This window comes from Mustela erminea, chromosome 6 (assembly GCF_009829155.1).
Source record: "Mustela erminea isolate mMusErm1 chromosome 6, mMusErm1.Pri, whole genome shotgun sequence".
Lineage (NCBI taxonomy): Eukaryota > Metazoa > Chordata > Mammalia > Carnivora > Mustelidae > Mustela > Mustela erminea.
The window spans coordinates 74,107,712-74,251,890 of NC_045619.1; the positions used below are offsets into that span (position 1 = coordinate 74,107,712).

At 36.5% G+C, this 144,179-nt stretch overlaps 1 protein-coding gene across 1 annotated transcript; it reads right to left on the minus strand.

Moving 5' to 3' along the window:
- Positions 1-30,828: 30,828 nt before the first annotated feature.
- On the minus strand, positions 30,829-101,273 carry SYT10 (synaptotagmin 10). Its single transcript, XM_032347720.1, has 7 exons — positions 100,754-101,273; positions 81,516-81,873; positions 67,127-67,694; positions 45,906-46,026; positions 42,270-42,441; positions 39,473-39,602; positions 30,829-36,725 (listed from the first exon to the last, which is right to left on the minus strand). The coding sequence occupies exons 1-7, from the start codon at positions 100,902-100,904 to the stop codon at positions 36,654-36,656; spliced, it is 1,572 nt and encodes a 523-aa protein (XP_032203611.1). The 5' UTR covers positions 100,905-101,273; the 3' UTR covers positions 30,829-36,653.
- Positions 101,274-144,179: the final 42,906 nt, after the last annotated feature.

Genomic DNA, 144,179 nt, shown 5'->3' on the forward strand with positions numbered 1-144,179 from the left:
AGGTTCGTACTCACTACAGTGTGTTCTAGGTTTTTGAGGAGGAAAAATGCCTTGTAGCTGTTGTGCCCAAATTTCGAGACCCCCCCAAAGACGACCACCAGAGTCCAGAGTCAAAGCCAAACAGCAAGGGTCGTTTATTACGAGTTCGAACCTGGACCTCCGCGCACTTGTTGCCGGTGACGCTAAGAGGATCACAGCACTTTTTATACTCTATTTTGGGGAGGCACGATATCATAGTATCTCGTAACAAATCACTACATACCGCGGGAAAATCAAACAGCAACTCTATAATATGACTGGTGCACTACAGAGCCGGAAAAAACTGAGAATAGATTATTGGTTAGATCAAAGGGCTGTCATTCTTTAAACTGCTTAGTTGGCGCTGCTAGGGTACCTGCCCCCTCAGGATTGGCTGGGGTCTCCCTGTCAAGCCATGGGGAGCCAGATGGTTATTATCTCGCGTACCCAAAGCTGGGTGGGGAGGTCCGGGGGCAGTCACTTCATCATGTCCAGTTCTGGGTGGGGGTTTCTCTGGTGCCAGATGGCTGTTATTCCTCGGCCCAGAGCCAGGTGGGGGTCTAGGAGCAGCCACTCTGCTAGGTTCGATTCTGGGCGGGGGTTGTGTGGTTACAGAGGGCCTCCAGAAAGTTTACTGGTAATTTTCCATCTCCTCATGGGTTAGCAAGCGAAGGTACAGAAGCAGAAATAGCGGTTATAGTTATAATTTAGGCATCTCCTAGCTTGGTCAGCTGTAAGTCTCTGGCATTCTTAACTTAAAATTGCTGGGGGTTAGGAGTAGGTGCTGGAAGAAACTGAGAGGGTCTGATAACCACTGATAATGGAACTGGCAGAAAGAAAGTCAGAGAAGAGCTTGGCCAAACAGCGAAAGAACAAGCAGGAAGAAAGTCAGGGGCTTTGTTAGATTTTCAAATAGGAATTGATAAGGGAAGAGAAGGCAAGCTGAGGACAAAAGCTGAAGCTGACACCCCACACCCTTCCCCTCCTTCCCCGCCCCCTTGGGATATATGTGACATTCCTCATGCACTCCTGGCTGCCCTAAAGCTAAGGGAAGGAAAAACAAATAAACTTAGATCACAATCCTGCAAGACTGGAGTCTCCTTCAGTTTACAAATACCTTAGCCATCTAAGAATAAAGCATTTCTCTCACTAACCTAGCTTCCAGAAGGAAATGTAGATACAATTAAATGTCCTTATAATCTGCAGTCCATTGACAGATACTTGAAGTGGACCGAGTGTAATGTTCCTCCAGGAAGTTCCCAACTATCTTCATGTTAATACCTTGCCAGAGGGAAAAACACACTTAACCAGACAATGGCAAATCCTGCGGTATCTTGTGAGTCTTCTTTAACATATGAAAATCCTTTTGTAAACTCACTTTTTCCTTAACTCCCCCAAGCCTATCATATATAATCAGCCACCCTTCACAACCTCTGCCCACAGGTCCTGTCCTTGTGCTTTAATAAATCACCGTTTTGCACCAAAAAATGTCTCAAGAATTCTTTCTTGGTCGTCAGTCCCGGAGTCCACCCCGCTGAACCCCACCTATATTCCAAAACCACATCAGGAGTGACTCAAGAGATGGGAGTGACTGCTATTTAAAGTAAAATTTAAGGGGAGTTTGGGAAGTTTTGCTCTCTAATGTGTAAAGTAATTCCGATACATTTTCTAGTGAACTGCAACGAAGGCCTGCAGTATCCTCAGTGTTCCGTGGAGCTGGGCTTCTGTATCTCGCCTCGTTTAATGTGTGCTGTAACTGTTAAGCTCATATCAAGTAGCAGGCATTTGGAGAGGTAATGTGAGTAAGGCATGTGTAACAGATGATGCTGTTGAGTGAATGAACAATGAATGCATGAATAAATGACCACATGTGGAAGACAAGAATGTTTTTCTCCTCTGAGCAATTTAAGGGCGAGTTGCATCCATCATGGCCCTTTATTCCACAGTATTTTAAAGTCTGTTCTGTTAAAATAGAAAACCACAGTATTTTACTTACACTCTAATTGTGTGTGTTTTTAGAAAGGGTGTGGGGAGATTCAGAATCAGGCTGTTGCTATTATTTTCCTGAGCACTGTTTGTTAATTATGTCTGTTCTCACACTGATAGGGACCGATGATTACTGCAAAACTGTACACCGAGCACATGGCTGTGAGCTCCCTCCTTACTGCTCCCACGGTCCCATCCTTACGTTCATCATATTCTTTCTTTCAGATGTGCTACTTGCAAGAGAGGAGGTGAAGATAGTTTGCAAAACAGAGAATTGCATCAACAGTAACAATGGTTCCCTTCCAGTCTCAAGTCCTTCCAGCAGACATACAGTCTCATGTAGCTGTTCACATCAAGTGATTACCATTTGTTATGCCCCAATAATGGGTCCGTGATTAAAGGAGCGAGACTGATACAAAGTGAAGGTCAAGCAAAGCTTTATTTCGCACCAAGCATCAAGAATCTAACCGAACGTTCAGGGACGTACCTCTTATAAGAGAGGGCGACCCTTCTCTGTTTCACAGACTAGCTTTTAAGGGCAAAGGCCATGTGGTTGGGCCTGGCCACGCACAGGTGGCCAATGAGATTGCAACACACACAGGAAACTCCACAGTGATGCTAGGTGACCAACTAAGTTATAATTTACCTTAGTAGACATCTGACCCAGCCTATTACACCTTGATTGGGATTGGCGCCCAAAAGGCCCCCAAAGGGCGGGGCCCATACTCCTTGGTAACCAGGGAGACAGTATGCATCCCCCCAATGATTGGATATCTCCGCCTGGCCTGACCCACCTTTGTATCTGGGCTTTGTTACCTAAAGCTGGTTTCCGGGACTTGTCTCCAAGTAAATCCCCTGGGGTAAGGGGAGCAGGGACAGTTTCTAAATAGGTCCTTATACATTGTGTTCACTTCCTCACACGAGCCACTTCCTCCCATTGGCACCCCTATTGTATTCTGCTTTTCAGTTTCAGTATTCTGCTTTTCAGTTTCACAGGTTAAATCATCGAGTCAATGGGAATTGTCTTTTCACTTCCTTCTTTTCCTACATGGGTCATTAGGATCTTGTATGAGTTCTATCCCCCCTACATTTCTCATGAATTAGTTTCAATCATATTCTTTATTTATGTTGTGATTATGATGAAGTTCTAGAATATATGTGATGTTCGGCGGGGTGAGGTCTGGAGAGCCGGTGACCAAGAAAGAATTCGTGAGACATTTTTGGTGCAGAATGGTGTTTTATTAAAGGACAGGGACAGGACCCATGGGCAGAAAGAGCTGCTGCCCCTGGTTGTGAGGGGTGGCAGGTTTTGTACTGTAGGGGGTGGAGGAAGTAAGGAAAACGGAGGTTTCCCTAGAACTTTCATATGCTAAAGAGGACCTACAAGATACTGGATACCAGAGGCCTTACCATTGCCAAGTCATTTTGCCCTCTAGCAAGGTATTAACATTAAGATGGGTGGGAGATTCCTAAAGAATGTCACATATGTCCCACCCAGGAGTGGGGTTAGGGGGAGGTTGCAAGGTGTCAGCTTTTTCTTTGTCCTCAGCCAGCCTTCTGTTCCCTCATCAATTATATTATGTTACATTATGGTTTTATTTATTTTTACTTTCCAGATCTTTTTGCTTACTCCCCTCACGTTTTCATTTCAGTTCTAATTTTGACTCTCTCTCATTCTTTTTAATTTTCTTTTTTTTTTTTAAGATTTTTGTAAGAACCTATTTAACCAGAGGCTTCCATTCCATTGTTTAACCCTTAAACTGTCCCTGCTCCCCTTCCCCCAGGGGATTTACTTAAAAACAAGTCCCGGAAACCAGTTCCATGTAACAAAGCCCAGATACAAGGGTGGGTCAGGCCAGGTGGAGACAGCCGATCAGAGGGAGGTTGCATACTGTTTCCCTAGCTACCAAGGAGTATGGGCCCCGCCCTTTGGGAGCGTTTTGGCGCCAATTCTAGCCAAGGTGTGATAGGCTGGTTCAAATGTCTGCTAGGGTAAATTGTAATTCGGTTGGTCACCTAGCATGACTGTGCAGCTTTCTCTGTGTGTTACAGTTTCATTGGCCACCTGTGTGTGGCCAGGCCCAACCGCATGGCCTTTGCCCTTAAAAGCTAGTCTGTGAAACAGAGAAGAGTTGCCCTCTCTGTAAGAGGCATGGCCCTGGCTGGTCAGTTAGATTCTTGATGCTTGGTGTGAAATAAAGCTTTACTTGACCTTTGCTTTATATCAGTCTCACTCCTTTAATCACGGACCCATTTTGGGGGGGCATAACAATTTTATTTATTTATTTGACAGAGATCACAAGTAGGCAGAGAGGCAGGCAGAGAGAGAGGAAGAAGCAGGCTCCCTGTGGAGTAGAGAGCCGGATGCGGGGCTCAATCCCAGGACCCTGGGATCAATGACCTGAGCCGAAGGCAGAGGCTTTAACCCACTGAGCCACCAAGAGCCCCTAATTTTCCTTTTTTATGCTTACTGCAGTCTTCAAGAAAAATGCTTTCTATTAATATTCCTGGGTCCACCAATATGTGGTTTTCTGGATCTTCTGAGAAGTTTGTCTAAATTTTAGTAGACTCTGTTGGTGGTGCAGGAAACAGTAGGAAGTCTGGACAGACTAAAATTGGTGTGAGCTTCCAAAGATAACAAAAGGGAGAAATTGCAGACTCATTACTGACAAGTCATATGTAAGTGGCAAGACTGCAATTTCTTTTTTAAACAATTTGACCCATATAGGGATTAAAGTGCTTTTTAATTAGTTACCAGCATTTTACATAGAAATTTTGGCTTCTCTTTAAAATATATGTGATTCTCTTTAAAAGATGGGTTTATAAGGCAACACTCTGCTGTAGCTAAGTAGCTCCTGATCTCGTCAGATGGGGTATATGATTTGGAGTTTACAAAGTCCCCACCATATACATTTCAATCAATAATATTTCCTGCCTGATTTCTGTAGGCATTTGAGTTTGTGGCATCCATCTGAAAGGCATGGAAGCAGCCTGTTTCAGGCAATGGGGAATGGAGCCATGTCAAGGGGGATAATTGCCCTGAAAGGACACATAGAACCCAGTGTGGCCCTTTCACTTTGTTCCCTGCTGTGTGGTGAACTTCTGCTAAAAAATGACTGACTGATTGACTGAATTTCTCAAGAATCGTTGTGATATTTTATATCACAATGATTTTATAATTTTTAATTTTATAAACCTCTGAAAACTCAGCAGTGCTAGTGTGAAATTTGCAATCCTTTAAGCTGTAGAGACTAATGGTTGTGGCAGAGGAGGCAGTTCTCTCACTTAGACATGGTTCACACAAGAGGCCAGGGCCAAAGGTACACTCTGGACTGAGTATTTACTCAACTGGTAGTGCTTCCATATTCTCACTGCTATTGGGGTGGCCATTTCCAAAGAGTGGGGACACTAGAGTAAAGAAGAAACATAGAGGCCATTGTGATTTAACAAAAATATAGATGGCTTCATGTCATGATCTTGAATAATACCATTCTTTGAATTTTTATTGCGCTTGAGTAATATCTAAACTCCTTATTAGGTGTTCTCCCTGCTCTCTGCCCTCCCTCACTGTAGCTCCAGTATAATCTTGTATTACTCTATCATGTTCGCTTCACTTAACACCCACCAGTGGGTCTCCTTCAGGTTTTGGACATTTGTATGAAAGACTTGGAATATTAGAGGCAGCCCATTTCAGATAATTTCAAGGTAATAGTTTGCCCTGAAAGGACATAGAACCCAGATTATGTTCTTCAGGTTCTCCCTGAATATCAGTCTCTTTTTTGCCCAGGAGATTGGCATTTATTGGCTCTGCTTTGTCTTAGCTCATCTCTTGACCTGTTCTTTTCTCATCTTTTAGGTCTCAGCTTAAATGTGCCATCTTCTACAAGGTCTTCTTTGATTATCTTGTTCAAAGTAGGCTCACTCATGTACTCTTCATTATGTTACCTTATTTACTTTTAGGTTAGCCTTTCTTACAATCTAGCAGTGTCTTTTTATTTTATTTATTTATTTTTGTTGCCCATCTCTCTACCTCAGACATGTATATGAACTCTGTGACCACAGCAACCTTGTGTGTCTTTTTACTGATACATTCTTAGGAACAAGCAGTGTCTGGCTCAAAGATAATGAATAAATAAGTGTGTATCATATGTTGACTCTCTTTTGTCATTTTGTTATTTCTGCCTCCAGTGTTTAGGACTAAATTATATTACTGAAGCACACTCTATTATTTTCATTATATATGTATTCTAAATGGAGAGTACCAAAGTGTTGAAGAGTGCAATTTACTCTAATTAATTTATTTATTTAATTTTCTTTAAATATAAATTATCAGTGAAATATACTCTTATTTCTAAAGTTCTTCTTCCACGATTCCTTTTGAAAGTGGTGAGTTTGATAACATGAGGGCAAACTTTGTGGAAAATGTTGCGTCAAGGCAATTTAACTGAAACCTATTTATTTGAGAAGTGTGATTACTGATTTACTGAACAATGTGATTATCAAACAGGTTTAATGGATAACAAATTATTTCTCAAAGGACACTTTGAGATTATAATAGCCAGAGAAGTGTATTCACTGGCATTTTATATTCTTTAATTCTGAAATATCAAATTTGTTTTTTAAAAAACCTAGCCTGTTTGGCTTGCAGAGACTTTAGAAGCTTTTGGAACTCTCATCTTTACATTTCTCTAAGCACTGAATCTGAGATTATTCATCCTTCTCTGTGAGTGTACACATACTCCATATTTAAGTGTAGTCAGAGCCAAAGGAAAGAGAAACTTAGAAATTTTTGTAGCGCATATCCACTCAGTATATAACATATATACTGAGATCCCCTGCTGCTTCTAATATAACCTGAGATCCCCAAATGCAGTGGTGAGATTTGCTGCCCTAAGGTCAGGAAACCTGACATACACAATCAGGCAGGCCCCTTCTTGTCTGTCTTCTCTTTTTAGACCCTTCATCAGTTGCCTTCTCCATCATTGTTCTGGATCTTCATTTTCACTCCAATTTATATTAATCTTCAACTTATTCTATCCCCATTTGGACATGCAGCCAGGTTATAAGAAAGATTGGGTTTCTCCATTGGTCCACTTTCATTGTGCTTCACATGTGTTGAGTCACGGTATCGCACATTGAACTTCTCTTACAAATAACCCCAAATGAAAAATACTTGATGTCATTACATTTGTATAATTCACTTTGAACCTCATTTAGAAATAGAGCATTGAAGTCTTCAATGTTCTTATTTTGATTATGATTCTCTTGGTGATTTATACCATAGACATCTCACCTCTTACTGACTTAGCCTTCCTGGTTCTAATTTTCTTAGGTCTGCAGGAATGTCAGTACTGTCCTTATTTATACTCACAGCACTATCCAATATAAGTTCCATAGGGGATCTCATCTAAAATCAGACCAAACACCAATAGTATCTTATTTCAAACTATCTACTTTCACTTCATTACCAGTTACTTTTGATTTCTAGTTTTAGTAAATCTCTATTCCCTATGATAGTGCTGACTCTCAAGCTGAGAGGATTATTTCTGTGATTAAAATTTCATGGTTTCCTATATTTGAATTCTTTGCTAGAGAGAACATTGAATATTCTCTGGAGGAAACAAAAATACAGCATAACATTTTCTGTTGTTGCAGAAATTTACCATTACAAATTCAAGAGAATGCCCTTTCATTAGCTCTCTCCAGGAGAAATAGAGTAATGGTAATAAGCTACATAGCAAGAATCCAGTTTGACAATTTATATTTATAATAATAAAATAATATCTCTGATATATACAGAATAATTTTTTTCATCTGGAAGTTCATTTTCAAGACCAAAGGGGGGAAATATGCAACAATTCAGACAATTAAACAACAATATACTATATAGTATATTGATTGTGTTAATACAGTCATGTTTCTCAATTAAAAAAAAAATATTTTTAGTAAGCCAGAGATTTTTTGTGTAATTAAGAATTTGGGGGGAGTGGTATTTTTAATTGAAGCATAAACTGACCACATCAAATCAAAGCAAAAAACATTTCCTAAAATCTTATTACGTGCATAGTTCTATGTTAAGTACTGTAAAGGAATACATGGCCTTTGTTGCTGCAAATTTTATAATTTTGATGAGGAAACAAGTAGAAACAAGTGGAATATATGGATTATCAAATTCTGGTTTTATAGCATAAAAGATGAAAGAGTAAAAAAATCTACATGTTGGAATTTTAAGAGGACACTAATCGAGGGGTGTGGAATTTTGATTGCCCTTTAACAGACTGTAGGAATAAAATTCATGGATGGGTAAGGAGGAAAGATGTCAGTTTCTACAAAAGGATGTGTAATTTTCCTGTAGGGCAGTAAATTTTTGTCTAACCCCCAATTTCATTGGACCAACTCTCCACAATATGTATGGTTTTTTTTTTTTTTTTTTTTTTTTTTTTTTTTTAAGAACTGTAGGATTTCCAGGTTTCTAGCTGTTCACAGAGATGCACGGGCTTGTTGAGGTGGTTTATACCAAGTGAATTAGAACAAATTCAGTGTTGTTCATTTTTGCCACATATTTTTAGAGATAGCTATCACTCTGGAAGTTATTTAGATTTTATTTTAATAACAAGAGGTTAACTGATAAGGTCACTTTGTGATTCAGAATAGAAAGACAAAATGTTCTGAGCCAGATAATAAAATGCAGTTGGATATGTGACTGAGATTGTTCTAAGTTGTTGGAATCTGAAATGTACTTTTATGTTGGAGAAAAACAACAAAATAATTTGGTGGACTATGTCACAGGCAAGAATTAACATGTGATACTGGTGTTATCTGCATATAGTAGGCATCAGATTTTAAGTAGCTGCAAAGAGGAGGGGAATTTTAGTACTGAGTGGAAATATGAAAAATTCTGTAACTTCAGGACAGTTAGGAAAAGTGGTTTCAGACTATTGAACTTCGAATTTGTTCTCTTTTTACCAAAATTCAGGAGCTATAGATCCTTTTAAGTGTTAGCGTGCAAATGCAAAATAAATGGAAAAACAGAAATGAGGAAGTACAGAGAGAATGCTGCTATAGAGAGAAAGAGAAGCAGAAACAGAGAGAAACTAAGTGAGAAAAGGCCAAGGCACAGAGATTAGATAATGAATAGAAATGGTGTATCAGCTCCCTCCTTTAACCTTATGTTGAAGCCTTAACTTTCAATATGCCTGGAGATTAAGCCTTTAAGGAGGTAATTAAGGTTAAAGTGAGGTCAAAGCATGGGACCCTAATCCAAGAGGACTGTTGTCCTTATAAGGAAGAGACACCAAAATCTCCTCTCTCTCTCTCTCTCTCAGTGCATGCACAAAGGCCACATAGCGATACCCTGAGAAAGTGGCCATCCATTTTTGAGCCAGGAAGAGAGAGCTAACCAGAAATTAATGCTGCTGGCGCCTTAAACTTAGACTCCTAGCCTCCAGAACTATGAGAAAATAAATGTTTGTTGTTGAAGCAACCCAGTCCACTATATTTTATTGTGGCAACCACAGCAGACTAATATACTCAGTGTGCCAGTAGAGAAGCAGTGTGCTTGGCAGAACTGGGAGCAGTGTCCATAATGGGAAACAATACCCATGAGAGGCACAAAGGGGACAAACAGTTAGGAAGAGAGAATGGGGACATACCCTGGAGATCAGCAGTTGCATCTCCTTTTTTGTTCTCTGTATGATACTCAACAGGCGCACCTCAGAGTTTCAGTCTGGGACGCAAAGCACAGAAGCAGCTGCAGGTGCCTCTTCTATTACATTTGTATACTTTTGCTTATGCCTGCTGGATGAGCATAAAATTTGAATACAAAACATTACCATTTGCCTTTCTTCCCAAAACAAAACCCAAACCAAAAACTCTGCATGAACATGCCCACATAATTTGGAATCCCAGGTTACCCGAGTCTTCCTGGTCTGAGTCATGGGGCTAGAAGACACAGAACAAAGTACTAATCTGAGATATGGACAGTACCAGCATCTAGCTGGGGTGGGGCACTAGCAGCACTGGGGACCAGTAGCCAGACTTGTTAACTTGCAAGTGTTGATATACTTAAAAAGTCTTGTTGGTTTTCCTTAATGTGATACCATCATTACATTAGACAGGTCAATATGACTAAGTTTAGAAGAATTTAAAAATTACAAACATATTATACATACAAAGTTACCCCAAGGTATATTAAGTTATTAATATAAATTGAAGTAGAGGAAAGCTCTGTGTCAGTTTGACTAAGTACTCTCTATGCCGCAGTCTTTTTCTGTTACATCCATGTAATCCAGTTGCCCTATGTAATACTTACAAGTTGCTTTTAGGACTTCTTTATGTGGTTACTGGGCAGCAGCTCATGTAGCATACACCCCATGTGTTCTAACATGGGGACTTTGAGGACCCTGCAAAGTACTCATACTGATGTGTCCAAAGTGGGTCTCTACTGGCAAAATTACACCAAAACAAGTTCTATCTGGAGCAAGAGCCACAGCAGCCACTTCTAATCTTTTTGCAATGTCAAAAAAATTCTTAAAGATGAAGACTGGGAAACAGGAGAAAAGTGGAACAGGTAAGGTGAAGGCAAGCAGGACTAAGTGGGAAAAACAGCCCTATCTACGCATACCCACATCTCTTTTCCTTCAAAAGACAATGGGCCAGTGGTCAACAAGAGCTCAATTTTGTAGAGCCTTCCACATTCAGGAAGGTCTCCACATAGCACTCATAACTATAGAAATGCGCTGAGTCAATATTGGTGTACACCCTAAGCCAAACTAGACAACAGACAGAAAGTTAAAGCAAAAATCCAATCTTCTTCCTATACCCCTTACCTTCTCATATCTAGCAAACAAACAAACTCTTGTCCTTGAATAGCCAAACCATTTTCTCTGCTATAAGGCGAAACGAGGTGAGCATATTTGTTTTTATCTGAGTTTGAAGTGACACCACACTTAAGTTGGTTCCAATTTTGCTGGCATAATGGATGTGTAATAGGCCATACATCAACTCGGAAGATCTTGAGATGCAACCCCACCCAAAACAATTACAGCGATTTCCCCTAAATTCAATTCAATAACAAATCTAATCTCCACCCCTTCTTCTGTCCTGAGACCTTGCCAAGAGATCCAAGTGAGTCAGTGGTAGCTGGAATAATCAGAAGGTGTCCAAGTAGCATTATAGCACAGGCAGACATCACTTTCTGCTGACTGGCACTTAGTTTAGAGGTGACTGTGCTCCCAGTGATGCTCTCTCACTGTTAGGAAGCTTAACCATGGGGAATGGGTGATGGACAGTACTCCCTCTGGTGGAACTGGGTAAAGTCAGCTTTCCCTCAGCTCCCAGGTCCTTGAATAAAATGCTCCCTCAGACTGATCCTTTGCTTTAAAATTCTTTGTTCTGTTCCTCTGATTCACTCATGTTGGGCCTTCGCATCTTGACTCAACTCCTCACTACCCACTTCCCAGTCCACAGAAGCCTGTTCTGTTCTCGTATGGGCTGAAGTGGAAGGAAGTTCTGCCTCAGTTTCACTAACCCTTCTCTATGCTCATTGCAATGTGCAGAGGCTTTTGAAATAACAGCAGCAAAAAACCCAGGAAAAACTCTTCCCTCCCAGCTCCCCATCATATTTCTCCCCTGAGAAACTGCTCATGGAAAATCTAGCTTCTTTCACAGTGAAAAGCAGAAGAAAGACATGGAAAAAAACTGAGGAGGAAAAAAGGAAAACAACATTGGTAAATATCTAAAATTATTATCCTGCTGTGCTTGTTTTTTTTTTTTATTTTTTATTTTTTTTTTAAAGATTTTATTTATTTATTTGACAGAGAGAAATCACAAGTAGACGGAGAGGCAGGCAGAGAGAGAGGGAAGCAGGCTCCCTGCCGAGCAGAGAGCCCGATGCGGGACTCGATCCCAAGACCCTGAGATCATGACCTGAGCCGAAGGCAGCGGCTTAACCCACTGAGCCACCCAGGTGCCCATCCTGCTGTGCTTGTTATGCCACTAGCTGTATACGTGTATGCATATAAACTGCTATAAGCGCCCCCCCCCCCCAACTTTCTCCTGCCTTGAGAAGGAATTCAGGGAACCAGTGACCAAGGAAGGAGTTGAGAAATGTCACACTTAACGCATGGAGAAAGAAGTAATATCATTAGATCAGTAATTATCAATAGGAAAGGCACTACTCCCAGGGACATATTTCTGGGTGTCACAATTCTGTTTCACTTATTGAGAAAGGACCAGAGATGCTAGATGTCCTGCAATGTTCAGGGCAACCTTCCAAAAGAAAAAATTGTCTAACATCATGCATGACTTTTAATTGATCTACACAGAACATCCAGGTAGATGAGAATCTACTCATAATTATCTGAACCTAGCTTACCTCTGTTTTACAAATGTAAAAGCAAAGTATTTTTTGCATAGTGTTGAAATATACTTAATTTTTCAGGAATAGTGCTATTGAGGGAAGATTATACTTTACTCTGGAAATTTGCTAAGAGTTATTAACTATTTGAAAAAATTGTGCCTCCAATGATACATGCTGCCAGCTAGCTTTAGACCTAAGTCCAAGCATCTAACTACATTACATATTATAGTCATGCTCAAACAATTTCATAGTTAAATATCTATTGTTTTATTACAAAAAATTTTCCTTCCATGTATTCTTTTATATTATAGTAAGTGTACGCATAGGGCAGATTGGGAGAGATTAGGCACAAACTGTCAGTTGTCTTCTCCCAGGGGAGTCATATGGACAGTGCTTCACTCTTCCAGCAACAATATGTGACATGTATAAAGTATTGCCATCCAGGGAAGTTCACTTCAACCATGTTGCCCAGGGTTTTAATTAGGGGGGCCATCATTTAATTATGGAGTGCCCACATGGCTGTCCTTACTTACTCAGTCTCTGGTTCCTCCAAGATCACATTGATCTTGAGGCCAAAACTAGTTGGTAAACAAAGGCTCTCTTTTCATGAAGGATATTTCTAGAGTTTAGAGATTACCTTTTAGAACCTGGTCAAGGAACAAACTTTGGAATGAGCAGGGTTTGGACAGCACAGACCTGTTGAATTACTCCTCCATGGCATGTTATGAATTTTATTTCAGAACATGCAAGGAAGTATTACAAAACTTCTGTTTAAAAAAACATTGGATCTGGGGAAATTGGAAGGGGAGGTGAACCATGAGAGACTATGGACTCTGAAAAACAATCTGAGGGTTTTGAAGGGACGGGGGGTGGGAGGTTGGGGTACCAGGTGGTGGGTATTATAGAGGGCACGGATTGCATGGAGCACGGGGTGTGGTGCAAAAATAATGAATACTGTTATGCTGGAAATAAAAAAAAAAAAAAAACATTGGATCTGCTAGGGTTTAGAATCACTGTATTGAACATAGAGATTGAGAGACAATAGAATAAAATCTTACACTGTAGATAGAAAGGTAGCTGACTGCCATTTCCACCCACCTCCCTTTCAGGCTTCTTAAGGTTGCAGAGTGCAATTTTCAAGGTACAAGTCTTGAGTCAGGTTTCCTGAATAAAAAACTGGCTCTACCATTTACAAAATGTGTGGTTCCGAAGAGGCTATTGAAAGGTTCCATGACTCAGTTTCTCATCTGTCAGTAAACTAGTGTTGTAAATGTACCTACCAATAACATAGACAGTTACTGATAAATGGTTCTGAGTAAGCACTCAACATCTGTTAAAATTACAAATGGTAAAGCTTTGCTAAGAGCAGAAATTGGATTACTAAATCCCTTCCAAAGCAAAGAAAGGTTCTTGGTCATTTGAAATTTTAGATGTGCCTTTTCAGGTTGGGATTTTGGTGGGGTCTTGCTCTCAGTCTTTTTTCCAATTAATGAAGGGAATACCTGCTATTTGAGATGAGTTTCGAATTCTAGGGAATGAGAAACAATGATAGAGAAATGTCATTTTTCTTCTGAGGGCCTGCTCATCAATTTTGGCTCAAAAGGAGAGCTTAAAGCAAACCTCTTCTTTATTCCCACATTGTTCCAAACTATTCACTAAGGTATTAATGAGACAGATTCAGGGGAGCAGTTTATGTGATAAACATTTGGTTGAAACTTTCTTTTGGTGCTATTTCCATTTAGAGATTCAGGCGGTGTATGGCACCCTCCACACACATGGCACTTAGTGAACAGCCAGAATTCATAAAACTTTACTTACCCTGAGTGAACAGATCAAATTATGTAAAGAGATTTTGAAGTGCTTTAGTCATTGCTTTCATGATATAGATACAATTTATAAAAATATGTGAATGATTCATTTAGCCAAAATGGGTTGCATAAGTTGGCTTTTGTCAAAAACAACTAAGAATAAGAGAATCAGTTAATTGAAGACTGTGTGATACCTCAGCTGAAGAGTCTCCGTTTATGGTAGAAGTACAAACCACTTCATTGAAAGCAAGGTGCCATCAAGCTGCAGAAAATGAGAATACATACTTCACATTTGAGAGCTTGCTTTCTAGATCATCCTACGGGGCATGGAAGTGGCCCTTGGGCATGAAGTGACTCATGCTCCTAACCCTCACTTAAAGCTATTCATCTTTCTTCTTTTTGGGAAGGCTTAACTTTTTCAGAGAATTGAAGTAAAAGTGGGGTCTTGCATAATGCAATTTAATAGAAGAAACGTTCTCTAGGAGCTATCACTCAAAAAGGTCAAGAGAACTTACCCTCCACCTCCTCACAAGACAAGTGGCACCTTTTCCAGACTTCAGCAACCCTGGGAAGCAAAGAGCCCAGCACTCTCTGGGGACTGCTGAAGTGAAATCTGCTGTTTGGTATTCCTGCTGTCCTCAGGCATTCTAGTCATCCCACCACACCCCAGTTCACATTCTTCTAATGCTTCTGGGGCTCTTCTCCACTGATCTGATCTCTCATCCCTTTAGACTCACCTAAACCCTCTTACTGTGCCATTTGCTATTCCTTATCTGTGATCAGCAAACTCTTATAAAGCCTCGGTCTTCTACATGTTTGCTTTAACCGAACTTCCTCCTGTAGCATTTCTCAAGCAGCGGGGTCATACCCCACTAATCTCTGGGTTCGATCATATGAAATACTTAGGCTAATACCTTGGTCACCTGCCTGAAATGATATCCTCTGAACCATTTGAGATTCTCATTTCCATGTGTGCATTCTGTACCTTTGGCTACCCCAAACTGCTCCAACTTAAAGTCACCAATTCAGATATCCCACTGTAAGGCCACAACTTCTTATACTTCTTGTCAGTTTTTATAACCTTTTGGCTTAGTTAGTTTTTTCCCTGCTTAATTGACATGTAACACTGTGTAAATTTAAGATGTACAATATGATGATTTATGTATATGTATATTGTAAAATGTTTACCACAATAAGATTAGTTAACACATCTTCTACCTCATTTAATTATCATTTTGTTATTGTTATGGTGAGACCATTAAAGTTCTGCTCTTACTATGAATTTCCAGTATACAGTGCAGTATTGTTAGCTATAGTCACCATGCTGCACATTAGACCCCAGGAACTCATTCATCTCAGTTTGTACATTTTGACCAACATCCTCCATCTTCCCAGCCCTCTGCCCCTGGCAGCCACCAATCTACTATCTGTTCTGTGAGTCCACTGTTTTAAGATTCCACATGTAAGTGAGATCATATGGTATTTGTCTTTCTCTGTCTGACTTATTTCTTTTAGCATAAATGCCCTCGAGGTATGTTGTGGTGTAATTGTTTTATTTTTATGCTTCAGCCCTTCAGCATCAACATTAACATCTATAGCTTTCTCTTGCTTTTCAATAACTTTTTCAGAATTTTCCTCTCTATCCTTAAAGACCTTGCTTCCTTCTTACTATCAGCAAATGTTTGGGATTACTGGACGTAGACAGACATTGCAGTCACCTTGAATTCAGTATGTGGAACAATATTTTTGAATCCTCCTCCTCCATAAGAAATGTCCTGCCGTCAGTGTTCTTTATCTTTGTTTCACTCTTGCACACCTCCAAGTTATTCCCTCAATATTAAAAAAATGTAAACCTGAGACTTTATTGTCTATGGGCAATTATTCTATTATTAGAAAGTCTAAGGGCATCTGGGGTGGCTCAGTGGGTTAAGCATCTGCCTTTGGCTCAGGTCATGATCCCAGGTTTCTTCCCTGCTCCACGGGAAGCCTATTTCTCCCCCTCCCTCTGCCTGCTGCTTCTCCTGGTTGTGCTCTCTCTCTCCCTGTTGAATAAATAAATCTTCAAAAAAAAAAAAAAGAACAAGTGATGAGTAGTCATACTAAGTCATGGACTGGCTCCTACCTAGCTTCACCCTGTACTGCTCCTCACTCTGCCAACCTATCTATTCTACCCATAATCAGCATCTTTCCTTTCTTCTAAAGGGCTCAGCGTCTTGGCATGGGCAGTTTTCTCTGTTTTCCACCACACTCACCTTACAACTTCCCATTTTTCATGTCACAGGTAAAGTATCTCTTCCTCCAGTGAAGTTCCCATCAACTAAGCTCTCTAACAGAGTAGTTTAGGACTTCCTGCTCTGCGGTATAAAAATGTTGCATGTCTCAATTAGAATTGTTGATTAATAGGTCATTCCTGCCCTCAAATTAAGCTCCATAATGATAGGGGATAGGTTCTTTTTCTTCACTCATAGCGAATCTCAATAACATCTATAGAACAAAATGAATGAAAGACTTTATATCAATCTGTTTACTATATTTTACAAACTGTATTTATTATGAGATACAGTGGTATGATTTTCTTTCCTCAGAGAAGACAAATAACTGTAATCTTTCTATTATCTCACTTCCATGACCCCTTTTCTTGGATCACTATTTCCTATCTTTTCAGCTCATCCCCTCAGTTATTCCTATTCTATCAAAATTTTATGCTTATACTCCTGAAGCTGAGCATAGCTGGAGAAAAATGTGCAACTGCATTGACTGCTCCTACTTCAAGTTCAGGGCCAAGAACCTGAAAGTAGACCCTGAATTCTGCTCTGCGATCATAGAACATTTCCCTGGGCTGTTTTCCCTCCATTCATCTGTAAGATTGTCTCACCTCTTCTTCTCCCTGTCTTTGAATACTTCCCCTGTGGCCTTCCCTTTCAGCTGACACCCTTGCTTCCTTCTCTACTGAGAGTCCTAAAGTGTTCAAAGGAGTGTAAGGACCTATTTTATATTTTTATTTTCGCCAGAGGCTTCCTTTGAGGTTAAACCATAACTTAGTTGTTTAACCCTTAAACTGTCCCTGCTCCCCTTCCCTCAGGGGACTTAAACACAAGTCCTGGAAACCAGCTCCAGGTGTGGAGGCCAAGAAAAACAAGGCTGTACCCACCTCGAGTCTAGCCCTGACATAAGTACAGCCATCTTGGCAAAGCAAAAGCGGCACCTTGCACTGTAAGAGTGGGTTAGCATAAGAATGACCATCCTGAAGGCCGGGAAGCCATTTCACTGAGCGTCTCTAACCAGCCCACAGGGCGCACGTAATTTGAGATAAGAGAAAGTAGCTAAAACCTAAGAAACAACTTAATCATACACCACCAGGGCAGTTAGGCGATGGCACCGCAGGGACCAGATGTTAAAGAAAAACAAATAGATAACTTGCAGAGATCACAATCCTGCAAGAGACGAGTCTCCCTTGGTTTGCAAATGTCCTGGTGATTTACAACAAAAAGGGCTATCTCTTCAATGGCCCAATTTCCAGAGACAAGTGGCTCAGTTCCTCAAGGCCTAAGGTCGCCCTCCCCACCATAAAACTGAAGGAGGCTGAGGCAGAAAAAAATGTAAATAAAGTTAAATTTCTTCTAAACCTAAATCTCACTTAACCGCCAGGATGGCGCCATGGTGACGCCGGGGTGGCAAAAGGTTAAACAAAGTTAAACTGTCAAAGTGGGGTGCAAGAGATGTATGTAGCTATGAAAAAGTGCCTTGAAAATGCTATATCAACCCTTGGCTTTGAGTGCTTGGGGTCCTTGTTGGAACCCACTGCACCGGGCGGATAATTGGACCCCAGCTAGCTGGAAATAAACCTCGCTGTGTGACTTGCATTATCGAGAGTGTTCTCTGTCTAATCGAGGGGTGGTCGACTCCGTACCCTAACAGGAGAACTTCCTCCGATTCCAGCACCATAATTGACCAACCTACCAACACCAGTAACTAAAAGCTCTGGCAGCAAATGAACTGCCTGTGGCCCTGACTCAAGCCAGTCCTACTGATGAGGGAGCAGGAGGCTGCTGGCTGAAGACAAAGCAAAAGCTGGCGCCTTGCACCCCCCCCCCATCCACTCCCCCTCAGTGATATGTGTGGCATTCCTCAGGCAGCCCTGACTGCCATGAACAATAAGCAAATTGTTAACTTGCAGGATCACAATCCTGCAAGACAGAAGTCTCCCTTGGCTTACAAATGTCCTAAATCTCACTAACAAAGACGATTGATAGCAGGATTGTGACATCCCACCAAAAAGTCTCCCAACTATATTGACGTTCATCAAGCCGCAAGGGCAAGGCCTCCAGTAGGCCTCTGACATCCTGGCACCTTGTAGGCCCTCTTTAGCATATGAAAACTCTGTTGAAACCTTCCTTCCCCTCACCTTCCCCCAACCGCAGGGCACATAACCTGCCATCCCTCACAGCCCTGGGCAGCAGCTCTTCCTGCCCACAGGTCCTGTCCCCGTGCTTTAGTAAACCACCATTTTTCACCAAAGATGTCTCAAGAATTCTTTCTTGGTCATCGGCTCTGGACCTCAGCCCACCGAACCTCACTTAGGTTCTAGAACTTCATCACTACCATGGGTGCTTCAGACCTCAGCTCCTCTCATATAAAGACATTGCTCCACAGATTCTGCCTCTCTCTCTTGTATTATTATGTTTTCCTTGTTTATACCATTATTCCCAACAGTACACAAGCATGTTATTACCCCATCTTAAAAAAAAAAAAAATTTAAAACTTTTCTCGACCGTACTGTCTCCACCAAATACAGTCCTATTCTTCTGTTCCTCTTTGCAGTTGTCCTGTTCACTGTCTCAAATTCCTCACTTCTAATTTCCTCTTAACCCCTTACTCTCCCCCTCCTAGCCAGACTTTGGCTTCATTCTTCCACTGGAACTGTGTGTATTAAGGTCACACAAGTCACGAAATCTGTTGGCCAATTCTCAATCCTCATCTTGCTTCATCTTTTTGAAACATTTGACTCAATGGATTATATCCTTCTTAATACACATTCCTCTCCTGATTTAGAAATCTGCATCCTCCTGATTTTCCTCCACCACCTCAGCTGTACTTTCTTAGTCTGCTTTGCAGCTCCCTCTACAGGATCCATGCCTCATTGTGGCAATCAGTGCCCAGGGGCTCAGTCCCTCTGTGCCTCTATTCACTCCCTTCATGATACCGTGGCTTTAAATTCCAATTATATACAGTTTACTTTTGAAAAATATTTATTTATTTATTTTGAGAGAGAGAGAGAGAGAGCAGGGGGACGGGAGAGAGGGAGAGGAAGAGAGAGTCTTCAAGCGGACTCCACACTGAGTGAGGAGCCCAAAAGGTAGTTGATCTCATCACCCTGAGATCATGACCTGAGCCAAAACCGAGAGTTGACCGCTTAATCGACTACACTGCCCAAAAGAAATTGAAAATAATTCAACTGATTCTGGCATTTCTATCTCACCTTCTCTGTCCTGTGTATGTCCTGCCATTATGCCTGTTTAAGCATACTTGCTTGTTTATGATAACACTGTACAATGTTATCATGTAAGACACATAGAATATTCTAAATCTCAGCTGTGGTCTGGTGAAATTTATTTCCCGATACCTGTGAGGACTTTAAACAATGTGAAAGCCTGTACTAACATTTTCACAACAATTTCTATGCACTCACCTACTAAAACAAAAATGTAAAGGAAATATTATAAAGAAATGTCCATGGGGTTTCTGGGTAGCTCAGTCAGTTAAGCATTTGCCTTAGGGTCAGGTCATGATCCTGGGATCCTGGAATTAAGCCCTGGGTTGTGTACCCTGCTCAGCTGGGAGTCTGCTTCTCCTCTTACCCTTCTCCCTGCTTGAGCTTTCATTTGCTCCCTCTCTCTCTCTCAGATGAATACATTAAAAATCTTTAAAAAGAAGTTTCACCATATGGTGCCAATATAATGAGAGTCTATATTAAGGTTTAATATAAAGTTGGATGGAGAAAGAGTATCAACCAAATTATCTTTAAAGCAGGAAACTTTAAATCAAGACTTCAAATTTTAAAATTTCTTGGTTTGGATTTTTCCCATCTTTTTATAGGTAGGAGATAGAATTCCCTTGATTACGTCATTTGTTTTAACAATAAAAATTTACCGATAGCACCCAGGTGGTACAGATGGTGGAGTATCCCATTCTTAGATTTGGCTTGGGTCATGATCTCAGGGTCATGAGATTGAGCCCCATGTCTGGTTCCTTGCTTTGCATGGAGTCTGGCTTGAGATGTTCTCTCCCTCTTCCTCTACCCCTCCTGCTTGTGCTCTCTCTCTTTGTTAAATAAATAAATCTTAAAAAAAAATTTACCCATGAAAAATAGCTATTTATGATACAGAATATTCTAATTTAACAACACAATGATGAAGACAACAACATTGAACAATGAAAAATTTCAAAATATAAAAATATATAACATAAAAATTTTCAGAAAATATTTTTAAAAGTATAAAAAATCAGGAAATTAATGCAAAGGACTGAATGGCAATTTCATGATAAAACTATTGCTGAGATTTACAATAGTCATAATTAAATTACCTAACTCTCATAATAGGTTAAACAACTAGAATGCACAAAGAGCTATTATATTTACTTGGACGATTATGCCTATACTTAAGAAAGCTAATTTAGTTCATTGTGGATATGGTTCATAAAAGCAGAATTATTTTTAGTTCATAAGATAATATTCTTAAAAATTATGCAAATTTTAAATAGAATCATAAGGACTGGAATGCTGTATGACATTGGTAGCTAGACTCTTTTGGGCTTATTTAGTTGTTTCTGGCAGAAATATTGATGTACAAATAAATGACAGCTGTCAGTTCATGTAAGATAGCTGGATTAAATGCCAAAATTTGTTTAAAAAGAGATTCTTAAATTTTATTGTTATTGAAGAGACAGATGGAAAAACTAAAAGAAGTTATTACAATGAATTAAATAAATCAAAATTAATTTAAATAATATCAGTGCTAATATTTATAGTATCTACATCTATTTGAATTTTAGTGGTGATGTAGAAAATCCACCTTTTGGATTGAACAATGGTAAGGCTTTGTAAGGAATAAGAATTCCAAAATGCTCTGAATTAAAGAAAAAATTATATGACACTATGCATCTGAAATTCAGGCATTTTGTTTCCCAAAATTGGTGTGAAGAAGGCAAAGGTGTAGCACGTAAGAAATGATATTGTTTGTTGAAAACACATTGAATTGTATATCATCATGGGTTATGTGAAACAATGTTTTAAGAATGTAACTTGTCTAATAATTGTAGTGATTTGCTGAAACTGGCTTTTGGATTCACGTTTTCTTTTCTTTTCTTTTTTTTTTTTTTAAATATTATTTATTTATTTGTCAGAGAGAGAGGGGGGAGAGAATGCGAGCAAGCACAGGCAGACAGAGTGGCAGGCAGAGGCAGAGGGAGAAGCAGACTCCCCCTGAGCAAGGAGCCGGATGTGGGACTTGATTCCAGGACGCTGGGATCATGACCTGAGCTGAAGACAGCCACCCAACCAACTGAGCCACCCAGGCATCCCCCCATGTTATCTTTTCCTTGAAACTTCTGCATCATATGTTAAGAGCTAGGGCTTTTGCTCTAAGGGTGCCAAAGTAGGAGTTTAGCCTTTCTGCACTTCCTGTTCAAAAGTGGAGCATTGAAGAGAAACTAAACTATGGAGGAGGGTAAAGAGGAATTACATAAAAGCAAAAATCCCAAAATCAAACAAAAAAAGCAAACATCAAAACTGGTATTTCGAAGTTATAAATAATGAAACAAACATTTTTCAATTACACATTTTGTGAGACTAGTTATAAACCATGTTTTGTAATAGAAGAGCACTCTTCCCAATCTCTGCTCCATTGCCAGGTTTATATGGTAGTCCTTTGGCCAACACTGCTACTATCCTTACTCTTTCTTTTGTTTCTCCATAGTCTATATAAACACTGAGACTGTGGTGACAAATAAAATGAAACAAACTTATTCAAAAGGGAATACGGGTATGGAGGAAATGGGGACAATGTGGGGAATGAACATGGATGTAATTATTGATTCTTGTGGAAGAGAGATTGAAAGAGATTAGTGCCTATTCATTCTTGCGTTTATGATTTTCAGTTATAAAATTAAATTTTTAACTCTGTTTAACAGATTCAACTAAGCATATTGATCCATTAATTGATCCCAGTTTTCTGAACTGGAGATGGGGTTTATAGGATTTAACAGGATATATGTTAATTGATTAATTTTTAAGTGGACCTGAGTTGCACAGAATTTTGTTAATTGTAGTGCTTGGTTTGTAGACAGATTATCTTCACTGGTCTGAGCAAGGTCCTCTTTTATGTTTGTAGTTACGGTGCATATGTGTGTTATTAATATAAAGAACATCCATGAACTCACAACTTAATCAAGAACTAGACTAATTCCAGTTATTTATGCCTATACAGTTGTTCATCATTTTTCTATTCCTCAAGCTCCCACTTCTGAATAAGCTCTACCCTGGATTTTAGGTCATTCTCTCTCTTTGTAGCTACAGCTTTACTGGGATACAATTCACATACCAAAAAAATGCATCCACTTAAAGCGTATAATTAATTTTTTTTAGTGTATTCACATACTGGTACAATCATCACTACAATCAATTTTAGAATATTTTCATCATCCCCAAACTAATCCTGTGTCCTTTGCAGTCCTTCCTACGCTCCTCACCCATCGCAGCCCCAGACATCTACTCACCTACCTTCTGTTTCTATGTATTGTCTATGTAGCCGTTTCACTTAAATGGAATCATCAGGTTGATACTGTCTTTTGTGACTGGCTTCTGTCACTTAGCAGAATGTTCCACGGTTCACCATGTTGTAGCATGTACTAGAGTTTCATTCTTACTTATTGCCAAATAATGTTCCACCTTGTGGTTATATTGCATTTTGTTTTTCTCTTCACCAGCCGATGGGCATTTGTGTTTGTTGTTGTTGTTGTTGTTGTTATTATGAATAATGGCGCTGTTAGCATCCATGTAGAAGTGTTTTTGCAGACGTGGTTTTATTTCTCTTGGGGATATATTTAGGAAGTAGAATTGCTGGGTCATATGACAACTTTATGTCTATAATTTTGAAGAACTGCCAGACAATTTTCTAAACTGGTTATGCCATTTTACATTTCTAATAACCATCAATGAGGGTTTCATTTAATTTTTTACAGTTTTGTAAATTCTTTTTATCTTTTAAATTAGAGACATTTTAGTGGGTGTTAAGTGGTATCTCATTGCAGTTTTGATTTCCATTTCCTGATAACTGATGGTGCTGAACATCTTTTTTAGTGCTCATTGGCCATATGTATGTCTTTTTGGAGAAATGTCTTTTGAGATCCCTTGCCCATTTTTAAATTGAGTTTTTTGTCTTTTTATTACCAAGTTATAAGAGTTCTTTACATAGGGACGCCTGGGTGGCTCAGTTGGTTAAGCAGCTGCCTTCGGCTCAGGTCATGATCCCGGAGTCCTGGGATCGAGTCCCACATCGGGCTTCTTGCTTGGCAGGGAGCCTGCTTCTCCCTCTGCCTCTGCCTGCCATTCTGTCTGCCTGTGCTCGCTCTCTCCCCCTCTCTCTCTCTGATAAATAAATAAAATCTTTAAAAAAAAAAAAAGAGTTCTTTACATATCTAGACATGAGTCTTTTATAAGATATATAACTTGCATATATTTTCTCCCATTCAGTTTGTCTTTTTACTTTCTTGATGGTATCCTTTGAAACACGAAAGTTTTAATTTTGATGAAATTCAATTTATTTATTTTTCTGATGGCTATGCTTTTCTTTTCACACTTAAAAAATCATTGCTAAATCCAAAGTCATGGGAATTTATACCTATATTTTCTTCTCAGAATTTTGTCATTTTTGCTCTTACATGTAGGTTTTTGATACACTTTGAGTTAGTTTTCATATATTGGGTGAGGTAGTGGTCCCACTTCATTCATTTGGATGTGGATATCCAATAGTCCCAGCACTAATTGGTTGAAAAGACTATTGTTTCCTCATTGAATTATTTTTGCATAATTGTCAAAAATTGATTGATCATAAATATAAGGGTTTATTTCTGGAATCTAAATTTCATGTCACTGATCTATAGTATGCTCTTATTCAATTATCACCGTTTTTATCCTATTGCTCTTTTAAGTTAGTTTGTGAGTAGGTTTTGTTTGCAATGATACAATATTCTTTAGAGATTAAAAAATTATATAAACATATATACATAAAATTCTTCAGAGTACAGTGATTCAGTCAACGTTTTGTTACTAAAATTTATCCATGTCATAGAAATAATTTAGTGATTTCACTGTTCTTGTTGTTGAATATACCATACTTTCTCCAGCACCCTATGTATAGGCCCGTGGGTCACTTCCTTGCTTTTATGCCTCCTATTTGTAAAGTATTTCTAGGAAAATTCTTGCACTATCTACTAAATCCACATGAGTAAAGGTTTCTCTGGGTATATACTCTGGGTTGGAATTTCTCTGTCCTGGGTATGTGGGTGTTTAATAGATATTTCCAAATAGTTTTCTTAATATTACTCTCCTATAAGGAGTGTATTAGGAATCTTACTAATTACCCCCTTTTTAGAGTTGGTATTGTTTACATTTTGTGAGTTGGTCAGTTAATGCTATATATCATTATCTCATTAAAAGATTGATTTGTAGTTCCTTGACTAATAAGGTGGAGCATCTCTTTATGTGTTTATTACCCATATGCATTTTCTCTTCCTCTTTAAAATATCTTTCATGGATTTCATATTTAAAGTTTTTTTTTTTTTAAGATTTTATTTATTTATTTGACAGACAGAGATCACAACTAGGCAGAGAGGCAGGCAGAGAGAGAGGGGGAAGCAGGCTCCCTGCTGAGCAGAGAGCCTCATTCGGGGCTTGATCCCAGGACCCTGGGATCATGACCTGAGCTGAAGGCAGAGGCTTTAACCCACTGAGCCACCCAGGCACCCCTCATGTTTAAAGTTTTAAATTAGGTTATTTACGCTTTTGCTGATTTGTAAGATTTTTTGTCATATAACTTGCTACTAATCCTTTGTTAATCATATGTGTTGTAAATATCTTATCCCCAATTTGGGTTTGCTTTTTGACTTTTTAAAGGTGTTCTTTTTTTAAAAAGGTGTCCTTTTTTTTTGATAATGACAAATTATTTAAGTTTTTTAAATTGAGGTACAATTGACATACATTTTATTAGTTTCAGGTGTACACATAATGACGATATTTGTGAAATGATCATCACAATAAGTCTTAAAGTTAACATCTTTCACCATATATCGTTACAGCATTTTTTGTTCTTGTTATGAGTACTTTTAAAATCTGTCTTCTTAAGAACTTTCAAATATTCAATATGGTATTATTAACTGTAGTTACCGTGATGTACATTATATCCCCATGACTTTTTTATTTTATAACTGGAAGTTTGTTCCTTTTGCCTTTCTTCACCAATTTCACAGCTCCTCCTCCCTGCCCCATCCCACCTGCCACCTTTGGCAGCCACCAATCTGTTCTTTGTGTCTATGACCTTAGTAGGTTTTTTCTTTTTTTTTAAGATTCCACACATAGTGAGATCATGTGGTGTTTGTCTTTCTCTGACGTATTTCACTTCACATGATGCCCTTGAAGTCCATCCATGTTGTTGTAAATGGCAAGATTTCATTCCTTTTAATGACGAATATTCCTTTGCATATATACTTCCATTTTCTTTATTCTTTGATCTGTTGATGGACACTTAGGTTTTTTACATATCTTAGCTATTGTAAATAATGTTGAAATGAACATGGAGGAGGGTGAGTGCTGATACCTTTGCAGGTTAGTGTTTTTTTTTCTTTGCATATATTTTTAGAAGTGGAAATGCTGAATCATATGGTAGTTCTATTTCTTTCCTTCTTTTTTTTAAGATTTATTTATTTGAGAGAGAAAGTGTGTGCACCTGAGTGCGGGGGGTGAGGTGGGGCAGAGAATCTCAAGCAGACTTCCCCCTGAGCAGGGAGACTGATGCAGGGCTCAAGCCCATGACCCATGATCACAACCCAAGCTGAAACCAAGAGTCAGACACTCAATCCACTGAGCCACCCAGGAGCCCCTGGTAGTTCTATTTTTAACATTTGAGGAAACTCCAGACTGTTTTCCATAGTAGCTGTCCCAATTTACATTTCCACAAGTGGTGCTGGAGAGTTACCTTTTCTCCACATTCTTGCCAACACTTGTTATTTCTTATCTTTTTATAATAGCCATTCTTACAGTGTGAGGTGTTATCTCATTGTGGTTTTGATTTGCATTTGCATGATGATGGTGATGTTGAGCATCTTTACAACTGTCTGTTGTTTTTTTTAATGTCTTACTGGGAAAAATGTCTGTTCAGTTCCTCTGCCCAATTTTTAATGAGATTATTTGCTTTATTGCTATTGAGTCAGATGAGTTCTTTATATATTTTGGGTATTAACCCCTTATCAGATTTATTGACTTGTAAATATTTTCTCTCAATCAGTAGGTTACCTTTTCATTTTGTTGATGGTTTTCTTGGCTGTGCAGAAGTTTTTAGTTAGTGTAGCCCCATTTATTTATTTTTGCCTTTGGTATCAAATTAGTAAATGTAATATGATTTATTGGTCTTTTAAAAAATAAACAAATATGTCAGGCATATTTTGTGCCTTAAGAAGCCATTTTCTGTCTTTAAAAAATTTATACTCTACAATAGAATTTTGAAAGTTATTGAAATTAAATGCCATTTGAAGTTGTATTTAGTATGTGGACTCCATTTTTCCCTATGAATAACCATTCTTACAAGTGTAGTTATTAAATAAATAGTTCCATTGTCCCCACAATCTAGTATGTCCTCTCTGTCACATACCTCCTTTCCATATCTACTTGACATGTTTTTGCTCCATTTGTTTCGCTGATTTGTCTCACTTTGCACTATTGTGACACTGTTTTAATCACTATAGCTTCAGAATAAGCCATGATATTTTTAGAGTAAGTCTCACCTCTTTCTCCTCTTATTTCAGTAATATGGCTGTTCATAGACTTTTACTTTTCTAAACACATTTACGTCAAGTTCTATTAAAATAAAATAAAAAACCTCATTTGGGTTCTGATTAGAGTGGCTTTGAAACTTTGAGTTGCTTTTCAATTTGGCAGGAATTTAAATCTTTCCATTTTTAAGACATTCTGTAATTGCTTTGGGCTATTTCTAAGAAACTACAAAGTCTTAACCAAGTGTGCTTACCCCAAGGTCACAAAGATATCCTGCTTGGTGCTTCAGAAGGTTTAGAGGCTTAAGATTTACAATTAGGTTTGATATGTCTGAAATTAACTCTTATGTAGGATATAAAGTAGGTTTTCAAATTATTATTTTTAAACTAAATTTCTAGTTGTTCCAATACCATTCTTCTCCCCTTTAAGATTCATTTAGGGTTTTTGTGTAAGGATATGGGATGTACAGAGATGCATTTTCTAGAGGTAGCACTGGACAGTAGAGAGTAGAGTAGTAGTACTCTGGGCAGTACTACTACTGGCAGTAGTACTGGCAGTACACGGGGCAGTAGTAGAGATTCTATGAGAATCTGGAGATTTTTAAAACAATTAGCGATATTAATAAAACTCAGAAAAGAGATTTCGTGGCTTGAACTAGAATAGTGACAATGGAAAAATAGTTTTAAAATGATATATGATTAGCAGGATTTTATAGGACCTGAGCTTATGTACCATGCTCCTTCTCTTCCCTCTTCGCCCTTTTCTGTAATGTCAGGATCAATTTGCTATCTACTCCCTTCTTTTTAGTAACTTTGTCTGCTTGTACATCCAGCTTATGGTTCTTGAAAATATTTATCCCATCCATAGACATTAGGCATTAATGATAAGAATAATGTCAGTGGCAAAAACCAGAACCTACTATTTGCATAATGGTTTGCACATTATAAAAATGAAATACACTTTAATTGATAGACCAGGCAGACAAAATTGATCTCAATTTATAGATAAGTAACTAGAAGTCAATGAAATTTATATATCTTTCATCTTGGTGATTTACCTACAAGGCAAAAAAACCCCATAAGTTCTCCTTTGTTTCATAGCATGTTAGGTGTTGTTTTCTACTGAAAAAGCATCAGCTAATAAATCGTGTATGCAGTTTGAGGGCCAAAGACCTAGATCTGAGGCCCAGTCCCATCATCTACTACATGACCTTGAGCTTTCATCTAACCTCTATCAATCACAAACACCATCTCTGTGAAATGGAAGTGATAAAACTCACATGCTTTGTGGTAAGCACCAAGAAACAGCACGTGCAAAAAAAGAAAAAAAGAAAGAGCATACATGAAAAAAATTCTTAAATTGCATAAATATTAGTTTTTGTATTTCATGACATGTAGAGAATAAAAGCCCAGACTTTGGAATTGTTAAAATTCAAAATTTGAATTGTTTATTCAAAACTGTGGTCTACCATTAAGTATTATTAAGTATTATGCATATCTGCTTAATTGATCTGAACCTCAATTTCCCTTTTTAAAAATGGTAATAATACCACTTCACAGGGATTTTGTATAGATTAGGGATACGGTATGTAATGAGCACAGTGCTTGGTGCATAATACTTGAGATGTATGTTTTAGTAAGATGCCAGTTTAAAACAAAACAAAACAAAACAACTGTCCTTTAATTCTTGACCCTAGCCTTCAGTTAGAGCTTCTGGTTGAGGTAACTCTGTAGCTTTTAGTACTGCTGCTCTGTTGTTCACTCATTTAAGTTGGTTAGATTTGTGTCATCCTAGAGGCACCACTTACATAGACTACAATGTGATCAGTACCCTAAGGAACTGTGCAGTGTTGTGGCCTATTTGTGTTTTCTATTCTCAGTATGATTCTCACATGTTAGTTCCTTTATGTTCTGATTTGACTTCCCATCTCGGACTCAGATGTAGCTTTCCATTTAAGAGAAAATATTCAGTCTTATTTGTTCTGAAATTTTAAAAAAATTGCTCATGAAAATGCATACCAGCTAACAATTAAATTCACCAAGTGCATTCATAGTGGGAATTGATTCTGTTCACATAATTTATACTCCTATTTGGAACTTTAGATGATTTTTACCATTTGGAGGAAGAGTGGGTTAAAAACCCAGAAACTGTCAAGTATCTTATTTGAGGTTACTATTCAGATTTTTGGTTTTATTCTCTGTAGACATTAATGGATATATATTTCTATTATATTGTTTATAAGAGTGGATAGAACCAAAACTGTTCAAATCTTCCACACAAAGGAATTTTATATAGCTTGTCCCTGAATTGGATGCTTTCAAATTCTGTTGGACACCTTGGTGGTGACAGCCCAAACTGTCAAGATAACAACTCATGCTTTTTAAGAGATGATAACTTCTGATTGCACTTTGCTTTATATTTGTCACATATATTTTTCAATGTATATGTTTCATCATATATTTTATGTAAGTTGGCTATAAGATCATAACCCAATTATTACACCTCTGGTTAGCAGAATGGAGCTATGGCTAAGATGTGATCTTATGAAGAATTTGTATACATTTAAAAAAATGGGATAACAACCTCTAAAAATAAGTAAGGAATAAATGTTTGTAGAAGAATGGGAAAAGTCTTAAACAATGAAATCCAAAATTAATCAGTACATATGAAAAGTGATCAATACCACTAGAAAAAAAGACATAAAAATCAAAACATTGAAGAGATAGCATCTTTGTCGTGTTCAAATTGGCAAAGATTGGAATAATAATAACACTAGCAAGTAATGATTAGGATACTTAGAATATTGTTAGTGGAAGTGTAAATTTTAAATCAGTGTGGATAGAAATATAAACAATTGTTGAGGAGATACTAGGAATTACTATCAAAAAAAACCTTGAAAAGTAGCCATTTAATTGCTTTTTTCAGAAGCAACTTGGGTTTCATTTAGGCACTGCACATTTTCGGGTGTAGAAACTTCAAAATAAGTCCAGACAGGTCAGACCACTACCTCTTTATCCTGCATTGTATCCAGAGGCATACATTTATTTACTTTCTTCTTCTCAGGAGCTGTTCGTTTGTTGAAAGTGATGACTCTAGTATAGAGTATGTGCTTTATCAATGATCATGATTTCCTTTGAGTCACATGCCATGTTGACCACCTAAGACTAGTTGCAACACCAATGTTCCTTATGAAAATCTTTTTGAGAATCTGAGGAAAAACAGAAGCAAATGAATAATATAACTGGTATACTCCAGCTACAGGATCATTTGCTATTTATAGGGACTTTTTTAGATGAAACAAATGTAGCTAATATGTGTAGGTAGTACTTACCTCTTTAACACTTGATTAATAAATGTTTCATTACTCCTCAATGGAGATAATCCAGGACTTTAAATTAATAGCTTTGTGAAAAAATAGTGTGTATTAAGTGAGATTTTTAAGATACATTCAGTTGCTCCTGATTGTGAATTAGTGATAAATGTATCACACCGCTCTCTAATGAGTGGCAAAAACAATGACTACTAGAGTAAAACTTAGCAGTGCAGAGGTCTCAAAATTAAATCTTAAAAAGTATTTTCTTCAAAGACAAAAATAATTTATAACTGCTTTATTTATTTTTCAAAATACATATGAAACAGTAAAATTATATTTCAAGTGCTTTTCCATTTTCTTTTACAAAAGTTATCATAAACTGTACACTTCATAACAACAGCTTTGAGGTTTCATTGTTACGTAATTCATCTGAACCTGACAAATATGTTCCCACACATTCTAAAGAAGACATTGTAAAAATACTGAAATGTATAACATCTTTTAAATGTGGTTGCAAAACATTTGTTCTAAGTAATACAATTATATGCGGTCAAGTTTCACAAATGGCTGGTTACAATGTACAAAAACCTGAAACACGAATTTCAAAAGATTTTAAAATTTCTCCTCTATAATACGGAAGTTAAAGATACTGATTTGAACAATGGCTACATAGTACATCACAAATCAGTTAAAAAGTCACCTTATGAACAATACTGAAGGATACCAAAAAAGATCAAATACGATGGATCTAAATTATTCAATATCATGTATGAATGAAAAATTTTTGTGTTTTCTGGCTATTTAGCATAATTGGCAAATATCTTGAAGTTTTTGTTAGTTGAATCATCACATTTACAATGTGAGGCAGCTCTTTTCTATTTTGACCTCTTGATTCTTCATTTTAAAAGGTCTCTCTCTTCAATGTGTTCTATGACTTATGCATATATTTCTGATGAACCCCATCACTTCTCTCATTTGGAAAGGTCAATAGAAAGTCAACGCAAATGACATGAACTTGGGTTGGATTTTTTTTTATAAAAAATCTATAAATGTAAATGTTTTGTATATTAAAGCTGGTTCACCTGCTTCTTTCTTATACAGTGATAGAATTTATGAAGCTATCCATTCTGGAGATTACTGTCTTTTAAATGGAAAGCTTAAAGGGTCTTTTTAAGTAAAAAAAGTAAAACCCACAAAATGATCTATATAGAGTAGATATAAATATTACAAATAGAGTAAGTCATGCAACTTTTATAGAGACCGATTCTGTGGCTAGCTTGACCATAGCCTTAGAGATTATAGTGTTTTTGTTGTTGTTGCTTTTGGTTCATAAACTTTATTCTACAGCAAAATTATCGCCAAACACTCTCTGTATTGATGTTCAGACTGGGAAACAAAACAAAACAAAACAAAAACAGCTTTGAAATAGATAACAAAAACAAAAATCAAATGCATTAACCGTCCAACATTGAGACTTATTTCTCTTAACAATTTTTCATTCATTTCTATATTATACCTCATTACACATTAAATTATTTTTAAGGGAAGAAAAATATGAAATTGAATAATTGAAATCCACCACCCTGTACAGTAAATAAAGATTCTGTGCACAGCAGATGTAAATCACAACAAAATTTCTGAAGAAAATGACCTATTTTTAACCCTTTCATAAGATCAGGCATAGTTTGCTCTTTGGAAAGGGTTCTCATGACCCAGGTGAGCTCAGAAGATATTACTGGAGATGAAAACATTTCCATATAAATACTATCTGTATCTCTAGATCTGTCAACAGCAAGTCATTTCCAGTGTTTGAGTGTAGATAAAAATAGAATTATTCTGATGAATACCTCCTTGTAGGACTGTATTTAAGTCATTTCAAGTATAAGGAAGTCTATCTTTTCTCATAAACACCTACTATTGTTTCAGTCACCATTTCTAGTATTCAAAATATTTGCATTCAATAAATCCCTAAACCTTACCTTAACGCTTAATTTAGCTCTGTCTTTTTAAGTTGCTAGAGCATGATATTTTCATGCCATCAAATTCGACCTTTAGTTACCCACTTCCCTGATGAACAGGGTGAAAACAAAAACACCTTTTTACTTTGATGAGAAAACACTTGAACTGAATATTAATTTACTGCCACTGTTCAAATACACATCTTTTTGGTTAACTGTTAATGGTGAATGATAGGTATTACCAATGCATCTTTTATTAAATTACCATTTACTCTAACATAAAATTGAGTAAATATAGTAAAAGTCTTTTAATGAAATAGAAAATTCTTACCTTAAAGAGCATCACTAAGTAATACATTGGAAACAGAATTTTGATTAATCAGCTGTTTCCTATGTAAGATATAAACTCACTATTTTCTTTTAAAGAATGAGTCTTAGTAGGTTCAGATGAATCATATCCTGAGCCATGTCACTGAGGAACTATTAAAATTCTGTGTCATGAGTTTTTTAAAGCAGTATTAGAGGATTTATTTTCCACTAAAAGTTGAAGGTACAAAGGAGATTTCGATTTTGCCTTCATAATCTTTATTTCCATGTGCTTTAAAGTCTGTGTTTATGTAGATTTTCACTTTAAATTATTTTACTTTTCATGCTTTTGCATCATCTCTTACTAGCAGCAATACTTTTAGCCTAAAAGCTATAGAAGTTTAGATCAATTAAAGTATATCAGGACAGCCAGAGCTACTTCAAGAACAAGTTGTGAAGAAAACAGATCTCCACATTTTCTTTAGATTTAGTAGAGGTTGAAAGACTTTAACTCCTTATCAACAATATTTTATTGTTGTTATTGTTGTTTTGTTTTAGTTATCAAGTAATTAAATTGCCTGGTAATAATCAAAACTAAGGTGGCAAGAAATAATCAGATGGAACTGCATTCCATGAAAATATATCTACTTAGATAACATCAAGTACTATTTTAAAGAGGTATAGAAATGACTATGTGTTCAAAGTTGAGATTTTGTGTACCTTTATTGTTAATAGCTTTTGGCTCTTTTGAGAATTCATTCTGAACTAAGTTATATTCTGTTTTATGAATAGCAAAAGTTGAGAAGGGAATGAAAGTTTGGCTTTTTCATTTTTAAAGCAATTAATTTTTAAGTTAAAGTCTTATGAGATTGACAGCTCTTTATTGAGTCTGCAAAATTTTAAAATAATAAACATTATAGGAGAATAAACACAGGTGGAAATGATAATTAAATATCACAATCAAATAGATTCAAATTTATTTGCTTTTATCTAAAACCTGAGTCAGTATTGATCAGTAGTGATCTCCCTGCAGTAACTAAAACACACATACACACTCCTCAAAACTGCACAATAAAGTAGATGCTTGGCTTTGCATTCCCATCTCTAGTTCCCCGGCATAGTCCTAAAGATATTTTTTATTGAACTGTGCCTGTATTAATATCGTGAGATTTTACACGAGAAACAAAGTACCAGAAACAGGGCTAGCCTAACAAAGAAAATTAAAACCGTCAAGAAACTTATTATTAAGAAACCACTGTTAAAAAAAAAAAAAGCATCTGTTCAGATTTTTCTGAGAAGATTGTACACTCCTCAAACATTAGTGTACTCTTCATTATTCAATTACCTCATTCCCCTGATTACTTAGCGAATCAGGTAAAATACACAAATAAATAAAAAGCCCAAAAAGAACATTAGTATTGTTACATAATGAATCAACACTTGCTCCCTTTCCTTAGACTTCAGTTTGACCAGTCCCTGAATAGTCCCTGAAATTAGGTGTTCGTTATGTGAAATTAAAAACATTCCATCTTCAGTCACACACAGGAGGATAAAATAGGTTTGCATGGATGAGTCTGTGTAGCGTGAGGGTGTGTTGTATTGAAAATGGTAGTCTCCATGAAATACATGTATATTTACATGAACTGTCCTCTGAAATGAACACACTTTATGGAGGAGGATACACCTCCCTCAGGCATCAAATGAGATAGTTGTGGTTGTTCTCCTTAATCTCTCTCACAGGGTTAACAAATATTGGGCATGATAAGTTTATTCTAAGCCCTAGGAAACCGTTTTTAAAAATTACCTTAAAAACATATTTGTATTTTAATCCATAATCCCCACAGTAAAGTCTCCTGTTTGGCTGGTTGGTTGTGTTTTTTCATCACAAACATTGGCTTTTTCTCCATAGGAGGCAAAGAAAAGCAAGAGCTTCTAAGAATGCATATAAAGTCCTTAAAATATGTTTTCAGATGAAAATAATTATTATGCTTGGGAAATATAGTTGCTAATTAATAGCAAACTGCAGCGATATCTACTAATAAAACATCTGTCTGCAAAAATGTCATTTTATTAAGAGTATAATTTGTCTTCCCATTTGACAATTTTTATTTCCTAGTAAAACAACGAATTCCAAAATGGAAGTGTCATTTTGCGTCATTCTGTCTATAGCAAATGGTTCTTTTAGGCTTCATAAGGTTTCAAACAGGTTCCTTCTATTATTTTCTATCAGCTAATGCTAGTTAGAAATACTTGTTTTTATTAGGATGATACAGATATTCTTGAAAAATTTTATGGAATAGTGTTTGCTTTTAAAATATTAATGTGTAAAATATTTACATGTTAATTAACAGTAATGCAATCATATGACAGATGCCACAAACAAAATTTCACAGCTCTTAAAATTTTTTTAATATTTAGAAATAAGATATTTTACTAAAATCAAAATTTTATAACTGCTGATAAAATTTTCTCATTCTGATGACTATGTTTTTATAATGTAGGGATAATCTTGAAATATGCACTATTATCTAGGGATAATCTTGAAATATGCACTATCCACAGTATATATCTCAAAAATAAAATGGGGTCATTCAATATGGATATCTTCTGATAGGGCCCAGAAGTGAGACAATAAAAAGCTGACCTGATTTAAATGAAAGTCCTGTCATGTAAAAACATTTGCATAGTTTTTACAACTCCTGGCCTGATCCTTGATCCTTTCATAAAAGGACTATGGGTCTGGGCCTTTAGAAATATTTTTATTTTTATTAAATGTGGAAGTTATGTTATTTATGGTATATTTATATAATTTCTGAAAAATAAGTCATCCCGTCTTTAGGAAATACCCAATTCTAGTGACTAGTTTCTGATTGGGTTTTAAAGTCACCATTACTATTTACAATCTAGTTGACAACGAGCACAGGCATTTATTGTACCTTTGGTGTCTGTTAGTATGTTCTATCAGAAATACGGGATCTATGTGATAGTTTCATGTCACAAAATATATATGTCACAGTACTCGAGAACCTTACAAACACTTAAAAAATGAACAGTTTCTGATTCTATTCATTAGGAATACTAATGCTACATAAGTATCAGTTAAATAGTTCAACAGATGTTTGAACTACTGTAACATTAAGACAGTATAAAATGGTAGCCCAAATGGTTCAACCTCCATTTTCCAGCTACTAAATATTACTTCTTAAATTTAATTCAAAATTGTTCTTTAAATTATAACATTGTTTATATGTTTTAAAGAATGAGCTTGAGAGACAGTTTTGTGAGTTTAGCAGAGCCAAACCTCACTAAGGGTGTAATTTGCTGAGAATGAAAGAGTATGTTATCAGATAAGTAACATGAATTTGATTGTGCAAGGATTTAATTCTGTGTAAGTGAAGTTCAGAACTTCCATTAAAGTTTATACGGAATCATCTACACAACTAGAGATTAGCACTGTTGTAACAAAATCCAAAACCATACATAACGTGACATGTGCTACTTGATACAATAGCAGCATAAACTATATTTAATTTAGGTTAAGTACAGATTTCTTTTAAAAGAACGTATTTCTTTACTGATGCAAAGAATTGCAACTTAAGAAAACACTCTTTGTGCTAATAGGCATATGACATGAAGAATAAAATGATTTATGCAAATAAGGAGTATTTGTATTCAAGTAAAATTTATCAAGATGTCCAAAGTTAATGAACAGCCAAAAAAAGTAAATGAAAAATCATACGTCAAGTTTGTTCATTATCAAGATATATTTTAAGTGAGGAAATCAAACCTTCCACTCTTTTTCTGATCTGATGAGCACAGGTCCTTGTTCCTTATTATAATGGTCTTTACTCTGGAGGCATTATGGTGTGGAAGGTGGTTTGGGAGATGGACAGGATCCTTGACTATCAAAACTGGTTGCTCGGCCAGGTAACTGAAAGACAATAATTTCATAATGCATAATCTAGTGCAAAAAATAATACAGTGGGTAGTTGCTGCTACCTTTTAATAGTGCATATTCATCCATGAGATGCTAGTCTCTGAAGAGAAGATAGACCGAATTCCCCTTGTCCCCTAGAACCCACCTTCTCGGGCAACATGATGGGGCACAGACATCTCATGGAGATGTAGGCAGAGTATGATACACAATGGCATGCAGAGCAACACGGTACACACAACTATTCATGACTACAGACTCATTTCACATTTATGATAGGCTTTTAGTTCTTACTGTCAAATAAGATGGTTTGTGGTAGTGGGGGTGACTGCTAGGTAAGAGCAAGAAGGCTCAAGGCATAAGAGACTGCATTGTACTTGTTCTAAGGGGAGAGATGATTTTTATAGGGGCAACTAATGAGACCAGAGGAACTGATTCTGGGTAATGGGAGCCATGAGTGTTGAAGAATAATTTCTCATGGCCCTTAAATACTACATGTATTTAAAAAGTTCAATTACAGTAGGATAAACTTTTGACTAGGTAGAAGTAACCCAATTTTCTAAATAACGCTTTAGTCTCTGCCCCACCAACTTACCCAGTTTTCAAATAATTGTTACTTTCTCATTTTAATCCCTTCTCTGGCAATAAAACATATAATTATACACTCACCACTTTCCCAAAATGCAAAATCCAGCCAGTTCTTAGATCTCTAGTCCATATGTTCTGTTTGACCAATGAAAGTAGGTGCAGGAGTTGGAAAAAAGGAGCTACTTGCTGGAGAAAGTACATTTACATAGTCTTTTAGTCCCATTTGTCCTCTGATACTCAGCTGCTAGAAAAATATCTGGGATCTTCTTCTGATGCCCATATTGTAGCGTGTTCTTCCTGTGTATCCTACAATGACTGAAAAGTGTTCACATGTCCTGAGACACAAACACATGCCTATTCCAGAGCTTCCCTTCACCAAATAAATGCATAGCTGCTTATGAAACTGTCATAAGTAATTATAATATACCTTGTACCAGCCCTGTCTTTTCATTAATGAAACATTCTTGCTCACATTGTTTCTTTTCTCCTTACATAATTACTGTGAAGTCTGTAGGGGCATGCTTTTCTATTTTCATTAAATATGGAGAAATGCAGCTGTCGACAGAACAAGTGATCTGCTCAGGATTAGACAGCCAGAGGAGTAAGGATTAGATCCCACATCACTCTTCAGTGTGGTTCTCTGCCCAGCAAACTTTACACTCATGTCTAGAATCTTAGAATTAATATTCGCTTTTCCAACTTTAAATGAAAGTAAGTTAAGAAGCAGGAAAAGGATAGTGATTGTATAATGAGAAGTAGCATATACTTTATACTTTAGACAATACACACTGTTGACATGAAACCCCGCTTCCCAAGATTTGCTGAATACACTTGTTTGTACTTCTGATGCACTCTAGGGGAAAGTGCTGTGTGAATGTGAATTTATGTTTGTTTTTACATTAAATGAAGTGTGATAAAGATTCGGGACATTAATATCTATGAGCAGATCTCTTATCCATAGAACAGCTTGCCTCTGTTGCCCGAGCATGCAGTGTTCATACAGTGTTCATCAAAATTTCCCTATAATGTCCTGGGTAACACAGCCAAGGTCACTTTTGCGACTAAGCGGAAGAGAACCTGGGCCCACTGACATTTAGTTAATTACACTGTGCTGCCTCTCCCATTTAAGCCATTGCTTAATGCCAGAACAAGAAGCAGAACATGAACAGATAGCAGTGTATTCTTCACTTCCTATGTGGCTATCATAGCTATGCTTTTAACCGAATTGCAGGAATCTCATCATCTACCGCACAACCTTTCGTCAACCTGCATTACCTCTCAGTCAGGTCACATAAAAGACTTACTTTGTGATGCCTCAAGAGTCTCGAGCAGTCATCTTTGGGAAAGGAAGTCATTCCATCTAGCAACACTTGGTGTATCAAGTAGACTGACAACTAACTTAAAGGTTAAAAATCCTGACAAACTGGTATTGATACTTCTGATTCATACAACTATTATAGTAGTTGTAATCAGAGGTAACATTATGTCAAATGCTGTGCTAAGCACTTAAAATTTGGCATTTTATTTAGTTTTACTCTTTGAGTTTGCTACTGTTACACACCAACAGCAGAAGTGTAGAGAGGTTAAGGAACTTGCCCAAAGTTCTCCAATATGTAGTCACACAGCAGAGCCATGGTTTGAACTCAGGTAATCTGATGTCTCAATATTTTAAAAATCTGTGAACACTTTTACTTACTGCCTTGAGTATTGGGAGATATACCTGTCCCTTTCCATAGAGGAGTCATATTAGAAAATAATACTTCTATTTAGGGATTCTAGGGAAGTTTAGGTGAGGTGGCTGTTTTCACAAATGAGAAGCAACAAAATTCAGTTTCCAGGTGGTAAAAGATTTACTTGATTGCTCTATCAATCACTGATAGAAGTTTCCAGGCTATGTAAAGAAAATGACAGACTTGCAGTTTTTATGAGCTTATTGTCCAAAGGAATATCAAACCGAGAAAATTTAGTAGTTTCTAAAATCCTACAAGGCACACAGAACTTTGAATATTGGATGAAAGATTATACGGGATGGAAGTAAGAGCAAGGTATAAAAAAAATAGGTGAATATATAAAATGACAGATGCATGGTAGCAGATAAATAATGCTTAAGCTGAAGAGATAAAAAAGAGAGTAGATGCCAGGGAACCATAGCATACCTCCAGCAAGGGGTGCCAGTGTGTTATTGGTTTTCGATGATAGGCCAGCATTTCATTCCAGTGGTCTCGCCCAAGACCTTCAGCATCCAGTCCTGTTCTACACACTCCTATGACTTCATTGTGTCCTACCCTACGATTTGGAGAATATCACACTTTCATTCCAACATTCAAAAATAAACGGAGTTTTGCATATCTTAGCAGCATTTTAAACATACGATTTAAACACCAGATTTTATGATAGGTTCTAAATGATTCTGCAGATTAAACTACTTTAGGTCAAATCAAAAATCTTAGGTAAAAGCAAGCAACAGCAGCAGCACAATTCTGTGTTTTATAAAGACAACAGTGGCTTCTGTTTCTAAAAACAACAACAACAAAAACAAACAAACAAAACCAAAACCAAAAATCTCAAGGAAACAAAATTTCCTACACAGGATTGGCACTCAAATATGGATTTGTAAAAGGAGCACACACAAACCATTTTGGTTCTCTGTAACTTGAGCACATTTTACAATAAAATAGAATGACAAATACCGGCTGTGTCTTACCTATATTGTTGAATTTCCTTTTTAGAAGCAGTACTATGAACTTGAAGTGCTATAAATCAGATCTTGTTTTTTTCCACAAGGCTTCATGTTTTATAACGATGCTTTGATTTCTTACCAAGAGCTCAGTACCCACATTCTTGCATAAATGATCATATTTAATTGATTCTACATGGTAGGTCAGCATTGTCACTGCTTGTACGACAATTAAACAGGGCAGGGCTATCTTCAGCACTATGAATTTGATTTACTACTGCAGAGTACCGGAGCGTAGTGCACAACATTCCTATTTTCTACTCCTGTTTTCATAGCAACAAGTCAAAATAACAGTGATACTTAATATTTTTGAGAGCTTATTATGAGCCATACACTTATAAGTAATGTAGATGTTCTGAGTCACTTAATTCTGACACTATGATCGTGAGTATCATTATCATCATCTCATTTTATGGAAAAAGAAACTAAATACCCAGAAGTTAAGGGACCCGGTAGTACACAGTAAGAGGTAGAGGCAGGATCTGAATCCAGACAGTTGACTCAAGTGTGCACATGCTAAGTTGCTTCTCAAGAGTAGAACGTAATTTAAAGATATTTCCATAGGGTTCTTTTATTAAAATTTTATTTTTATTTTTATTATTTATTTATTTTTAATTTTTTTATAAACATACAATGTATTTTTAGCCCCAGGGGTGCAGGTCTGTGAATCGCCAGGTTTACACACTTCACAGCACTCACCACAGCACACCCCACCCCCGCAACGTCCATAATACAGGGTTCTTTTGATAGACATCTCTAAGGAGACTTTTGAGATGATCTTAGGACATTTTTTTATTTTCTTCCTATCATTGATGTAGATTTAAATGTTTACTATCATGTTTCTTCCATATGAAGTTTCCCAAACAAGCATATTTTTAGGAATAATTTTTTAATCTTTCTCTTCTATATATTGTCAAGATCTATTTCCCTAAAATTGTCCACATGACTAATACTTTGTTTTATCTACCTGCAATCACTGTGAAAAGCAACAGGAATAATTTTTTGGGGAAGTAGAACAGAGGTTTCTGATGAAAACACTGCGACAATTTTTGAGTTTTTTGACTAGTTGAAGACTTTTCTCTCTTTAAATAGTGACAGCTTTTTTCCCCCCTAAAGTGTGATATAAACTAATTGCAAATAGATGGTATAAATCATTTACCTTTTTAGAGCTTCATTTTCTAACTCCGAGCCAGAGGATAGCATATTAATTTCTCTAGCTTATAGGGTCCTGTTACTACTATTTTCATGATACTAGAAAATGGAGCACTCCTTTTAAGTACATTAGCACAAAATAAACATAGCAGGACACTGCCTATATGCTAATTTTATAGGTTAAACATGTAGTATTCCTTTCCAAAGGGTTTATAAATATGAAAAGCAAAACAATACGAAGAAGTATATAGCAAGGGCCAAATAAGAGATATGAACCTTTAGTGGGACATGAGTTCAGAGGAAGAAGAGGTTGGGATGCTGAGAAAGACACAGAAGGGGTGACTTGAGCAGGGCTGTGAAGACTGGGTGGAATGAGATACACAGAGCAGGATAACATTTCAGACAAAGCAAGTGTGTGAGAGCAAAGCTGGAGCTGAAGCGGGAAGAAAGAGCAGAGCTGCACTTGGGAGTTTGTAATTTATTTTATGAAAGAATTGACTTAAAAACTGAGCTGAAAGAATAACGTACAAAGCACATTTTAAGATTGATATGAAGGCATCAAGGCTGTGTCCCTATGGCCATGATTCACCTTCCACTCTTAATACTCACTGTTAATGGCTCTGTATTAGGCTAATGTTTTACAAATGGGAAAAGTGAATCCCAAGGAGATTACAAAAACTTGCCCTTTCACACAGCCAGTTAATGATAGAGCTAGGATAAGAATTAGGATAGGCATATTCCAGCCTAGTTGGGAAAACAGACTCCATTGATTGTAATTTCTGTTGTTACTGTAAAGAGACGTCATAATCGTGCTTTCTGTAATGGATTCCATATGACTTCTGCACCACTCTTTCCCCAGCCCCAGGTGTCCCGTCCTTCAACTTAAGAATGGCTTCTTATGGAAAAGAAAAAAAGAAATAGTATAACATGGGAAAAATGAATTTTGAATGAATAATTTTTTCCTCTTCCATTTCAAATTGAAACTGTTGGAGCAGTAAATAACCTGGAAAGTTGAATTTGCTCTGCATATGCCTCTTCAGTGAGTGAGAAATACGTGTACGTACCTATCGTAATCCATGACTGCGATGGAGAGGCTGACCTGGTCCACATTCTCTGGAGGGATATCAAAAATAATGGCCTCATTGTACACAGGGTTTAGAGTATTCTTCTTTGTAGTTGTTTTCCTCTTTTTTAGTCTTCGACCCTCACACATCAGAGACACTTTGACATAAGGATCTAAGGATGGTAAGGTAATTTCATTAAAACAAAGGTAGTAGTACAAAGTATAAATAAAACTGTAGTTAACTGTTACTAAATAAGAAAAATGACATATTAAGCCTTTTAGTATTATCAGTTTTAAATTGAAATGACTTATTTGGAGGCAATAGACTAACACTTTCTTTTCAGTTTAAGAATTTATCTTGAATGAGCCAAAAAATCTTTAACTTTATCTGTTTTTAATACAACAGAGAAAACCTACTAATCTATCAAGAGCCAGTCCAAAACTATAATATGTCTTCTAGTCACAGTTATTTGAGGACACATTTTGTTAAAAGTGATTTCTAGGGCACCTGGGTGGCTCAGTCATTAACCATCTGTATTCGGCTCAGGTCATGATTCCAGGGTTCTGAGATCTAGCCTGGCATGAGCTACCATTCAGTGGGAAGCCTGCTTCTTCCTCCCCAACTCCCCCTGCTTGTGCTCCCTCTCTTTATGTCTCTCTCTGTCAAATAAATAAATAAAATCTTAAAAAAAGTTTAAGTGATTTCTAGGGAATATAATCCTAACAAGTAAGTATAATTGCCTTAATTATAAATTACAAATTTATAATTATAAAATATAATTTTGTAATTATAAATTATATAATTATAAATTATAATTGTAAAAGTTAATTTCCTTCAAAATGATTTAGGATAAGACTACTAAAATTTGTGAAAGAGTAACATTGTATCTAGTCATGTGTGTGTGTGTGTGTGTGTAAGCACAATGAGTAGAAGTTAGAATTTTCCAGTTGTGGGAAAGGTACTAAAATAAGAAGTTTCATTTTAGTGTCATAGTGTTGGTATTTGATAAGGGGCTCAGGCAGAAGAAATAAGTGATCACTACAAATATATTAAATACATTGTGTTTAATTGTATACAATAGTATACAATAAAAAAGGTGATATTTAGTTTAAAGATGTTCTCAAGGAAGGTTCTTGAGATGAATTGTCTAAATGATGCCGACTTAAAAGGGAAAAAAAATAGTGGGGGTATATTTTTATGGGCCAAAGGGGTCAGATTTCTAGGGCACCTGGGTGGCTCCTAGTTGACTAATCTCTGTTTTTACTTCTCCCACCTTGAGTAGGAAAACTGTTACAGTATTACAGAAAATTATGCAGTATGATATGAAAGTTAAAAAAAAGTTAAAAGCCTTACTTTTGTACCTTTTTACAAGAAGGAGGCATGGCTTTGAGAAGGGGTGTTGGCATTGGAGTGAGATTGCTAGTTGGTTAATCAGTATCTGCTCTACGTTTCTTTCTTTCCCCCCCTTTATTCTGATGGCCCTCCAACAGTAGCACCACCACACCTTTCTCCCTCTTTTCACCAATGTCATAGTAAATCTCATTCCCTTGGAATAAGCCCAAATCATGACAGTATAAATTTACTTGAATTTATGCCTTTTAGGCAATAGAATAATGTATCTGTATATTTCATAAGCATTTTCATCAAGAAGTAAAAATATATTTTCTGCATAGAAATAGGATATGTAAAGGAAGACAAAGTACAATGGCAATGTTCAATGGCTGTTTGCCATTTATTCCTCAATTTTTTAATAATAGGAAATATGGGGGCGCCTGGGTGGCTCAGTGGGTTAAAGCCTCTGCCTTCGGCTCAGGTCATGATCTCAGTGTTCCAGGATCGAGCCCCACATCAGGCTCTCTGCTCCGCGGGGAGCCTGCTTCCTCTCCTCTCTCTGCCTGCCTCTCTGCCTACTTGTGATCTCTGCCTGTCAAATAACTAAATAAAATCTTTAAAAAAAAAAATAATAGGAAATATGTTCCAAGGAAGAAACCCATTTCTGTGATACTCTTTTCTGTACGAGGCCCCAGGCCTAGATCTCTCATTAACAGTGGGAATAAGGCGTGCTTTATCCTCTGCCACCCCTACCATGACACTTCTCCACTAGTGACAAGGATAATTTACTGGTTCCTGAGTTGATTCACAAACCTCTTGTAAACCTCTTGTAAGAATTAATGAGCTGGTGTTCTCAGAGCATGCACTCCTCCGATGAAGACTTCATATAAATAAAAAGTAATCTTGCACTAATTACAGCTTGATGCTGTCTGCATGTCTCAAAATTTGATCTCTTTTGATATATGGTGGTAAGAGTAGGATAAACAATAATTTGCAGGGTACACTGCTTAAATTCTTCAACATTTACTGACCCAAGACTTTTTCACCAAAATAAATGTGGAATTCACTTTCTTCCTACCTTTCACTATCAATGATGTATTGCAAATTTTAAAAAAATGAAAAATTATTCACAGAATGGTTCAAAAGTGAAGATAATTGAGAACAACCTATAATGAGAAGATTCCCTCCCATCTGTTCCCATACCTCTCTCTCCACCCCTTAGTTTTCCTGTGTAACTCTGGTATTTCTTTTTGCAAATATGTTGTTAAATTTTTGCAAATCTATGTTGTTAAACATAAATATATATTGTAACACACCCCATTCTTACACAGAAAGGCACATGATACCCATATTTATATTTGCACCTCACTTTTTAAAAATTTACTTAGTATATTGGGAGCTCTTTCTACATTAGAACTTGGAGTTCCCTCAAGCTCTTTGTAATGCAAGTTTAGTTTATTTCTTTGTTCTGAAGAACCACAGTTATAGATTCCTTCCCCATGTCTTCCTTTCCTGTATCTCCATTACCATTTCTTATTTGTTTAATCCGACAAATGCTTACTGACCTCCTTCCTCTATCCTGATCATTTTTTCTTCTACAGAGCTGTGCCAGAGTTCACATATGAAGCTAATACATAACCCTCCAGTTATGGACTGTAGTGATATAAAGGAAAGGGTAAAGCAGCATGATGAGGTTTTACCTTTTTATCAAAATTAGCACAGAAAGAGAAATTTCCTCCAAGAACATCTTTAAGAAACTTCAACATTCCTTTACTTTATAATTTCTTTCAGTCCCTACCCTTGCCCCAATTTTTATTTTGAAAGATGGTAAGAATGCAAATGCAAATGATGGTCTTGGAAACTTGTTATTTCTCTGCAGATCAGGTAAGGGAGATAAAGTCAGTCTAAATGTGTTTTCATACTTGTAGGGTAATGCAAGCTTGAGGTCAAGAATCTTCTTTTATAAGCAACTGACTAGTTAGAAGTAGGGCAGTGATTGATAAATTATGAATTTTTGAGAACTAAATCAGTAGAGAAAGAAATAAAAATAAAAAACCAAATTTCATAGTCAACCTATTTGATAACATCTTCTAAAAATTTTTGTAATGATAATGTAAATACAAGAGGTGATTTGGAGTACTTTGTTTGACAATCTCTTTTTTCCACTTATACAAGTGGAAAAATCTCTATAATAATCCTCTATAGACAACTGAACATAATAATTCAATAGCCATGCATAATTTTGGATACATGAAATATTTTCATTTGGAATGTACTTGACCCACTAGCCAATTGTGTACATACCTGATGAGCCAGTGATATCCATAGCCTTCAGATTTCTGCACTTGATGACGGTCAATGTCATACGTCCAGCAGTTGGCAAGTAACAAAGGGAGAACATGATTTCACCCAGATCTATACTTTCCTAGAATGGCAATTGGTAATGTTATCAATTTCAAACATCAGATACTGAAAACAAGATACAATTGAAGAGGTTAAGGGAAAAATCACTTCAACAGGATATGTGAATGTCATTCTAAATTGTTTTATTAAGGATGCAGATAATAACTGCAAGAAAGCTGTTCTAAACGGAGTAAGAAAATTGAGTATATTCCACCTGCTCATTTGACATCTCCACTTGTGTTTTTAATAGGAATCTCAAACTTAATATAGTCAAAACTAGACTGCTGATTCCACTTATTTCCATTCATCTTCTGGAACCAATTCTTCTGTCCAAAACCCAGCGAAGGATGTCATCATTCACCCAGAGGCTGGAGCCAGAGCCCCGCAGTCGCGTTTACTCTTCTCTTTCCTCACCCCTACACTTCTAACCCACATTTTGTCTACTCTGTCTGCAAAATAGATCCCAAATCAGTGACGTCCTTTTCAGCTCTATTAATACCATTCAAACCAGTATCGCTTCCTCTCAGGATTACATTATGAGTCTCTAAAACTGATCTATCTCAGAAGCAGTCAGTGTGATCCCTTATGAAATGCAAATCAAGTTATTTCACTCTCCTGCTTAAACCCATGTAAGGGCTCATAATTATACAGGAATAAAATTCAAACTCCTGCATATTAGTGGGGTCACTATAAATCTTGGTATATCTGAGAAATTCTGGGTGTATACCCACTGTCCTGGTGTAAGAACATCTCCTGCAATTCTTAAATATGTCTTTGATTTGAGAACATCTCCTGCAATTCTTAAATATGTCTTTCATTTGGACAGTGCATCACAAGGTCACACATATAAGGCCCCGTGTGATCGGGATCCTACCTGTCATTCTAACTTTATTTCTTGCCTCCCTTCTTGTCTTACTCTGATATAGACTCAAAAGCCTTTTCTTTTCCCCCTTTTCCTGTTACTCAAACAAATGCAGTTTGTTCCTGCTTTTGCCTGGTGCATTTTTTTTTTCCTCATATGTCTTTCTTGCTACGCAGGACTCAGTTCAAACAATATCCCCTCAGTGAGACATTCCCCCTTCCTATCCTGTGCTCACCTACTGAAGAGATCCTTCACATTTTTTTTTCATAGCACTTATAATCATCAATAATAATCTTTTAAGTTATTTTTTTGTTCCCCTGATTCCCATATATAAGGTCTAGGACAGCAGAGTTCTTATCTTTTTTTTTTTTTTTAAAGATTTTATTTATTTATTTGACAGACAGAGATCACAAGCAGGCAGAGAGGCAGGCAGAGAGAGAGGAGGAAGCAGGCTCCCTGCGGAGCAGAGAGCCCGATGCGGGGCTCTATCCCAGGACCCTGGGATCATGACCTGAGCCGAAGGCAGAGGCTTTTAACCCACTGAGCCACCCAGGCGCCCCAAGTTCTTATCTTTTTATTACTACATCCTACTGAAGTGCCTGGTACATGGCAGGCTCTCAGTGAATCTTTTTGAAGGAATGAAAAGCTTATTAGTTCAGATGGACAAAAACTGACCCACTTTGTATCAAATATGAATTTGAACTGTCCATAGTACTCTTCCATAGCTATATTTCCTCCCCATAGCTGCGTAGATGGTGAACAAATGAAAATGAGTATGAACAATGCATATTTAGGATGCTTCTCAAAGAGCTGTTTCCAGGATTTAATCAAATAATTCCTGGTAAGACAATATGTGGGAGATTTAATTTAGCAGGAAATAAGTTGCTATGCACTCAGGCCCGTAGAATTAAGTTCCTCAAAATTCTTCATGACAAACTATTAACATTTATTGGACTTATCCTCACAGCTTAGATTCTGATTTATTTAATTCCTGTATCTTTATTCATGGGCTAGAAGTAGTAGAATCTGCTAATTAAGAACATAAACTTTAGAGCCAATTAAACTTGTGTTTGACTCCTACTTTCTTTCTACTTCCTAGCTGTGAGATCCTAGGAAATTTAATTAAGCTTTGGATCTCTTCAAATGGAGGAAAATACCCACTCAGCCATGGTTTTAATCATTAAATGAGATACTGTAAATAGAGTCCAAGGCATTTAACACAGCATCTGGCATACAATGAAGGATGCTGTTTTATTCACGGTTGTATTGCCATCACACGAGCTGTACCTTATACAGATCGGGTGCTCAGTAAGTACTAGATAAATGAAAAAAAAATTAATTAAGGAAAGCAGTTATTTTTTTTAAGAACTTTAGAAAAAAATGTTTTAAAACAAAGATATATACAACTTCTGGGCTGTTGGATTGCTGCAAACCCAAAATAGTGAGCAAGATCCAACAGGAGAGGCTTGAGAAAAAAACAGAAAAAAAAAACAGAAAGAGTACAACCTCCTACTGAGGATTAAATTTTTTTTTTTTAACAGCAAGCAATTACTCAGTATTATTTGCTAGGTGTGCTGGTAGGAGCCACACATACCAAGATAGATGTGGCATGATTCCGTCCTTGAAAATCCCAGTCAAGAAAGAAACGAGTAGGCTATAAAAGGCTAATTAAATAAGCCTGGATCCTATTTTATCTGATGATTCTCTTCCCTTTTCTCTTTCTGTCTCTTTCCCAGTGTTTCTTTAGGCTGCGTCAATGGAGTTTTCTCTGAAGTTTTCTATCTGGCAGCCACCACCCCTCCCTTTCTCTCACTATATTTCTCCTTCCAGGAACTATCAATAAAAGTAGGCATACTTTGTCACCAGCTGGTGAAAAAAATAAAGGGATCCCTTTATGAATGTAGAGAGCAGGTATCAAGTTCTACCAAGAAACAGTGGGGATGGCTATGGAGATGCTAGGGAGGAAATAAGGGGCACGACCTCAGAGACGAAATGCTTAGTGCCCAAGAGGGAATGTACCACATACAGACAAAAGTACATAGAGACATGCAAAGGGATTAGTAAGTAAAACACATTTTTATGTGTGTGATTGATATGGTTTTACTTTTATACATGAAACAATCTGTGGAACTAATTTTTCTACTTCTCCAGATATATCACATGTTTACTGGTTGAAACTAAGAAAGTTTACTATAGTTGGTCCCATCTCTCCAAGGTCCTTTCTATCCAGCTGCAGCATAATTTTGACTATCTGTTATTAACAAGTATTGGTAAACATAAAGAAGTTAAACTGAGGAGCTGACCAAAGCACTAGCCTAAATAAATTGAAAGCAAAGAGCATGATTAAAGAACATTCCCAGGCATCTCTGTATGTATGACAGGATAGCTGGCTTTTTGCCTATTCTGGTAGTCAGAGTTCTCCTTAAATATGTGAACTCCATGAGGTCAGGAGCTTTAATGAAACTGGAATGAACTGGGTGGTAAAGATTAATGTGTATTCTGTGTGCATAATAACTGCATATATACTTCATTAGACTTGATTTTTTTCCTTTAGGAGTGTGAATGTGAAAGAACTGAAATTGCATACTCTGAAAAGGGCAGAATACTCTCTAAGGTAAATACCAATATTCTATAACTTCTTAAATCTGGAAGCAATCTAAGAGATGATTATGAGACATGAACTTAATGAAGGTAAATGGCTGTATAACCTTTAAAAAGGTCCTATAACAAATGTAACAGCGGAACTCCAGATTCTGGCTACGGTTCTGTTAGCTAGTGTGTACTAACTCTTAGTAACCCCACTGAGTCTGTCCCTGTGTTGATGGCACAGCACCAAGGAGTGGGTTGAGTTTTAATTGCCACCTCTTATCTGCCCGAGATCACCGCTGATACACAGTCCCAACAGTCTGAACCCCTTCCTGCACAGCAAAGAAACAGATAATAAGTTAAAATTGTTCCGCACAAAGTTATATGGTGAAATTCTATTAAATAAGGAAACTACTTCATTTCTTACTCATTTACTATTTACTTATTCACGTGCCCATTTTCTATTATTTTAGACAAAACTCTAACAAGAATGTTTACTTGGTGTATCAGTCTCCAGCAGGTCAAAACTCACAAGTGGAATGTAGAAATGGAGCAACTAACCAGTAGTCTGTCTGGCAGCAATACATGATAGCTGGGAAGACTCTACTCATACAAGAAAAAAGCAAACGTTTGAAAAAGGATAACCATCTGGAATCCTTTTGTATCACGGGGAACTGATACTAATAATATCTCACTGACTTAAAAACATCATTTTACTATAGGCTTCAACAGTAATTAATATTCAAAATTATAGCTTTTGAGTTATTAAGCTTAGAAAAAATATTCTATATGTTCTGCTTAAGAAAGTAGATAAGTATACACTATTTTTTGGAATTATTTTTATCCAAAATCCTTGAAATGCTTGAATTGGTCTTTCTGGGTTTTAGTTTCTTAAAATGAGAAAGGCTTTGTGTTTCTGAAGTTTAATTATGGATGACCTCATTTATTTCAATTCTAAATAAACATGAACTTCCCATATTAACCTTGGAAAAAACATCGTATCTTTGGGCAAATAATCACTTGAAACCTGCTTTAAGTCTAGCATATAGTGTTCTATAACATTTCTTTCAAGTATGAAGACTGTTCTCATACACATTGATCTATTTGGTGGAATATTTGCAGAGACAGGCTTCTGAAAAAGTTAACACTGAGGCCGGGTCAGGGACTGTATATTTGAATTTTTCACCCTGGTTCAAAAGACATAGAGCTGTGTAGAGAAAGATCATTTTCTAATACTTGGCAATAGTTAACCTCATAAATCTCGTCAAAGTTATAAAGATTTTTCCATGTACTATCTCTCCAAGATAAAAATAAAAGTCATTGGAAAGATAAGTTGATATATAGGTAGTTGCATTGCACGTTCTATTTCAGGACTGAGCTAGTAGTAAGATTGAATTATAGCAACTGAGTACAGAGCTGGAGAGGAAGCAGACTGAAGGCTTGATAACTATAGCGTGTTCTAACCAAGGGAAGAACTCCTGGAGGGCATTAAACATCACATTAGGATTTGAGAGCCAAAAGATGTGGGACTGGCAGAGAAGAAGAGGAATAATATTGAATGTGAGTACTATGATTAATATTTACAAATACAAGTGGCAGTTTACGTTGAGAAATAAGGAGTTTGGTGACATATGGGAAGAGTTAAGACTCTATGTAGTTTATTCGGTGACTCCTATGGGTAATAGGGATCTAAAGGTATTGGTACTATAAAAGAGTGGGAGCTTGGCAGAATGAAAAGGGCATGTAGGTTCCCAGATCAGAAAAGCCAGAGTTAAAATCTTACATCTCCCATGTATTAGTTGGTAATGAAAATGATATTTGGAAACCATTTCTTTGTTTTGAGTAGGCTAGATTAGGATGAAAAAAGGAGGGGCTGGGGTGCCAAGGTGACACATTTGGTTGAGCATTGGACACTTGGTTTCAGCTCAGTTAGTGATCTCAGTGTCCTTAGATCTCAGAGTCAGGTTCTGCACTCAGCATGGAGTCTACTTACGACTCTCTCTCCCTCTACCCTCCCCCAACTCTTTCCCTCTCTCAAATAAATGAATAAATCTCTAAAAAAAAAAAAAAAAAGGGAGGATCCATTAGACAGGTATGTGAAGGTGTTGGCTGAAGAAATGTTTGAATTCAGAGATATATTAGAAAGTAAGAATCATTAAGACTTAAAAAAACCTTTAAACAAGCAATTTGTTACCATGGTGACAGCAGTCATCACATCCACTTAGCACCTTAAATGCTGCCTGCCTTCCACATTTCCTGGTTGGTAAGAAAACGGATAGTTTTCCTCACACTGTTAAACAATGTGTTACTGGATCAAATGAGCATCTTCATTAAATTACTAGTCTTTCATTTGCCTGCTCACAAAACGAAGCTACAGTGCAATGCAGACCCAGAGTGGGTCTACTGCATTCACACTACTAGAAAGTATCTATTTCTCTCTGACTCACATCACCCCTCCACCTGAGAAAATCATGGAATTTAACCTTGGACAATCCACTTAACCTCACTTGACCTCAGTTTCTTTGGTATAACATGAGGGTGTCCAAAGAGATGAACTAATTTATTTTCCAGCTCTAAAATTTTGTAATTTTAAGTACTGGTAAAAATGAGTACTAAATAGTATATGTAGTTCAAGCATGTTCAGGAATATATGGATAGGCCCTTTTAACCCTTGCTTGCTATAGACCAAGCAGAGCCTCATTAGGAAGACCAAGGTCCAACCATGACCAGAAGGCAAAGAGAGACCAATGACGTAGGATAATTTAAATGGCAACACACTGCTTTATTCTAAATGACCCCTCCTTGGAGTGCCTGGATGGCTCAGTTGGTTCAGTGTTTCTGCCTTCTACTCAGGTCATGATCTTGGGGTCCTGGGATTGAGCCCCACATCAAGCTCCCTGCTCAATGGGGAGTCTGCTTCTCCCTTTCCCTCTGACCCCCATCCCGCTCAAGCTCTCTCTTTCTCTTGATCTCAAATTTAAAAAAATAATAATAAATGACCCCTCCTCAGGAATACGTAGATCAACCCTGATTTTTATTGCAAACAGGATGAGATCCATTTTCATGGTTATAACAATTACCTGGAAGGGTTGCATTTAAATTATAAAGGGATGATATACAAAGCTAATATAAGTATGAATCCAGTCGGACACAGTAGATGTTGAACAAAAATTGTATTTCTTTTCTTGTTTACTACAATTTTTCTAGGGTCAGTGACTGGTATAAGTTTGATACTCAATTAAAAAAAATGTGCCGAATCAATAAATCATAAAAGCATCAGGCCAGGTCATGACTTCAGTGGCAGCAGGACATCTACTGTTTGAAGGACTGAAGGCTACTCACTAACCAGAGAACAAGGGAGCAAGGACACTGTTTATGGGTGTTGTGGGCTCTGAGTGGAGGCCCCTGGAACTGTGCAAGGGCAAGTCTATGTATGGCAGACCTGGGAGTATAATGGTTGTAATAGTTTTGAGCCACCTAAAGATACACTAAAGGTTTGGGGATCTTAAGTAAGAGGATACTTATCTTTTGGTTTTTACTGAACTTTATTTCTTCATAGATCCCAGTATTCTAGTGTGGTCTTGAATTTTGTTTGCTGTAATTATATGGTGTATTGAAATTTCAGAATCAGATGTATCCTTAAGGTGTAAAAATTGCATTTTCCCTTGCACATCTGGGCATTTACACCAAACAAGCAGTCTGGTGTCTCTGGGAGGCAAAGAAGGAATACTGGTAGAATACAATTAGGAAATGTAATTAACATTAAAATCTTCTCCAGTTTCTAGCCCACTTACTTCCTTCTCTTTCAAAGAACCACAATTTTCACACAATACTTCCTTCCTGCCCTTCCTCCTTCTTCTAGTGATTGTGATTAAACCAGATTTCACTATGTTCAATGAGAGTGAGGGAAAGAATGGGCAAAGGAGGCTTCCCCACACTGGGAACCACACAACACCTATTTCGACTCCTGGACTTTCACATACATTTTTATTATTGATTCTTTCCTACCATCTCCACTTGAAAACAGAGAAGATTGCTCACTAGGTGTCCTTTAGCAGGACCTGCTTGTATTTCTGTAGGAAAGAAAGAACACACTTTTCAGTAAGTGTATAATATTAAGCATTGTGCTTGGCCATGGAACAAAGTCCAGGGGAAACTTTGCTGAAGTCAGGCAGAAAGGGGACAGAGAACATAGTAGTGTTGGAGACGGGATGATTACAACCCCTCACTGAGCAGTAAGAGATCAATAGCCACAACCCAGAGCTACCATTGCCAGTGATGCTATTTAATAGTGCCGTGTTTCTGCTCAGTGGGAAAACCATTTTCCGTTCCCAATCCTGGTGGGAAATAACTCTGCCTGCCAGATGACTTAGCTTTTATCATATCAACACAGCCTCAGACCCAGCCACTAGGAGGGACAAAATGCTGAAGCCACAGAGAAGAGATGAAGCCTTGGAATAGTCTTTCACGGACTTACCAAATCAAGTTTCCTAACTATTGGTGCAATGAGCAGCCTGAACCAGAGGAGATAGCCCAGTGTAGACACTGGGATAAGAGCAGTCTGGGCATAAGAAGATGATACAAATTTAATAAGAACTCTTCCCTCTGTAATGCCGATTAAGAGACACCTTAAACTTCTTGGTGAGAGGAACTGGAGACTGATTCTCAAATCTTAATCACTGCTTCTAGATAGTGGCATAGAAACTTGCATAGTACACTATGCAGCTCTCCTTGGAGTATTTGAAGCTTTTAAATAACCTTCGTAAAATTCCTCATTAGAAATATCCCTTTCAGTACGGATGTACATAGACACTTGGACTGGATGAGCCTGGCTTCACCATTTTAGAGTCTACCTTAAATTATTTTACACAGTTTTATCCCTGTGTACTGACTTGTTATGATTTCCAACCCATGTTTTCAGGCACCTGGGTGGTTCAGTTGGTTAAGTGACTGCCTTCAGCTCAGGTTATGATCCTGGAATCCCAAGACTTAGTCCTGCATCAGACTCCCTGGTGAGCAAGGAGTCGTCTTCTCCCTCTGACCCTACCCCTTTCATGCTCTCTCTCTCACTCATTCTCACTCTCTCTCTAATCAATAAATAAAATCTTAAAAACAAACAAACAAACAAACATGTTTTGAAAGCTTGCTTTGGACAACATTATTTGTGGTTTGGACTTGTTTTTTTGAAATTTTTGAAATTTTTTGAAATTTTTGTGCAGTTAGATATTAAAACTTTCTTACCAAATTCTTACACATGAATAGAAGATCATTACATTATTGATATAAGAGTAATGACAGGGTGTCCATCAAGTGATGGACCTTAAAACTTTAAAAGCCAAAATTTGACCCATAACTTGAGAGTGTTTGGTCTGGGCAAGTTTACTCTTTGTTGATCTAAATAGCTGTCTGTAGATTTTGAAACACCTACACCTGCCATGGCCAGGCTACTCTTGGCAGTGCTGTGGAACTGTGCAGCAGTCTCAGGACAAGAAGGGACACGTGCTCCTGCCTTGGCAAATCTATTCACCCCAGGCAGTGAGGCAAGCGGTGTCCCTTGAGTAAATAACCTCACGAGCAGCCCATCTCATCTGCAGTACTGGTGTGGTCCCCTGCTAGCTACACCCTCCCAGCTCCTACTAGGCCAGCAGGTGATACCCACTCACATTTCAGTTGGAAAGACCAACTCTACCGAGAACAAATTGTTAAAAGGAATACCTGAACTAAATGTGGACTTTATTTCATTCATTTCCTCTTGGCCTGAAACAGTAGTGTAATTAATCTATTATTGGCTTGGTATCTCTTTATTGGCATACTAAAAGACATTATCCTGTATGCTGTTTGTTTGTGGAATATGATTATACATTATAATTCCTAGAGTGAACCCATGTTAAACAAATTACTGGCAAAGACAATCTAGTCTTTGAACATGATTTGCCATGAACCAAACAACCTCTGCTCCTCAGTGTCTATCCTCCATATAGTAGTCAGAGATCTTATCGATGCGAAGTGACACCGTGGCTCACTTCTGATCAAAAGCCACCAATGGTCTCACAAGTCACTCAGAGTAAAACTAAAAGCTCTTTCTATGGCACATAGCATTTCATTCATTGGACACACTACATATTCCCTTCAATATTACCTGCCTTGCTTTTCTAGAAAGTAGGCCTTATGCACTGGGGACAGATTCTGCTCTAAGACATCCAGAAGAGTGCCTGGTAAACAGGAGAACTAAATGGAGTTAGTTGAATTGATGGGTTTAAGATCCCTATTCTGTAGGTGGGCAGAGCAGAGAACTAGCCTCTGTTACAGAATCTTCTTTTTAAAAAAGATTTATTGATTTACTTTGAGAGAGAGAGAGAGAGAGAAGGTGTGTGCACGTGTGCAAGTTGGGGTAGGGGCAGAGGGAGAGAATCCTTCAAGCTGACTCCCTGCTGAGTGTGGAGCCCTGTGGGGGCTTGATCTCACAACCCATGAGATCATGACCTGAACCTAAACCAGGCGCTGGACACTCAACTGACTGAGTCACCCAGGTGCCCCTGCAAAATGTTCTTTTATCCATTATTTTCTCTGGATCTGGATGGCCAATATATCATACTTGTGACTCTATGCATAATTAGACTGTAGTTAAATATTTGCAGCCTATTTGCTTTGACAAAAACCTGACTGGGCATAATTTTCTGTTTCTGGTTATTGGCTCTCTTGTAGACTGGTATTCGATAAGTACCTGTAGTTGTATAGCATCCCTTTACTTACCATGGGGGGTCAGATTGTACACAGAGCACTTAAAAATTTAAAAGCACTCCAAAGACATGAATAAAATTGATAGTCAGTCAGTAAGATCTCTGGTTTAGTGAATTAAATTTATAGAAAGACTGAATGAAATATAAGCCATGGCATAGTCTCTTATAACATTGTCATTTTTTATTCAAGTTCAAGATTGAAGAAATGAGTAAAGAAAAAATGTCTCATTCATTTAAAAAAAATACAAAGGTGATTCATTTAGGAAATTTAATTATGAGGGTAAGAAATTTAAAACACGGAAGACACTGGGATATTAGAAATCAAGTAGATAAAAATGGCTGTGTGCAAAAGTATAGCATGTTGGTGATAAATAACACTTGGCAACTTTTATAAGAAGTTCATATTTATTATCTCCTTTTATTTTCAAAATATTCCTGTGGGGCTGATATTATTATAAGCTTTTTTTTTTTTTTTTTTTTTTTTGTGGTTGAGGAAACAAGTTCAGAAATGTGAAGCAAGTTACCCAAAGTTTTGGATCCAGAAGGGAGCAGACCCAGGTTTCCAGTGAAACTAGACTCATTGCATTCAGTTCCTGTAGATTTCTACTTCCCTCTGAGACTTTCCCCAGCAGAAACAGTGTTTCAGATTTTACTAGTCAGGACAAGAAACTTTAAATTGTTTTCGTGGTCTTAGATTTCAAAGCTAGTAGATGAAGTGCTATGTTTCTTTGAAAAAATTCTTTAGAAACTAGAAAATCAGTGACTTAATTTACAGGAAATTTTAATGCAGTCTATTAGAAAGAAGGAGGAGAATATTTTGAATGTTCACATTTAAAAGTCAACTGCATATTCCCTTCACTATTTAAGAGCATGTTAATAATAAACTAACTAAGTGCAAGAAAGGGACAACTTTAACTCATGGTACTTTTAGAACTATACTGAACTCCTAAAATTTGCAACAGATGTTGGTAGCATGTTCTGGAGCTGAAGAGCTTCTCCTTATCTGCTGCAAGTTCCAAATATTAAAATACAGTGGGACACAAATGATAACATTCAATTATACCCCAAATACAAATTTTTCACTGATTACGTCTGAGAGGAAAAATTGTCTAGAAATTTCCTGAACATTGATTCCAACTGTTCTTTTAAATAAGGTCAAGAGAGTCATTACTTAATTCTCCATGCATTTTGATACAAGTTGTTAACAAGGTAGATTTGATAGTATTATATATTTTAAAGGCCTTAAGCTCATATTTTTGTTATAAGTATATTAAAAATTCCTTTAATTCAAACTATGTAAGTATTTCGAGATTTCAATCCTGTAAGCTGAAAATTGAATTTCCATGTTAAAAAAAATTCAATTCTTTTTATTTCCTATTAATATATTCCAAACAGGTTAACACTTCAATATAATTCAAGACAAGGAACACTGAACTAAGAGTTAAAGATTTAAAATCTAGTTCTGGGTCTTCTGTTAATCAGCTGGGTGAGCATAAGTGATTTTTTTTTTTAAACATTCCAAGACTTCATTTTCTAAACTATAAAATTAAAGGACAACATTTGAACACTCTAGCAATTCTAAAACAATATGACCACATGATCTGGACATGAGTGTTCTTGAAACCCTACTCCAAACATACTCTAGAATTTTTAAATTAATATGAAAAGACTTCTGACCTATTACAAGTCTCATGCATTTTACTCTGAGAAAAAGATCACAGGCCAATATTTAAATGTATTGATTTTATCTGTATATAATTCTCCCAACTTAGGTATTTTATTAGAAACCTAAAAGCAACAAACTGGAGTGGTAAGGAATTCAAGAAGCATTTATACCTTTAATGGAGATGAAACAGTGTAATAGAAGAGCGATGGACAGAAATAAAAATCTGCTTTTTAAATTTATTATGCTAACTAATGGTCATAAAGATCACCACTCTTAAGAAAAGGTTAAATTATTCAGTATATTTTACTTAAAAACCAGGGACATGCATAGTGTTTTATGAAAGTTTCTATTTTGAATTTTTTTAAGAAAGAAATTGGGCACATAAGCATGTTTGAAACCTATAATATTAACAAAGACTATTCCAGATGACTCTAAATAAATGATCTAATATTCCTGTCTAAAATCTTGATTTTTAAGAGGTGGAAATTCTGACTTTTTCAATTGTGATGAAATGTGAAATTCCATTTTAAGGAGTTCCTTTGAAATTCTCTGTGTATAAAGATTAGAGGATTTTAGCCATTTTCTCACTTTCTGTGGCTGAAGGCTTTGTCTTACAATCAAGCTTTTAAAGGACTAAAGGTAGTGAACACACGCAATATATCAGACACATGGCAAAGTCCAAGAAGGTTATAGGAAATTAAGTTATTTGCAATCAGGAATTTTTTGTTGTTCTTTTTTTTCCCTTTAGGTTGTCGGAGATCCAGGAGGAAAGAGATGGCACAAACAAACTAGACTAATTCCAGAAGGCTTAATGAATGGACTATCTAGAGATAAGAGCAGAGGTAGGGAAGCCACAAAAGAGGGTACAGCACTGGACACTGGTACCAGGGGAGGTTGTGATGACCCCTAGGTCTGAAAGGACAAGGGTAGGGGGACAGCTACCTGGACTCAGAAGGAAAAAGTGGTGAAAAGAAAAGGCTGCTTTGAGAGGAACTGTGCCCTCCGGTGAAGGACATTGTGAGCCCGAGACTATCTCTCAGAGAAAGATGAGAGAATCCTTATCCAAATGACATTCTCCTCCTGCCCTAACATCTCTTGACAGAGTCCGGAGAACAGTGTCTGTGGACATAACTGAGGTACCAGATAGCAAGGAGGATGGGAGAGAGTGAACCTGAAGGGACACACGGAGCGTATCTAGCATCTTTAGCTCCCGAAGTTTGATCAGATGCACTTAATAAGCACATGTAGAGGTTGGTAAAGGAACAAAGAGGAAGAGTGCCTGGTGTAAAAGGAGAGTCGGGTTAGGTTACACATGAGGGGCGTGCAGTGTGACATTATGAGTATATACTTCATAAAAAAATTATATACTCACTGAATCACAGTATACAGTAACTAATAAGGTTTAAATAAACTCTTGCACAAAACTTTCCACACTACATAGAAAAACATACCACCTAAAACTATCTCCTACCGTAATAATAGGACATACCATTTTTTTTTTTAACACCGAGGTCTTTATTCCTGTTTAATACATAAGCCACATCAACAACATCCGAAACCATATCCTTATGATAGCATTCTGTTAATACTTCTTGGCAGCTAACATACCGTAAGCATTGATGAATGCCTGGCTCTCCTTAGCATTTATCTTTATTTACTCTATTCAACAAACTATGGGTTTGCCTTCTCATAATACCTGTTTTACAGATAAGGTAATTAAGGTTCAGAGAGATTTTCTAACTTGCTCAAAGCCATAGAGAGAAGTGACACAGCAGGGAGGCAAAGCTTGTTAGTTTGTCCCAGAGCCTAAGTTCTCAGTGATTAGGCTGCAGGGCTGCCAACAGTAGCCAGATGGGGAGACGGTAGCAGATGAGCAGGGATGAGGGAGGCAAAGGGGAAGCAGGGAGAGGGAGAGACCCCAGGGTGATAGAGAAGCTAGAGGGCATTATATATAATCTTTACAAGTCAAGCAAGGTAGGAATTTAAATTGGAAATTATGTGGATGCAATGAATTTAGGCAAAAAAAAAAAAAATCTTCCTTTTTGAATAACCCCAAATATTATGACTAAAATATGGTCAGGTATCAATTTTTGACTATTTTTCAGTGACTCAGAAGACCTTACTGTGCTTACCCAACAATTCTCTAAAAAGTGTGGCTTCAGTGTTGAATTAAGACTAAAACAATTTAAGTTTTAGATATGCATTAACTTTTTTTTTTTTTTTTTGTGAAACATAATGCTGTAACCAGTATTACAGGAATCTACTACTTAACCTGATAATAAAGGGCTAATTTAATTGTTGTGGGCTATTTTAAAACTAATTTGCCATCAATCTTTCATGTGAAATACAAAGGCAGTCAAAACACATGGAACACTGAAGCCCTGTTCTCTAAATGTACATAGATGAGATTTAACTTTCAAAATAATATAAAAAACTATGGTGATTTATTAAATACCAAATATTCATGAGACAAAGTTCCTTATTTTTTCCCCCTTTTCCTCCTTTTGCCCTTCCCTCCACTCCCTTCCCCTCTGGCAACTACTAGTGGTTTAGTTGTTGGTTTAGTGGTTTAGTTGTTAGTTGTTTGTTTTGTGGAGACAAAGTCGCTTAACAGTTTGCTTGAGTTGAGCAGGAGCTGAAGCCAAGGAAAAAAACCACACTTTGAGAAGCTGCATAATCTTTGGGTAGTTTATGATAGTCTCTATTATTTTGAACTTAATTTTAATTTGATTTTATATTGCTACATAGGTACATGCTATAAATTCTTACAAAATGACTAAAAGACCTTATAGGTAGGTCACAGAATTTATTTGCATCATTTGAATTAATAGTCAGTTAATGGTGGTCCATTATTAGCAGATGTGGTATCTTTGATACTCCAGAATCAGGTTTAGTGCAGAGATAAAAGAGAAAATTAGGAATGCCTAACAAGGAGCAGATATGGGTTCATTGTCCCCCAATCTGCAGGCCTATGACTGTAATATTTCTTGCTGCAACCCAAAGACTGAGCTAGATGGCCGCTGACCAAAAAGTTTACTCTCTACTGCCTTGCCTTCCACCGCACTTATTTCTTTAGAATGAAGTTGGAATTTTGCCACTCCTTAAAATGTTATTGGATAACAAATTATCCCAGAGTTAACAAATTTTAAAAGAGAATTGATAGCTAAATGCAAAAGAACAAAACAAAGTAAAAAATAGTATTATTTTGATCCTGGAATAGACCCAGGATGCTTATTGGAAAAATTAAAAATATATCAAGAGAAAAAAGAAAACAAATTAAAAAAAATTTTTTTTAACATTCAAAGCTACTTTGGTACTGTGTATTAAAATACATTACTTCAAATTCATGCTCAGCTAGTACATTCAGTACTCTGATTGGTACAATGAACACAATAGTTTCTTTGTATTTGGCATGTCAAGGTCTACTCTTTCAAACTTGACAGATCCTTAGTTAAAAGATAATAGATTCAAGTACTTTATAGCTGTAAACCAGGTCAGTGTGGTTATGTGCATATACTCTCTTTTCCTGTGAGAATTCCTAAGTGTCTAGACCATCACTGGTGCTGAAAAAAATGTTCATTGATTAGATGAGTGAATAAATATGTAAAATAGAGGTAGTTTTATTCAAAACCAGAAAAGCTTTTCTTTAACTACCTATACTTTCAGTGGCTTCTTGAGTGTGCATGAGATCACTACATTTAAATATTCAAAATACATTAGTCTTTATAATGAGTGACTTCTTGAAAAAAGTTAATCAAAAATTTGAAAAATATACTTGTAGCTTAAAAATTAATGTATATAAAGCAATATGTTGCAAATTATTCCTTTTCTACATTCATCTAGTTTCTATCATTTTTGCCAATAGTAACTAACTGTTAGTTTCTTGTGTGTCCTTAAATAGGCTTTACTAATATATATAAACATATAAATATATATTTCTTTCTTATTGTCAAAATAGTGGCATAGGGTATACATTGTTCTTCAAAGCGATTTTCCCTATGTTGGGAGTTATTTCTATACTAGTGCAAGCAGTGACTGGCTTGTCACATTTCTGGTATATGGTGGGATGATCCTTAAAGTAAAAATTAATTTTTTGCAAAGAATAAAGACATACCTTTTCATTTCCTTATTCCTTAACCTTCCTTTTTACTCCCAATCTTAAATTTTAAAAACCTTGCTAGGGATGCCTGGGTGGCTCAGTTGGTTAAGTGGCTGCCTTTGGCTCAGGTGATGATCACAGTGGCATGGGATCAAGTCCCACATGGGGTTCCTTGCTCGGCAGGGAGCCTGCTTCTCCCTCTGCCTCTGCCTGCCACTCTGCACGTGCTCGCTCGCTCTCTCTCCCTCTCTCTCTCTGACAAATAAATAAGTAAAATCTTTAAAAAACAAAAACAAAAACAAAAAAAACCTTGCTAATTCCTGATAAAAATATTAATCCTTCTTGTATAGAAATAATTAGTAATGAAATTATAAATACAAAACGTGTGACTTTGTTTTAACCTGATAGGATTTCTGACAATAAAATATTCCTGCTTTATTTTGCATATGAATTTATGCCACACACTGAATAAATTTTTAATTTTTTGTAACAGAAAGTGGTGTTAACAAATAGAGCTAATTTATATATTTGTAAACAACATGGTACAAGATTGCACTGTTTTTTCCCTCTGGTAGTGGTAGATTTATACTTACATACATTCTTACACTTGACCATCCATAAAAATTTGCTACATTAATTTTTTCAACAAGTATTTACTGATTAGTTATGAAGTGCTCATATACACTGTAAAGAATACAAGAGAGATACAAGATGATTTCTGTCTTTCAGCTAAGAGGCAAGGGGATGACATAAGACATCTACTTGGAAAACGTTTAAATACATGTCACAGATGGCACTTCCATTGCAAATGTTAGATTCTTTCCATTTCCATTGCTACCAGCCTCAGCCAGTCTTTATTTCATCTTACCTAAACTGCCATGTTAGACTCCTTCCTGGCCCCTTACTTTTCAGAAGCTTCTATTCCTACCCAGTGTACATATGATGCCACAGAAGGTAACAGCTCCAACAGTTTATACTCTTTTTATAAAAACAAAATAAATATAAACCTTTATAGCAATAAAGGGCTTACTGATTATATGTAGTTTAACTAGAACATTCTACTTTTGGTTCCCTTTAGTTCCTTCTTCATCTCATGTTCCTGAACTCACAGCCTACTGTTTTCCCCCTGAAAACGTTCTAGAACTCGCTTTCTTTCTTTTTCCTCATGCGTTTTTTCTTCAAGAAACATCTCCTTTTTTCAGAATTCTGTCATCCTCATATGGTGATCTTTTATAATGTATTCATGTTAGACATAATCTGTATGAGAGAGAGATTGAGAGCAAATGTGTGTGTGTGTGTGTGTGAACAAGACCACATTTGTGGAGATTAACAGGAAGATATTATATAGTGTTATTTATATATTAGCATATACTTCTTTACTTGTTTCTTCTATCAGGCTAAAGTTCTTGACCAAAACTTGTATTTTACTAGTCTTTATTTCCACTTTAGAAAGTATAAGCTTTGTATGTACAAAGTTCTCAGTAAGTACTTACATAGTCAAATTGAAGTTATTTGAACCCAGTGATGCAGAAAAAAAAAAAATCAATTTCATTTAATGAACTGGCCTAGGAAGATTTTTTTGAATAAGGCCTTGAACAGGACTTTGGATACATAGGGGAAAAAAATTGTGACAGAGATTCTATGTTAGAAATTTGTTGGAATGAGACACAAGATAATTAAAAACAATAATCACAAAAAAGCAGCAACTCTGATTTCCATAGAGTTCTATTTTTAATAATTATATCATTGGCCTGAAGAAGTATGAAGAAGTCCGTGGCATTTATGTCAATACGATAGTAAAGCAGGACTTAATGATACTAATGAGATTCATTAAACATTAAAGATATACTGACTATTTCAAGTTGATGACCAAATTTTTTGACTAAATTTTAGAATTTTTGAGTTGGAGGTTTGCAGTATATAAAGGTCCTCTTTTAAAAAACTTGCACATGATTACTTCAAATAAGAACTTTATAAGAATGGCTTAAAATCTATGTTTAACTAGTTATTTATGTGTATTTGTCATTAGTGTCTCCTGATATAAAAAGAACTAATACCTTAATTCAAATATGTTTTGTCTGTTACATAAATTCTTTTAAATCTGTATTCACATAGCTGGATCACCTTTGCAGGTTTCTGTAAAACTTGGGTAAGTAAAGGTGTATGACTTTTTATTTTTTAATTTCTTTTTATTTCTTTCCTTTCTTTCTCCCTCTCTGTAGCAAACTGTATTTCTGTATGAAATTATTTAAAGTTAAAATGTGTAAGTAAAGATAGTTTCTTAAGCAAACTTCAACCTATATTATTTTACTTTATTAATATGAAATATAAAATTGTTTAATGATTTTTCAAAAGCTGAAGCGAATATTTCTTTAAACATAACACTATCCTTAAAGATGATACTAGTGTATATTGTGAGCTTTGGTTTCATAGTCAAAAAATTTAGGTTTCATTATTATCTTCCTAACAGAAAAGTCATAAACAGTATCTAGAACAGTGGCTCAATGTTCCAGTTACAGAGAAATATCATTTGGCTAGAATGATTTAATAATATATTTTATTATCTACCTACTGCTTTTTGCAACCAGAATATTGAAATGAAAATATTTATGGATGTTGTACTTAGAATAAAGACACATCCTAATTTCCAGAATCTGTGACTATGTTACCTACAAAGCAAAAGGGACTTTGCAGATGTGATTAAGATTACTATGAACTTTGAGATGGGGAAGTTATCCTAAATTTCCAACATAGGCCCAAGAACGTGTTTCAAAACAATTTTTTTGCGTCCCTATTACTTAGAACATACCAAACCCATAGTAGGCACTTAGCAAATATTTGTTGGATGAATAAAAGAAGTTATAATACAAGACTGGGGAATCAAGAGAGAAATACCTAACAATAAATAATTATCTGTATTTGTAGAATTCCAGAAGTGTCATCCTTTTTAAAACATAAAAATCACCCCTATTTTTTCCCTGTAGGAAAATAAGTAATAAGGTGAAAAACACCGTGAAATCAAAACAGCCCCAATGTACCTTTGAAATATGATCCAGTTTGAAAATTTCTTCGTTCCCTATAAATGTTGGAAACCATGGAATAAAAACCTAACAATTGAAAATGTTATGATGATGCAGTGCAACAAATTGGAAGTATAAAATTTTAAGTTACCTTATCCGTATAATAATTATAGTGAAAATATAATAATCCCCAAATACTGATTTTAATTAGTAAAACACTGATGGGGGGGAAATTAAAAAGGAATTACTTTGAATTAAAATATAATTTTCTTATTTTTAAAATAATCCCTTATCTCTATTAAAAACTGCTACATTTTGGGCACTTGGGTGGTTCAGTTGGTTGGGCCACTTCCTTTGGCTCAGGTCAGGATCCTGGAGCCCCTGATCAAGTCCGGCATCCGGCTCCCAGCTCTGCAGGGAAGTCGGCTTCTCCCTCTGATCTTCTCCCCTCTCATGCTCTCTCTCACTCTCTCTCTCAAATATATAAATAAAATCTTAAAAAAAAAAACCTGCTACATTTTAAGATTATAAATTTTGCTAAAATTTGGACAAAAGATGGCAAATACATAAAGACAATCTGGTGGTAAAAAATTAAATGATGGGCAGGGGGGACCAGAGGGGGAGATGAACCATGAGAGATTATGGACTCCGGGAATCAAGCTGAGGGTTTTAGAGGGGAGGAGGGTCGGGGGATGGGTATGAAGGAGGGCACATGTTGTAATCAACATTGGGTGTTACGAAATCATGGAACACTACATCAAAAGCTAATGAGGTACTGTATGGTGACTAACATAATAATTAAAAAAAGTTAAAAAATTAAATGACTCCATTGAAAAATCAAGAAATCAGGGATGCCTAGGTGGCTCAATTGGCTGTGTCCCCCTCTTGATTACTGCTCAGGTCATGATCTCAGGGTCATGTGAGCAGGGTCATGAGAGCAAGCCCCGTGTTGGTCTCTGTGCTGAGTATGGAGCCTGTTTAAGTTTCTCTTTCTCCCTCTCCCTTTGCCCCCGACCCCAAGTTCATGACCTGCCTCTCTCTTAAAAACAAAACAAAACAAAAACAAATCCAAACAATTCTGCAATCTAACCTAAGCAACCAGTTCTCTAGTTCCAATTCCATAATTCTGTCCTAGACAGATAATCTCAAATAAAGATTTATGGAACAAAGAACACAATAATTTTTAGCATAACGAATTTATGCCTAGGTAAATAGATCATACATTTAAACATCATGCACTAAAATAAATGTAGCATGAAAGAAAACCAGTGTGGGAATTTTTTTTTATTTTTTAAAATATTTTATTTATTTATTTGATAGGGAGAGATCACAAGCAGGCAGAGAGGCAGGCAGAGAGAGAGGGAAGAAGCAGGCTCCCTGCTGAGCAGAGAGCCCGATGCTGGGCTCCATCCCAGGACCCTGGGATCATGACCTGAGCCGAAGGCAGAGGCTTTAACCCACTGAGCCACCCAGGCGCCCCCCAGTGTGGGAATTTTTAAACTTAGTTTGATCTCAATAATTTTAAAAATGTATAGAAAAAATTTAGAAAACAATATGCCATAATTATACACATAATGGGTAGCACTATAGAGTATTTTAATTTTGTATGGTTCTTTACTGTTTTCCCCATTTTCATTACTAAAGTTATTATTTTATATTCAGAGAAAGCATTTTATAATGTAAATGAAAAATCCTAATATAAACAGTCACTTATGATCATTCAACATTTCAAATTCTGTAATCATATCTAGTGCATGAAAGCCTCTGTAGGAATGGGCTGTTTTAAATTCAAACAAGGGCTTTTCAAAACAGCATCAAAATATTTTTCAGGTTTGATCTGAGGAACAAAATTTTCTTAAATAATGAAAGTCAGTATTAACTATGAGAAGACAAGTTACAAATAAACATTTTTTAAGAGAAAACAACTACTATTTTGATAACTTAAAGAGCTATATTTTATTTACGTAATTACCAATATTGTGTTAGGTGCCTAAATTATTTTATGTATGTAGTCAAAGCCTACTTTTGCAGGTCTTAGAATATAAATTCTACAATTTGTAAACTTACTCCAAGAAGCTGGGTGATAATTAGTTTTATGTACCACTGCAGTTCAAATAAAAACCAATATACTGGGGGAATTATTACTTACCGTAGTAGCGCAATGAATATCTTTCCACACTGTGGCTTCCCTGGAGAGATCAGAGACTTCAAACAAATTATCAAGAATCACTTCCCCAATCATGTCATGTCTAGAAAATCTGTCAAAATCATACACACTGAAATGTAGTTTTCGGTTGCTTAGTTGATCATATGCTACGGGAAACTGAAACGTTTCATCAAATAGAGGATTTAAAGTCTTTCTGTGCACACGGGTCTGAAATTTCTTTTTCCTATCTGGAAGAAGATACATCTTCACATAAGGGTCAGAAGTGCCTGTGAAGTCTTTAGCAGGGAGATCTAAGGCTTTGATAATTTTAACAACTAGAAGTTCGTTTTCATAGTCATACTGGAGGGTGAAGTTAAGTTTCCCACAAGTTTTGATATCTTCTTGCCTGTTGCCCTCAGAGTCAACTGATTTCTGTTTGTAGAGCTCTGGTTTTATCCTCCCGATGCTGGTTGTTGTTTCTCCTCTTTGTAAAACGGGTTCTGTGCCCATGCTAAAATCAACACTGGAAACCTGCATTTGCCTTGGTAGGTGTCTCCTGAAGGAATTGTGGCTGTACATACATATACATACACACACACAAAATAATTCAGGAAGATCATTTTGATGACAACATTATATGGTAGCATGTAAACTTTCTCCCATCCCCAGGATAATGAAAGCAAGGCATTTGTATCAATGGACAGCCAGCCCCCCCACCCGACACACAGACAGAGAGACAGACACAGACACACACACACACACAGACAGACACACACACACACACACACACAATCAAAGGGCTACTTTTGAAAAATCAGAAATGCAATATTTAAAGGAAAAGTCTTCTAAAATGATAACACCTGAAACACTCAAATGTACATTTTCTATGAGCTTTTGGAATTTTGTACTCTTAACCACAAGCATATAATTACATACAATTGTAAAAAAACGGGATTACCAACAAAGTTTTGTAATCCACAAAATACCTCGAATCATCAATCATCTGGTTATATCTAGGTGTAAGTCTTATGTAGACAAATCATTCACATGGCTGGTTTCTTTATATCTGCATACTTGTGTCTCATGAATCTCATGTTTACAGACTATCCCACTGCAATAAAAAATATAAGTCCACCTATTCTTATACTGTGTTAATTATTTCTAATAGTTAAGATAACTAAATAAGTATTTGCTTGTAAAAAGAATATTTAGTGGTGACAGCCAAAATTAGTACATTTTTTTTTTCAACATTGAGTGTGCTTCAGAAATCCTGAGGATTAAAAAATGTAGAATGTTAGAATTTGGGGCCAACATAATAGGGTGTTTTAGAATTCAAACTGACTTTCCTATTATCACTGTTACTATTCATCTAGTCAACATTTCTAGGACACCAGCTAACCAGTGTCTTTTTTTTTTTTTTAAAGATTTTATTTATTTATTTGACAGACAGAGATCACAAGCAGGCAGAGAGGCAGGCAGAGAGAGAGAGAGAGGAAGGGAAGCAGGCTCCCTGCTGAGCAGAGACCGATGTGGGGCTTGATCCCAGGACCCTGGGATCATGACCTAAGCAGAAGGCAGAGGCTTTAACCCATTGAGCCACCCAGGCGCCCCTAACCAGTGTCTCTTAAATGTGATTATACTAAGATTTGTTTCTCTTCTACTCCTCTGTGATTTCCGGCAGGAAGCGAATCAACTTATGTAACTACTCAATGCTTAGTTCCAGGTCTTTTGTTCTTATTCTCCTTAGTCTATCAGACTAATTGTTTCTCGGACTATAACTGTCATCTTAAATCTGATGGTCTCCTGCCTTTATCTCAGATATATAAGCTTCTAGTTCCATATTTCTATATCTCTAAAAGAGACTTTCTAAATGCTTATCCTAATTTTGCTCCAAACTCAAGCAAAATCATTATTATCTGCCTTTTACTCCCAAATTGGTACTCCCTTCCACAGTCTTAGAAAATAGCTCTAACATTTTTATCAGTCACTTAGGCTTAGAAGCCTGAATTATGGTTTGAATCTCCTTTCCTTTATTCATGCAATTTACTCAATTTTCTAAATCTTGTTGATGTTTGCTTTGAAACATCCCATATACTTGTCCATTCTGTTTCATTTCCATTGCTACTCAGTCCAGGTCCTCATCACCTTATACTTGGCTTTTTATACTAGCCTTTGGCTGATTTTCCTTCTTTAGCTCTCTCTTACACTTAACATCTATCTATCTATTACTTCTAAATCCTGTACCCTCTTCTGTTGTTTATTATATCAGATCTACATTATTTTTTATAGCAAGTGCTAAGTAATATGGAGGACACTGCTTATCTAATACTTGACTCATTGATATACACGACTGATTTAAGAGGGATAAAAAACTAGCGACAACCAGAGTTAAGATACCTAGCCAAGATACCATTTGAGAAGTAGTTCGAGATGCTGAGGAGGTTGAACCTAGCAAGGATAGGAATCTGGCTTCTAATATCTAAAGGACTGTCATGGAAGAATTAATAAGAATCAGCAGAATTACAGGGAAAGATAGACTTCAGCTTACTATAGTGGAACATTTAAAAATATCTAGAGCTGTCCAAAATGGTGAAGTAATGAGCCTCCACAGACCCCAAGTATAGAAACAAAGGTTAGATGTTGAAGGAAAATGTTTCTGCCTCAAGTGAGATAAGGCTAGATTTCTCAGTGTTTAACACTTAATTTTTATAATTCTCTATCATTCTGTGATTCTTTAATAATTTTATTCAAGATATCATTTTATATATTAAAATTGAATTTTATTATGTAAACTATATATTATGTAAAATCATAATTATAACCTGAGGTGTTCCAAATTCATCCTCTTACATTGAATTAGCTTATTTTCTATTAGTGGGACTGAAATACTAAACAACTTTTTTTTTTTGTATGTGACACTTTCCATATTTCCTTTTTATGTTGTTGTTTCAAGTATTTATTTATATTTTAGTTAGCTAACATGCAGAGCAATATTGGTTTCAGAAGAATTTAGTTATTCAACACTTACATATAATCCCTAGTGCTCATCACAAGTGTCCACCTCAATGCCCGTCACCCATTTAGCACATCTGCCCACACACCTCCCCTCCAGCAACCCTCAGTTTGTTCTCTATAGTCTTTTCTGCTTTGCTTCCAACTCTTTTTTCCCTTCCTTTCCCTAAGTTTATCTGTTTTGTTTCTTAAATTCCACTTATGAGTGAAATCATATGGTATTTGTCTTTCTCTGAGTGACTTATTTCTCTCAACATAATACACTGTAGCTCTGTCCACATCATTGCAAATAACAACATTTTATTCTTTTTCATGGCTGAGTAATATTCCTGTGTGTGTGTGTGTGTGTGTGTGTGTGTGTGTGTGTGTGTATTTTGTGTGGGTGTACCATATCTTTTTACCCATTCATTAGTTGATCCTTTGGGCTCTTTCCATAATTTGGCTATTGTTGATAATGCTGCTATAAATACCCTTTTGAATCAATATTTTTGTATTCTTTGGATAAATAGTAGTGTAATTGTTGGGTCATAGGAGAGTTCTATTTTTAACTTTTTGAGGAACTTCCACACTGTTTTCCAGAGTGGCTGCACCAGCTTGCATTCCACCGACACTATAAGAGGGTTCCCCTTTCTCTGCATCCTCGCCAATCTGTTGTTCATTTTAGCCATTCTGATAGGTGTGAGGTGATATCTCACCATAGTTTAGATTCATAGGTCTCTGATGATGAGTGATGTTGAGCATCTTTTCATGTGTCTGTTAGCCATCTGTATGTCTTCTTTGGAAAAATGACTATTCATATCTTTTGCCCATTTCTGAACTGGATGATTATTATTATTATTATTATGATGATGATGGATGTTGCATTTGATAGACTCTTTATAGATTTTGGATACTAACCCTTTATCAGATATGTCATTTGCAAATATTTCCCCCCACTCTGAAGGCTGCCTTTTAATTTTGTTGATTTTTTTTCCTTTGCTGTGCAGAATCTTGATCTCGATGAAGTCTCAGTAGTCCATTTTTGCCTTTGTTTCCCTTGCCTCCAGAGATGTATCTATAAGAATTTGCTATGACTCATGTCAAAGAGGTTGCTGCCTGTGTTTTAATCTAGGATTTTGATGGCTTCTTGTTTCACATTTAGGTCTTTCATCCATTTTGAATTTATTTTTGTGTGTGGTGTAAGAGTGGTCTAGTTTCATTCTTTCTCATATTGCTGTCCCATTTTCCCAGCAACATTTGTGGGAGAGACCATCTTTTTTCAATCAGATATTTTTTTCTGCTTTGTCAAAGATTAGTTGGCCATATAGTTGTGGGTCCATTTCTGGGTTTCTTTTCTGTTACACTCATCTATGTGTCTCTTTTTGTGCCAGTACTGCCTTGATCACTACAGCTTTGTAATATGGCTTGAAGATTGAAATTGTGATGTCTCCAGCTTTGCTTTTCTTTTTCAAGATTGCTTTGGCTGTTTGGAGTCTTTTGTGGTTTCTGTATGAATTTTAGGACTGTTTGTTCTAGCTCTGTGGAAAATCTGGTGGTATTTTGTTAGGGATTGCATTAGATGTGTAGATTGCTTTGGGTAGTATAGACATTTTAACAATATTTATTAAATATGAGCATGGAATATTTTTCCATTTCTTTGTGTCTTCCTCAATTTCTTCCATAAGTGTTCTGTAGTTTTCAGAGTACTGATCCATTACCTTTTGGTTAGGTTTATTCCTGGGGTCTTATGGTTTTTGGTACAATTGTAAATGGGATTGAGTCCTTGATTTTTCTTTCTACTGCTTCATTATTGGTATGCAGAAATGCAACAGATTTTTGTACACTGATTTTGTATCCTGTGACTTTAGAATTCATAAATCAGGTTTAGCAATTTTTTGGTGGAGGCTTTTGGGTTTTCTACATAAAGTATCATGTCATCTGCAAATAGTGGAAGTTTGACTTCTTCCCTGCTGATTTGGATGCCTTTTCTTTTTGTTGTCTGATTGCTGAGGCTGGGACACTAAACAACTACTTAAATACTATAGAAATGGTACAGCTAATCACAGAAGCCCCAGTGGCCTAATGGATAAGGCATTGGCCTCCTAATCCCATTCTAATTCTTGATACTTTTTTAGCCCTAATATGATAATGGAATACCATTTATTTCTTTAAGCCTATATATCTATCTTTGATACACAGGATTAGGGGCTTAAATTAGGGACAGGCAACTATTAGAGAATATTTAGGAAAAGTAAGAAGAATTTTAAAAGGAATACAAGTTCACACCAACCACAGTAAAAATCTCACTCCCTTCACTTGCCAGGTGCTTGACGCTGGGCAGGGCCTCTCACGGCATCGGTCTGAACAATGGTTGTAATGCTGTTACCTGCGCCATAATGTGTGGTGCAAATTATGTGAAATGATGCATGCCAAACATTCAGCCCTTTGCCTGGCACGTAGTAAATACTCAACAAATATTAGCCATTAATGACAATAAAAATGTTGATGTAAATTTTAAAAAATAATAAAGGAACACAAGTAGTATATGTTCTGAATTATGAAAGGGGTCTTATATAACTTAGTTCTATATTCAGTGTACTTAAGAGATTAGGAATATTTTGTTAAATAATTTAATATTTCTGCCCAAATCACATTCACTTATATAATGATTTTTAAAAAAAGATTTTATTTATTTATTTGACAGAAAAAGAGTGAGAGTGAGCAAGCACAAGCAGAGGAGCAGCAGGGAGAGGGAGAGGGAGAAGCAGGCTCCCCGCTGAGCAGGGACCCTGACAGGGGACTCCATCCCAGGACCCCGGGTTCATGACAAGAGTCCAAGGCAGACACTTAACCAACGGAGCCACCCAGGTGCCCCTATAATGATTTTTAAAGAAAACTTTTGTAAACAAAGCCTCCCAAATGTAAATTCCTTATATTTTATAGATTGATTCCATTCACATTCACTTATACTTTTCAATATCCTAAAATTTTAACCTTCTATCCTCTCCCTAAAAATCAGTAAATTCTTTCTTAAGTCTCTGAATATAATTGTACAGCTGTAAAGCCCCTCCAGCAGGAATCAAAGAGTAGTAATGTTTTTGTTCCAGTAAGCTAGTGTCCTAATTATAGAGTAAATAGTGCATATTCTAAGTCATAGTTTAGCTAGTCAGTTAAGAGAAGCTTTAATTATTACAATGCTAAACTAGTGCCATGACAAAACAGACTCTTTCTTCTTGCTCCCCCCACCCCACCAGCCCCTTTTCTTCTTCTTTTCTGGAATGACATGATAAGTGGCTAGTCTCACACAAATATACAACCGAAGTATAGGCCACTTGACTATTACTGATCTCATTCGTACCCTTCAGACCTAGAAGGGCAACACCCAGGCACTTCCCCAGGTAGGGAAGGAAAAACTTTCCCTGCCTTACCTGGAATATCTGACAGTAGCTAGAGTCAAAATTACTTGATGCCATAGGAATAACATGCATTAACATGGTGATTTTCAAATGCTTATTACCAATAGATCCCTTCCTTCAAACAGAATCAGAAGCCAGAAGCTGAATATGTAAAGACAGAGTTGGTCTGGTTGTCATGTAGGTAGAGTCCTGGGATCTCACTGGAAACCAAGCCAGCTTTTCTCTACTAACCAGAAGAGGCTGCTTAAATATCACAACGCTGACATGCGTGGGGAAAATGCTGACCTGGAATCAGACAGTTTGCTTCCAGCTTCCCTAAGTGAGAGCAACTTTGGGCAAGTCACTTAACTTGTTGGAGTTTTACTCTCATTTATAAAACAGTCCTTTCAGTGTGAAGACTGAATGAGATATTAGATATGATGACTTTGAAAATTGTAACTTCTCATAGTCTGTAACAGTTATTATCACTAGAATTCAGGACACAAGGACCTGAAGTATGAATACCATAATGAATTCTCTGATTCTGACAATCACAAGCCTAGGGCTGCTGTTTGGGGCTGCACAGGTGGCAGAAAGTCATTCCTGAGCGAGCACATCCTGGGTCACAGCCCTGGGTAACACTGGCCCTCCAATTCATTCACTTCTTAGAACCTAGCATTTCTCTTTTCCTTAAATGGGAAACCTTTATCCTATTACACTTAGCTGCAGTGTCTTTTTTTAAAAAAGATTTTATTTATTTATTTGACAGAGAGAGGGCATAAGTAGGCAGGGCGGCAAGCAGAGCGAGAGGGAGAAGCAGGCTCCTGGCTGAGCAGAGAGCCCTGACAAGGACCCTGGGATCAAGACTGGAGCCAAAGGCAGATGCTTAACAACTGAGCCACCCAGGCACCCCTTAATGGCAGTGTCTTTACCATTTGTTAAGTTTACCTTAGATATTGCTTGAGAATTCAGAGAGGAAAAGCAAAAATATATTTAGCAGCATTTTACTGATTTATTCAATATGTTTAGAAGGAATTAATCTCTCCTTGTTTTTGTTACTACTGAACTTTTTATCAAAAACTGTCAGCATATATTAAACGTTATAGCCGTATTTCACAGTTAAGAAGGCTTGAACTGTAAGACTAAATCAAGTTTGCAGTAAACTAAGTTTTCATCTTTGTTTCCTGTTTTCTTATATTCAATTTGAAACAAAAACAGGAGTGACTCATTCAACACACAAAAATCTCAGCACAAAACCCCACACACAAACAAATATATATATTGCCAAGCCTAACCAAGGCAAGGTACTGCATATATGAAGGCAGACTAAGCTATATAATATGTCACAATGAATTTTTAAAAATAAAAACTGGACATCAGCAAAATCTTCCATATCCTTAATCTCTTCTTTGAATATGCTTCTCACCTGATTGTTCAGTAGAAACACGGCTTTTTTCTAAGGACACGGTTCCCTCTTTGCCTCTCTCATGTGGTGGCTGATACGTTCCCCACAGTCCTTGTTCCGCTGGCTGGAGGTCAGGCAGTCATGCATTTGTCTTCTTTCCCATTGTCACTTTGACCCCATTCTCCCTTTATCCACTGCTACCAGCCCTGAAGCTCAAGTCAGCTAGTCGCATCCCCATTATTATTATTACTTATTGTTAGCCATCTATTGATTAATAAATCACTCCCTTTAAAGTCTTCGTTATTTTCATTTCCTGGTTCACTAACACTCTCTTTGACAAATTTTTGTTCTGATTTCTAGCAATGCACATGTTTCTTTCTACCTTGTGGCCTCTAGGTTCTTTGAACTCCCCTCCTGCTATGAAGCCTTTTACTTCCTGAAATTACTACCGTGTACATAGATTTTGTCATAATTAGCTACAAACTGTCCACAACCCCAATGCCATGCATATCTCTCTCTGATCGATGCCTCTTATCTTTCTAGCTCAGACCCCCTTAAACCTCCCAGACAACCTTTCCAAATTACCAGAACCTCCAATCTTTGACTATACCTCAATTTCATAATCCCTACTTCCCTGATATCATTTCCCTCTCATTATCCAGTTTTAATTCCATGGCTAGTCATTAGAGTCACTCTCAGGGACACATCTCCAATTCCCTGTTGTTCTCTACCTTCTTAGTTGCAGGACAAAAAAATAACTGCAGCTCCGGTTGAATTCACGCTTCCATCATCTCTACACTGGCACATGTGCAAGTGAATGCAAATGGAGAAAAACATAAAACAACTCTCTCTGCTCCACTTTAAATTCATGACCACATTTCTCATGTAAGCCCTAATGTAACACAGCAATCTCTTCTCCCTCTCAATCTCCTAGATTTGCAAGAAGACTATTTCACGTTCTCACCTTTCTACAAACTTTCATCACCCTTCTTCCTCATGCTAAGTCGCAGTTAAAACCCAGTTTTCCAATTCGCTCAGAAAAATTGAAGCAAAGAGCAGAAACCTTCCACAGACAGCATCTTATCAACCCTCTTAGCAGTATCTGTAACCTATATATTTTGCCTTAAAGACAATTCCTCCACTTATATACTAACTCCCATTTTCTCTCATGTCACCGTCAAGAATATTCCTTCTGATTCTTGCATTATTAATCCTCCCTCTCAGTGGGGTCGCTTCTATCTGCATAAAAGACACTGTTGTTTCTCCTATCTTAAAGAAAACCTCATACCACTTCCTCTCTCTGTACTACTATGTTTCTCTGACACATTTGTAGCAAAACTCATTGAAAGAGTTGAGGACAGTCTGTTCACTGTTTAATTTGTTTCCTTCTATTCTATTTAAACATATTCTAATTAGCTTTTCACATGCTCAACCCCACCAAAACCAGTCTTGAAAATTTGAACAATGTCTTCCCCACATTGCTAAACTCACTGGGCAATTCATAGTCTTCATCCCAGCCAGATTTACCAGAGTCACTTAACAGTTCATCTCCCCTGGTTGTTGACATACACTCTTCAGTTGGCCTCTGGGTTATACCTTCTTGGCTTTTCTCCTACTCTACTAGTGTCTGCTTCTCAGTCTACTATGCTGTTCCTGATGTCTGCAAACAGTGTATTGAAATTAGTTGTTTTCAAATTGGTCTTTCATTTCTCAGCCCTTTTCCTAGATGGTGCTCTTTATAATGGCAGAGACTACGTATTATTCATCTTTTCATTAATTTCATACTAACATATACTGGGATTCAGGAAATGTTTGCTGAAATTTGTATTCGAATAATTTACCCTAGGGGCACCTGAGTGGTGCTGTCTATTAAATATTAGACTTTAGGATTTGGTTCAGGTCATGATCTTAGGGTCCTGAGCTCAAGCCCCTCATCAGGGCTCAGCACTGAGCATGAAACCTGCTTTAGATTTTCTCTCCCTCTCCCTCTGCCCTTTCCACTCATGCTCTCTCACTTTCTAAAATAAATGAATAAATCTTTAAAAAAAACATTTAATGGGCACCTGGGTGGCTCAGTCTGTTAAGCATCTGCCTTTGCCTCAGGCCATGATCTCAGGGCCCTGGGACCCAGCCCCCATGTCAGGCTCCTGCCTTAGCCAGGAGCCTGTTTCTCCCTCTCCTGCTGCCCCTCCCCTGTGCTTCTCTCTCTCTTTCAAGCTCTCTTTCAAATAAATAAAATCTTAAAAAAAAAAATCATTTACCCAAATACTCCTGTGACTAATGAAATCAAACATCCCAAGAATGATTTATATTATAAAGGAGGGCCCAATCAATTTATAATTAGTGTTTGTAAAGAGGAGATGATATTTATCAGTGCCAGAAAACGCCCATGTTTGATTTTATTTTATAAGGATTTTTCTCTGACCTTGGTACAAACAGTCATCCCATTTCAGAAAAGAAGTTGGTGTATTTATTGAATACATGTTTCATGAAAAGGCTTATTTAACCAGCTCAAGCACCTGCACAGTATGTTTCATAAAATTTTAATTCAAAGAGCTAGATCTGAGGTCCTCACAGTTTTCGGGAAGTGTTGCTTCTTGATATCCTAGCTAGGTTCTATCTTTGAAACTCTCCCTTTGTGTCACATCTTGCTTTCCATTCCTTACAGTGTCCTGGAATGGATAATTGTAATTTTTGCTATCTTTTCAGAGGAATTTAATTTAAAAAAAATCTCTTAAACTATACAATCCAGTTCTATGTATTTTTACATAATTCTTTCATTTCTCTTATGTGATGATTTTAAAAATTATTCTCCAAGCAACCATAGCTTATTGTAAATCCATAAGCACATATAAGTCAATGATTTCTTCCCATGAATGCTTTCTTGCTTTTGTTCATGTTCAGTTGGCTCTGCCATTACGTTTCCTAATTACTTTTCACTTAGACACTTAGACTCCTCTCTAGCAGTGGCTAACCTACATAACTCCTCATCCTCAACAATTTATTTTGCCACTTATTATTCACCTCTTCTGGGCATCATTAATAGAATGCATGGAAAATTGATCCTCATACTTATCCTAGGAGTATACCATCATTAACCTCTTTCTAAAATGAGCAGTTTATCTCACAACCTGATGCTGTTATTAAAGGAGCAAAGTGAAGTGGAGAGATGACCAATCAATCAAAAGTGTCACTTGATGCTTATTAGGTACCTACACAGTGATAGAAATTAGGAATGCATGAAAGTAGGCTACACAGCCTTGTTCTCTGAGAAGGTAGCATTGAGTTTGGCAAGTAGCTACAGCTTAATATTAGGACAATCAATAATTGCTAGATTGTAGCAACTCTCCTTTAAGTAATAAAGGATAATAGCTTATAACTGGCCAGAGAAAGTAGACTCTCAGATACATTTTCCTTAAACATCTTATAGTAGATAAAAAACAGGTCACCATTCCAGACATGGGAAGCAATACAAGCAAAAACACAGAGGCAGAGAGGTAAGGTCTACAGGAGGACAGTCAAAAGACCAAGTATTCCTTTCGTGGGCAGTCATAAAATATCCATTTGGATAGATAGATGAGGTTATCAAATTAATTAATTAATTTTTTTTTAAACTAAAAAATGTAGCCTGAGTTCCTTCAGTATTTTATCTAGGTGTTAAGAACAATACCAAAGTGAACTTGACAGATTTTCTGCCTAAGAAAGCAACACAGAGCTGTATGTGTGGGGGAATATGGAATTAAAATGCTTGCATGGTAGCTTGGTATCATCCAATTTTAATAGTTTGAATGGCAGGCTTTGCAGAGGTTTAGGCTATGCTTGTAATGATTTGAAGAGTCACAGTGCTTTTTATAAGGGGTCTTAGATTCTTCCTTCACAACTGCCCTCAGGCTTTTGTCTTTTGGTTCTTGTTTGCTTTTTCCTGATTTTTATCATGCTTTAACTATTACATAAGTTTCTAAATAGATGTCATTTTCTTTAGTCTGTCCTTTAAGCTATTGCCAAATTAATTTTTCTAAAACACAGCTCTTTATACAAGGGACTCTTCTGTGCCAAATATTTTTTGACAGGACAGAACTTGAACATCATGGCCATGATTTCAAGGCCTCTTATACTTGGATTCTAACTGACTTTCTCTTCTTCCTTTATTCCTCCACTGAATTCCATTTTCTGATCAAGGTATTTTACCTGCTGTTTTTATGGTAACGTTTCCTATTCTGTGTCTTTTCACATAAAATATTTCCATCTGGGATGCACACCTTTTCCCAGTAGCCATTCAAGTGAATTCCTGGATTCCTCAATGGCCCTTCTCTCAGCCTCATGCTGGAAATAATCTTCCTGTTCTCAGAATTCCACATTCTTCATCACAGTTTGTACTTGTAATTCCTTATATTGAAGTTGGTCTTTCAAGTCTTGTCTTTGCATTATGTTGTAAATTTTTTTCCAGCTCCCTTGGATTTACAGAGTAGACGGAGTATGCATAATATTTGGTGATACGCATTACTAAATATCTACTGAATAAGACTACAGGATGAATGAACAATCAGTCAATCAAGATACGGGCTAGAAGAATGTTAGTAATAAAGAAATACACGGATGCCTCCTGGCTGGTTGCTTGGTCTCTGGCAGGCTGACGGGACCAAATGTACAGGCATTTGAAAAGGAAGATGAGAACCTGGAAAATTTGCCTGTTTCCAGCAATGCTGTTAAGTTCTGGACCAATCAAAATGTTATGAAATTATAGAGACAAATAAAGCTTGAAAGGCTAAGAAGTTTGTCATCTACTGTCTGAGCCAAGTTAAAGGGAGTCCCAACAGCAGACTGTAGCTGGCATAGCCTAATAAGGTGATGATATCAAGCATTAAATTAATTGTGTGTATGTGTGTGTGCATGCATGTGGTCTGATTTTGCTACATTTTAGTGAGAAGTTAGGATCTGAGCAGAATAATCTGATCTATGATAATGTACATTTGATCTCTGTGTCCACGTGGGCTGCCTAATGCATTCAGCAATTTCCTCCTCCTTCTATATGAGGTCATTTCTGGTATGATGAAGTAATTAATGTAGCTGAGGGGTTTGGAGAACTACACACAATCAAGTTTTCTGCAAGGAATTCATCTCAATGCCAAAGAGATTAAAATCATGACTCTGATCATTCACAATAACCACTTACAATTTTAGATTTCTGAGAATAATGAGCAGGAAGATACCCTTATTTTTCAATCTCCAAACCGTCTGTCCACAGCAGACTTTGTGACCAACATCTTTGAGTTCAGAAAACTATATCCCCTTGGCTTTCACACTTAAACTGTGAAACCATCAATCTGGATAAATTTGAATTCTAACTTTGGCCAGCCGCATGACTACAGGCAAATTTTTAAATCTCTCTGGGTTTGAGTTAACTCACAAGTAATGGGAATGATTAATAATACTTACCTCATGCAAGTTGGCCAAGGATTAGCAGGAAGGCTGCCTGGCATAGTGGCTAAATTGCAAGTGCTCAAAATAATTCTTTCCTTCTTCCGTTCTTACCCACTCATATAAACAAGAAAATTCGAAGAGGCAGATGAAATGATATCAAAGTTCTAGTAAAACTTTGAATTTGTCTTCTACTTTTTCTCTTAGAAAATATGAGATATATATAATTCAATCTTTATGTTTTTTTTTTTTAGGACCAAGAGAGAAAGTGTCCTTGTGTCAGGTGCACTTATCAGTTAAAAGAGCTGAATAATTCTAAATGCTAAGCTCACAGATGTTCATAGATGCTGCTAATATTTAAAAAAAAAAAGTTTTGTAAATTAATTGAACATTTTTACCCTAAATTTTTTGAGTGTCTTTAAAGCTTTATCTTCACACACAAAATTTTTTTTTACATTAGTGTAATTTGAAATACACTATAGCAAATTATTTTCATTCAAGAGATCTTCTGCTGATTTTTCCAAGCAGAGTTAAAATGTATCTCCACAAAGAGGCCTCTCTTTTCCCTCATTTTCTGTACGCTCCTCAGTATGCTCACGATATTCACCAAAAGCCTGGCGGAGCGTCTCGCACTCTGCCCAGTGTAAGAGTTTGGTCTGTGTGGATTCAAGTAACATTTTCCTGTGGTTCCATGTTGACAATGTAGTTGCTAAACAACTGTAGACTAAACATTAGTGTCTGTTACTCAATTTTGATTGTGAAGTTCTCAATGATTTCATGACAGACTTTGCAAATGGCTGTTTTCAGGGTATTTATTGGTCAACTTAAACTAAATTGAAAGACTGCAAGTAGCATCTATTGAGCCATGATATTTCAAGGGAAAGAGTTCATAAATAATAATCTGTAGTTATATGATTTTACCGAGACTTCAGAATCTACTAAACTTCCTTGGTACTGCTCCCTGTTTGGCTCCTTTGTCCTGAGTTTCTTTGATCCTTACTCTGTCCATTTCCTCTTTATTCAGTTATCTGTTTCCTGTGTCCTTCTCATTTCTCCTGTTTGTCTTTTCTTTTCTCCTTTCCCACCTCAGTTCTCTTTTCTATTATGAAATCACACACACACACACACACACACACACACACACACACACACGCCCAGTTTTATGTATTTGATCTTTCCTTACCGGGATGAAGACGTAGGCTCAGTAGTTTGTCTTTGAACACGTGCATGTTTAATTAAATGTTCTTTTAAAGCAGTTTGGACTTCTGCTGGGATATCAGGGGAAGTGTGGCTGATTTTTATAGCAGGTTCAATAACTTTTAGAGCTGGCTTTTCATTATCTTTAACTTCTTTTTTCTCTTCAGTCTCAAAAACTTCAGTAGGAGCACTTGAAATGCTCTGTGGAAGGGTACTGATGTTGGTAGTCACCGGTTTGCTCTTCCAGCAAGGCCAGCACAGCTTCCAGAAGACAAAAAGTGAAACAACCAACAAGGCCAGGCCACAGAAGCTGACAACCACTGCTAACAAGCTGACTGAGATATCTGGAAAAAATTACAATGTAAAGAAATGTTAATTCATTGAGAGTGTAGATAAAAGAGCAGCAATGGTGAGATAATTTACCTACGATTATTATTAATAGCTTTCTGACTGAGAATTTCGAAATTTACTTTTAATTTATCTTTGTAGGGAGGAAAGATTAATAACTGTGCCTGAAAATTCTCAAAGGAAATATATGAAAACTTCAAACTGTACACAGAAAAAGCATATCACTTCCAGGAACACTACAAGGGGTTCAAGAGTTTGCGAAGGTGGCAGCTTATAATCTGTCTTGAAGTTACAAAGCTTAAGAAATTTGGAGAGGGGCACCTGGGTGTCTCAGTGGGATAAGTCTCTGCCTTCGGCTCTGGTCAACGTCTCAGGGTCCTGGGATCGAGCCCCGCAACCGGCTCTCTACTCAGCAGGGAGCCTGCTTCCCCCTCTCTCTCTGCCTGACTTTTTGCCTACTTGTGTTCTCTTGCTCTCTATCAAATAAATAAATAAAATCTTTAAAAAAAACGAAAGAAACTTGGAGAATGCACACAGCAGGAAAGGCTTCTGTTTGCTTCATCTTTTATCTAAAGATGCAAACCTCTCACTCTTGAAGCAGAGAATAATGTCAAATATTTGCATAAACCACTTTCTATAGTCTAAATGAGGATAACATGTTACTAACAGAGAGTGGGTATAGTAATAGCATATTTTTAAATTCCCCAGGTCCGTTCTGATAACCTTGTATGTTCCTTCTTTTTAGAGTTCCAAATTAAGGATGTGTTACCTAAGTATCTCTAAAATAAACTTACTTTAAAATATTTACAAACTTAATACATGATAATTATGTAAAGTAATTTAAAGAAATATAGTAAAAAAAAAAAGTTAGTAAGATTGACTCAATAAATGAATGGGAGAGAAGGAACAAATCTCCTGTGCAGAATTTCAAACAATTTATGTAGATACTTTGCTCTCAAGGAGGTGGAGCCCAGCTCTCAACTCCTTAAGTGTGGACTGCACATAGTGACTTCCTTCCGAAAAGGAGAGCATGGAAAAAGTAAGGGTACCTCACTGGGGTGATCGAGGTGAACATCGACAATGATGAATCATGTTGCTAGTATGCACCTCTGATAAGTGATGAAAATGGCACTCTAATTCTGTTGTCTTCGTCCCCAAATCCATAACCCGAAGTCTAAACATTAGAAATATATAAGACAAATTCTGGAAGAAGGGTATTCTATAAAGTATCTGATGAGTACTCTTCAAAACTACCAAGGTTCCCAGATAAAAACATAGCCTGAGAAATGATCACAGCCAAAAGGAGGCATGACAACTAAATAAAAGATGGTATCCTAGACAGACTCCTTGAATAGAAAAAGGATTATTAGGTAAAAACTAAGGAAATGGGACTCAAGTATGGACTTTAATTAACAATGTATCAATACTGGTTCATTAATTAATATTAATATTAATGTTAAATGTTAATAATAGGAGAAACTGGGTGTCGGGTACATGGGACCTTTGTACTATTTCCCCCAATTTTTATGTAAATCTAAAACTGCTCTAAATCATAAAGTCTTTTTTTAAAAAAAGTTAATGATTTTCCACTACCCACTTCCATTTTCAACTTCCTAAGATAACCAATGTTTGCTAACATTGGTATAACAGCACTCTTCAGAATCAAGCAAAGTTCCTGTAAAGGGAGATTTTTCTAGATGTAAATAACCTTGTAATTTTCTTTTACAACTTTGCTTAGCCTCATTTTTGTAAAATATGAATCCAGTATCTTTTATTTGTTCAAAAGAAAAAGTTAGGAATATGTTAGAGGCTGAACTCTTCTCTGTTCCTTTATCTCTTCCACTTTCTTACATTGAAGTCCTCCTATCCTAGGGCCTCAGAATGTGACTGCATTTGGAAACAGAACCTTTAGATTAATAACTGAGGCAAAATGTGGTCCCGTGAATAGGCCCTATTCCAGGGACTGGTGTCCTTATAAGAAGAGGAGATGAGGACAAAGATACTCAGGGAGAAAGACGACGTGAAGACACGGAGAAGGTGGCTGCGTGCAGGCCAAAGGGGACAGCCCTCAGATAAAAAATCAACCTTCCTGACACCTTGATCTCGGACTTCTGGTTTCCATAACTGTGAAGAAAGAAGTTCTGTTAAGCCACCAGTCTTGGTATCTTGTTATGAAAGACCTAGCAAACTAATAAAGAACAAATCTAATTTCCGTTAACCACTACTGCAAATTCAGGATTTCCCACTCCTCTCTAGAAGCAACCTTTGATCCCAGTTTGGTGTGTATCTGTCCAGCCCAAGCACTAAGGTATTTCTTTAAAAAAAAACTCACAAAAACATATAATTGTTTAATATACTTTTTAAAAAACACAAATAGCTTGCTACATATTTCTCCAATTTTTTTTTAAGTTCAATAATCCTTTAGGTTTAACCTCATCTCACATGTATTCCATAATACTTCCTCATGACAGCTATTTAGATTATGTCCAGTGTTTTGCTGTTACAACAGTTACTTACAATGAGCATCCTTGCACGTGTGTATTTGTGAATATTTTTCTAAGGTCAGTATCTAAAAATAGAATTGCAAAGTCATAGGTTATGCACGTATTTGATGTTACTAGATATTTCCAAAAGAACCCCAGAGTAACTATAACAAAAACATTTTATGAGTTTACCAGTTCCTACAGTCTCAAAAAAATGCTGATGTACTTTAATTCTCACTAATACGATCAGGAAACGATACCTTGCTTTAATTTACATTTTCCTGATTAGTAAGATAAAATGGTTGTGCTTAAACTCTTAATTTGTAGCTAATGGAAACCTATTCAGAAATTGAAATAATTCCAAGTTTTTAATGCTACTTAATTATAAGAATAAAAATTAATTTGACAAGCTATTATACATAGATATTAATATTTTACCTCATTTTTCCAGTTGCTTATTAAAGCAACCATTGAATATCTTTCCCATTTATATTCCATTGATGAGGAATGTGTGATCATACTTTACATTTTGTAGTTTACCTTATTTTTACTTTTTAATTGTTCATTAGTCCCAGGGCTTGCGGAAAAAAAGAAAAAATATATAAAGTGTGCTTCCTGATGATTAACTATGGCTTTAAATGGAGGAATAAACACTATAATTATGGATTCATAATCTTTATGTATATTTGGCTCCAATTATATTATATTTTTATGGATATTTTAACTGCTCAATCTGCTCATTTCTACCCAGTTGAAGCCAAAAGCCAAGAAATAAGGAAACTGTGGGACAATGTGGGGTAGGGTAGGGATGCAAGTAGTTTTCAGTTCACAACTGAAAATGCCTCCCTTCTTACTTATGGGTATTAGAGAACTTATGCTCTACCCACAACAATTTGATGGCATTCATTTATGCCACTGTTCCTAAGTGATGGGCTTTGGCATTCACAAGGTTCCTAGGAAAAAGTGCTGTGAAAATCTCTGACCTTAATTCCATTATCCCTACTGATGACAATTTTCTTTCTAAAATCAGTATCTGGGGGTGCCTGAGTGGCTCAGAGGGTTGAGCCTCTGCCTTCGGTTCAGGTCATGGTCTCAGGGTCCTGGGATGAAGCCCCACATTGGGCTCTCTGCTCAGCAGGGAGCCTGCTTCCCCCTCTCTCTCTGCCTGCCTCTCTCTCAGCCTGCTTGTGATCTCTCTCTCTGTGTCAAATAAATAAATAAAATCTTTGAAAAATAAAAAAATAAAATCAGTATCTGGTTCTACCTTTTAGGGGACCATAAACTATTTCATCCACACTAGTTACTTGTGCAAGTGAAAAGCTGTGCTACCAGTCATGCCAGGACAGCAGGAAGAAACCAATCCTGTCCTGGCATTTGGAACATATGGTTGCCTTACCAGTCTTGGCCTAATATCCTTCCAGGTCACTTTTTAACCATCTGGGACAAATCTAAACTTTGTAAGGCATTCCATAGCATCTCTGGGATTTGGCCACTTGGTATTGATCAGCTTTATTCTTTTGCCACCTTCCCACCTAATCCCCTTCCCCTGACCACATATTATTGTCTTATGATTTTCTTAAGGCTGTTTCATGTAGCTCCATGTAACTGCATTTTCTTCTCCTCTTTGGCTGTCTGGCAAATTTGTATTGAACAATCAGATCCAATAGTTCCTCTTTCTTGACCCTCTCTGCCTCTTCCATTCCTAAGAGCTTTGAAAGGACACCCACCACTCTAACACTGCTATTCTAATAACTTGATTGTCTTTTAATTCTTTACCCCATCTCTGGGACATGATGTTTTTCAAAAATTGTTATTTTCTTTTGGACATTAGAAAGGCAACATGGTACACATCATCTGGGATAACATCCAGTAACCAAACATCACAATATATCTATAATGAAATGTATGAATTAGTCACACTGAGTGGGATCACTGAAGATTATAAGTAGCGTAATGCCAATTCAGGTAAGGTGTTGATGCCAAAGTGCTACAATTTACAGAATACTTTTTTAGTTTTCAGCATTTTGAGATATCATAATTGTGGATAAGACATTATGAATCTGTACTTACTGTGTTTTTCCAGACGTTCCTGTCCTACATATACTCTCATTCCTTGATCTTCAGAGCAGAAACCGAATGTACTCACTGTTTTAGTGTCTGGTATTTATTACATGGTCAAAAGTGTTTATGGGTTACTGCATACATATTTTGGGAGTTATCTGACAAGGAACTCAAATATCTGTGGATTTCAAGGTGGCTGGATGAAAAAAAATTGAGTGATTTGGAGGGAATATGCAGAAATCCTTGTACTAGGAAGATAGTACAATATAGCCTATAATATAGTTTACAATATAGTTTATAGATCTGGGTTCAAATGTCAACTCCACCACTGTGACTTTGGGCAGGTTGGTTAGTTAGGTTTTAAGAGGCTCAGAAAAAAAAGGGGTGTTTATAATTATTTCATAGGGTGTTGTCAGGTTTAAGTAGATGTACATAAAATAGTTAGCACTGTCATTTGCATAGGAAGTACAGTGATGGGTTGCTATCAACTGTTTACTTTTCTTTAAACAAGAGTACTGAGGGAAAAAGAGGCATAGTTATAGATGGGGTGTGGATTGAATGGTGATTCACAAATTAGTAAGATGGGGAGAGACTCATCTAATGATATCTGGTACTGAATGGAGTGAATTTGTTTAATATGAACACCGTCATTTCTAAGTAAATGCTAATGTTTCAGGAAGCTAACAAATAACATCCCATTTTTCTACCCATATGTGCTCAGAACAACTGAGAGGCAGACTCAGTGTTCAAACAGGTAGCAAATAAATACTAGCAGCTATCAGCTTAGGTGTGGCAGAAAGTGGACTCACTAATATACTACCTTGAATTTAATTACACTTGTCCATATAGTCACAAGTGTGGCTGGACTACCACAGGTATTCCCCATGAGGACTGGACCTTGTAAAATTTACTACATGGAGGAGAAGAGAATATTTGTTTCCTGAGGATATGAAGCTTACACCTCAAAGAAGGGAGAAATAGGGAGAAATGGCATTTCTCAGAGATGGGGGTTGGCCAAGATTCCAGGATTATTCCTATCTTATAGCTCCTTTCATCCAAAACAGAGCAAAGGGGGAAAGGTATTTATTCTCAACAGTAAAAAGTGAGAAAAGTTGGGATAATTCCAATTTTATCCTGAAAAAATAAAACTAAAGTTATAAAAGTAAGCTTATTATATTTTATATATTTTAATATTGCCTGCTATTATAGTTTTAAGTAATTAAATTATAAGTATTAAAGACCCAAATCAACTGTTTAATCCTTAGGTCTTTATGGTTTTTTTTTTCAACAAAATGTGTTTAGCAAAATAAAAAAAAAATCTGAATTTAAAAATATTAATGGAGAATCTGGAAGAATTTATAAAGTCATCAAAATATTTTAAATGATATTTTTATGATTACAAGTCAATAATTAACCACGGCATGAAAAACGTTTTGAGTCTAGACTTAGTTCAAAGAAAATCAGTAACTTCAGTCTTGACCTTCAGTCAGGATACTGACAAGGTCAGATACACATTTCGGAAGTAACACTCTGGCTAGGGAGAAGATCAGAGTGGAAGTGAGACTAGAAGAGGCAAAACTAGCTAACAGATTACGAAGTCATCCGCAGAGGGATTGCGGTGGTTGCTGGAATGGGGAAAAGAGCAGATTCAGGAAATCACTGGAAGTTTAAAACTCTAGTTAAGGAGTGTGAAGACTGAAGGACAAGAATGTGAGTTAGTGGGAGACAAACAGGATGACAAAGTCAGAAAGACCATGACTTGGAGCTTTGGTCATACTGAGTTTGAAGTACTTGTGGTCAGGCAAGTAGAAATTTTGAGGAAGCTATTGGTCATGGATGACTGCAACTAAAGATAAAATTAAGGGACTTTTTAAAATAGTGGAATCTGGATCCATGTAAGAAGACAGAAATTCTGTAGAAAACTGAGTACATCAATATTTAAAGAAAAATAACTTAAAGGAACAAAGAGCCTATGTGCATAGGAGATTAAAAAATAATAGAGAAGTATAGGGGGGAAATCAGCTCAATGTGTTCTCACATTGTTTGGAGAAAAGTATTTTAAGAAGTGATCAACCATATAAAAAAGTTAAAGTAAGTTCCATTAGAATAAGTAACTACTAACATTAACAAATAGGTCTTTGGTGAATTCAATGCAGTTGTGAAGCAGAGGCTGTATAACCAGTTTAATATGGTTAAATAAATGATAGGGATGATGAAGTGGATTCTGTAAGAGGAGATAATTCCTTCAGGAAACTGGATGAAGGAAAGGAGGTGAGAGAAAGCAGTAACTCGAATAGCACGTGGAGGTGATGAAGGTGTTTTATCAGGATGTGCAGTACTCAAGCATGTTCTAAAAATGAGGGGAAGGAATCAGACAAGAGTACACAGAAAGTTAAGCAAAATGCATAATTATTGGTGAAGTCCCAAAACAGGAGACAACGGAGGGATGGGGTCTGAGGTGACGGTGCAAGGACTGCCTCATTTTTCCCTTTGCAAGAAAAAGTAGGTGGTTCTGGAATCATGTAAGTTTATAGGTCTTTGGGCAGAAAGTCAAGTGAATTCCTAACAAGTAGTATCTTCTCTCCAAAGTAGAAGTTAGGGTCAACTGCCGGTTATTTAGTGATATTTGGGGGAATTGTTTGGAATATTTGAACACACTGGGAAAGTTTTAAAATAAGAATTGTAGAGAACAGGAGAAACTCGAATAGGGAAACGGGATTTCTGTTCAGAATTGAGGGTTCTTTCGAAATGAGAGGCTAATAGAATGATGCTAGCCTGCCAGGTTTTAAAAATCCCCTGACTATTCAGTTGTTCTGGTGTAGGGATAAAGAAGATAAATTTATCCATGAATGAGGTTCCTCTTCACCGTAGTGCAGTTAGATCCAATATACTTCAAAGGAAAAAAATGACTGAGATGACGAAATGATGCAACATTAAGTATGGTGCCATATTTATTGGCAGAGAATTCAGAGAAGTAGAAAGGTGAATGGGCTGGAGTTTCCAAATGCGAAAAGGTGAAAGCATAGGAACTTTTGGTTGGGGACTGGGGAGGTAAGATAGAGAAAAGGTAGAGAAAAGATCACTGGGGTCAACACTGGGAGGCCGGAGTGATGAATGTAAATGGGTTGCCTTCGGGGCAGAGCCTCTGAAGTTATTCCTTGCAATTGCAAACTTGATGAGTAGGATCTACCTCAAATTTACAATGTCTCTGGATAGTTAAAAAGAATCCGTTATATGACGTTCATCGTTTATATCTTGGTAAGCCTAAGAGTTAATGAATTATACAGATATTAGACTAGGTACCAAGATAATCAGGTTTAAAATTGCTCAAACTCTGGTTTGATTACATATATATATGCATAACCATTGCTTTACCACTATCTATTTACTTATCTTTCTGACTGGATATCTCTGACTCACTTTAGCTATAGAGATCTTACTCTCTTATTGTGTCTTAATATCTCAAAATAAAGTGACCCACTTCTAAAAAACTAAAACAACTCTCATCAGAAAACAGAATAAGCCAAAAAATGTGATTCTTCAGAAACTTAGTAAAGCAGAACTTTGCTATAGTCTTTATAACCAGACTATAGCATTTGAATTCTCTGAGGCCGGTAAAATATGTTAGATCTAATTGCCTACTAACTATGCAGACAGAAAAGATCACACAGAAAAGCACAGACCAGTCGGCATGCTCTCAATTTCCATCACCACTGCCTTAATTGATATTCTTGTCTGTGTCTGTATCATTTAAAAAAATTTTAAAATTCTAGTTCTTTGGTTTTCAAAATGTACAGATATATGATTTCTTATAATTAATCAAAAAATTATAATTTAGGGGTCTCTGAGTGGCTCAGTGGGTTAAGTTTCTGCCTTCAGCTCAGGTCATGATCTCAGGGTTCTAGGATTGAGTCCTGCTTCGGGCTTTCTGCTCATCAGGGAGCCTGCTTCCCCCTCTCTCTCTGCCTACTTGTGATCTGTCTGTCAAATAAATAAAATCTTTTTTAAAAAGTTATAAATTTAGTTCATTGGTGTTCTAAGCCTTTTCTTTCTTTGGTTGCTTCCCATTACTGCTAGAACACAGACCACATTTATGACATCATTCCATAGAGAGGGGAAATAAAACTCAAATTTGCAACTCTTATTCAAAAAAAGTTGAGGAGGGGCGCCTAGGTGGCTCAGTGGTTTCAAGCCTCTGCCCTCGGTTTGGGTCACAATCCCAGGGTCCTGGTATCGAGCCCCATGGCAGGCTCTCGGCTCGGCAGGGAGCCTGCTTCCTTCTCTTTCTATGCCTACTTCTCTGCCTACTTGTGATCTCTGTCAAATAAATAAATAAAATCTTAAAAAAAAAAGTTGAGGAAATGCGGGTCTAGGATAAAAATTTGGAACTATCTTTAAAGTTAACCTATTTATCCTCTTCATAATGGTATTACAGTTGACCCTTAAATAAAGAGGAAATTGGGGCACTGCCCCAAGTTGAAAATCTCCATATAACTTTTGACTCCCTAAAAGTTTAACTTTATTTATATTTCATTTTTAATTTTTAAACAGATTTTATTTATTTATATGCAAGAGACAGAACACAAGTGGGGAGGGGGGCAGATGGAGAGACATTAGCAGACTCCCTGCTGAGTGTGGAGCCCTACATGCGGCTCAATCCTAGGATCCTGAGATCATGATCTGAGCTGAGAACAAAATTCAGACACCTAACTGACTGAGCCACCCAAGTGTCCCAACAACTTAACTATTAATAGCCTACTGCTGACCAGAAGCCTTGCCAATAACATAACCACTTGGTTAATACATATTTGTATATGTATTAAATACTATCTTTTTACAATAAAGTAATCTAGAGAAAATACAGTGTTACTGAGTAAATCATAAAAAGAAAATACATTTAGAGTACTTACTGTACTATTAAAAAAATCCACATAAAGTGGATCTGCACAGTTGAATCCTATGTTGTTCAAGAATCAGCTCTAGTGTTATAACAGGGCATAATTCTGATTTCTGTAACAAGGGGCCGAATTAACAATGACTTACACAAGGGAGAAGTTTATTTCTCAGTGTAATTAACTGTGTGATTAACTTTCCCAGCATAAGCAGGCCAAGGCATACACATCAGCTTCAAGGTGTCTAGAATCCTTATTTCTTCAATTTGTTTTGCTATTCAAAGGTTTTTGCCTTCTCCTTAAAGTTCAAGAAGGCAAGTTAACCATGTCCATGTTCCAGGCAGTTGAGTGGCAGAATAACAAAGGAAAGGGAAGGTGAGAGTATGTACGTTTATTTTAAGGCCACAGCCTGGAAGTAGTACATATCATTGCTGCTAACCTGCTGATGGTCAGATTGACTGACTGATTGATTTTTAAAGATTTTATTTATCTATTTGTCAGAGAAAGAGAGAGAGCAAGCAGAGGAAGTGGCAGGCAGAGGGAGAAGCAGGCTCCTGGCTGAGCAAGGAGCCTGATACAGGGCTCCATCCCAGGACCCCGGGATCACGACCGGAGTTGAAAGCAGACATTTAACTGACTGAGGCACCCAGGCACCCCATGATGGTTGGATTTAGTCACATGATTGCGCCAAACCAAAAATAAAGCTCAGTAAAGTTGTCATCTTTAAATTTAAAAAATTTTAAATTTATTTTAATGCTGTCACATACCTAACTAAAAATAAAGGATTCTGATACTGTGAAATGAAAGAGGAAAATGAATACTAGGAAACAACTAGCAGTCTCTCTCTTTTTTTTTTTTTAAGATTTTTTATTTATTTACTTGACAGAGACAAAGAGATCACAAGTAGTCAGAGAGGCAGGCAGAAAGAGAGGAGGAAGCAGGCTCCCTGTTGAGCAGAGAGCCCGATGTGGGGCTTGATCCCAGGACCCTGAGATCATGACCTGAGCCAAAGGCAGAGGCTTTAACCCACTGAGCCACCCAGGTGCCCCTAGCAGTGTCTTTTTCATCTATCAATCCAAAATATAATCAACATATCATCCTTGCAACAGTGTTTCTTTAATTTCCACTTAACTGTATTGACTTTTGCATTTTTCTTGAATTTCAGTAAACATAGACAACTTTATGTTAATACTATACTTAATTGATTGTAAAATGCACATTTTAAAAGATTTTCATTTTCTGAAATTAGAATATATATATACTATCAATGGCTTGTTACAATCACTAATAGCCAGGAAGTAAGTGTGTCATAATTTATTCTGAGTATGTGCTAAAGCAAAAGCATCAACGTTGAAAGTCACAGAAAGTGAAGTCTTAGTGGCTTGAAAGAAAACAGTAGAGAAAACATGAAGCCTAGCTCTAACCTTACAAGCTAAACTTTTACTGGGGATGGAGGGAGAAGGCAGTGAGTCAAGTGAGTTTGCCAACATTGCTAACATTGCATATAACTGTACGGGTAGCTTAGAGCACAACGCCAATGGCCTCTTTATCTTTTATGAATTCTTTTAAGGCATTCTTGATGGCATAGATCCCAATAATGAGTGCAAACAAAGGTATCACCAATTCTGAATCAAAAACCCATTCAGAAGAACCACGTTCAATTTTATTTTAAAGATTTTATTTATTTATTTGACACAGCGAGAGAGATCACAAGTAGGCAGAGAGACAAGAAGAGAGAGAGAGAGAGAGAGAGAGAGAGAGAAGCAGGCTCCCTGCCGAGCAGAGAGCCTGATATGGGGCTCAAACCCAGGACCCTGGGATCATGACCTGAGCCGAAGGCAGAGACTTTAACCCACTGAGCCACCCAGGCGCCCCGAACCACACTCAGTTTTAATTTAAAATTATTTTAACCCATTTATATGTTTTCCTTTTTATGTTTGTGCAACAGTGATATAACTTTAAAAATTTATGAGGAAGTGGAGATGCAACATGGGGGGTTAAGGGGGTAGGAGAAGAATAAATGAAACAAGATAGGATTGGGAAGGAGACTAACCTTAAGTGACCCTTAATCTCACAAAACAAACTGAGGGTTGCTGCAGGAGTAAGGGGGTTGAGAGAAGGGGGGTGGGGTTATGGACATTGGGGAGGGTATGTGCTATAGTGAGTGCTGTGAAGTGTGTAAAGCTGGTGATTCACAGACCTGTACCCCTGGGGATAAAAATAATATTATATGTTTATAATAAATAAATAAATAAATAAATAAATCATAAGTATGAAGCAAAAATTCTGTGTGATAAGAAGGCATTAAGCCACAATTTAACAACATTCTTTTTCCTTTTTGGTATCATTTAAATACTGGTGTCTCTTATCAATAGCATCTTAGATTCAATCAAATATGGTATCAAATATGGCATAAATATAGTATAAAAGTATCCAAATGTATAAAAATTCTTTACATATGTTCATAATTGAGTAATTTATAAACTATGACTATCTTCTACATTTACAATAACTTGAACTATACATGAGTACATTTTAATGTCTGGCAAAGTGGCTTTCACAAAAGTGTTCAATAAATATTTGTTGAATAAAAGCATAATGCTAACACTATCTCTTGGATAGAGTAGCGACTCATACTGTAACATATTAGAAATGATAATATGCTTCTCAATAGTTTTGTCAATTATTCCTATAAATATGACTACTGAAATAGAACTAAAGGAATAATAAAGACTATAAACAGTAGTCCTCATTGTTTAAAATAATTCTGCAGGATGAACAAATTGACATTTACAAGGTTTCTTCAATTGACTGTAATGTTGTCTCTATTCAATAACAGAATGTTAAAGAGAAGATCCTAACATACCTCAGAATCCACCTGGATTAAAAAAAAATTAATACCAGTCCCCCACCTCCATCATTCTACCCTTCTAGCTCTGAGGCATCACAGCACAATTTCATGATTATATAGTTATGTGATGTGTGTGTGTATATACAAACACACGGAGTTTTATTTTCTCATAGTCTTACCTAAGCCTTGTTAATGTCAGCTCTTACAGTTTCAGTAGTCAATAAGAATATTTAACATTATAAGGAAAAAGAAAATGAGTTTATTATATAATAACAAGAAACCATCTCTTGGGGTGCCTGGATGGCTCAGTTGGTTAGGCATCTGCCTTCAGCTCAGTCATGATCCCAGGATCAAGCCCCACATTGAGCTCCCTGCTCAGCCGGGAACCTGCTTCTCCCCTGCCTGTTGTGGTCCCTGCTTGTGTTCTCTCTCTCTCTCTCACAATTAAATAAATAAAATCTTAAAAAAAAAGAAAAAAAGAAGCCATCTCTTCAGTTAGGGATTCTGTTTCTAAACTTGGCCAGTGTTGGATATTCTACCAACAGAAAAAAATTGGTATTGTACAAATTAGAAACAAGCAAAATAATTTACTGAACTTTACTAGTAACACTTCCTATTAGGGGGTCTAGTTTTCTTTGACATCATAGCACTGTTAATAGTGATATATATAGATGGTTGATAACTTACATTAAATACCCAAAATATGGCAGGAAAATAAAGCAAAATTTTTAATGTATTATTTTTTTCTAATTACAAAGTAATAAAAAGAATTTAACTGACAATTTCATATCTGTTTTCATTACAGGCTTATTTATGGACATACAAAAGGAGCTATATTTGTAATTACATGAGCTGAAAGTTGTGCATTTTGGACACACTAAAATCTTTTACATGATTTTACTGTTCAAATAAATTAGTTTTATTTAGCTAAGAATTCATGAATAAACACTCTTGTACACTTAATTGCAAATGCATTCATGTACTCAAGCAAGGAAAATGAAGAATGTGGTGTCTTATACTTGTATGACAATACATCTAACAAAAAGAAATATGGAGATTTGGGTCATAATTACACACTGAGAAATCTTATTAATACTGGCACCTGGGTGGCTCAGTTAAGCATCTGACTCTTGATTTCGACTCTATTTAGGCTCATCCCATGATCTCAGGGTTTTGGGATGGAGCCCAGCATCAGGCTCTGTGCTCAGCAGGGAGTCTGCCCCCTCTCTCTCTCCTTTTCCCTCTGCCCCTTGCCCTGTTCACGCATGCTGGGACTCTAAAATAAATAAATAAATCTTTTAAAAAATTACCTTCCAATGTGGCACTAATTATAGCCAATGGTATTATAATAGAAAAGAGCCATCCTTACAAGCATTTGTTCCAGGCTGTATAGCACCAAGAATGTGTCTCCCAGGAAATCCTCCTATTCCTACTTTTTGGTGAAACTAGGATAGGATCTAAGGAGTACTGGGTTCTTATCCTAGTTGCATCATTAAATAGCTGTGATTTGAGGGGACGTTGCTAACTTTTCCTGCCTTTGTTTTTGCCACTGCAAAACGATGATTTCTAATTCTAAGTGGTATGACTAATAGGCATTTGAATAATGATATTATTTTTTCCCATGCTATTTTCTACTTCAGCAAAAAGGCTTACTTTACTGTTATAAATTGATATTTAAAATGGATATTCCCATTTTTCTAGAACTTCAGTAAAGTCAATAGTTTTATTATGCAACACTTAACAAAAATTTAGCCACTGGATCTTAGCCTTTCCTGAACACACTCTAGGGAAACTCAGTGGACATCCATATGGGGTTCAGTTGCCTTTTCATTAGAATCTTGCCCATGTTCTAGGTTTTAAATGCCTCAAATGCTTTAATTTCTGTCATTTTCATAAACTACATATTTTGCATGCCTATCTACCTGGATCTTGTATTGGACACTGGAGACATGAAGACACAAGTATATTTAATACAGTTTCAGAGGAATTTGGAAATGATTAAATAGCACCCATCATTTTACAAATAAAGAAACTGGTTTCTTGAGGATAAATTTATTAATTCATTTATTCTTTCTTTCATTTCTTCAACAAATATTTGTTGAGACCCTACTAGGAGCCACAGACTTTTCTAGGTACTAAGGATAAGACAGTAAAGAAACCACTGCTCTCAAAGGCTTATATTCTACTGACTTAATGTACATATCAGAAAGCACACAATTACATTTGCAAAATATAGATAATTTTAATTGTCATTAGAGATTCCAATAAACATTTGTGATAATGTTTATCTTCTACCAGCATTTTGTAAAAATGAAATCTTTTAAGTGAATGCAAGTGCCTTCCATTTGTTTTTTGCACAAAACAAAGTAACAATGATGATTAACTTTTAAAGAAAAGAGACTTGAATGAAATGGGCAGCTCTAGACCTTGTATATAAAATCATTCTTGTAAGAACCATATTTCAGAGATTTACAGCTCATATAAAAAGAAAATATAGATCTTAATTTGTTTCAAGAAAAAAAAAGATTAAAACAAAAAAAGGTCCAGTATTGCCAAAATATTGATATTTCAGAATTAACAAAAATAGATTTTTGCTGAGACTGGCTTGGCCTTTGAAGGTAGTTGTTCATTTCCCTTTGGAGCAAATGAGACCAGGCACAATATGTATTGATGATCATGTAAAAAAGAATAGAAATAGAAGGTAGCCATTTTTCACTGGAATGACTGTGGAAGAAGGAAAAAAATCCTCTCACACATCCTTCTTCTTATTGGCCTATCTGAATTCATTATGGTTCAATTACTCTTTCCCAGACCTATTATTCTTAAGGAAAAATTTCCTCTATATTTCTAAATTGTAACTCTTTATACAACCATTGGAATGTATAAAACTCAGTGGTGTAGTGATATAAGAATTATGAATTGAGTAGTCATTTGCTTTGTATCTGTAGAGAAAACCTATGAAACATCCTTATTCATTTTAAGTCTTTATCATAGACTTAAAATGCTTTAATCTCAGAGGACAATCATGATATACTTTTAAAATTTTATTTACCATCTCTTTTATTAGTCAAGTAACTTTAAGGAAATTCTTTGATAGACCTCCTTATCCCTACATCTAAGAAATTGAGGAACATATGTATGAATTTAGAAAAAATTGTTTAAACTTTTTTTTAGAATTTTTAGTCCCAAATTAAAAGTAAAAAATGCAAAATTAAAATAATGATGAATTAAATGTTTATTTAAAATAGGTCTATACAATTAGGATGTGACTGTGTGCTTCACTGGGTTTGATTATTTATGATTTATGAGGTCTGCCTTTTAAGCAACATAGTTTCTTAAAACCCATAAATGTTTGGATATGGAGTAGCAGTTAAAGACTGACCAGCAATGAACCCAAATGCAGTTCAAAAACTATTATGTATCTTAGTTATAGTATATCTGAAAAATAACATTTTGGTGGCTATATTGTTTTGTATTTTCCCTAAGCATTCTAGTATTAAATCATGTTGTACATGGAGATTAACTTAGTGGGTGACATGTCCATGGGGAGAGGGGAGTATCAGTGGTAAAAAGAGGGCAAAATTTTGATTTTCTAAAAACTGCACATGATGAACTTTCTAGTGAAGGGTAATGTTGGTATCAATAATGTCTCTAACAAACTATTCCAAGAAAGTAAACTAACTAGTGTTGGCAGATTCATTCTACATTTTCATAAATTTTATGAAAACATGGCATTGGTCTACTTGATTGGCAGATCTTTAATGCCAGTAACATTGCAGCTGCTTCTGCTACTGCTGTTATACTAAAAAGGATGTTTTTATTGGCATCTGAAAAACCAGTAGGAGAATATCTTATTTATATACCTGATTTGTTAGTTCTTTAACGTAGAAAGGCTTTAATTGGGATTATTGGAATTTATCTCCTACTCCTATGTGAAGGAATCTAAAAATACACTCAATCTGGAAGCTTGCAATTGTCACTGCAACCTTTGAATAACTGACACCACATGGGCAGTGCTGATTAACATGCAAAGTAAATAACCACTGTACCATTCAATGTCCATGTCCTCCTACCAATAATGTGTTTCCCATTAAACAAACAGTGAGTAGAAGGATCACCTAGAAGAAGTGTTTTTATTTAGGGACTTGTAATAAAGGGCACATGTTCATAAATTATAAGAAAATGAACAATGCGAAGCTGAGTGGCTAATTAATACAAAGATTCAGTAAATAATAGCTGAATCCATTTCACCATTATCGATTGGTGTTGGTAGTTTATTTGTGGGTTATTCTATTTCTGATTGTTGCATAGATCTACAAACAGAATATGTAAAGTAATCTTAGACATCTTTATATCTAATATACAACCTAATAGAATGTCTTCTTTAGTGGTAGCCACTCAAAATATATTCATATATTAAATCATATACCCCATTTGGATAGTATATATATTTCACTGAACAGGAGAAAAATATCCATGTAATTGTTTTAGGCTAGTTTTCCCCCATTTTTTTCTATCCAAGCATCCAAAAAGTCCAAAAGGAATGAGGACTACAACTACTTCTTGTATTGCTTAGAACAAGCCCAAACCCTTTCAGCAATTTGTATACTGTGTTATACCGTAAGTTTATATGGTTGTGTACTTAGAAAGATTTATAAGCTAGTAATTGGTTTCCAACATTCACAAATTGCCCTCATTACCAGACACTCTGAGACCCAGGAAACTACTACTTGGTGTGTGATCACAAACAGTTGGATCACAGCATCAACTGTTAAATGACCAAATTATAGGTCTTTAAGTTTAAATACTCCAATTTCTTCCACTACCCCCTCCTCTGAGTCTTATCTTTAGCATGTATATTGCTAACGACAGTTCAGAAGACTTTATCCAATAGCACCACAGAGGACTTCTAAGGTCATACTATTTTGAGGGTTTATCTCATGCTTAGCAACCAACCGCAGGACGCACACATATACACAGTATTCACCAGTCCCTTCCACTAATAGTTTTTTCATACATTCACAGTATTCACCAGTCCCTTCCACTAAGAGTTTTTTCATACATTCCTAGGAATTGACACCCACTGAACAAGAGATAAAGACTTGTGTTTGTATATTTGCAGAATGTCTAAGGTTCCAGCATGTGGACAGCACCAATTATATGTATCATTCTGCTCCGGGTCCAAGTAGCAGAGTCTCTGCAGACAGAAAGAAGCTTCCCATGGTTTCTGGGGCCATGACCAGGAAATTTGAAAACCCCAAATATACTCCGTTTATGAAATGGTATGTAAATAAACCACATCTATCCACCCCCGCCCCCAAACACACCCCATTTCCTTTCCCTTTTCTTCAGCGGTGGTGATGGGCAGGAGAGAGTCGCTAACAGTGTCTGTAGTCGTGCTCCACTCGCTTCGAGCGGTCCAGCTCTTACTTGTTGCCCTGGCTACCCTCAACCCACGAAGCCCCGCCGGGAGAGAACAATAACAGGAGAGCAAAGAGAGGGAAACAAGACCCACATTAGGAATGGCAATCTTCCAGCCGGATACCCAGAATCCCGAAACCAGTGTGTGTTTGTCTCCCAAAGCAACAAGTGACCCTCGCAAGGGACTCTTCAAACCACGCGGCCCACAACTCTGGAGTCCCTCTCGTTCGTGTGAACAGCACAACAGGCTGCACAAACCAAACATTGCGCAGGTGGTTAAAACCCTACCCAAGCGTGACCAAACAGTAGTTCTGATACGGTTCCCTCCACGCCCCGAGAAAAACCTGTCGCCTGAGGCTACTTTCCACCTGCAGATTTCTGACGGTCGATGTCCTTCTCCATCCCACCTCATTTTTTTTTTTTTTTCAAGTTTCCTGAACGGAGAGGGAGAATGCCCGTGTTTGGGTGTGTGTGAGGGCATGTGTGCGGAAAAGATTGATAAATTATTCTGTCCTTCCGCTTTATCTGTGACCAGAGCCTTAATTGCCGCCTGAAAAAAAAAAAATGGGATCAATAAGCCCCGCTGTTTTGCCAACGTTCAAGAAGCCCTACAAAATCATACTTAATAAAGGGCCTTGGGACACTGTCAAAAGCTCGACAGGTTGCAGCCCCTAGTTGCCCCTCCTGGGAACCTTTCCGCTCCCGGAATCCAAGGCAGCCCGATTTGCAAGGCGGTTCTTCACTTCCAAGCTGGGATTCTGGGGTCTGGCCCCTTACCCAAGCTCGCGACCCGCGACCCGCGACCCGCGAGATGAGAGAGCGCAGCGCTAGTCCCGCCGGCAGCGCTGGGTAAGCGGGCTGGGCACAGCCGCCCGCGCTCGCCTCGCCACCCCGGAAGGGAGCCCGCAGGCGTGGGAGAGCGGCGGAGTGGAGGTGCGGGAGCCGGGGAGCAAGTAGGGACGGCGCGGCGGGCAACGAGCGGACCAGGGAAGTGGAAGAAGCCGGGCAGGTGGAGACCAGGACGCCAGACCCGAACAGCCTACGCTCGAAGTCTCCAGGGCTGCGCGAAGAAGGAGCAAGGTAGGAAGGCGCGGCGTCCCACAGACGCCTGGCGCCGCGCGGGGTCCCGGCTGGGCACGCGGAAGCGAGAGGAGCCCTCCCCGGTTACCTGTGCTGCTTCCGCCCTGGCTGCCCCTGTCCCGGGGGAAGATGCCCGAGCACTTCTCCCACTCCACCTGGCCCGCGAAGCACAGCTCGGTGACGATGTGCAGCGCCTTCTGGCACAGGCTGCTCACTCCGTCCTCCTTGTGGAAACTCATTGTTTGGCCTCTTACTCCCCACTCAGCCGTCCCTTTCCCCTTCCCGTTACCTCTAGGCTGGCCCCTCGGGCGCCCTAAGCCATCGCCCGCCCGCGGGGAAATGAGCGGGAGCGTGCGCTGCTCAGAGGCGGCAACTCTTAGGAGCCGCAAGTTAGCCCCATGGCAGGAGTGGAGGGCGCCGGGGAAGGCGGAGAGGCTGGGGCTGGAACGCGCGCGAGGCTTGCGGCGGCGAGGTTTGCGCCAGTTCTCCCGCCGTGCCAGCCAGTCGAGGCGAGCTGGAGAGAGAGACCCGGCATGGAGTGCGGGGGGGCGAGGCGGGGGGAGACGTAAAAAAGCCTAAGCCCCGGGCTCGCTAGAACGCCCCCCTCCTCTTCCAAGCGTGTTTGTGCTTCTGGCCGGTGCCTGGCGGCGGCGCGTCCAATCGCAGCCCGGCGCGGGCCTGGACGACCCGTGGCGGTACCCGCAGCGCCCCCTCCCCGCCGAGCTGGGGATGGAGCTGGCCCCGGAGGACCGGCGGCCCCGCGTCGGTGCTGGGGTCCCTGGTTAGGCTTCGGGTACTGGATGCAGCGGGGCGGGGATGAGAGAAATCTCCGTTTTCTCCGTACTTTTCCCAGCCTCGGTCCGCCCCCACCCGATCCTCAGTCCTCTCTACCTGTCCAACTTTGCTACACATGGGTGCTGCTCTCTCTCTGGTTTCTCTGGTTTTACTTTTCTGAAAAGTCATTTCAAGTGAATATAAACTGAATAAGTTAAATTACAAAAATGAACAGATGAATAATCAAGCCAGACGTGTATACAGAAAGAAAGATGTGCCTGGAAACCATGTTTAAAGTGATTTCTAATGATGATGGTCTTAGAGACAAAATTTAATCCGAGAGTTCTTTTTATTGCTATCACTGAAATTCACAGTAAGATAAATTCCTATTTAGCCAATTCAGTTTTTCTTTATGCAGAAATTCTTTAGTCAGATTTTAATTTGTTGCCTTTGATTTTTTTTTTCTTTCTTTAAACTCTGTTAGGTATTGCGCAAAACGAAATGTTGCTTGTATTAATATTGACTGTCGACTGATTCGTGATGGGCAATTGAGAATGCACAACTTGTCATCTATATCACTTTTGCACGTAAAGACTGAATATAAGGCATGAGTGTTAAAGGGGAGGGGAATGAAGTTCAAATCTGTCAGTCTCTCTCTCTCTCTCTCTCTCACACACACACACACACACACACACACACACACACCCGAAATTGCTTTCAGGTCCTTCTTTCAATCTGTAAAAGGAAGGGCGGGAACTCTCCTGTTCTTATAATTCTCTGATGCAATTGGGTGAAAAGCACTCATGGAGCTACAACTACAAAATAATGTTAGTGTGTGCCACAAGGTTACAGTAAATGGATTTATATTGTTCTTAAATTGTTTTGAGACGCATTTTTTTTTAAAAGATTTTATTTATTTATTTATTTGACAGAGAGAGAGATCACAAGCAGGCAGAGAGGCAGGCAGAGAGATGAGGAAGCAGGCTCACTGCTGAGTGGAGAGCCCGATGTGGGGCTCGATCCCAGGACTCTGAGATCATGACCTGAGCCGAAGGCAGTGGCTTAACCCACTGAGCTACCCAGGCACCCCTTGAGACGCATTTTGATACCCTCTTATAACCTAAAGATTTATTTAAACTTCATTAGGTGGGGATCTTTATTTTTGAAGTGGAATATTAGGACTTTGTTAGTATATTTACACTAGTAGAGTAAGTAATCTTATTTTAAACTGCTAGGCAGTTTATGATAAATTATTTCCTGTGTAAGGACACTATGGTAAATTTACTATAAATACTAGGCATAGGATCCAAGTAGCTAAGCATTCATTAGTTGAATCATTTTGACCTGATTCATAGGACGATTGGTATAGCCAGGACTATTTTTATCATGAATCAAAACAAACTAAACTCTGTAGGCTTTGTTTTTTTGTTTTTATGCATATTGATTTGAATGGTTTTTAGATAAGATTGACTATTTTGAAATAATTTCACTGTCAAAAAATATTAAATATCTACTGTATCTTTGAAACAAAGTAACACACTTTAATAGGACCCTTTCTAATTGTCCTTGCCTTCTAGTCCTCCACAGTCTAGGTAGATCCATGTAAGACAACCTGAAATGCAATGCTGTCCTTTCATATTTACTGTATGAGCAAACAGTTGTGTGGGAGTCCAAATGAGTAATTTATCTCTATACTACTTGCAGACTCTAACTGCTTAAGTGGAGTAATGCAGGTCTCTCTCATGACCCTCTTATGTTTGATTTTGGTGTTCAATATTATTAGGTAAATGAATTCTGAATAAAACTTTTCTGGTATTTGTTTATGCCGTTCCTGGCCTGTTGCTACTCTCACCTGTGTTTCCACAACAAGCAGAGTTAATTTCACTTGTATATTCATTTTTCTGAATTTGTCTGGAATATTTTTGCTTTCATTTAAAATTAATATCCCAAGGGTTTTTTTTTTTTTCCACCCTTCTTCGTTAGACCATCTCATACAGCTCATTAACAGGTGAATCAAACTAGTTTTTTTCTTGTCACTTATTAACAGCTCTGGTAAGAAGTGTGGGAAATGTAAAAACTGCATTCAAGGTCACTATTTTCAATGCCGAAGGATAATATGACAAGAATTTCAATTTACAATCTTTAAGAAATGTTTATGAACTATTTCAACTAACAAGAGCCTACCCATCAAATAACCCAAGCAATAAAGATTTGCATTTATTTCCCCACCCACACTTGAAGGAGTTGCTGAAATAGTAAAGGAGGGGAGAGCAGGTTAGACTGATTTTACTAAGCACCAATTGCTATACTAAGTGATAAATGAAGCACTGATAGTCAAAATATTCATGTAGGTCGCTGACACAGCTTTCTTCTGAATGATCTCTGTATTAAGTAGAGGAGGAATTGGTATGGAATTGAAGAGCCCAGGAGCACTCATTGCCATCCCTATAAGCTAAGCCAGCCTCTTGAGAGGTAGTTTTAAATGGTTAACACTGTGATTTCCCTGATTTTTCAATCCTCTCTCAATTCTTTTTTTTTCCCCCTTTCCATGGCTCTTTCAAAATTTGGAGGGGAGGGAGTCACTTCTTAGGTAGAGATCTCTCTAAGGTAAGGGGAATTTGGGAATCATTCTTGAAACTGTAATTTCAAATATTACTTGACCCCCATATCAAGCAATGAGAAGATGGGTAAATGAGGAAATTTCAGAATGGCTAAGCTCAGTCTGAATGAAGATCAGAGACAAGGATTAAATTGTAATTTACTTAAACCTTCCCACCTTGCTTTTCTGTATTCTGTTGCTCAGATTCATATAAGCCCAGTTCTAATTGCCTGTACATACTTGGGCCTGATCCTGGAGACTTAATTTGGAGAGTGGCATCATCACTCACTCCCAGCTGGTAAGATGACCAGACTTCTGGTTTGCATGGATGGGTATTGCTACGGAGAAGTCCATTTCTAATCTGACTCCAGATCCTTTGGTCAGCCTGATTCATCACTCTGAAAGTTTGGTGTCTTCTCTCTTTCCAGCTTGTTCATTTTATTCATTCATCCCGGTGGATACTCAGTGAGCCCTTCAAACGGACTCAGTTTTGAATCCTTTGATTTTGAGAAATGCTAATGATTTATTCCTTCAATAATTCTCTGCCTTCTGTTTTTCTGGGTAGTTCCTCTCTGGAACTCCTTTATGTTGAATTTTTGACTGCCAGGATGGAATCGCTAATTTTCCTTTCTCTTCTACTTTCCATCTCTATTACCCCGTCCTTGTGCTCTAAGTTTTGGGAGATTTCCTTGGCTTTCTTTTCTGAGCCTTCTATCAAATCACTACAGTTTCAGCTATTAGAGTTCAAAGAAATACCTACTTTTTTTGTTTACTAATTGTTTGGGTTACTTATTTTTTGGAGACAATCTGTGCTTATTTATCTGACCATATTAATTATGTATTTTTAACTACTCCCCACCCCACTTCTACATTGTATCTTTTTACTCTGAATAAGTTGGTTTTGTTTTGTTGTTCTTCTTCTTCTTGTAAAAGTTTCTCAGGTGTTTGCTCCTCTAAATAATGAAGTATAAATATTTACCATGAAGATATCGAGTTGAAGCCCCAAGTATATTAATAAGGCTTATAACCAGGGGCTGCACTGCAATGTGACTCAGAGTATTTTGAATTGGAGTGCCCCCAAATATGAAGAAAGACTATCTAATCTTTTGTTAGGCATATGGGGCAATAACTCAAGTCAACCTGCTTTTATTTTCTGATCTGTAGCCGCTCATGGTTCTGGCCTCTTATAGTTCTGGTGCCTTAAGTCTGGAGCTTTTCTAGTTTGATATCTTCAGGGGAAAATTATTTTACTTGCAAGTTTGGGGAAAGGTCACCACCTGACCAAAGGAGTTGTATGGATGGAGACTTCAGCCTCTAGACACATTCAGAGTGACACTCCTTGCGTTTTCAGCCTTTCCCTCTACTGCCATCCTCTGAGTCAGTATGAGGTACCTCCATTTCCGAGTTTTTCTGAGACTCTGGCCTCCTTGCTTCTGGTTTGGAAGTCTCAGCTCTCTCTGCTCTGTCAGGACTCCTTCACCACGTCCATCTTGTAAACCATTTGACAGCTTTTGTCCTTACATCACCTCCTGTGTCTTTTCCTTTTCTTCTGTCCTTTTGAGTTGATAGCTTCATATTGCTCTATTGTCATCTCAGGGTCTTTTCAGGACAGGCAGGAACACACATACATTTTCAATCCATCATGTTTAACTGTTTAAAAAGGCAGTTCTGATTTATGTCACTTCCAGTGCTTTCCCTTTGTGCTTTTGCTACATCTAATACCTTGAATGTGGCCTGCAGAACCCAAGGGGCTCTGGCCTCTGCCTAGTTTCTTTGTCCTTTTCTGAATTCTTTGACTTGTGCTCTCTTTTCATTCTCTATTTCTCCTTTATGGCACATAATGTAATTTACATTAATTAATATGATATAAACCAGTAGGTGGAGAACCTTTCCTCCCTCATCACTGCTTGTTTCCCTGAGCCTGCACTGTGCTGGCTCTAACCGTCACTTGATAATATTTACTGAATCAATAAATTAATGTACATCTTCTGTTAATCCTCTTTCCCTCTAGTTATCAGAAATGAAAGCCTTTATTTACTTGTTTAAGAAACGGATAAACTTTTCTATTCTCGGGAAGTTGAGAGAAGAGGGATGAGAGGAAGAGTGAGTGATGGTAGTAGAATATGACCTTCGAGAAGGAAGAAGATGGTTATTGATATCTTCGGAACCGACACTAACTTTTGAATACCTGCTTTGTACCAAGTCTGTTATGTATATTCAATATGTGGTTTACTACTAATAATAATCATGATAGTTTCTGTTTGATGTGTAAGCTGTATAAAACTAAATACTCTGTAAGCTAATTCTTACAGTAACTCTTATATTAACTCATATAGAACAGTGATAGGCATAGTACTAACCTTTGTAGATATGTTGACTTAATTAATTCTTTTCTTTTTTCTTCTTAGAGGGGGGTAGAGGAGCAGAGGGAGAGGGAGAGAGAGACTCTTAAGTAGGCTCCATGCCCAGAGAGGAGCCGAATGTGGGGATTGATCTCATGACCCCAAGAGCATGACCTGAGCTGAAATGAAGAGTCAGATCCTTAGCCAACTGAGCCACCCAGGTGCCCCTATACTTACTTAATTCTTACAACAAGCTTGTAAGATAGGGCCTATGTTCTCATTTTACAGATAGGGAAACTGAGTCACAGAAAGGTTAAGGAATGTTTCTTAAACTACATAGTGATTGGTAGTAGAGCCCGGATTCAGACTAAGTATTAAGGTTGCAGAATTTAGGTCTTAACTATTGTAGTATGCTGCTTCTTATCTCTCCTTACGATATGCTTATAGGATGGGCAGGATGAAATTAAAGGGTTATTCAGCCAGACAGCTATAATTGGTAAAAATGTATAAAGATAAAATTATGACCTTTATCTACTTCACATTAGCAGTCAGTCCCTGCCCTTAAATGGTTATGCCATTTAAGAACTTAGAATGCATTTTTGTCATATTCTTCTCTTTTCTCATATAATTAAGGACATGCGTATGCATAGATGTTCTGTCATTGTTTATCTTCTAGAAAGGTGCGGTTTTTGCCCAACTGTAATGACAATGTCTCTAGTCTACCTGAGTAGCTTTAACTAAGTATTTTAAATGACTATAAATTACTCAATGTGATGATGATATAATTTGTTTAACTATTTACTCACTGATAGGAATTCACATTACTTTTAGTTATTTACCACTGTGGATCTCTTTATAGAGTAGTAGTATATGTTGTAGTGTATAGTGCATGTTGCAGTAAACCTCCTTGTAATATTTACTTACACACTAAGAATTTTATTTATTTCATCTAGATTCCCAAGGAATAGAATCTGATATATGAAATCACATTTAGAATCATATTTCTACCAGGAATATACACAGTATGATTTTTTTTTTTTACCTCTTGCTTTACAAAAATAGATGTTACAAATTCTTGCCACTATTTTGTGTGAAATTTTTTCAGATTTCTCTAAAAGACATGAATTAAATGGTCATATTTATACATCTTTGTAAATTTTTATCTATATAATAATTTTGTATCTCTATATAAATGGAGTTAAAATTAAAGTTTAAACATTTATTTTCAATTAAAAAAACAAGAATCTGGGGATAATCGTTACTTATCTTTTAAATTAGTAACTTCAAACCACAACATGTGTCAAAATCACCTGGAAGGCTTGCTAAACCACAAACTGTTGGGCGCCACTCCCAGAGTTTCTGATTCAGTTGGTCTAAGGTGGGGGTCTGAGGATTTGCATTTCCAAGTTCCTAGGTGACAATGCTGCTTGTCCAGGGATAACACATTGAAAATAATTGTTCTGTGGTGCCTCTTTAAAATCAAGACGTAGGGGCGCCTGGGTGGCTCAGTTAGTTAAAGGTTAAGCATCTGTCTTGGGCTCAAGACATGATCCAGGGATCCTGGAATTGAGCCCCGCAGGAGGTATGAGTTTCCCTGCTCAGCAGGGAACCTGATTCTACCTCTCCTTCTGCTGTTCCCCCTTCTTGTTATCTCTCTTTCTCTCTCTCTTATGCTCATTTTAAAAAAAGAATCTTTAAAAACAATCAAAATAAAGTCAAGTAGTATTCCTAAGAATTTACACCAGAAGTAAGTTCGCCAATAATCATACCCGGTCAGTTCAAAATAACAAAAGATTGAAGGTGTTAATTAAATTGACTAGGAAACCTTAGTTTGGTTTGAATCACTTGCCAACTGTGTTATACATAGCTTACTCAAACTTTTTATAACTTAGTTTTTCTTTTATAAACTTTAGAATAATACTGTGTTCTACTTTCTATCAAATGACTGCCCTAAGGCTCAATAGAGGCAACAAATGTGAAAATGCTGGGGGGAAAAAAACCTACCAAATACTATGCAAATGTGTTATCATCATCATTCTTTGGATTAGGATTACTTGATATGTAAACCATACAAGTTACAATTTATCACTCCTTGTCAAGGCTTTTCTCAAACTGACATCTCATTCATAAATAAACAATGGAGTACCGCAGAGATCTTAAAACCTAACAGTCATGTTTCTCAAGAGATAAGTTATATATTACCTGACAAGCGCACCCTTCCCTAAAATTCATCTTTAGACAGTGCTCTCCTCCACTTGCCACTCATCAAGGAGGTCCCAGTCATTCCACATCATATTAGAATATTCTATTCTCTCTGTAGCTATAGCCCCTCTCTGAAATTATCTTGTTTATGTATTCATAATGTATCTTCCCCATACTAAAGTCCACACTCCATGAGAGCTAGAGCTTTCTCAGTTTTTTCACTCACTACCTCCCCAGAACTGAGAAGAATGATGGCCACAGTAGCAGTGAAACAATGTAGCTTTTTAGAGACCAAATGAAACTGTACCACAATTGGTAAGTAGGTCTTATCTGGGACTGACAAGTTTGAAATAGTCACTTAGAATGAGCTATGCCAATTCTTAAGCATCAGAAACTTGAAACTGGTTATTTTGGAAAGTTCCAGAGGAAGGATATAGGGATCACATGTTTTGTAAATCACCATGATTACAATTTATGCATTCATTGAACAAATACTCATGTAATTTCTATATGATAAAATTAATGGTTTATAAGTTTTTAGCAACTTTTTAATTTCAAGACATATTCTTGGAAGAAAGCTTTCCTAGGAAAAATGCAATTCTAGTTTGGTACACTAGAACCAATTCTCTTAATATCAGGTATACTTTTCCCAGCAGAAGAAGTGATAAAGTTGTTGTGTCTACTCTTGGCAGCAGAAGTAGGTTAAATGGTGAAAATTCTAGGAAGATAACTTTGAGTGAATGTTAGAAATAATTTTCTGATGATGATTATTACTCTCATAATATTTCATTTTTAATTTGTGGAATAAATTTTCTGCAGATGCATTTGTAGGGGCTCCTGGGTGGCTCAGTGGGTTAAGCCTCTGCCTTCCGCTCAGGTCATAATCTTGGAATCCTGGGATTGAGCCCCGCATTGGGCTCTCTGCTCAACATGATCTCAGGGTTCTGGGATCGAGTCCCACATCAGGCTCTCTGCTCATCGGAGAGCCTTCTTCCCCTCTCTCTCTCTGCCTGCCTCTCTGCCTACTTGTGGTATCTCTCTCTCTCTATCAAATAAATAAAATCTTAAAAAAAAAAAAAAAAGAAAAGAAGAAGAAGAAGCAGCATTTGTAGCATTCTTGGCTCCAAACAGTAAAGAGTTAGTGCTAGAATATAGAATGTGATTATAAAATAAGGAGCATAATGTTTTTCTGAATAGTTGTTTTTATAGGATTATCACTAATTATCAGCATGTTACATTTACTCAATATTTTGGGATTTCTTCTTTTTGGACTGACTTCAGAATCAATTCACTTGCTCTCAAGAATACCAGAGAACTTCAGGATAATACCATTTTTTAAAATCTAAATTGTAGTAGTGTAATTTGATTGAACGTTTTGTTTATCAGTGTAGAATACTGGCTGCTTAATGTCACCTTAAAAAATTAGATCCAATATTCTTCCATGGTAAAAGCATTGAACAAATTAGGACCTTTTAAAAGAGGACTTACTCAAGCTGATTAAAAAACAAAAACAAAAACATGGGGTGCCTGGGTGCCTCTGTTGGTCATTAAGCATATGTTTTTGTCTCAGGTCATGATCACAGTGTGCTGGGGTGGAGCCCTACATTGGGGCTCCCCGCTTAGCGGGAAACCAGTCTCTCCCTCTCCCTCTCCCACTCCCCTGCTTGTGTTCCCTCTCTCACTGTGTCTCTCTCTGTCAAAAAATAAAAATTTTAAAACAAAAACAAAAACAAAACATGACCCCGGCTAACACCATACTTAACAGTGAAAGACTGAAATCTTTCCTCTAAGATCAGGAAAAAGTAAGGATGTCCACTCTTGCCATTTCTATCCAAGATTGGTTCTAGCCTGGGAAATTAGATGAGAAAAGAAAATAAAAGCCATCCAGATTGAAAAGAGAGAAATAAAACTCTATTTACAGAGGACATGATCTTCTGTATAGGAAATCCTAAGGAATCTGTATCAAAACTATCACAGCTAATAAGTGAGTTCTGCAAGGTTACAAGATATAAGACCAATATTTTAGAAGACTGTGTTACTATACACTAGCAACGAATGCTCCAAAATGAAGTTAAAGACAGTTTCATTTATAATAGTATCAAAACAATAAAATATGTAAGAATGAAGTTAACATAAGAAGCTCAAAACTTGAACCTTGAAAACTGAAAAACATTGCTGAGAGAACCTAAAGAAGATTTTAATAAATGAAAAGTATTCTGTGTATGAGTAAATAAATTGATGCACAGCTGTTTTTTTTTTGTTTGCAAAAATTGATGGAATGATCTTAAAATTTATATGGAAATCTAACACACTCAGAATTACCAAAGCAATCTTGAAAAGGATGAAAATTGAGGGAATTCACACTTCCCATTTTCAAACCTACTGAAAACTCTATAGCAATTCAGACAATGAGGTACTTGTATTGATAAATGGAATAGAATTGAGAACCCCAATGGGGAAAGAATAATCTCGTCAACAAATGGGCTCTGGGACAACTGGTATCTACAAATGAAAGGATGAAGTTAGACCTTTTTTACACATCATACACAATAATTAACTCATAGTGGATCACAGGACTAAATGTAGAGCTACCATTATAAACCTTTTAGAAGAAAACATAGGAGTATATTTTTATGACCTTAGGTTAGACAATGATTTCTTAGATATGACACCAAAAGCTCAATCAACAACAACAAAAAACAAATTGAACTTAATGAGAATTAAAACTTGTGCTTCAAAGGAAATTATCAAGCTAGTGAAAAGGCAATCTATATGTTTGGAGAAAATATTGCAAAACATAGATAATAAGGGATTTTTATCTAGAAAATATAATGAACTCTTTTTTTATTACGATAAATTAGCCAGCATATAGTACATCATTAGTTTTTGATGTAGTGTTCAATGATTCATTAGTTATGTATAACACCCAGTACTCATCAACAGATGAATGGATAAAGAAGATGTGGTTCATATATACAATGGAATATTACTCAGCCATCAGAAAGGATGAATATGGATAGAACTGGAGGGTATTATGCTAAGTGAAATAAGTCAAGCAGAGAAAGACAATTATCATCTGGTTTTACTCACATGTGGAATATAAGGAATAATGTAGAGGGAAAACTAAATGGGAAGAAATCAGAGAGGGAGCCAAACCATGAGAAATGGGGCTCTGGGAAACTGGGTGATGGGAATATAATGAACTTTTATAGGTCAATAATAAAAAGATAGACATAGTATTTGGGTAGATATTCCTCCAATGAAAGTATTCAAATCATCAATAAGCTTATGAAAAGATGCTCAACATCATTAGCCACTAGAAAAACAGAAATTAAAACCACAATAATATACCACATCAAAGTAAGTAAGATAATTATTACTAAAAAGACAAACATGTCTTTGGAGAGAATGGACTAATTAGAACTCTACTACATTTCTGGTAGGAATATAATTGGTGTAGCCACTTCGGAAAACAGTGTGGAACTTCCTATCAGGTATCTACTATTTAGTATTCACTACTTAGTCTCTACTCAAAAAAATTGGAAACATGTTCATATAAAAACATGTACACTGCTCTTCAAGCAGCATTATTTCTAGTAACTAGAAAATAATAATGTCCATTAACTGATAAATGTGGAATATCTATATGATGGCATATTACTTGGCAATTAAAAGTAATGCATTATTGATAGATTCCACAGCATGGATGAACCCTAAAAAGATTGTTTTAAGAAGCTAGTCACAAAAGAAGACATATTATGTGATAACCATTCATATGAAAATCTAGAATATAAAATACATAGAGACAGAAAGTAAATTAGTGGTTTCTAGGATCTGGGTGAGTAGAGAGAACTAGAGAATGGAGAGTGGCTGCTAATAGAGATGGGGTTTCTCCATTTTCATTTGAAAGTGTTCCCAGATTATATAGTGATAGTGTTTGCACAACTCTATGAATATACTATGACCCACTGAGTTACATACTTTAAAGTGTCACTATTCTGATATGGGAAGTAGATCTCACCAAAGCTGTTGTATTTTGTAAAATGCTGATGTTATTATGGAGCTTATTTAATTTTGAATGCCTTAAATATTTATAATTAATTATAAAACGAAAATTACTTTTAGAGAATTTTGAATTATAACAATTAAGACCATAACATACAGGACAAAAATATACTGAAAAAAACCATAAAAATTGAGAAAAATAATAAATTAAAAAAAAAAAGAAAAGAAAAGAAGAAGGCACCTGGGTGGCTCAGTCAGTTGAGCATCTGCCTTCAGCACAGGTCATGATCCCAGGGTCCTGGGATCTAGACCCACATTGGGCTCCCTGCTCAACAGGGAATTTGGTTCTCCCTCTCCCACTTCCCCTGCTTATGTGCGCTCTCTCCCTCTCTGTCAAATAAATTAAAAAAATTTTTTTTGAGAAAAATGTGTGTGGCATACATGCAATAAAAAGGCTAAGGACAATAATAATAGTATCTTAATAATAAAACATCTCTTACAAATCAATTAAAACAAAAGCTCAATTTTTATGAAGTAAGAAACATGAATTTAAGAACCTGTAATGTGACAAATTAACATGTAAAAATAACTTTATTAATAGTCAAATAACTACAAAGTTTATCAATATGAAAATCTTTTTTAAAAAATGATAAGATTCTGTGTAGGCCAGACTTAGGATGAAACTGGGTAAATGTATACACTGCTGGTAAAACAAATTGATACTGTATTTCTCTAAATTATTTAATAGCATTTAACAGTTTTATGTACTATACTTAGAAATTTCCTAACAGTATATCCTAAGGAAGCTATCATAAATGGGTTCATTGATTTAGCCACAAAAATATTTATTGAAAAATTATAATATTAGAACACATTATATTGTAACTATCTGCATTTCCAAAATGGATTTATGACATCACTTGTGTCTATCCATAAAATTGAACACTGTTCAGCTTTTCAATAAAAAATAATCAGATTGTGGAGAAGTAGGTACAAGCTTATTGATTTATAAATAGTAAGAAATAGTAATGAAAAAAATAACAAAATGCTCACAGTGGTTATGTCAGGTATTGGCTTGGTGGATGTGATGGCTTCCAACCTCTTCCCAGAGGCTTTCCTATACTGTAGAGACTAGAAAATTAGAAATTCCATTTCTAAACTCCATTACAGCTTGGTTCTGTAGCTGATTAACGTCCATGAACACCATGTCATTGTAGGAGATTTCCAAGTTGCAGGTGAAGCAGAAGTTACTACTCTTGCCATTTTCTAAACAGGGTTGGAGAAGCTTTTGATTTTTTTGTTGCAGCATCATCAGGGTCCCCACTTATAATATGACTGCTAAGAAGCAATGGTTAAGTTTTCTAAAAATGATAGATACTTGTGTCTTTGTTTGGAAATCTTTTCTACCAAGAAAGAATGGCTGGTACATCACTATCACCCTAATGTCTTGGGACATCCATGGAACATCCATTTTGCTGTTGTGTAGTACAGCAGGTACAGAAGAGATTGTCGAACTTGTGCCTAGTTCTGGCTGTGAGGTTATGATTTCGCATCCTAACTTCTAATCTTGAAGAATCAGTAGTTAACTGTGGTACGGCAGTAGGATTCATTTCTAAAAGCCCAACCTAGAGTTTTTCTCTTCACCCTTTGCAATAATTCTGTAAGCCACTTAATTGTAAAATTTCTTTTGGTTTACACTGGCAAAAAGGATTCGGTTCTCTACAGTTGGTGTCTGAACATGGATACAGTTGGGTTATTTTTATTTTCAATCTTGATCTTGTCTGTATTATATACATTTGTAACAACTACATATTGCTATTATAATATAGAAATTTATATAATAATTGTTTAGAATAAATCTGAAGTTTACAAAGGGGCTTCTTTTTTTAATAATTTTTTATTTTTTTATTAACATATAATGTATTATTAGCCCCACGGGTACAGGTCTGTGAATTGCTAGGTTTACACACTTCACAGCACTCACTATAGCACATACCTTCCCCAATATCCATAACCCTCCACCATCTCCCTACTCCCTTCCCCCTGGCAACCCTCAGTTTGTTTTGTGAGATTAAGAGACTCTTATGGTTTGTCTCCCTCCCGATCCCATCTTGTTTCATTTATTCTTTTCCGACGCCTCAAACCCCCCACATTGCATCTCCACTTCTTCATATCATGAGATTGTGATAATTGTCTTTCTCTGATTGCTATTTCGCTAAGCATAATACCCTCTAGTTCCATCCATGTCATTGCAAATGGCAAGATTTCATTTCTTTTGGTGGCCGCATAGTATTCCATTGTATATATATATACCACATCTTCTTTATCCATTCATCTGTTGATGGACATCCAGGTTCTTTCCATAGTTTGGCTATTGTGGACATTGTTGCTATAAACATTCGGGTGCATGTGCCCCTTTGGATCACTACGTTTGTATCTTTAGGGTAAATGCCCAGTAGTGCGATTGCTGGGTCATAGGGTAGCTCTTTCAACTTTTTGAGGAACCTCCATGCTGTTTTCCAGAGTGGTTGCACCAGTTTGCATTCCCACCAACAGTGTAGGAGGGTTCCCCTTTCTCCGCATCCTCGCCAGCATCTGTCATTTCCTGACTTGTTAATTTTAGCCATTCTGACTGGTGTGAGGTGATATCTCATTGTGGTTTTGATTTGTATTTCCCTGATGCCGAGTGATGTGGAGCATTTTTTCATGTGTCTTTTGGCCATCTGGATGTCTTCTTTGCAGAAATATCTGTTCATGTCCTCTGCCCATTTCTTGATTGGGTTATTTTTTTTTTAAAGATTTTATTTATTTATTTGACAGAGAGAGATCACAGTAGGCAGAGAGGCAGGCAGAGAGAGGGGAAGGGAAGGAAGCAGGCCCCTGCTGAGCAGAGAGCCCGATGTGGGACTCGATCCCAGGACCCTGAGATCATGACCTGAGCCGAAGGCAGCGGCTTAACCCACTGAGCCACCCAGGCGCCCTGGTTATTTGTTTTTTAGGTGTTGAGTTTGATAAGTTCTTTATAGATTTTGGATACTAGCCGTTTATCTGATAAGTAGTTTGCAAATATCTTCTCCCATTCTGTCAGTTGTCTTTTGGTTTTGTTAACTGTTTCCTTTGCTGTGCAAAAGCTTTTGATCTTGAGGTCCCAATAGTTCTTTTTTTGCCCTTGCTTCCCTTGCCTTTGGTGATGTTCCTAGGAAGAAGTTGCTGCAGTGGCGGTCAAAGAGGTTGCTGCCTGTTTTCTCCTCAAGGATTTTGGTGGCTTCCTTTCTCACATTGAGGTCCTTCATCCCTTTTGAGTCTATTTTCATGTGTGGTGTAAAGAAATGGTCCAATTTCATTTTTCTGCATGTGGCTGTCCAATTTTCCCAACACCCTTTGTTGAAGAGACTGTCTTCTTTCCATTGGACATTCTTTCCTGCTTTGTCAAAGATTAGTTGACCATAGAGTTGAGGGTCTATTTCTGGGCTCTCTATTCTGTTCCATTGATAAATATGTCTGTTTTTGTGCCGGTGCCATACTGTCTTGATGATGACAGCTTTGTAATAGAACTTTGAAGTCTGGAATTGTGATGCCACCAACTTTGGCTTTCTTTTTCCACATTCCTCTGACTATTCGAGGTCTTTTCTGGTTCCATATAAATTTTAGGATTATTTGTTCCATTTCTTTGAAAAAAATAGACGGGATTTTGATAGGGATTGCATTAAATGTCTAGATTGCTTTAGGTAGCATAGACATTTTCACAATATTTGTTTTTTGAATCCATGAACATGGAACATTTTCCCATTTCTTTGTGTATTCCTCAATTTTTTTCAAGAGTACTTTATAGTTTTCTGAGTCTAGATTCTTTGCCTCTTACAAAGGGGCTTCTTTTAAAATTATAGCTTTTGGAAGAAGTATTATAGTTTGGTAGTTAAGAGTTGGGCTTTGGAGATGTCATAAGCTTAAATCTCAGCTTCCTCCTTTAGTATTCTTAAGCAAGCATTTCTAAAACCTCAGAATTATTTTCTATAAATTGAGGATTAGAACAGTTTATTTATGGTATGAAGATTAAATGAGATAATGTATGTAAAGCTGAGATCCCAGTGCTGAATATTTTATAGGAATTCAATAAATGGTGGCCTTGCAGACTCTCTTAAACTTTCATACAGCTCACATTTCTCTATCTTGGTCGTAAGAATATCCATGCATATCTTTCCTAAATACTTTGCTTTGAACTACATTTCATTATATTCATTACACTACCCCAAAATAAATTTAGATGTGTCCTAATCTCATGAAAGTATTAAATGAAAATTATTTCTCCATGTGAGTTTGTATTTTACACTTGATGTTACTTAAGAAAACAAATTCTACTTTAAATGATTTTAGTATTCTTTCAGCACAGTGATTGTTTCAAATTGAAATAAGTGCCAGCCTGTTTTTCAAAATAGGGCAACACATCAATGTCTGATAATTAAGGGGTCTATGCTTTGGGGATCCACATGCATAGCTCTTAGTAGAGTTAAGAGTAAATGAGGCACACAATGAATTTGCTAGGAATTTAAAATAAGAATTATGCTTTTGATTTGTTTTTAACTCAAGTATCCAGATACACAGGGTAAATATTACCCTTGAATATTAAATATTTACACATGAATATTATATGATTACAGATGTATCTCTTTAAACTGTCAACAAACTCAAAGCACTTCATCTAGTAAAGCTCACAGTTTCTGCTGATGTAATTGCATTCACCTTATTCTCTGGCAACGTGAAGTTGCCAGTGGAAAATAATGAATTATTGTAGCCAGTACATAAACAAATAGAAAACCACCTTTCATGGGGTTCAAATTTATCACTTTGGTTTTATTGGCATATACACTAACCAACTGAGCTGATTTGCTGTGCTCCTGAGTTGTAAGAAAGTATTTAAATTCCCTTCTGCTTTAACTAATGACAGTGAGATTAGGAATGCCTCCTTACAACTTCTTCTTTTACATAAGTGCTTAGCAATAATTTTTTATAGTGAGAACTTGTTAATAAGAAGGAAAACTCTGTTTATCTATCTATTTATCTATCTATGCATTCAATACATATAGGTATTGAGATGCCTAAATTATAACTAACCGCTATTTCTGCTTCTGTACCTTTGCTTGCTAACCCATGAGGAGATGGAAAATTACCAGCAAACTTTCTATAGGCACTCTGTAACCACACTACCCCCGCCCAGAATCTAACCTAGCAGAGTGGCCGCTCCTAGACCCCCACCCAGCTCTGGGCGGAGAGATAACAGTCATCTGGCGCCAGAGAAACCCCCACCCAGAATTGGACGTGACAAAATGACTGCTCCCGGACCCCCCACCCGGCTCTGGGTGCAAGAGATAATAACCATCTGGCACCCCGCGGCTTGACAGGGAGACCCCAGCCAATCGTGAGGTGACACATATCCTAGCGGTGCCCACCAAGCAGTTTGAAGAACGACAGCCCTTTGATCTAACCGATAATCTGTTCCCAGCCTTTTCCCGCTCTGTAGCGCACCAGTCATATTATACAGTTGTTATTTGATTTTCCCGCGGTATGTAGTGATTTGTTATGAGAAACTATGATGTATGCTAAGTCCCTGCCTCCCCAGAAATAGAGTATAAAAAGTGTTGTGATCCTGAGCTCGGGACTTCTTAGCGTCACCGGCAATGAGTGCGCGGAGGTCCGGGTTCGAACTCATAATAAACGACCCTTGCTGTTTGGCTTTGACTCTGGACTCTGGTTGTCGTCTTTGGGGGGGTCTTGGAATTTGGGCACAACAGTATGAGACATACTGGCAATCTTCTATGTGCTGGAGATCTAGAAGTGAACCAAATAAGTAAGGGATGAAAATAGTGGAGCCATTTTGGAAAACAGTTTGGAAGTTCCTCAACATGTTTAATATATGGTTCCCAATATGACCAGAAATTCCACTCCTAGGAATGTACCCCAAAGAATTGAAAACATGTTCACACACACAAAAATTGTACATTATGTTCATAGTATCATTATTCTTAATAGTTAAAAAGTGATAACATCTATCAACTCATGAATGGATAAATAAATATGGTATATCCTTATACTGGTATACAGTGGGCAATAAAAATGAATGAAATATTGATATGTAACACAACAGGGATGAACCTGTAATATTGTGCTAAGTGCAAGAAACCCATCACAAAAACCACATATGATTTTTAGGAAATGTTCAGAGTACACAAATCCATAGCCATAGAAAGTAGATTACCAGCTCTCAGAGTCTTTATAAGAGACAAAAATGAGGGAATGGGAAAGGATTTCTAATGAATATGGGGTTTCTTTTTGGGGAATAAAAATGTTCTAAAATTATATAGTGGTGATATTTGTACAAATATGTGATAATGCTAAAAAACACTGAATTATACACCTTAAAAAGGGTGAATATTATGACATATGAATTATATCTCATAAAGCTGTTATATTTAAAAAAATAAAAAATTAATTGTGAATCCTCCTTATGCCAGGTGATATCTGAGAATCTAGGGATACTGCAGGTGTCAAAAATTATAAATCTGCATTCACAGAGTTAATCATTTTTAATATATGCTATTGAAATTGCAAGACCATGCTCTATATTTGAACAAACTTTAACTAAAGGAAATAAATAATTATTGGATATTATGGTCAGAGTACTATTATATAGAAGGGATAGGATTCTTCTTCCTACAGTATTCTGTAAGGAATTGTAGCATTACAGAAAGTGTCACTAAAGAGATGGAACAAACTCCTTACATTTAGGATGGATCAACACATCTCAGGAGCTTATAGAAACATATTATCCTATAATTTTACATCAGAATTTCTTGGAAGATAGCCATGGCCTATAAAAAATTTTAGGAAGTAACAGAAATTAATATCACTCTGTGCCTGTCCTCATATTGAAATATCAGTATCATGATATTGTCACATGTTTTTAATTTTGGAATAAAGTAAACAACTAAGAGTGATTTTTAGAAAAATGTAACTGTGAAAATGAAGATGTACATATTAATTATACATTAGATGTAAAATAAATGATGATTTTAATGGAATGATAATTATATGTAACAAATTACGTGATATTACATTATAAGGAAGACATGGGTCACATGAATACATCCAAGTTGATTAATCATTTACTCAGGAGTTGCTATTGTCATTTCCAAGCATAGTGGTCTGCTGCGGTTGGTTTTCATATCAACATGACTAGGCTGTAGTACCCATTTTTTAAGTTAAATTTTTTTTTTCAGTTAGCTTTTAATTTAATTAAATTCATACTTGCTTGCCCCCACAGCTGTGTAAGTTAATTCTTTGAAACAAATCCTTTTTTCTTAAAAAAGATTTATCTCTATCTATCTTCTATCTATCTATCTATCTATCTACTATCTATCCATCTATCTATCATTTATCTATCTTCTTACTGGTACTATTTCTCTGTTAGAATCTTCACTAATACAGATTTTGGTACTAGGAGTGGTTCTAGAAAAAGAATTTTATGGTGAATTTTTTTTTTTAAAGATTTTATTTATTTATTTGACAGAGAGAGATCACAAGTAGATGGAGAGAGAGGCAGGCAGAGAGAGAGAGGAGGAAGCAGGCTCCCTGCTGAGCAGAGAGCCCAATGCGGGACTCAATCCCAGGACCCTGAGATCATGACCTGAGCCGAAGGCAGCGGTTTAACCCACTGAGCCACCCAGGCACCCTATGGTGAATTTTTAAAATTGGTTCTGATTGTTCTGGAATTTATTCTCTCTAATATCAGTAGGTTTAAAGGCATTAAGGATTCTATCTTGAATGGTGAAGAGAACACTGGAAACCCATGGCATGATGTGACTATAGAGAAATGCAAAATATTGCCATTGGATACTCCGTATACTTAATCCAGCTAGGACATACTGGGGCTAGAATATAAATGTAGTTTAGTCAGACTGTAAAATCTTTGAAGTTTCCATTGGATGAACAAAAGTTCAGTCTTCTAAGAGTGATAGATACTTGTAGCCTTTCCTTGGAAATCTGATTTTGGGTAAGAAAGCCTAAGACTCACAGGCACACTCTACTAAGCAAGAATGGCTCTTACTTCACTATCAGCCTAATGTCCTTTCAGATTTTCTACAATTAAGGTCACCTTTTTATACCCAGAGTGGCTATACTCAAGATGTTAACAGAGTCAAAACTCAGTTTTTCTGTCACATTTATAATCTTACTTATTAATAGATGAAACAAAATTCCTGGTGCTTGTAATGACATTGTACCAAAAGGCCATAGCAGACCATGAAAAAGGACATAGCAGACATTTTTGCTTCCATGTTAGACATTATAGGAAATGAATTAAATACACATCAGGTTTTATTTGACTTTCTAGGCAAAAACTGAGGTTCAGGCAAAACTGGTAGATTACATTGAGTAGTTACTGAATTTTAGGTCTTGCATTCACTCCTCTGTAGGACTGTAAAATATCTCCCAGTTTCTATTTTTTATTTGATCATTAAATAAAATTTAAGTAGCCCATAAAATAAATTTATTTAAATTCATGGATCTATTAACATTACACAGTCTCAAAGAATAGAGATTCGGGGCACTTGGGTGGCTCAGTCGTTTAAGCATCTGACTCTTGGTTTTGGCTCAAGTCCTGATCTTTCAGTTGTGAGATGGAGCCTCAAGTCGGGCTCGGTCTTAATCTCCATGCTCAGTGTGAAGTGTGCTTCATATTCTCTCTCCCCTGCCATTCCCTGGCTCTCACATGCCTATGCAAATGTGTGCACCCTCTATCTCTCAAATAAATAAGTAAATAAAATCTTAAAAAAAGAGCAGAAATTAGAATTTTGCCAATAAAATGGGCACAGATATATAAAATTAAAAATATTAAGTATATATATAATATTAAATGTGTGTGTGTGTGTATATATATATATATATATATATATATATATATATATATTCATTAAACATCTACACAAATAAGTTAGCAATTTGCACCTCTTAATAGTCATCAGAGTTGCTTGCAGGGCTTCCTAAAATACTCATGCCTGGATTGCACCAAACACTTATGAATTGCACCAAACACTTATGAGTAAGATTCCCAGAAGGGGAGATTCCAGAAACCTGCATTTTTACAAAGTGCCACAGGTGGCTTTGATTCATGGCCAGTATTGAAAAATACAGAGGTCAGAAAAGAGAAACTTTAAAATTTGCAAGTTAATTAACTCAATTGTTTTTTTTACCCTGCTCCCTCTTTATAAGCTCAATTTCCCACCCTACACACACATCCCTGTTCATCTTTAGATTTACTGTGGCACCACTTTAATTTTGGAATTTCTATTTAACTTCACCCTCCTGGCTTGATAGGAATTTTTTTTTTTTTTTTTTTTTTTTTTAATTCTGGCTTCTTGTAACTCCCTAACATATATCAGTTCTGGTTTTGTGAATATTTTATTTTATTTTATTTTATTAATTCATTTGAGGGAGAGAGAGAGAACAAGCAAGGGGAATAGCAGAGGGAGAAAGAAGCAGACTCCCTTTTAGCAGGAAGCCTGATGCAGGTCTTGATCCCAGAAACCTGGGATCATGACCTGAGCCATAGGCAGATCTTAACCAACTGAGCCACCCAGGTGCCCCCCAAGTTTTGGGTTTTTATCGAGTTTTTATTCATATATATAACATAATATATAAATATAAAATAGGTAATTAATTAATTAATAATTATATATAAATATTGATGTTAATATATTAATTAATATATCTATTATATATTTATATATTTTACACACACACACACACACACACACACACACACACACACACAAATGGGTTAGTATCTAGATTGTTTCCTTGAGTTTGTTTGTTTGCTTCCTTCCTTGGAGGAAAGAAACAAACAGCATTTTGAGAGCAAATACAAATGACTTACTTTCCATTAGCTGAATTCTGGAAGAGCATTGATAAATCAGCTGGGCAGAGCCACTAAATTGAAGAAGCACACCCATTCTGAATGTTCCCATTTTAAATATGTATAGAATTTTTTTTGCATTGTCTTTTAATTTTGTTGTCTACAATAAAATTCAAGTGGGTAATATGTCTCCTCTCTCACCCCCCCCTTTTATTTCTTATAATGTGAATGTTGGTAAATAGATAAAATTTCTTTGCTATCTATGGGCAATTTTCTGGTTAATATTTGAATAGCAGTGTGAACAAAAATGGAATTAAGATTTAAAAAATCTTTTATTATAAAATAAGTTGTCTTTTTGAGCTTATTTCTCATTTGAATTGAAATGAAATATAGAGGTAAAAATTATCTGGTATGCTAGCTTTTTTTTTTTTAAGATTTTATATTTTTATTTGACAGAGAGAGATCACAAGTAGATGGAGAGGCAGGCAGAGAGAGAGAGAGAGAGAGAGAGAGAGAGAAGGAGGCTCCCTGCTGAGCAGAGAGCCTGATGTGGGACTCGATCCCAGGACCCCGAGACCATGACCTGAGCCGAAGGCAGCGGCTTTAACCCACTGAGCCACCCAGGTACCCTCTGGTATGCTAGTTTTTGCAGTGTGACATTATATGGGAGGTTCTTGTTTCTGGGGTGCTAGCATGATTCTTTAGGGGAGAATTGAGATTTTTATAATCATAGATTCCCCCCCCCTTTTAAGGCATTTTGTCTTGGTCATACCAAGTAAAAACTTACAGTCATCATTATATTAAAAGAATAGAAAACAGTAAATGCCTGTAGAATGTTCTTCTGATTTTATATAATTGTAGTTTTTAAAATAATACAGTTTCTTGAATTCTGATAAAATGTATTTAAGTACATGGAATAAGATCCCTTTAAAAGACAACTGCTTAAAACATTTTACTACTTTTAAATTCTACTGAGAAGATCTCTAGAAAACATAATGGGTGTTCTTGATAGGGTAAGCATGGAAAAATAACTTGATTTATAGGTTTCAAAGATTTAGCAGTGTGTCAATCATCTAGGTCATATATAAAGAATATGTTCATAAGTAAGTTATTAATTCAAGTAGGATAGTTCTTTCCATTTGTAATTCAATATTCTGTCAATAATTGGTCACTTTTTTGGTATAAAACATTTAAAAAATATACGTTAAGAGTGACGATATGGAAAATAGAGTAGGGAACTCACTCTACTGAAATTATTAAGCTGACAAAAACAGAATAACCTTTTTAGAACTCTAGAATCTTATGAAACATTTGTAACAACCAAGGAAGTACTTAATGAAGGAAAAGGCTGCTAAGTTTCAGCATTTAAAGAAATGTTTGCCAGATCACTGGCTAAATCTTAAGGTAATGGAGCAGAGAATGAGTGACTATATACAATAAGGAAAACAAATTTTGCTAAAATAGCTTGGAGAAGTCATTAAATGAATGGATAAGCGCAGCCCTCAACAAGCAACAACAGCAAAACTTGGGGAGAGGGAGAGGAGAAGAGGCTGATTTTTTATTTCCACAGTATAATATTCAAAATATCAACTTCTCAGCAAAACAAACAAACAAATGCAAAAAACCCCCCCAAAACCAAAAAACCAAACATACAAAGAAATGGGAAAGTATGGCCCACTCCCCCCCCAAAAAAGGACAGAAACCATAACTGAAAAAGCCTTGACTTTGGATTTAATATACAACATTTTAAATCAACTGTCTTAATTTTCTCAAAGAGCTGAAAGAAGCCATTGAAAGAATTAAAAGAAACCAGGAGACTGGTATCTCATGAAATAGAGAATATCAGTAAGGACTTGCAGATTGTAAAAAGGAAATCAGATAGAAGTTTTGGAGCTGAAAAAGAATATAATATCTGAAATAAAGGATTCACTAGAGTGATAAAAACAGTGTATTTGACTAGGAAGAAGAAAGAATCAATAAACCAAAGATACAACAATTCAAATTATCCACTCTGAGGAATAGATAGAAAATGACGTAAAATGAACAGGGCCTAAGAAATCTTTTGGGCACTATCAAGTGGACTAACATAGCATTATGGGAGCCCCAGAAGAAGAAACAGTTAAAGAGGAAAAGCAATGTATAAAGAATAATGGCTTAAAAAAATTCAAAATTTTGATGAAAGAAGTGAATCTACAAATACAAGAAGTTTGTCAAACTTCAGTAGCATGAACTCAAAGGTTAATACTGTGGCACATAATAAAACTGAAAAACCAAAGATGAAAAATTTGAAAGTAGCAAGGGAGAAATGAGTCATTATCAACCATTGATCCTGAATAAGATTAATAACTGAATTACCATTAGAAATCATACAGGCCAGCAGAGAGTGGATGACATATTTAAACTGTCGAAAGAAAGAAAAGAAAAGCTGTTAACCAAGAAGTTTATATCTGAACCAACTATCTTTCAAAAATGAAAGAGAAATTAAGATATTAATAGAAAAATAAAAGCTGTAGACTTGCACTATCAGAAATGTTAAAGGGAGCCCTTTATGGTGAAATGAAAGGTGTAGAAAATGACTTGAAGGTGTACACAGAAATAAAGTACTCTAATAAACGTAACCACAGGGGTAAATATAAAGTAGGTATTATTGTATTCTTGGTTTGTAACACCTCTTTCTTTTCATATGTGATTTGAAAAACAAATGCATAAAAAATTATTTTAAATCTTTAGCAGAAACAAACAATGTACAAAGATGTAATTTTTAAAAAATATTTTATTTATTTGACAGACAGAGAGCACAGTAAGCAGAGAGACAGGCAGTGAGAGAGAGAGAGAGGAGGTAGCAGGCTCCCTGCCGAGCAAAGAGCCTGATGCAAGTCTCGATACCACGACTTTGGGATCATGACCTCAGCTGAAGGCAGAGGCTTTAACCCACTGAGCCACCCAGATGCCCCAAAGATGTAATTTTTGACAATAATAACATAAAGGAGGCATGGAATTATATAGAAACAGAGTTTGTGCATGCTATTGAAGTCAAGTTGGTATCAATTCACAATAAACTATTCTTTTGTGTGTGTGTGTGTGTGTGTGTGTGTGTGCCTTGTGGTTCTGTTTTTATTTCTTTTTTTTTAATTTCTTTTTTTTTTTTCCCAGCGTAACAGTATTTATTGTTTTTGCACCACACCCAGTGCTCCATGCAATCCGTGCCCTCTCTAATACGCACCACCTGGTTCCCCCAACCTCCCACCCCCACCCCACCCAATAAACTATTCTAAATTTATGTTGCTATATGTAATCCCTAGGGAAATTATTAAGAAAATTACTGAAAGTATACAGAGAAAACATGAGGAGGAAGTCAAAATGATATACTGGAAATAACAAACAAAAAATAAAGTAGTATTAGAGATATTGAAGAACAATAAATGTTAAGACGTACAGAAAACAATTTCAAAATAGGGAATTCCTTACTTTTCACTAATTACTTTAAATGTAAAAGGATTAAATTCACCAATTCAAGACATAGATTGGCACAACAGATTTAAAAACCCAAAACATGTCCCAGGAAACTCACTTTAGATCCAGAGACACAAATAGGTTCAAAGTGAAGTGATGGAAAAGAGATGCAAATAGAAACAAGAGAGCTAATATAGCTATTATAGTATGAGAAAAGGAGACTTTAAGTCAAAGTTAATCAAGAAACTATAAAAATTATAAACATATACCAAACAACAGAGCCTTGAAATGTATTAAGGAAACACTGACAGAATTGAAAGGAGAAATAAACAGCTGTATAATAATCATTGGAGACTTAAATACCCCACTTTCATTAATGGATAGAACATTTAGGGGCACCTGGGTGGCTCAGTGGGTTAAGCCACTGCCTTCGGCTCAGGTCATGATCTCAGGGTCCTGGGATCAAGTCCCGCATCGGGCTCTCTGCTCAGCAGGGAGCCTGCTTTCCTCTCTCTCTCTCTGCCTGCCTCTCCATCTACTTGTGATTTCTCTCTGTCAAATAAATAAATAAAATCTTAAAAAAAAAAGAACATTTCGATGGAAGACTAATAAGGAAATAGAGGACTTAAACAGCAATATAACATAACTGGATTTAACAGACATATATATATAACACTGTATCCAAAAACATCAGAATACACATTTTCCCAAGTGCACATGGAACATTGTCCAGGATACGTGATATAAAAGCTGCAGTTATCAAAACAGATATGCAGTAGATGGAAGACAATTGAAAGTCCTGAATTCAACCCATACATTTGTGTGCAATTGGTTTTTAGAGTAAGCTCTATGCCAACATGACATTTGAACTCATGATCAAGGCATGCAAGCTCTATTGGCAGAGTCAACCAGTCACCTCTGTGTGCAATTGATTTTTGATAAGGGTGACAAGTCCATTCAGTAAGGAAATAGTGGTTTTTTTTTTTTCAACAAATGGTGATGTCATGAGTAGATATTCACATGCAAAAGAATGAAGTTAATGCTTACTGCACATGATGCAAAAAAGCTAACTCAAACTGGATCAGTTATGTAAAAATAAGAGCTAAAGCTATAAAACTCTTACAAGAAAGCATAGTAATACATCTTCATGATGTTGGATTTGGCAGTGGGTTCTTCAATATAACACTGAAGCATAAGCAACACAAGAAAAAATAGGTATATTGGACTACATAAAAATTTAAAACTTTTGTGCACCAAGGGATATTATCAAGAAAGTAAGAAGACAACCTAAACAATAGGAGAAAATATTTGTAAATCGTATATCTGATAAAAGTCCATTATCCAGAATATATAAAAAATTCTTCCAGCTCAGCACAATGACATCCAACCTAATGAAAATGAGCAAAGGACTTGAATAGATATTTTTCCAGAGCAAATATATAATGGCCAACAAACATATGATGCTCAACATCATTCAGGAAATCCAAATTAGAGCTGCAGTGAGCTACTGTTTCACACCCAGTAGGATGGCTATAATGTAAAAAAAAGAAAAATAACAAATTGCAAGAATGTGGAGAAACTGAAACCGTGTACATTGGTGCAGCCCCCATGGAAAACAGTTTGGTGGTTCATTGAAAAGTTTAAACAGAATTATCACATGGCTAGTATTGGAACTCATGGGTATATACGCCAAAGAATTAAAAACAGAGATGCAGACCAATTCTTGTATATGAATATTCATAGCGGCACTATTTACAATAGATAAAAGATATAAATAACTCAAATGTTTTTCAATAGCTGTATGGATAAACAAACGTGGTGTATAATAGAATGAAATGTTACCCTAAAACGTAATATAGTACTGATACATGCCTCCATGTAGATGAAGCTTGAAAATATTATGTGAATGATGCCAGGTAGAAAAGGTCACATATATTCCATTTATATGAGATAATCAGCATAGGTAAACCTATAAAGACAGAAAGAAGATTGGTGATTTCTAGGAATGAAGCAAAGGAGAATGGAGAGTGACCACTTAATAAAAATAGGGTTTTCTTTTGAGATGATAACAATATCTTGGAACTAGATAGAGGTATGTAATGGTTGAGCAATATTGTGAATGCATTAAATGCACTGAGTTACATACTTTTAAGTGGTTAATTTCATAAAATAAATTATACCTCAATAAGAAAATATATAACCCACTACATTCTGGTATGTTTTATTTTTGTTTTTATTATTTTTTAAAAGATTTTATTTATCTGATTGAGAGAGTGAGAATGAATTAGAGAGCAAATGCATGAGCGGGGAGGGGGCGTGGAAGAGGGAGAAGGAGGCTCCCCACTGAGCAGGGAGTCCCGTGCAGACCCATGCAGGATCCCAGGTCCCTGGGATCATGACCTGAACTGAAGGCAGATGCCTAACCAACTGAGCCACCCAGCCACTCCCTTTTCTTTTGTTTTTAAATCTTGGGAAGAAACTAAAAGTTGTACTAGTCAGGGTCCAGTCAAGAGAGAGAAACTACATAGTAATTTTAGCAGGGAAGGTTTAATGTAAAGAATTATAATAGATCACTTACCAAAATAAAGAATACAAGAAGAGCAGATATAAGGAAGAGCCCCTACCTTTTTGGCTGAGAAAGAGCAGTGAAGAAAGGAACAAATATGGAGAACCTTCTTACCAATGCTGAGACCTACACCTAGTGAGAGAAAGTATAAGCAATACCTTATACAATGGTGAAAATGTTTGCTGAGGTCCTGGGCTATGGAACTTACTGGTAGTCCTCCTGCAAGGATGTTAATTGGGAAGCCTGCTGCAGGAAGCTGCCCAGAGGTGCTGTTGGCTGTTGTGCACTGCAGTTTACCCTGAAGAGCATTCTGAAACCAAGAAAAGACCCCTCCTGCTGCTGCGTCCTTGCAGCACTCTGCTCTAACAAAGTTTATCATGAGCCAACTGACAAAGGAAAATGTTTAAAAGGCTACATTAGGGGCGCCTGGGTGGCTCAGTGGGTTAAGCCTCTGCCTTCGGCTCAGGTCATGATCTCAGGATCCTGGGATCGAGCCCCACATGGGGCTCTCTGCTCAGTAGGGAGCCTGCTTCCTCCTCTCTCTCTGCCTGCCTTTCTGCCTGCTTGTCATCTCTCTCTGTCAAATAAATAAATAAAATCTTTAAAATAAATAAATAAATAAATAAAAGGCTACATTATTATTTCCACTATTGCATAGTAGGAAGGAAAAGAGAGCTTTCAGCTGAGAAACAATAAATTTTTAACTGGCACAAAATTATTTTAACAAAGTAAGTTTGGATCAAATAAGATACACAAAGGTCTCTATCTTGGCAATAGCCTCCAATATTAATTCATGAGTCATGTAATAATTCATATGTGATTACTTACTTGTCATTTGGGTTTGTGATATTACTTCTCATCATTTGGGAATTGGAAAGTTACATTCTTTAGAAAATATGTAAGTTAAAAAACAGGCATATTAAACTATAATATTCAACTGAAGGTATTAGATAAAAATATAACAATGAATTTAAAAGCATCAGTTAAGTCATGCTTACTGATAATAAATTAGCACATAATTTTTCCATTTAGTCTCTCAGATTCTAATCATTATTTTTAAGTAGAGTTTATCCAGAATACCTGTGTAAGAAGTAAAATGGTAACCAGCTGTGCTGGAAAATACACTAAAAGAGATATTTCTGAATTGTTAAAAATAAAGAAGCTACATTTTGATCAATGCATATAACTACAACATTAAATATAATAACAAATAACTGTCAGGACACAATTATAACATCTCTATTATAAAATAATTGCTTTTCTAAAACTTTTTAGAGCAAGGTATAATGTATCCAAAATAAATTATTGCAATACAACATTGTTTAAAGGTTATTATTTTATGAGATAAAAATTCCCATCTCAACTTTGACATTTGTTTTTGAAAAATGGGTTCCATTTCAACATTTATATAGCAGCAGGAGCCCGTTATCTTGTGACAACACTTCATTGCATTGACATTATCTGTTAATTATCTTTGCCACCACTAATTTCAAGCCTGGTGTGCTGTATATGCTGGCTCTTACCAGTTCTATGATTGCTCTTTCTTTCCTCATTGATGAGTCTGAAAAATATACAAAGCTGAATTAAAAGTGAAACTCAGACAAAGGTTATATTTTGCACAATCATAAAACACAGAAAATGAAAAACAGTATAGCTTAATAAATAATTTTTTATTTAATAGGGACTATGCTCTTACCTTTTTCTAATATTATAAAGTGATCATATGAGCTGCATGAATATTTTAAATCTAAAAACTAAAGGAAAACATTTAATTCTTGATATACAAAACACTTAGCAAAGGAGAAAAATTTTGTAAGTACAGTCATAAAACATATAAGAAGTATGAAAAGAGATTTATTCTTGTAGACAAGTAGATCAATAAAATTCTGGAAATAAGCCTGTCAGTTACTGTTATTATTAAATTGCCCTTTTATCAGTATGTTCATTACTTGGAAATATTTTTAAAGAAAAAATTGTTGGTTCTTTGTGTGTGTGTTTGTGTACATGTGTGTGCATTATTTTTTTACAAAAAAGCTACCTATTGAAGTCTTACGTTTCACCCTTATGATTCACATGCCTTTAGTGCAGTATTACAAGAAAGGTTTTGTGGGTTTTTTTGTTTTTTAACTTAACAAAGGCTTCTCTTCTGCCCCTCAGAAAAACTCACAGAAGAGGGTATTTCTAATAAATTTATAACACCAAAAAGCAACTCAAAAAATAAATTGATACTACTGTGTTTTTTAAAAGATGTACAAATTGGGGCAAAGGTAAAACCAAATAACCTGCTTAAGTATACACCCTGAGATTATGCATGCACGATGCAGTTTATTGCCTGACACGTGGCAAAAATCACCAGATCATGGGAGCTATTGAAAGGAACCAAATACACACAAATCTACTCAACATTTGACCAAAAATGTGACTTTTCTGATATTTAACCAAAATATGAATAGATCCTTTTTTGCTTTTTTTGAGATATTTTTTAATGGTGTTTTTATGCATATCTTACTGGGTTTGTATCTGTTTCTGTTACTACCTGATATATATTCTTGGTTCAGTGGAAAAGGGGAAGATACAAAAGAGTCTGACATTTGAGAATATAATATTTACAGTGAGAAAATAATCTCTTTTCTACTCTTAAATAAAACATAAGTGTAGTCTCTCCTAGTCAGGTGTTATATAAGGCTTAACCCAGTGAATAGGTGAGAATAAGTTAATATAACTTAATATTATGTGTTTTTAATTGCTAAAATAATATTTGTATCATTATGTCAATACAAAATATATTTTATAGCAAAGGCTGTTAAGGAAAGGTCAGAATATAATTTCAACATGTTCAGGTCTCCATGAACATAATTTACTTTGGAACATTAAGTTTGTAATAACATAATCTCAGGCTATATGAGAAAAAATTCAAATAACTATAAACATTAGTGGGAAAATTAACCATCATCATGTGATTTCAACATACCTATCAATAACTGATGGATCAAGCACACATTAATAAGGATATAGAACAAAATTAATAAGTTTGATAAAGCAGATACAATGTAATTAAAATTTGAACAACTCATTCTTCAAACTTTTTTTTTTAAATCATCCTTTTTTCTTTTTTTAAAATGTTTTATTTATTTATTTGACAGAGAGAGATCACAAGTAGGCAGAGAGGCAGGCAGAGAGAAGGGGAGCAGGCTCCCTGCTGAGCAGAGAGCCCAATGTGGGGCTCAATCCCAGGACCCTGGGTTCATGACCTGAGCCGAAGGCAGAGGCTTAACCCACTGAACCACCCAGGCATCCTGAAACTTTTTTTTTTTTTTAGGGAGAGTACACACGCATGTGTTCACTCGAGCGGCAGGAGGGGAAGGGTGAAGGGAAAGGGAGAGAGAGAGAATCTCAAGCAGACTTCCCACTGAGTGGGGAGCCCTATGTGAGATCATGACCTGAGCCTGAAATCAAGAGTCAGATACTTACCTGACTGAGCCACCCAAGTGCCCCATAAACAACTCATATCTTTCTTAAGCATTCATGAAATATTTACCAAATTGAACAATTAATATGACATTAATATGACATAACTGAAGCCTCAAGAATTCTCCAGAATTAACTGTACTAATCAGAGTTCATTCTTACAGCCTCCCTTTTGAAGTTTTCTATCAGGGCAAAAGCCCCACGAGAAGTAGGAAGTTTTATCTTACCTCACCAAAGGCAGAGTATCTGCTGTTTTCCAAATTATTTGGACTCTTCTGTATGGAAGAATACTTCTGTATGAGAGATTCATCTTTTCTCTTCCATTTACCTATTGAATCATTTATATCAGTATGGATTCAGGGGGACTTATTTTATACTGTTATAACCCCAAACTATTTTATTTTGTTGCAGAAAATATTCCAGTGTTGCGCCACTGGGTACTACTTCATTTGGCTTCTATGTCCCTTTGACATACCACTATCATTATGTTTTTTCACTTCATTTCTAAATTGTATTTTTATTGGCTATTGAGTTTTGGCATAGACATTTTTTCCCCCCAGCACTTTCACAATGTTGTTATCTTTTGTCTTACACTGTTTTTACTGTTAATCTTTGCTCTTCTGAATGCAATGTCCTTTTCTTGCTTCACTTTATCTTTGGCTTTTCAGCAGTTTTACGATGATGACCACATGTGTTTGTTCAATATTTGTTTTTTAATTTTAAATTTTTTATTTAAAAATTTAAAAAATAACTTGTTAATTAAAGAAAGTGTGCACAAGCTCAGAGAGAGGCAGAGGAAGAGAGAGAATCTCAAGGAAACTCTGCTCAGAGTGTGGAGTCTGCTCTGGGGCTCAATCTCATGACTCTGTGATCATGAGCTGAACCAAAATCAAGAGTTGGAGGCTTAATTGACTGAGCCATCCAGGCACACTGGCTGTGTGTTTTCTTAATCCTGTAGCAGGTTTCCTGAATTTCTTGAAGATTTGGAGCTTGATATCTTTCATCAGTTTTGGAAAATAATCTGTCTTATTTCTTCTGATATTTCTTCTGCTTTATTTTCCCTCAGTTTTTTCTTCTGGATCTCTAATTATATTTATATCACACTTTTGGATATCATTCCATTGTTCTCTGATGTTCTGGGTTTTCATTCCATTTTTTCTTTTTGTGTTTCATTTTGGATAATTTCTATTGAGTTATCTTAGAATTATTGGTCCTTCTTTAGCTCTTAACTCATTCAATGAATTAAACATATTAAATTTTATTTTAATATAATCTAAAGCTTACAAAAAATGGTAAGAACAGAATAATGAACTTCAAAAAGACTTGTTGTTGAGTAAGTTGCTGACATGATGCCCTATCATACCCCAACATTTTAGTATGTGTTTTCTATAAAAGGACTTTCTCCTAAAAAGACCCAATACACCCATATAAAATCAGGAAAATAGTATTTACTTGTTATTACCATCCAGTTTTTTTCTGTTCAACTTTTCCCACGCTCTTAGCAAAAGTCTACTGGAGAGAATCAGTGGGATGTTGGAACTAGCTGGGTGTTTTCAGTTTCTACAAATTCCAGTTCATCCCACCAACTTACACTGTCATTAAAAACTCTGCTAGTAATTCCTTAATTCAGTAGAGTATCTCAGCTTTGCAGGAATGTCAGTTCTCTGCTCTCCATATTATTAGGCATATTACTAATGAAGGGAATAGATACTAAATTTTAGTCATTTAGGAAGGTCTTTTGTCTCTTTGTAATAAAATTTCTTTAGATTTCTTTGCTTAGGATATGTTTTGTTTGTTTGTTTGTTTGTTTTGTTTTTCTAAAAAAACTGCCATTTCTTTATTTTAATCTGCTACAGTGGGAACAATGGTTTATCTTATCCTAACTTTGCTAGAAGTAAAACTTATGCTTCTGTGGATTGCTTTTCTACTTTTTTCACCCTTTTGAACTGATGGTGTAATTTATTCTTGTCATTTTTATTCTTTAACCAATTTTGAAGTTACATGTTTTCTTGTTATTATTTTCTTAACTATAATAGAAGTTAAAACATATATACTTGTTAAAGTCTAAAGTTTCTCTTTTACCTTCCACTGAGATCAAGTTAATTATTTCATTAACTCCTCTCAAATGTCAAATTATTATTATTTTCTTAACTATAATAGAAGTTAAAACATATATACTTGTTAAAGTCTAAAGTTTCTCCTTTACCTTCCACTGAAAGGATCAAGTTAATTATTTCATTAACTCCTCTCAAATGTCAAATTATTGCATACCAAATTATTGGTATGCATCTTAATTAGATATTTTTAATCCCACAAAATATTATTGTGTTATACAATGTTCATTTAATTTTACTTACATATATATAAGCTTATAAATCATTATTTTTTTCTTATAGCTCAGACTCTTCTGTCAGCCCTTTGTTCTGCCGTAGTAAACTCTTAAGAATTTGTTTTGGTCAAATTGTTAGGATAAAAAATTCTTATGGCTTGATTTTTCTTGAGCTATAATCCCTATACTGTGATTTTGAGTGGAGTTCCATGACTTCTCATAAGCACATGCTGCCATATTTCACCACCAACATTAAGATATGAAACATTGCCAACACCCCAAAGAATTTCCTCTTATCATTTTTTAGTAAGTTCCTCTCTCATCTCCTTCTCCTGGAATCTAGTGATCTGTTTTTCTGTTCCTATAGTCTTGTCTTTTCTGGAATGATAGTATGCAGGTCTTTTGAGTTTCCCTTCTTTCACCTAGCTTAATGCTTTTGTGACCCGTCCATGCTGTTGTATATAATTCATTCCTTTTTACTGATGACTAGTATTCCATTGAATGAGGTACCACAGTTTATTTAACCATTCACTAGCTGAAGTACATTAGGTTGTTTTTAATTTTTGGCAATTATGAATAAAACAGCTATAAACATTCACATACAGTTTTTTTACATGTACATACATTTCATTTTACTTCAATAAATACCTTAGAATGGTATTGTAAGATTATACTGTAATGATATGCTTAACTTTACAGGAAATTGCCAAATACTTCCATTTGACTGTATCATTTTGCATTATCACCCATAATTCATGAAAATTCCAGCTGTTTAGCATCCTTATCATTTCAACCATTCTAACAGATGTATAGTGGTATCTCATTGATTATAATAGCCTTTCCTTGATCACTAATAATGTTTAACATTATTACATGTGTTTGTTTTCCATCTGTATATCATCTTTGGTGGTGTATATATTCAAACCTATTTTTTAATTTGTTGGTTGTTTTCCTATTATTGAATTCCTTATATATTTTGGATAAAATCCTTTGTCAGATGTGTTTTGGAAGTATTTCCTCTCAGTCTGTGGCTTGACATATTCTTTCTTTATTAAAAAATTTTTTTAATTTAAATTCAATTTAGTTAACATATACTGTCTTATTAGTTTCAGAGGTAAAATTTAGTGATTCATCAGTTGTATATAACACCCAGTGTGCATTACATCAAGTACCCTCCTTAAGGCTCAACACCCAATTACCCCATGCTCCCCGCACCTTCGCTCCAGCAACTCTCAATTTGTTTCCTAGAGTAAAGAGTCTATTACGGTTTGCTTCTCTCTCTATTTTTGTCTTATTTTATTTTTCCTTCCCTTCCCCTATGTTCATCTGTTTTGTTTCTTAAATTCCACATATGAGTGAAATCATGCTATTTCTCTTTCTGACTTATTTTGCTTAACATAATTTTATGTTCTTAATGGTGTCTTCCAAAGAGAAGAGGGTTTTTAACAGAAAACATCCAATTTATCTATGTTTTGAATGGATTGTGCCCTTGGTGCCAAGGAAGCTAAGAAATGTTTGCCTAAACTGAAGTCTGGAAGATCTTTCCTATGTCTTCTTCTAAATTATTTATACTTTTGATTTTATACATATGTTTGTGATCCATTTTGAGTTAATTTTTGTATATGTAGAGAGGTATGAATTGAAGCCCAATTTATATATTTATTTATTTCATATGTATATCCAATTGTTTCAGTACTTTAAAAAAAGATTATACATTCTCTATTGAAATAGTTTTGTTCTTTGTCTAAAATTAATTGACATACACCTGTTGATTTATTTATTTTATTTCAGTTGTGTTTTATTGATCTAGCCCTTTACCTTGATTTAAAGCTTTGCAGTAAGAGTTGAAATCAGAGTCTACATTCTTCTCTTCACTCCTGGGAGATCTGGGGAGGTAATCTTGAGCAGAATAAGATGTTTATCAAACAAGATAAATATCAGTGCAGCACATATATCAGGCTTAGAACAATGTTCACATGCAGAAGATCACTGAGAATAGAACAGTAGCAAATATAGAGATCTTTTCTGTCTATTGCGCTCAGGAGCAGAGCACACTTATATAGTCAAGTAATATGTTATGCTTTTCAAAGAGGGACTCTGACTTTTATAATATGGAGTGTAAAAGCTTAACCAATTGAGAAACAATAGAATTTTCCCTGGCATAGGCGAGGGCTTTGAATTATGTCTCCTTTGCTCCCTGAGATCACCAAGACTAAAGCCCACGTTTTCCTAAGGTTGAAGAATCTCTTCTTGATCCTGCATCATCAAATGATCTTAGTCAGAGTTGCAAATTGGTTGGCATTATTTCCTACATGTGGTATAATTCACCAGTAAAGCCATCTTATCCTCGACTTTCTTTTTATGAGGTTTTTGATTACTGATTCTGTGTTTGAAATTATGGGTAATTGATCTGATCATATTTTCTATTTCTTCATGATTCCATCTTGGTAGCTTGTATGTTTTTAGGAATTTTTTCTTTCTTTCTTTCTTTTTAAAGATATTATTTATTTATTTGACAGACAGAGATCACAAGTAGGCAGAGAGGCAGACAGAGAGAGAGGAAGGGAAGCAGGCTCCCTGCTGAGCAGAGAGCCAGATGTGGGGCTCCATCCCAGAGGAATTTTTTATTTTTTATAAGTTGTCCAATTTTTCAGTGTTGTAATTGTTCATAATAGTCTCATGTTTTTTTATTTATATATTATCAGCTCTAGTGTCTTTTCTTTCATTTCTAATTTATTTATTTGAATACTCTTTTTTTCTTGGTAAGTCCAACTAAAGGTTTTCAATTTTGTTCATGTTTTCAGAACACTAGCTCTTCGTTTTATTGATTTTTTTATTGTCTTTTTAGTTTCTATTTCATTTGTTTCCCCTATAATCTTTATTCCTTCCCTTTTTCTACTAACTTTGACCTTCATTTGATCTTTTTTTTTTCTAACCCCTTGAGGTGTAAAGTTAGCTTTTTAAGGAAAAATTTTCAGATTTTTTTCTTAATATAAGTATTTATTGCTATGAACTTCCCCCTCAGAGCTGCTTTTGCTGCATTTTGTAATTTTTGGTGTGTTGTCTTTTCATTTCCTTTTGTCTCAAGATATTTTTGATTTGTCTTTTGATTGTTTCTAAATTCATTTTACTAAACCACTGTTATTTTGGGACCAAAACCAGACAAGGATATTATAAGCAAATAAATAAACAAAAAAGCCCCTACATACCATATGAAGATGCAAAAATCTTCAACAAAATATTAAAAAGCAAATTCAACAATGCATTTAAAGGATCATATGCTATGATCAAGTGAGATTTATTGCAGCTATGCAAGAATAACTCATCACTTACAAATCAATCAATGTACTATACTACATCAATAAAATGAAGGACATTTTAATGTGCAGAAAACGCATTTGACAAAATTCAATATCCCTCCATAATAAAAACTTTTAAAAAACTGGGTATAGTGGGAAATTACCTTAACATAATGAAAACCATATATGATAAATCCACAGATAACATCATTCTCAAAAGTGAAATGATGAAAGCTTTTCCTCTCAGATCAGGAATAATGTAAGGATGTCCATTCTTATCACTTTTATTCAACATAATACTGGAAGTTCTAGACAGTAATGGACAAGAAAAAATAGAAAAAGACATAAAAATCAGAAGGGAATAAGAAAACTATCTCTATTGGCAGATGACATAACCCTAAAGATTCCATAAAAGAAAAAAAAAATTGTTAGAACTAAAAAATGAATTCAGTGAAGTTGCAGAATACAAAATTAATGTACAAAAATCAATTGTGTATGTATACAGTAACAATGAAGTATATAAAAAAAGAAATTAAGAAAACAGTCCCATTTACAAATGCATTGAACATAATAAAATACCTAGGAATGAATTTAGCCAAGTAGGTGAAAAACTTGTATACTGAAAACTATGATGCTGATGAAAGAAACTGAAGAAGACACATGGAAAATATTCTGTGTTTATGACTGGAAGATTTAATATTGTTAAAATGCCCATATTACCCAAAGTAATCTAAAGGTTCAGTATAATCCGTATTAAAATTTCAATGGCGGGGCACCTGGGTAGCTCAGTGGGTTAAAGCCTCTGCCTTCGGCTCAGGTCATGATCCCAGGGTCCTGGGATCGAGCCCCACATTGGGCTCTCTGCTTGAAAAGCCTGCTTCTCCTTCTCTCTCTGCCTGCCTCTCTGCCTACTTGTGATTTCTGTCTGTCAAAAAAATAAATAAAATCTTAAAAAAAAATTTCAACGGCATTTCTCATAGAAATAAGAAAAAATCCCCAAATTTGTGTGGGACCAGAAAAGATCCCAAATAGCTGAAGTAACCTTAAGAAAGTACAATAGAGCTGGAAGTATCACACTTTCTGTTTTCAAACTATATTACAAAGCTTTAGTAATGAAAACTGTATAGTAGTAGCATAAAATACACACAAAAATTAGTGGGACATAATAGAGAATCCAGGAAGAGGCAAGATGGTGGAAGAGTAGGGGACCTTGTTTCATCTGGTCCCTTGAATTTAGCTAGATAACTGTGAAACCATTCTAAACATCCATGAATTTAGCCTGAGATATAAGCAAAAAACACCTAGAACTTTACAAGTAGAAAAGTGACTGCTTTTTGCAAGGTAGGAGATAACAGAGAAGTGAATCTGAAGGGAGATATCAGAAGAGAAACAGGGGCGGGGGGTAGGAGCCTCCACAAGCCAGCTACTGGAAAGTGATAGAGCCCCAGAGGACAAAACCAGAACCCTTAGAAATCTGCTCCAGTGAGAGACATCCCTGTCTGAAAGAGGCTCAGGGGATAAATGGGCAGATATCCAGGTGGGTTACTGTGTTCTCAGAATCCCAGGAGTCACAGAACTAAGGTAAGTACCTGAGCCAGTAGAGTCCCCAAGCAGTGGATTAGGGAAACTAGTTATGGTTAGCGAGCCTAGAAGGGGGTGCTCAGCTTGGATCACCATAAACCCCGAGCTGGCTGGATGGGATGATAGCTTTCTGCCTGGGCACCCTGCAATGGATTGGACCATAGGGACCATCTGCCATCCTCTTGGAGTGGAGGGGCGAGTAAGTGCATGATCCTGTGACTGGTTGCTGCACCAGGGTCCTACAAATGGCAGTACCAGGGACCTTTGGACTCCCCCTGGGAGGATCACTGTTGCATGCACCACAGGAGTCTGTGGACTTTGGCACACAGAAGTGAGGCTGCTTTGTCCCAGAGGGTGTATTGAAGAGGAAGGACAGGACTTTGGGGTCTGGAGCTAGAGATCAGGCATGGCCATTTTTATTTTGATCCTCTAAAGACATAGGGATAGCTTTCAGGAAACAAAATCCACACAGAGGACCAGTTTACACAGAGCCCAGCCGCCTGGGAAGGGGTGGTGCAACTCTGCCCAAGCAAAGACACTCAAGAGGCAACAGAGCAGGCCCCTTTCCCAGAATACCAGCTCAAAGATCAGGTGCACAAGAATCCCACAAGACTAAAACTCCAGCACTAGAGGAAAATAGTATATAGAACTCGAGCTTTTTTTTCATAATTCTTTTATCTTTCAGTCTAAAATTTTCTACTTTTTTTCCTTTTACCTTTTTTTTTTTTAAAGATTTTATTTATTTATTTGACAGACTGAGATCCAAGTAGGCAGAGAGGCAGGCAGAGAGAGAGGAGGAAGCAGGCTCCCCACTGAGCAGAGAACCTGATACGTGGCTCGATCCCAGGACCCCGAGATCATGACCTGAGCTGAAGGCAGAGGCATTAACCCACTGAGCCACACAGGCGCCCCTCCTTTTACCTTTTGAACTAGTTTCTTATTTTATCAATGATTTGTTTTTAAGTAGCTTTTTAAGTTTTATTTTTTACATCCATACTTTATAAATATATGCTTCATTTTTAACCTTTTTTTCCCACTCTATACAGTTTTATTTTTGTGTATATATGTTTTGCAATTTTGTGATTAACACACAGAGCAAAATTCACTCAGAAACAAGTGGTTCATCCTGTTTTGTCCACCCTGTGAAATTATATTCTTTCCCTCCTCCTTTTGTTTTGTTTTTATTTTGTTTGCTTTTCTGTTCTGGTTTCCAGCCTCTTTGGATTTCTCTGGTGTGCATTTGCTTAGGTCATGGTTGATAATTTTGATTTTGCTCACTCACTCATCCATTCTTCTCTGGGCAAAATGACTAGAAGGAGGAATTCACAGCAAAAGAAAGAACCAGAGGTAATATTCTTTGACACAGATCTAACTGATATGGATTTAAGTCAGATGTCAGAGATGGAATTCAGGTTAACAATTAGAAGGTTAATAGCTGGACTTGAAAAAAGCATAAAAGACACTAGAAAATCTATTGGTGGAGAAATGAGATCTAATCAGGCTGAAATTAAAAATTTTCTGAGATGCAGTCTAAATTGGATTCTCTAACAGCTAGGGTAAATGAGTCAGAAGAAAGAGTAAGTGATCTAGAAGACAGGTTGATGGAAAGGAAGGAAGCTGAGGAAAAGAGAGAAAAACAACTAAAAACCCGTTAAAAGAGGCTTGGAGAAATCAGTGATTTCATGAAACATACCAATATCATAGTTATTGTCTGAAGAGGACAAAGAAAGAGTGGGCCAGAAGGTTTATTTGAGGAAATCATAGCTGAGAACTTTCCTAATCTGGGGAAGGAAACAAGCATTCATCTCCAAGAGGTAGAGAGGATTCCTCTCCAAATCAATAAAATAGATCAACACCCTGACATGTGAAGGTGAAGTTTGCAAATTTTAGAGAAAGAGAAAAAATCCTGAAAGCAGCTCAAAACAAAAGGCTCCTTACCTACAGAGGGAGAAACATCAGACAAACATCAGACCCATTCATAGAAACGTGGTAGGCCAGAAAAGGCTGGCATGATATATTCAGAGTACTAAATAAGAAGAACATACAGCAAAGAATACTTTGTCCAGCAAGGCTGTTATTCAGAATGGAAGCAGGAATAGAGATCTTCCACGACAGACAGAAACTGAAAGAATATGTGACCACCAAGCCAGTCCTGCAGGAAATATTAAGGGAATCCTATAAGCAAATGGAGATCTCAAGAGTAACATTGACCAGAAAGAAACAGATACATTATACAGAAAAAACAGGGACTTTATAAGCAATACAATGGCACTAAACTCGTATCTTTCAATAGTTACTATGAATATAAATGAGCTAAATGCTCCAGTCAAAGGACCCAGGTTATCAGAGTGGATAAAAAGGCAAGACCCATCCATATGCTATCTACAGAGACTTATTTTAGACCAAAGTTACCTCCAGACTGAAAGTGAGAGGATGGAGAACAATTTATCATTCTAATGGACCTCAAAAGATAGCTGGGGTAGCAATCCTTGTGTTAGATAAATTAGATTTTAAACCAAAGACTGTAATAAGGGATGAGGAGGTATATTATATCATACTTAAAAAGTATATCCAGCAAGAAGATATAACAGTTGTAAATATTTATGTCCCCAACATGGGAGCCATCAATTATATAAACTAATTAGTAACCAAAGTAAAGAAACACACTTATAACAATACATTAATATTATGGGACTTCAGCACCCCACTTACAACAGTGGGCAGGTCATCTAAGTTGATCAACGAAGAAATGTAGGCTTTCAATGACACACAGGACCAGATGGACTTCACAGATAAATACAGAACATACCATCCTAAAACAACAGAATACTCATTCTTCTTGAGTGCACATGGAGGTTTTTCCAGAATAGATCATATACTGTGTCACAAATCAGGTCTCAATTGATACCAAAAGACAGGGATTATTTCCTGTATATTTTCAGAGCACAGTACTTTGAAATTTGAACTCAACCACAAAAGGAAATTTGGAAGGAACTCAAACACTTGGAGGTTAAAGAACATCCTACTAAGGAATGAATGGGTCAACCAAGAAATTAAGGAAGAATTTAAAAAATTCATGGAAACTAATGAGAATGAAAACACATCTGTTCAAAACCTTTGGGATACTGCAACAGTGATCCTAAGAGGGAAGTACATTTCAATGCAAGCCTTATTCAAAAAATTAGAGAAATCTCAAATACACAAGCTAATCTTATACCCAAAGAAGCTGGAGAAAGAACAGTATATAAAACCTAAACCAAGGGGCACCTGGGTGGCTCAGTGGGTTAAAGCCTCCACCTTCGGCCCAGGTCATGATCCCAGGGTTCTGGGATTGAACCTCACATCGGGCTCTCTGCTTGGCGGGGAGCCTGCTTCCCTTCCTTTCTCTCTGCCTGCCTCTGTGCCTACTTGTGATCTCTGTCTGTCAAATAAATAAATAAAATTAAAAAAAAAAAAACACTAAACCAAGCAGGAGAAGAGAAATTATAAAGATTAGAGCAGAAGTAAATGAAATAGAAGACAGAAGAATAGTAGAAAAGATAAATGTAACTAGAAACCGGTTCTTTGAAAGAATTAATACGATCAATAAACCTCTAGCCAAACTTACCAAAAGAAAAGAGAAAGGACCCAACTTCAGAAAATCTTGAGTGAAAGCAGAGATATCATGACCAACACCAAGGAAATACAAACAATTTTAAGAACATATAATGAGCAACTATATGTCAACAAATTAGGCAATCTGGAAGAAAAGGATGCATTCTTAGGAATTTATAAACTACTAAAACTAAAATAGGAAGAAACAGACAATGTGAAAAGGCAAATAGCCAGTAAGGAAATTGAAGCAGAAATCAAAAACCTCCCAAAAAATTAGAGTCCAGTACCAGATGGCTTCCCAGGGAAATTCTACCAAACATTTAAAGAAAAAATATACCTATTTTACTGAAGCTGTTTAAAAAAATAGACATGGAAGGAAAACTTTGAAGTTCGTTCTATGAGGTCCAGCGTTACCTTGATCCAAAAACCAGGCAAAGACCCATCAAAAAGAAAAATTATAGACCAATATCCCTGATGAACATGGATGTTAAAATTCTCACCAAGATATTAGCCAATAGGATCCAGCAGTACATTAAAAGAATTTTTCACCACGACCACGTGGAATTTATCCCTTGGGTGCAAGGGTGGTTTGCAAATCAATCAACGTGATAGATCACATTAATAAAAGAAAGATCAAGAACCATAAGATCCTTTCAATTTATGCAGAAAAAGAATTTGACAAAATAAAGCATCATTTCTTGATTAAAATTCCCCAGAGTGTAGGGATAGAGGGAACATACCTCAATATCATAAAAGTCATCTACGAAAAGCCCACAGTGAATATCATTCTCAATGATCAGGAATATGACAGGGTTGCCCACTCTAGGTTGTTCAGCATAGTACTAGAAGTCCTGGCCTCAGCAATCAGACAACACAAAAGGATAAAAGGCATTCAAATTGGCAAAGAAGAGATCAAACTCTGACTTCACAGATGACATGACACTTTATGTGGAAAGCCCAAAAGACTCCACCCCAAATTGCTAGGACTCATTCAGGAATTCAGCAATGTGGCAGGATACAAAATCAATGCACAAAAATCATTTGCATTTCTATACCCTAACAATGTGACTGAAGAAAGAGAAATTAAGGAATCAATCCCATTTACAACTGCATCAAAATCCATGATACCTAGGGATAAACCTAACCAAAGAGGTAAAGGATCTTATCTCTAAAAACTACAGAGCACTTACGAAAGAAATTGAGGAAGACTCAAAGAGATGGAAAAATATTAAATGCTCACGGATTGGAAGAATAAATATTGTTAGATTGTCTATGCTACCCAGAGCAATCTACACATCCAATGAAATCCCTATGAAAATACCATCAACATTTTTCACAGATCTGGTACAAACAATCCTTAAACTTGTATAGAACCAGAAAAGACTCCAAATAGCT

Coding starts and splice junctions, on each gene's coding strand:
- SYT10 (XM_032347720.1), bottom strand. CDS start 100,904: ATGAGTTTCCACAAGGAGGACGGAGTGAGCAGCCTGTGCCAGAAGGCG. Junction 81,874..100,753: donor CCAGGGCGGAAGCAGCACAG/GTAACCGGGGAG, acceptor AATTTTTTCCAG/ATATCTCAGTCAGCTTGTTA. Junction 36,726..39,472: donor ACTGGCACCCCTTGCTGGAG/GTATGCTATGGT, acceptor ATTGTCTTTCAG/TTACCTGGCCGAGCAACCAG.